Here is a 120,359-nt window from a genome sequence, read left to right as displayed (position 1 = left end):
GAGTTAACTTCACATCTCTGGGCTCAGTTACCTCGTCTGTAAAATGGGGATTAAGACTGTGAGCCCCAGGAGGGACATGGACTGGGTCCAACCCGATTACCTTGTATCTACCCCAGCGCTCAGCACGGTGCCCGCACGTAGCAAACACTTAACCAATACCGTTAAAATAAAATAAAGACCGTGAGCCCCATGTGGGACAGGGTCTCTGTCCAACCTGGTGATCTTGCATCTACTCCAGCACATCGTTAACATAGTGCCTAGCACATAGTGCTTAACAAATGTTGTTTTATGCTGTCACTTCCAACCCATAGAGACTCCCCAATGGCACACCCCACCTCCATCTGCAATTGTTCCGGTAGCGTATCCGCAGACTTTTCTTGCTAAAAATACAGAAGTGGTTTATCATTGCCTTCTTCCGTGCGGCAAACTGTGTCTCCACCTTCTATCGTCTCCCGTGCCTCCGCTGCCCAGAATAGGGGAGTTATGACTTGGAGTGGATTGCCTCCTTCTCACTAGCCACCGTAGGAATGGAATGGATGGGCCTCTGCTCGACTCTTCCTCCCGCCGCCGAGACCGGTCCCGGAAACTCTCCGGGTGCGATCACGAGAGGGGGCTTAACAGATACCTTAACAAAATGGGACTTGAAGTCAGAAGAGCAGAGAGAATGGGTATCGAATCCCCATCTTGCAGATGAGGAAGCTGAGGCACGGAGAGGTTAACTGGCTTGCCCCCAGTCACACAACAGGCAAATGGTATAAGGAGGATTAGAACCCAGGTCCTCTGGTTCCCAGACCTGTGCTCTTTCCATTAGACCACGCTGCGCTCTGGCAGCCCATGTGAGTTGTGGCTTCTCGAGAATGCAAATTCTTGTGCCTGGGTTCGTGAAACTCCTGCCCCCTATTAATTCCGATAACCGGTTTATCTCGGTCAAGCGTCCTGGAAACAGAAAGTGGCAGATTGAGTGCTCATCGTTATTGAATGCATTATTAATATTAGCCGCATGGGCTGTGCTGAGGCTGTAATTAATGCCTGTTTCCCCAGCTCTCTGGGGTCGCTGGGAGTGGAGGCTGTGGGAAGACGGACAGTGTTATCTGTGAGCACTAACTGTGTGCCAAGCACTCTTACTAAGCACTGGGGGAATTGCAAGATAAGCAGATGGGACACAGTCCCCTTCCCACACGGGGCTTGCCGGACGGGAGAATGGCGGCGGCTGTTTCCTCCCATACTAGAAAACGATGATCACGTGAGCGAGACGGGGGGGAGACAACCCAGTAGCTTTGGTAGAGCACGAGGCTCCCGGTCCAACTTGGGCAAGGAGGAGAAGAGCGGCTACGGGTCAAAGCAGAGGAAGGAGCCCACCCCCTGGGCCTGCTGGGCCACCGAAGACTTCTCCGTGTCGCTTCCCTCAACGTGGGAAGCAGCAGGGCGAAAGAACACGGACCTGAGGGTCTGGAGACCTGGGTCTCGGTCGTGGTTCCGTCCCTTTCATTCCATTCAATAGTATTTATTGAGCGCTTACTATGTGCAGAGCACTGTACTAAGCGCTTGGAATGGGTAACAGAGGCCCTGCCCTTTGACGGGCTTACAGTCTAATCGTCCCTTGCCTCGTGGGTGACTTTGGGCAAGTCACTTAACTTCTCTGAGCCACGCTCTCCTCATTTGTAAAATGAGGATCCAATTCTTGTCCTCCCTCCCCTTATATTGTGATACCCCCTGTGGGGCAGAGACTGTGATGATGGTAGTATTTGCTAAGCGCTAGGGGAGATACAAGGTAATCAGGTCGTCCCATGTGGGGCTCACAGACTTAAGCCCCATTTTACAGATGAGGTAACTGAGGCACAGAGAAGTGAAGTGACTTGCCCAAAGTCACCCAGCTGACAAGTGGCGGAGCCGGGATTCGAACCCATGACCTCTGACTCCCAAGCGCGCGCTCTTTCCACTGAGCCGCGCTGCTTCTCTGAGGACCTGATGATCTTCTATCTACCCCGGTGCTTAGTACGGTGCGTGGCACAGTCAGTGCTTAACCATTATTATCAGTATTATCATTACTACGGTTATCATCCCTCTTCCCTCATTTAGGCCAGCCTCGGGCTTTTTTCCTTCTTTGTCCTGTTGTGGTTGTTCAGTTTTCTTCTTAGAGTTTAGGGGCCTGACACTTTTAGAAAACCCCAATCTCTCTCCGGCTTCCACCTGTCACCACCGACTCTCTGGCCCCTGTGTGGTTGTCACTGACCCCACACTGGTCAGTCTGGGGGAAGCACGATGTAGTGGATAGAGCCGGGGCCTGGGAGTCAGAATGACCTGGGTTCCGATCCTGCCATGTGTCTGCTGTGTGACCTCGGGCAAGTCGCCTCACGTCTCTGGGCCTCAGCGACCTCATCCGTAAAATGGGGGTGGAGACTGGGAGCCCCACGTGGGACAGGGACCGTGCCTGGCGCATAGTAAGTGCTTTACAAATACCGTAATTATGATTATTGTTATAATCTCTCTGGATCTTCCTTGCCTTTCCCCAGCTCCTGGGGTGGAGAGAGAGAAGCACTGGGAAGCACAGGAAGCACTAGGAGACACGGGGACTGTATCGGAGGCCTCTGGCCCAGGGGAATTCTAGGAAACAGAGCTTGTGCCCAGGTGCTGCTGAGCTCTAATTAGAAGCTGCTAGGTTCAGAGGAGGGGCAGCTGGGTGCTTATAAATGCAGTGAAGAGGCAGAGCTTCTCTGCAAGGATGGGTTTTGCGGCGGGGGATTAGGTAAAGGGGGTTCAGTCGTGTGTTTAGGGGGAGTGGGTGTGTCGGTGGAATGGGGAAGTTCAGGTCTGTGACCCGCTGATGTGCAGAGGGTTTAGCTTGGATGTGGGCTGAGTGGAGGGTGATCCATCGGGGACCCGAGTGGTTTGAGCGTTTTACAGACAGAGGAGGCTTTCGGGGAGCTGGCCGGGAGGGGTCTCCCGAGTTGAGTTGGGGGACGGGGCCACCCGCCTCCCTGCAGGCTGAAGCCCCGTCGTCCCCCCGTCCCCGCCTCGGAGTAGGCAGGAGAGCCGCTGCCCGGCTCCCTTCGGACGCTCTCCCGGGCCCAAGATGGATGACGGCGCTCACCTCCGGCAGAAGTTGCAGTTTTCTGACTCCGAGGAAGAGACGGAGATGGAAGGGGAGCGGGGGAGGGAGACCCAGACGCCGGACAGGAGCGGTGGCTTCCAGCTCTGGCGGACCCATTCCCCTCTCCTGGTGACCCCTCAGAGGGGCCCCCCCCGGCTCCCCCCCGGCTCCCAACCAGAGCAAGACGCGTCCTCCTCGGAGACGGGACTCGTCCCGGAGGGCGAGCGTCGGGGCCGGGCCGGAGTGTCCCGGGACGCCACTGCACCAGGCCACCTGGAAGAAGCTGCAGCTGTGTGACACTCCGTGCACCCCCCAGGTGACGTTGGGTGTTGTGGGGGGAGCCCGTGCGGGTCCGGGGCAGCTATGGTGCTTCCTGCACCCAGGAGAGGCCATCTCACGGCGATTGCCGGCCTGCCACGGGTGCTCCGAGCTCGGTATGACACGGAGAAAGGTGTCTGTCCGGTTGGCTTCGGGGAGCCTGCCAGCCAATGGTGTAGAACAGTTCCCAACTGATTTTTCACGTAGTCATTTGAACGAATATTCATTCTCACGAGACTTTGGGGGTGGGGGGAGTTGGAGAACACTACTGAGAGGCACGTGGCCTGGTCACTACCGAACGGTTGTGGGGGCTGTGGCTCCGGAGCCCCTCTCTTAGTAGGAGAAAGGCAACCCCGAGCAAAAATGCTTACCGAGCAGCCCCTGGCTGAGGTGATTGTGGAGCTACTGCGGTCTAGTCAGGCCGACTAAAAACTGCCCCATCCTGCCTCCTCGAGGCTCCCTCTCCGTCACCCTCCCGGGACCGGTCCATTTTCCAGACCGTCCCTCCCTCCCTCCCTGAAGCCAGGCAGGGTCTGTAGCCCCCCTCCACCTCCCCGGCTGGGCTGGAATCAGGGTGGGAGGTTCATAAGATATCGCCCGTCTAGCTTTCTCAGGGGCGGGAAGAACTTGGCCCCCCGCCAGGCCAGGAGAAGGCCAGTCTCCGTCACACGTCCGCACCCCTCTCTCTGCCCACCCCGGTGGACACGCTGGCCCAGGCTCCCCGGGAGGGCCAGGTTCACGTATCTGGCGGTGGGTGTGCGTGTGGGGGTCGGGGGGATGACCCGACCGCTGCGGCCCCTCGCCCCCCCCCCCCCCAGGGTCTACGGGCGAACTCGGACCGCCGCTCCACGGAGCGGCTCCCGGCCAGAGGCCCCAGGCACCTGCGGCTCACCCCCGCCACGGCCCCCGAAGAGATGGCCTCCACGTCCCTCGTCAACATCAACCCCTTCACTCCCGAGTCCTACCGCCAGCTCTTCCTCCATTCCAGCGGCAAGAGGAAAGCCAGAGGAGAACAGTGAGTGTCTCTGGCGGGCCCGGGACGGCGAAGCGGGGAGGACTCTGAGTTTCAGAGGGGCAGAAAAAACTCCCTGGTGGACTCAACTTGAGAAGCGCATTTCTAGTATCATTAACGATCGTATTGATAATGAGGTTACTGGGTCCCAAGCACGGCGCTAGACACTTGGGCAGGTACGGGATACAGAGCTGTCCTTCGTAGTCAGAGGCGGCACCGTGGATGGTGACGTTCGTTCATTCAATCGCATTTATGGAGCGCTTAATGTGTGCAGAGCTCTGTACTAAGTGCTTAGAAAGTACAATTCAGACGTTCACCGAGGAGCACGCCTGTGGCTGAAAAGGTCAGTGAGGGACCCGGAAGCCGATCGTGCACACGATAAGGCCGCCGGGTGGCAGACGGTCCCCGTCCCCCATGGGGCGCAGGGTCTAAGAGGGAGGAAGACTGTGGCGTGTGTTACCCATTTTACAGATGAGGAAACTGAGCCCAGAGGACTTGTCTGAGGTCGCATAGACAAATGGCAGAGGTGGCATTAGAACCCAGATCCTCTGACTGGTGAAATATATTTAAGGGCTCGTAAGGCGGCCGTCTGCAGGAGGGCCCCAGGCCTCTTGCCGGCCTCCGCTGAGTTGTGTGTCTGTCTTTCCCTCTCTCTTTCTCCCTGCAGGGAAGAAGCCAGTCCGGTAGAGGCAGGCCTACCTGCTAAGGTGAGTTCAACCCAGCCCTGAACAGGAAGGAACACAAATATTTACTCCTGCCCTTTGCTCATCTGCCCTTGACAGCTTAGCAGTCCCCAAACCTCCATACTTCCAGGAAGCCCAGCTCGCCAGACCCGGGGTGGTTGAGTTCATACCTCGCTGGGGTCGAGCTGTCCTTACCTGTAATCCGATCCATCTTCCAGGCTGGAGAAAGAAACTCCATCGAGAGGAAGGAAAAACTGCCATTTTCCATGTCCGGGGCTGTGCAATCGATCGATCAATAAATCCGATTGATTGTGCAAATTCATCTGCTCTCTGAGTGACTCAGTGGGGTCAGCTCGTTCTGAGCTCAGAGGGTAGAAAACTGTCTTGGTAAAAGCAGGGTGATGAATTGCTGTGAGTGCTGACCACGGCTGTGTCCCGTCTGGGGTCCTTACGTGGTCCGGATGTGTTCCGGGCGGCTTGTACCCTCGATCTAGCGGATGGGGGTGTCCGGGTGGGTGATCTGGGGGCCGGGTATCTCCCCACTGGCCTTCAGCCAGTTGCTTTTGCTTCGGTGAGATGGCAGCAGATGGCTCCGGGGACGCCTCCCGCGGAGAAGAGGGTGTGTGGCGGGGTTGCCAAGTTCCAGCCTCGGTGACGTGTGACACCAAAATTGGTCTGGAGTCGCTGAATGTGGCGACCGCCTTCCCGGACCCTTCTCTGCTTCCCCGGCTCCCTTCCTCTCTTTATCCCCGACATCATGCCCTGACTGCTTAGCCGTCTCCCCTTGTCCCACTGAGCAACTTGTCCTGAGACCGGCCAACTGGAGCTGGGCCCTGTGACCCTTCGCCCCCTTGGAGAAGGGGGAGCCTTTGCTTAGCCGTGTGCGGGGATTCGCTCATTCAGTCGTATTCGAGTGCTTACTGTGAGCAGAGCACTATACTAAATGCTTGAGAGAGTACAGTATAACAGACGCATTCCTGCCCACAAAGAGCTCCCAGTCTAGAGGGGGACACAGACATTAATACATATAAACACACACATACAGATCCTCTCCTCAGTCTGCAGCAGAACAAGTGTCTCTGTCCCCAGTGCAGCTGACTTGCCTGGGAAGGCAAGCTAACTTAGCTACCAACCTCCCTCAGCTGGGGGCCATGTAGGTGCCATTTAACATCTCCACCCACCCTGGGAAGGGGAAGCACCAATTTGAAAATTGAAGGGAGAGAAATCTGACGCTGGGTGACTGGGAAGGAATTTATCACGACTTGATTTTTATTTTGGGGGTGGTGTCCTCCTGTTTTGATGCTCTGTACCTTAATTAGCCGGCCTTCTGTGCCACCTTCCTCTCGGCGTGTTCACCTCCCTCTCCCTGGATGGTGTTGACTGATTTGGTCTGGCGCCCAGCTGAGATCCATCGATCAGCGGTGTTTGAGTGCTTACTGCGTGCACGGCGGTACTCCTGCTTAAGCGCGTGGGAGGGTATAATCCAATGGAGCTGGTAGACGTGTTCCCTGCCCTCAAGGAGCTTACAGTCTAGAGGGTAGACGGACGTTAAATTAGAGATAGGAGAAAGAGCAGAGTATAAGGATGTGGATGTAGCTGCTTGGGGGAGGTGAGTATCAAAGTGCTAAAAGATGATTTGGGGATGGAATTTCAGTGCTTAAGGGGTACAGACTCAAGGGCAGAGGTGACACGACCGAGGGGGGGAATTGTTGGAGAAATGAATGTCGCTCAGGGAAGGCTTCCTGGAAGAGGAAGCAACATGGCACAGTGGATTAAGCGCGGGCCTGGGAGTCAGAGGACCTGGGTTCTAATCCATTTGTCTGCCATGTGACCTTGGGTAAGTCATTTCTCTAGGTCTCAGTTACCTCATCTAGAAAATGGGGATTGAGATTCTGAGCCCCAAGTGGGACATGCACTGGGTCCAACCTAATTAGCTTGTATCTACCCCAGTGCTTAATACGCTGCCTGGCACGTAGTCAATGCTTAACAACTACCATAAAAAAGAGGTATGATGCCTCTCTGTTGTTTTAGCAAGGCACTGAAGATGAGAGTGGTGGTTTGCTGGTTAGGAAGGGGGAGGGAGTTCTGGGCTGGAGACAGGACATGAGCAAGGGGATGTCGGTGAGACAGATGAGATGGGTTCAGAGGAAGCGTGGGCATCTTTCATCGGACGGTCTGCTTTTATAGTGCAGCGTTGTCCACGGTGACCAGCCGGGCGGGCCGCTGCTCACCTCCCCAGTGGGTCCTTGATGCCTGGCTCTGCCTTCCCAACCTCCTCGGTCTGGGGGGACGGGGAGGGGCAGACTGTCTGACCCCAGGCAGCTCCCGGGGTCACGCTGTCTGTGAGGAACACTCACCGGGCCCCCCTTCCCTCTCAGAGAAGCGTCTTGCGTGAGAGCAACATGGTCTCCCGCTACGACACGGAATTCCTGGAGCTGGAGAAGATCGGGGTCGGGGAGTTCGGCTCCGTGTTCAAGTGCATCAAGAGGCTGGATGGGTGCATCTATGCAATCAAACGCTCCACGAGGCCTCTGGCAGGGTCCTTAAATGAGTGAGTTTGGGGCGCGGTGGGTGAGGGAGCGGGGACAGAGTAATGTCCAGTCTCTTGTCAACTGTGCCCAAGTGGGTAACGAGCTTCCGACTTGAAAACTCTCTCACTCTGCCTTCCTCCAACCTTCACCCGCAGTCCGCTTTGCAGGTAGTTCTTATCCATCACTGTCCTAAGCGCTTGGGAGAGTACGATCTCCCGGACCTCGAGGAGTTTACGTTCTACCTCTATATCGGTGTGTAACTGGTGTATCTATATCGATTCATTCGCTCGTATTTATTGAGCACTGATTGCGTGGAGAGCACTGTACTAAGCACTTGGGAGAGTACAGTACAACGATAAACGGGTGTATTCCCTGCCCTCAACGAACTTACAGTCTAGAGTGGGAGAGACAGATATCAATACAAATAGAGTGCGTGTCCCTGTCCTTCAAACTAGCAGACATTACTGTGCTCCCACCCTGTATTATCCCTGAAAACCAAGATTTGAATTCCTAATGATGGTGTGATTTAAGCACCTCCTTTGTGCCAAAGTGCTAGGATAAATGCAGAGGATCAGATACAGCCCCTGTTCCACCCTGGGCGCGTGGTCGAAGAGGCTGGTACCATCTTGGGGTGATGGCATCTGCCTCCCTGTAATGTCTGGGGAGTTGGGGTTTTTTTTTTTAAATTGTTGTCGTTTTCTGTTTGTTTTTTTTCTCTTCAGTGTCTAGGGCTAGTTGTGGACAGGGAATATGTCTTCCAACTTTATTATATTGTGCCCAGTATAGGGCTCTGCCCACAGTAAGTGCTGAATAAATCACTGATTAATTGATGGAGAGATTTGAGGTCTCTTGGAGAACTCAAAGCAGCCAGCGATCATTCATTCGATATGTGCAGAACACCGTACTAAGCACTTGGAATGTACAGTTCGGCAGCAGATAGGGACAATCCCTGCCCAATGACAGGCTCGCAGTGGCCAACGGACAACTTCCACTGGGTTCCCAAGGTTTACAAGCTCTCATTTTATGGGCTCCCCTCTGCCAACTCCCTGGCTGTCCCTCGAGGGCTTTTGGTCTTCTTCATATCTAGGTTGGTGTCTGACCAGGAAGACTGATCATATTTGAGCGCTCACTATGTACCGAGCATTATACTACGCGTCCGGAAGAGTACGACAGATCCGAGCTGGTAGATACGTTCTCTGCCCGAAACGAGTTTACGGTGTAGAGGAGGACGCAGACGCTAATATAAATTAAATTATGGCTACGTACCTAAGTGGTACGGGGCTGAGGGCGGGGTGAATAGAAGACGCAAATCCTACTGCAAGGATAATGCAGAAAGGAGAGGGAGAAGGGGAAATGAGGGCCCTGTTGGAGGAGGCCTCTTGGAGGAGATATGCTTTTAATAAGGCTTTGAAGAGGGGGAAGAGTGATACGAAGAGAGAGGGAATTGCAGGCTGTGGTTGAGAGGTCGGCGGTGAGATAGGTGGAGGTACAGTGAGTAGGCTGGAGTGTGCGGACTGGACGGTAGTAATAGGAAGCCAGGGAGGTAAAGTAGGAGTGCTTTAGCTGGGGCGTCGTGCAACTAGAAACTAAGATTGACAAAAGGCTTTTCTAGTGCAGATCAGGGAGGCTGTTGTACTCTCCCAACTGCTTAGTACAGTGCCCCCGCACACAGTAAGCACTCGATAAATATGACCGGGAGCAGGGGTCGTTGTTGACTTGCTGACTAACCTTTCTTCTCCCTGGTCTGTAATAAGAATTGTGGTATTTAAGCGCTTACTATGCGCCGAACACTGTACCAGACCCTTGAGGGAGTACAATAAGAGTTGGTCGTCATGCTCCTCGCCCGCAGGGAGCTTACACTCCTAACGAAAATCACAAGCAGGACCTGCTCACAGCCTAGGGAATGCGAGGATCCATCAGCGATATTTATCGAGTACTTCCTGTGCGCCGAACGATACACTAAGCGCTTGGGGAGTAGGATGTAGAAGAGTCGGTAGGCTCGTTCCCTGCCCACGAGGAGCCTCTGTGTGTCTCCTGTCTGCAGGCTCGCAGCGCTGCGGGAAGTGTACGCCCACGCCGTGCTAGGACATCACCCCCACGTGGTACGTTACTACTCCGCTTGGGCAGAGGATGATCACATAATCATCCAGAACGAGCACTGCAATGGTGAGCTCTGGGAGGGGGGGGATGGGGGCACTGGCTGCCGTGGCCAGTTATCTGGCTTTCGGGCGACAACCGGTCTCCGGCCCCGGGGCGGATTGGGCACCAGAGAAGCAGCGTGGCCTAGTGGAAAGAGCGTGGACCCGTGTTCTAATCCTGGTGACGTCGGGCAAGTCGCTTCACTTCTGTGTCTCCCTTTCCTCAACTATAGTGGAGCTTCAGGATCTCTTCTCCCCGTCCCACGTGAAACTGAATCTGTCCGATCTACTTGCGTGGTATCTCTGTGCTTCGTACAGTGTTTGGCACGAAGGAAATGCTTAAAAAATATTATTGTTAGGCCCCTTTCTCACTGGTAGCTTCTGTTTTCGGCCTCCTCGTCTCCAGGCGGGGAGCGTCGTGGCTCGGAAGTGGTTCCCGGGGCCCTGGCGAGGGGAACGCAAAGGCTTGGGGGAGGGGGTGTCCTGGGAGGGTGGAGCTGGATGGACTTCTGCAAAATGGTACACGCGAAGGTCAGCGTGGAGGCGTCCCACAACCCCGCTCCTGGCTGCTCAGTACCTGCTGGGGCCGGCCAAGGTCACCCTGTTCTGGGGACGGGGGGGACGACGGCTTCATTACGGTCACGTCCTTCTGGGGGAGCAGACTATCCTTGAGGAACCCTCAAGGATAGCGATCTTTAGCTGTTCCTCTTTTTCAAAACCAGAGCTAGTGGCGAGCGTTGCCTGGGAGAGTGATAGACTGGCTGTTTTTTCCATCTCGATACTACTAATAGTAACTGGGGTAGTTAAATGCTTACTACGTGCCAGTCACTGTACTAAGCAATGGGGTGGATACAAGCCAATCGGGTCGGACCCCGTCCCTGTCCCTCATGGGGCTCACAGGATTAATCCCCGTTTTACAGATGAGGCGACTGAGGCACAGAGAAGTGAGGTGACATGTCGGGGCCAGAGCCGGTGTTAGAACCCAGGTCTCTGTGACTCCCAGGCCCGGGCTCAATCCACTGATAATTATAATGATGATGGCGCTCGCTACAGCCCCTGTACTAAGCACTAGGCCACGCTGCATCTCTTCAGGGTTTCTGACTGTCCCCTGGAGGCCCTGTGCTATACGAAATGAGCCAATAAACACATTCCCTCCCCACAAAGGGGTTCCCACTTGAATGGGGGTGACTGACCTAGTATTTACGAACCGAGAAAAGAAAATAACTGCAGGTTCCGGGAAGCCGACGGAGCTAGACCAGGGCTGCTGCAGAGGAAGTATGGGGGTGCTAGGGGTGGCTGCTAGGTCCGGGGGTGTCACGAGGCTTAGTCCAGGGGTTGGCTTTCTCACCTGGCCACGACAGAGCCCCTTCCTACCAACCCAGAGCAGACTGTCAGGTGTGGGTATCAATCAGTGGCATCTACTGAGGGCTTTCTGTGTGTACTAAGCTCTCTGGGGAGTGCAAGTGAATAACAATGGTATTTAAGTGCTTACTGTGTGCAAAGCACTGTTCTAAGTGCTGGGGGGAGGATACGACAAGGTAGATACATTCCTTGCCCACAAGGAGCTCGCAGGGTGGGACAGTGGGGTGATCTTGCACTTTTACTGCGATTTAAACCCTAGTAACGATTTGCAGTGCCGTTCTCTGGGCTTTCCAAAGATTTCAGCAGGGAGGGGGATCCGTAGCAGGAAGGAAGACTAAGGGGATTAGCAGGGGACCAGAGTATTAAGCTCTCTGAGGACAGGGACGGTGTCTAACCACTATATTGTACTCTCCCAAGTACTTGATGTATTACTCTGCCCGCAGTAAATGCTCAATAAATACGTTTGGTTGATTGGGGTTCTCAGTTTCCACTTCAAATCCAGAGGGAGGAGGTTAGGTGTGTTTTGAGGCTTTTCTCTGACTATAATACGTGTCACTTGTATATATATTTTTAATGGTATTTGTTAAGCGCTTACTATGTACCAGGTGCCGTCCTGAGTACTGCGCTACATACAAGCTAATCAGGTTGGACGCAGACCTCGGTCCATACGGGGCTCACAGACTTAATCCCCATTTTCCTGATGAGGTAACTGAGCCCCAGAGAAGTGAAGTGACTTGCCCAAGGCCACCCAGCCGACAAGTGGCGGAGCCAGGATTTGAAACCAGGTTCCCTGCCTCCCAAGCTGGTAGAGGTTGTGGATCTAACTTGAGAGACCTTTTATTCCTAGCCTATAATTAAGTCTCGAACAAGAGCCCGGTTGACAATCTGAGCCTTTCTAACCGTCCCCAGAGCTCTAGGTGAGGAGGATTCATTTCTTCTTCCCCTGAGGTAATAGAGGGCCCATTTTAGCTCACTGAACCACAGAGGAAACGGAGGCTCAGGGGAGATAGGGTTGTAAATGGCGGGGGGAGGCTCAATTGGATTCTCGTCCTTGGCCCCGCTGACCGTCGGGACTCTTACTGTCGCTAGGTGGGAGCCTGCAGGATTTGGTGCTGGCAAGCAAGAGGAGCGGCCAGCTCCTTCCGGAGCCCGAGCTCAAGAACATCCTGCTGCAAGTCTCCCTGGGCCTTCGGGGTATCCACAACTCTGACCTGGTGCACCTGGACCTCAAACCCAGTCAGTACCTGAAGCCCCCTCCCTTCCTTTCCAGCTTGCTCTGCCCAGGCATCCCCTCTCCCCTATGGTTCTTCCTGGGTTGGGTGTGTTTGTGTCTGTTTTTATTGTTTGCTTTCATGGCGCTATTCTACGCGCTAGGGTAGGTGCATGTCAAGACGGGGCACCTGGGGACCTCTCTGTCTAGTATCTTTTTGTCTCCATGCTTCTGCTTGGGCCACCGAGTTCTGGGCTCAGAAATGGTGCCTGTGTTTTGGGGGACCTGGGATGAGGAAACACAGAGGCCCTGGAACGAAGGGGTGGGGTGGACGAGGGGAGGGCGTCCGGGGAAACGCTCAAGGTTCGCCCGTGCTTCCGCAAGACAGCACCGGCGATGTCACACAGTGGGGCTCCACCCTGGCTTCGGAGCACTGGCGGTGGCCTCCTTATGTGCCGGGGAGAGGAGTGATGAGGAGGACTTTTCTCCTCTCCACCCCATTTAGTTTTTGCTTCCTATTCTTATTTCCTCCTCCTTTGCTCCCTGTCGATGGGTCATCAGCCTTGGATCTGCTCCCTCTGCACTTTCTTTCCACCCCCCCCCAACCCAGCTCCAGGCTCCACCTGACCCTAGGATGGCCTGGTCTTCCACGATCCCTTGCCACCAGGTTCTCGTGGTACCTCGATGGACCTCGCCGGCTTCGGCGGGCTGCCGAGTGGGGAGGCCTGACTTTTCCCAGCAGTGGGACGGTCGATTGGAACTTTCCCCGGAAGCCATATGACTCAGCCAGAGGCTGCCTCTGGGTCAGGGCTGACTAAAAAGGGGAAAGTAATCTGGGTAGCTTTGACCCGCTGACCTGAGGTCACCCCTCTGGGCCTTCTGAGCAGTGAAGGCGGAGCTGCTCGGGGGATGTTGAGGAGGGGAGTTGGAAGTGTGCTCCAGTGGGCTGGAAACCATAATAATAATTACGGTATATAAGTGCTTACTGTGTGCAGGCACTGTACTCTGGGGTTGGATCCAAGCAAATCGGGATGGATGCGGTCTCTCGTGGGGCTCTGTCTTGATCCCCGTTTTACAGAGGAGGTAACCGAGGCGCAGAGAAGTGAAGCGCCTTGTTCGAGGTCACACAGCAGACAAGTGGCAGTGTCAGGATTAGAACCCACGATCTTCTGACTCCCAGGCCCATGGTCTATCCACTACGCCACGCTGCTTCTCCTGTGCCATCTGTGGGAGAGAGGAGAAGGGTGCCACCCAGGCCCGCTCAGTACGGGCTCAACCCAGTCGGGTCACCGGTCGCCCAACCTCTGGACCCCCGGCACAGCTGGCGCTCCCCTCGGTGGATGGTAATGCCAAATGGGGGTGGTGGTCCCTGGGCTGCTGGGTCTGTGCAGTCCCAGCCACCTCAGCCTGCCCATCCCCCTTCGGACTCTGCCTCAATTCAGTAATAACTACGGCACTTAAGTGCTTACTGTGAGCGAAGCACTGGGGTAGATACAAGTTAATCCAGTTGGAGACGGTCCCTGTAGCACGTGGGGGGGGTGTCCAGCTCTTAACCCCATTTTACAGATGAGGTAACGGAGGCACAGAGAAGTTAAGTGACTTGCCTAAGGTCACCCAGTAGATAGGTGGCGAAGCCGGGATTAGAACCCAGGTTCTTGTGACTCTCAGGCCCGTTCTCTATCCATCTGAGCTGTGATAGAACCAGGCCCCGGATCCCGGCCTGGGCCGGGCTCTAGCTGGAGTTTCTCGGATGGAAAAACTGGCTGGGCCTTGAGGAGACACTCCTCCAAGGGGCACGAAGGAGCGGGAGTGACGAGAGGCGTAGGACGTGCAGACAGGCACCCCGTCCACCTGGAGATGGTGGCCCGGAGCAAAGGGGAGGGGGTGGGCAGAGATGGGGGCAAACCCCAATCGCCCTCCTCAGGTAATATCTTCATCTGCCGTAAGCTGACCGGTGAATCCCCCGCTGTTCTGGAGGAGGGGGAGACTGAGGATGACTGCTTCCTGTCTGCCAGCGTGATGTACAAAATCGGTGAGTTCTCCTTCCTCCCGTCAGCCGGCTCTCAGGTGAATCGATCGACATTACTGAGCACTGACACCGAGCCGTGCGACACCACGGACACATCTCTCCCAGAACGCCCCGCTCTCCATCTGCGGTCGTCCCGGTAGTGGATCCGTAGAGTTTTCTTGGTAAAAATCCGGCACTGGTTTAGCATCGCCGCCTTTCCCGCAGTAAACTCGAGTCTCAGCCTTCCACCGGCCAGCCACTGCCCAAGCTAGGAATGGAATGGGTAGGCCTCTACTTGATTCTCCCTCCTGTAGCCGAGACTGGTAGAGGACTGGAAACTCTCCAGATGCGACCCTGAGAGGGGACTAAGCGCTTAGGAAAGAACAATTCAATAGTGGGCGGACACGATCCCTGCCCGCAAGGAACTTCCAGTCTAGAAGTCCAACGGGTCTAGACGGAAGGCTGAGCGATGGGGAGGGATTCGTCCAGTCGTGCTGCAGGTGTGTCTCCTCTGAGCAGGTGACCTGGGCCACGTGACTTCCATCAGAAACCCCCAAGTGGAGGAAGGAGACAGCCGTTTCTTGGCCAAGGAGATTCTGCAAGAGGTACGTCTGGGAGAGGAGGGAGGGCAGGGTAGGGGGCCTCGTCTCTGCCTGCCGGCACCTGCTCCCTACAAACAGGAAGTGGAAATGTTGGTAGCGTTCCCGGGCTTAGGGGTTACCCTGTCAGGGGACGGGTGTAGACTCTACCCTCCTACTCTGCCCGGGCCTACTCTTGCCCCCCAGCCACTGTCCCTCTGGGTTCCCGAGGCCAGAAACCTGTTTGGAGGCTCACACAGACTCTTCCCTGGAGAGAGGGGGAGGACCAGAAGGAGGATTTGAGATTTGAGTTTCTTCATCATGATCTCTGTTACCCTCTGGGGTGGGCGCAAGACCTACGTGGTCAATCGATCCCTCCCGGAGCTCACACCCTAAAAGGGGAGCGTGTCTTCTCCCCGTTTTACAGATGACGGAACTGAGGACCTGGGAAGGGTAAGTGACTTCCCCAAGGTCACGCAGCAAGTGAGGGGCAGAGCTGGAGCTAGAATCCTGATCTCACCCAGGCCTGGGCTCTCTGCACCAGGCCACACTCCCACCCAGGTGTTTCATGGTAAAGACACTTCCCCGGGCCTTCGTCCCCGAACCCGCCGTGGATCTCTGGGTCCCGAGAGCTGGCGAAGAGGTCGGCACCTCCCCTGAAGGCACAGGGTTCCCCGAGGCCCCAAAAGTCACCACCTTCCCCGAGCAAGCACTCGGCCCAACCCTGGCCGCCTCCTAACCGGCCGCCTGCCTTCCCTCGGAAGGAGTATCGCTTCCTGCCCAAGGCCGACGTGTTCGCCCTGGGGCTCACCGTCGCCGTGGCCGCCGGCGCGGAGGACTTGCCGCTCAACGGGACCTCGTGGCATCACATCCGCCAGGGCAACCTGCCCCCCATCCCCCAGCGGCTTTCTGAAGACTTCTACAACCTGCTGAAGGTGTGTGCGCCTGGAACGGGCCGAGTGTAAGAGAAGGGAGGGACCGGTCCCCAGCTGTCGCGCGGCAAGGCGGCAGCGGATCGGCAACGCGCGTTTCCGCTTCCATTTCTCCACGTCGGCGTCGGTGCTGTTCCGCGGATGTCGAGCGCTGTTCTAAGCACGGGGCGGAGTGAGCCGGGCGGGCTCGGACTCAGCCCTCTGGGGCTTACGGTCTCTCGGGTCCCTCCCCCAGCTCACGATCGACCCCGACCCCGCGGCGAGACCTACGGCGGCGGCTCTGACCAGGCACCCCGTGCTCCGGCCCTCGCTGGGGCGAGCGGCGGAGCTCCGCCAGCAGCTGGACATGGAGAAGGTGCGGACCGCCAAGCTGGAGAGGTAGGGAGGAGGGGACGTCGCCGCGGTGCCAGTGGGGATAGAATGGGAGGCGGAGGTCGTGACCCAGGGTGGGGTTCTTACTGGTGACGGGGGAGGGCGGGAGTCCTGTCCGACTCCGTTCTCACCAGTGGGCAAAGTGACCGGTCCTGGGGCGGGGAATGTGTCTGTTGTATCGCTATTGTACCCTCCCAGGGGCTTAGCCCAGTGCTCTGCACACGGTACGTGCTCAAATACGACGGCCTGAGAGGATCGATTGTACCGAGCTGACCGCCGCTGACCTCCTTTTGACTCACTCTGGGTTTTTTCATCCTAGTCAGCTTCTCCCCTCTGCCCGTATGCAGGTGACGGGGGCCTCTTGGGCCTCAGAGTCCGGCAGGTGCCCGGGGAAGCTCTGGATGGGCTTGAGATAAGCCTCAAACTAGGGTCGTGTTTCTGCCTTCTGAACGGGAAGTGTTCATTTTCTTCTCCCTCTGGGGTTTTCCTCATGCGTGTGTTTTGGGTATCCAATCTATCAGTGGCATGTATTGAACACTTGCTGTGCAGAACACTCTACCACGTGCTTGGGCGAGTACAGTAGAACCGAGATGGTGGACACGTTCCCTGCCCACAACGGGCTTACACGGAGTCTGTCCCGGGGCATCCTGCAACTTGACTGCCTCCCTCTGTGACCTGGATGACTTTGGTGGGAGGGAGTGCCGACGGAACGGCTACCGGACGGTGCTCCGGCCTAATCTCCGCCTTCCTCTGAAGTAGGGGAGAAGGCCTCATAGACCATTTTCCTGCTGCAGCTACAGGCCCAGTCCCCTCTAGGCTTCCCCTTGGCAGTGGAAGGGGGGCTAGGGCTTGAGAGATGCCCACAGAGAACGGAACGGTAATGGGGTGTGCCCCGTCTGCCTCCTCTGGTCACCGACAGGTCTCGGGCTGGCTAAGCCCCGCCAACTCTCCAAACCCTCTGTGTTTTTTGTCTCCGCTTCTCTGTCAGCGAACTCCGAGCCACCCGGATGCTCGAGAGCCTCAAGCAAGACCTCCGCCAAGGCGGCTCCAGGCCCTCTGCCCCCCGAGCTGCCCCGGCCCGGCCCAAGGGCTCTCGGCGCTTGGTGGGAGGGAAGAACGCCCGCTCTCTGAGCCTCACCTTCATGGGCTACTGATCGGCCCTCGGCCATCGGGGGACCACCTTCCGGGCCTTCTCCCGCCGCCCTGAAATAGAGAGAGGACCGGTCTGTTTTCCCCGCACCTCGAGGCCTATTCTCTGTCATTCCGAGATCCCTGACGGATACCAGCCTCTGACTAGAGCGACTGCTAGAACCTTCTCCTGGGTCTGCGGGCTTGAGGCCGGGGTCCTCTCATTATCCACACTGAGGCGAGGTGTGGGGCGCGGGCAGGGCCTTAAGGGCGGCACAGGCTCCTGCCTCCTCCTCCTCCTCCTTCTTCTTCTTCTTCCTCCTCCTCTTCTCCTTCCCCCAAGCACCCACAGCAGTCAGCAGTGGTTTGGGGAAGGCGCCTGCTCAGAGCCAGTCTGTGAGAGGCTGCAGCTGCTGATTAACCCTTCCACCCCTTTGGAGACTCTCTGGCCCCCAGGACAGCTCTGGTCTCTTTCCACCGCACCCCTCCCCTCCCCAATCTAACTCGTTTCTCACTTCTGATTCCTCCATGTGTGTGGGTGGGTGGTGGTGGGATTTCTTTTAGTTTCAATTGGATTTTATAACTTTAGGCTTTTTAACCGTTTTTTTAAAACTTGAAAAAAAACATCCTTCCCCCTCCTTCATCCTCTCTAAAAAGGAATGGAAAAATGTAAATAAAGTTCTTTTTTTTACAAAAACAAAAAAAGCCCTTTCTGAGAAAAGGAGGAAAACGTTCAACCCCGAGCAAGGCTTTCTCCCTCTTTTTACGCACACAAGCAAGCTCGCTTAACTTGACTACTGAAAGGTAGGGATGGCAGATGGGAACAAAAATTCATCTAAACATTCCTGGGGGAGGGAGATAGGGGTCTTGATTGGATGGCCAAATGAGGCTTGGTTCGAAAGGCTGACCACCTTAGCTTAATTGACAACAGGCAGTCTTCTGCCCAGTAACTTAATGATAATCACTGTGGTGGGTGTTAAATGCTTATGGGACAAGAAGTGGCCTGAACACGATATTATCAAAGTCATTTAGTCAGTTGAATTTGAGTGCTTACGGTGTGGAGAGCAGTGTATTAAACACAGTCCCACCTGGGGCTCATAGTCAAAGGGGAAAAATAGGTATTAAATCTTCACTTTTTACCAATAAGGAAATAGACACCCGCGCTTAACTGACTTGTCAGAGGTCTCGCAGGAGGCAGGTGCTGGGGCAGGGATTAGAACCCAGGCCTCCTGGCTCCCGCTTGCGTGCTCTTTCCGCTCGCCGATGCCGCTTCTCGGCTCGTGGGCTTAGGGTACTGAACTCTCCTCTTGCAACTGCAGGGGACTTATCACCTTCCTCTCTGCCCTTTTTAGGTTTTGGGCCCACGGGAACCATTTTTACTCCAGCAGTTCCCATCTATTCCAAGAGAAATGGTGGCCATAACTGTAGGGTTGGGACCGGAATGGCCGCATCTCTCACTGATTTCAAATGGCAGCAAGTCTTGCCCCCGAGGCTTTTCTGGGCTTTCTAGCGAGGGGAGGTGCCCCTCTGGCATCACCACAGTTCCATCCTGGCAAGAGCAAGGTTTTCCTTTCCCTGCCACGTTGACGCACAGGCAGTGGCGAAGACGCCCACGGCTGCCCAACGATGTCGCGGGCCTGTACTTTGTAAGGGTCTGATGCGGTGGGCCGGGCCGATTGGACGTTCGGTCCACGCCGAAACCGATATTCCGACCTCGATGCAGCCGAGGACGTCCCGGGACAGGAGTCGGAAAGGACGGATGGGCTTCGGTCCTGGGAATTCAGCTCCGAAACCCCGCGTGGAGGAGTTGATGATAGTACTCGGGGCTTGATTGGGGCCGCTCACAATCTTGCCTTGGGGCTCGTTTCCCCTGCCAGGGCCCCGAGTCCGAGTCAGGAGGCGGGTAGTGGTGCAGCACTTTGAGAAGCACATGTGAGGTTGACATTTACTGTGGTATTTATTAAGTGTTTCCTATGTATCAGGCACTTTACTAAACACTGGGGTGGATCCAAGCAAATCAGGTTGGACACTAGTCGCTGACTGACTCACGTGGGGCTTACAGTCTCAATCCCCATTTTGCAGATGAGGTAAGTGAGGCCCAGAGAAGGGAAATGACTTGCTCAAGGTCACAAGCAGACAGGCGGCAGAGCCTGGACTAGGTCCTGCGACTTTCTGACTCAGGCCCCTGCTCTATCCATTAAGCCAAGCAGCGCCATGCAGAGAAGCAGCGTGGCTAGAGAAGCAGCGTGGCTCAAGGGAAAGAGTCGGGGCTTGGGAGTCAGAGGTCATGGGTTTGAATTCTGGCTCTGCCACTTGTCAGCTCTGTGACTGTGGGCAAGTCACTTCACTCCTCTATGCCTCAGTGACCTCATCTTTAAAATGGGGATGAAGACTCTGAGCCTCACATGGGACAACCTGATTAACCTGTACCTCCCCCAGCACTTAGAACAGTGCTCTGTACATAGTAAGCGCTTCACAAATACCAACATTGTTAAATGGGGATGAAGAGCGGGAGCACCACGTGGGGCAACCTGATGACCTTGGGTCTCCCCCGCCAGAGCTTAGAACAGCGCTTGGCACATAGTAAGCCCTTCATAAATGCCATCGTTATTATTATTCGCTAGGCCTCAGTGCCCTCATCTGTCAAGTGGGGATGAAGACTGGGAGCCCCATGGGGGACAACCTGATGACCTCGGATCCCCCCCAGTGCTTAGAACAGTGCTTGGCACATAGTAAGCGCTTCATAAATACCATCAGTATTATTATTATTATTCTCTAGGCCTCAGTGCCCTCACCTGTCTAATGGGGATGAAGACTTGGGAGCCCCACGTGGGGCCACCTGAGGACCTCGGATCCCCCCCAGCGCTTAGAACAGTGCTTGGCAGAGAGTCAGCGCTTAAATGCCACTATCGTTATTATTTGACAAGCAGCGTGGCTCAGTGGAGAGAGCCCCGGCTTGGGAGTCAGAGGTCATGGGTTCAAATCCTGACTCCGCCACTAGTCAGCTGTCTGACCGTGGGCAAGTCACTTCACTTCTCTGGGCCTCAGATCCCTCATCTGATTAGACTGTAAGCCCGTGATTAGACCTTGAGCCCGTCACTGGGCAGGGACTGTCTCTCTCTGTTGCCGATTTGTCATTTCCAAGCGCTTAGTCCAGTGCTCTGCACCTAGTAAGCGCTCAATAAATACTCGTGAATGCATCGTGGCTCAGTGGCAAGAGCCCGGGCTTAGGAGTCAGAGGTCATGGGTTGGACTCCCGGCTCTGCCACTTAGCTGTGTGACTGTGGGCAAGTCACTTCACTTCTCTGGGCCTCAATACCCTCATCTGTCAAATGGGGATTAACTGTGAGCCTCCCGTGGGACAACCTGATGACCCTGGATCTCCCCCAGCGCTTGGAACAGTGCTCTGCACATAGTAAGTGCTTAATAAATACCAACATTATTATTATTATTATTAACAAACACCCACATTATCATTATAAACTGGGGATGAAGACTGTGCGCCCCACGTGGGACAACCTGATGACCCTGGATCTCCCCCAGCGCTTAGAACAGTGCTCGGCACATAGGAAGCGCTTAACAAATCCCAACATTATTATTATGAAATGGGGATGAATAATAATAATAGTGTTGGGATTTGTTAAGTGCTTCCTATGTGCCGAGCACTGTTCTAAGCGCTGGGGTAGACATAGGGGAATCAGGTTGTCCCACGTGGGGCTCACAGTCTTAATCCCCATTTTACAGATGAGGGAACTGAGGCACAGAGAAGTGAAGTGACTTGCCCACAGTCACACAGCTGACAAGTGGCAGAGCTGGGATTCGAACTCATGAACCCTGACTCCAAAGCCCGCGCTCTTTCCACTGAGCCACGCTGCTTGTGCGCCCCAGGTGGGGCAACCTGATGACCTTGTAGCCCCCCCAGCGCTTGGCACATAGTAAGCGCTTAACAAAGACCATCCCTATTTTTATTTTTTATTATTATTCTAATTGTTGCGGTGGTTGGGGCGGAACTGTGGAGAGGGGAAGGCGTTTCCCGAGGAGGCTCCGGATGCCTTTCGGGCCGGCGCTTTTCCGGCCTGTGCGACTCACGTGGGTCCCGCCCGGCGGCGGCGGCGGAGGCGGCCACTACAGTCCCCCTCTGACCTCCGACCCCTCCCCGGCCCTCCAGGCCCCAGGTCAGTCCGCAGCCCCCCGACCGCGCCGGGGTAATAACAGTCATCATCATCATCATCATCAGGGTGGGGAGGTTCTGAAGCCCTTACTATGGGCCAAGCACTGTTCTAAACGCTGGGGAGAGATACAAGCTTGTCCCACGTGGGGCTCCCACTCTTCGTCCCCATTTTAATAATAATGTTGGTATTTGTTAAGTCCTTACTAGGTGCCAAGCGATGGGGGGATACGGGGCCAGCAGGTTGTCCCACCTGGGGCTCCCAGTCTTAGTCCCCCTTTTAATAATAATAATAATATTGGCATTTGTTAAGCCCTTACTATGTGCCAAGCGCTGGGGGGGATACGGGGTCAAGCAGGTTGTCCCACCTGGGGCTCCCCGTCTTAGTCCTCCTTTTAATAATAATAATAATGATAATATTGGTATTTGTTAAGCCCTTACTATGTGCCAAGCGCCGGGGGGGATACGGGGTCAGCAGGTTGTCCCAGGTGGGGCTCCCCGTCTTAGTCCCCCTTTTAATAATAATAATAATAATGTTGGTATTTGTTAAGCCCTTACTAGGTGCCAAGCGCTGGGGGGGATACGGGGTCATCAGGTTGTTCCACCTGGGGTTCCCCGACTTAGGCCCCATTTTAATGATAATAATAATAATAATAATAATAATGTTGGTATTTGTTAAGCTCTTACTATGTGCCAAGTGCTGGGGGGGATACGGGTCATCAGGTTGTTCCACCTGGGGTTCCCCGACTTAGGCCCCATTTTAATGATAATAATAATAATAATAATAATAATAATAATAATGTTGGTATTTGTTAAGCTCTTACTATGTGCCAAGCGCTGGGGGGGATACGGGGTCATCAGGTTGTCCCACCTGGGGTTTCCCGTCTTAGGCCCCATTTTAATAATAATGTTGCTATTTGTTAAGTCTTTACTATGTGCCAAGCACCGTTCTAAGCCCGGGGGGGAATACGGGTCCTCAGGTTGTCCCACATGAAGATCCCCGTCTTAGTCCCCATTTTAATAAAAATAATAATGTTGGTATTTGTTAAGCCTTACTATGTGTCAAGCGCTGGGGGGAATACAGGGTCATCAGGTTGTCCCACCTGGGGCTCCCCGTCTTAGCCCCCCTTTTAATGATAATACTAATGTTGGTATTTGTTAAGCCCTTACTATGTGCCAAGAGCTGTTCTAAGCGCTGGGCGTGGGGATACAGGGTCATCAGGTTGTCCCACCTGGGGCTCCCCATCTTAGTCCCCCTTTTAATGATAATAATAATGTTGGTATTTGTTAAGCCCTTACTGTGTGCCAAGCACTGTTCTAAGCGCTGGGGAGGGAAAGGAGGGGGAGAGATACAGGGTCATCAGGTTGGGCTCCCCGTCTTAGTCCCCATTTTAATAATAATAATAATAATAATACTGTTGGTATTTGTTCAGCACTTACTATCAGCTAAGCACTGTTCTAAGCGCTCGGGGGGATATGGGGTCCTCAGGTTGTCCCACGTGGGGCTCCCCGTCTTAGTCCCCCTTTTAATAATAATAATGATAATAATAATAATAATGTTGGTATTTGTTAAGCCCTTACTATGTGTCAAGCGCTGGGGGGATACAGGTTTATCAGGTTGTCCCACCTGGGGCTCCCCGTCTCAGTCCCCATTTTAATAATAATGTTGGTATTTCTTAAGCCCTTACTATGTGCCAAGCACTGTTCTAAGTGCTGAGGGGGGATACAAGGTTATCCCACATGGGGCTCCCAGCCTTAGTATCCATTTTAATAATAATAATAATAATGTTGGTATTTGTGAAGGGCTTACTATCTGCCAAGCACTGTTCTAAGCGCTGGGGGGAGGGAGGGGAAGATTCAGGATCATCAGATTATCCCACGTGGGGCTCCCGGTCTTCATCCCCGTTTGACAGACGAGGGGACTGGGGTAGGGGCTGGGGCTAGCGTTGGGGTCGGGGTCGGAGCTGGGGTGAGGGTCGGGGCGGTGGCTGGGCCTGGGGTCAGGGTGGGAGCTGGGTCCGGGGTCGGGGCCGGGGCTGGGCTTGGAATTGGACTTGGGGTCGGAGTCAAGCCGAGGCCGGGGCTGGGGTCAGGTGGGAGCCGGGGTGAGGGTCGGGCCTGAGGTTGGAATCGGAGTTGGGGTCGGAGTCGGGGCTGAGGTCGCGGTGGGAGATGGGGTGAGGGTCGGGGCCGGGGCTGGGAACGGGGTGTGAGTTGCCGTCGGGGTCGGGGATGAGCCCGGGGCTGGAGTCGGGGTCGGGGCTGGGGCCGAGGTTAGGTCTGGGTCGGAACGGGATGGGAGTTGGGGTCGGGGTCGAGGCGGCGCCCGGCCGAGTCCCCCGGAGGGCAGCTGCAGCGCCCGGCGGCCCCCGCCGCCCTCGGTTGGGTGGCCCGGGTCGGCCCGCGATCCCTCCCCTCCCTCCCAGCCTTTCGCCCTTCCCCGTGTCCTTCCTCCCCCTCTACCCTGTCAGCTCGCTGTGGGCAGGGAACGTGTCTACCAACTCTGGTCTGTCGGTCTCTCTCAAGTGCCTAGTACAGTGCTCCGCACACAGTAAGCGCTCAGTAGATAGCATCGATTGAGTCCGCCCACCCCCCGCGTGCTCCGAACGCACCCCAACCACCGGCACGTGGTGGAATCGGGAGCCACCCCACCGCCCGGGGCACGAGTATCCTCCGTCCCGGAGGCTCCAGTGGGCCGAGGGCAGGGCTGCTGTCTACCGACTCCGTCGTGAGCTGTCGGTACGAGTGCTCAGTCCGTATCATTGATTGACAGCTGACACGATCCTTGGCCTCAAGGAGCTTCCAGTCCAGACCGACTGTGCCTGACTTGACTGACTCTGCTCCGACCTGCCAGTGACCCGGGCTGACGCTGCCCCGACCTGCCGGCGGTCGGTGTAACGATGGTATTTATTAAGCACTTACTATGTGCCAGGCACTGTACTAGATTCAGTGGCTGTACTAGTGTTTGCTAAACGCTTTCTATGCGCGGAGCACTCTGCTAAGCTCCGGAGTAGGTACAAGATAACTAGGCCTCACGTACGACTCCGTCTTCATCCCCATTGTACAGGTGAGGTAACCGAGGCACAGAGCAGTGAAGTGACTTGCCCAAGGTCACACAGCAGACAAGTGGTGGGGTTGGGATTAGAGCCCCGGTCCTCTGATTCCCAGGCCCAGGTTTTACCCACTAGGTGAGGAATGAGGTGATAGAACTTGATTTTCTTGGTTAATGGTTTAACTGTATTTTCTATTCTCCGGGGGAAGGAAAAGAAGATTTGAAGGAAGATTCGAGGGGAAGGAAAAGAACCAAAACCATGTTGCGAAAGCCAGTGTTTCAGGTGATCTATTTTTTTTTTTTTAGTGATACTGGTTTAAGTGCGTGCTCTGTGTGTGCCATATATTGTATTAAGCGAGGGGTAGATACAAGCTAAATCAGGTTGGACGCAGTCCACCACCTACATAGGACTCACCATCTTAATCCCCATTTTACAGACGAGATCACCGAGGCCCAGAGAAGTTAAAGGACTTGCCCAGGGTCACACAGCAGACAAGTGGCCGAGCGGGGATTAGAACTCACGTCCTCCGACGCCCAGGCTCGTGCTCTTTCCACTAGAACGCAGCGTGGCCGCGGCTGGAAAAGATCCCGAGTGAAACTTTTCCTCCTTACGGAAACTCCCTTGGATATCCATTATTATTTTCCTTCTGGAAAAGTCTCAAGAAGAAACATGTTTCCTGTTACCTGTTTCCACCCCGGAGCTCGGGGTGGGGGGGGTGTTCATCCCAACACTCAGTCAGACCCGGAATTCTGAGCCCAAGAGCCCGGTTTGGAGTGCAAGAGGGCCCCCGCTCCTCCGCGCCTTAGCTGGACGTTAAAAGGAAGAGGTTGGGGAGAGGGGAGGAGGAGTGGTGGAAGATGGCGATTTAAATCTTTCGTTTTGGCGAAACGAGAGAGGACGCTGAAGTCTGAGCTGACCCAACTTTCCCGTGCCCAGAATTGCCCCAGCTAGAGAAGCGGCATGGCCTAGTGAATAGCGCACAGACCTGGGAGTCAGAAGGGCTTGGGTTCTAGTCCCGTCTCCACCACTTATCTGCTGTGTGACCTCGGGCAAATGACTTAATTTCTCTGGGCCTCCGTTACCTCATCTGTAAAATGGGGATTAAGAAGACTGCGAGCCCCATGTGGAACAGGGACCACGTCCAACCTGATTAGCTTGCATCTGCCTCAGCGCTTAGAACAGTGCTCGATGCATAGTGAATCATCGCTATATTGTTATCATCGGCTGGGCTATTAGAAGAGGTTGACTCTTAGCTAAACCAGCGGCAGAGCCTGGATTAGAACCCGGGCCTGGGCTCTTTCCACTAGGCCCCGCTGCTTCTCCGACCCGGAAGCTGACTGAGTTCTCGTTCTCTGACCTTCTCTAGGCTCTAAGCTCATTATGGGCAGGGAACGTGTCTGCACGCTCTGTTGCGTTGTCCTCTCCCGAGCACTTAGTACGGGGCTCTGTACGTAGCAGGTACTCGATAAATGCCATTGACCGATTGCTTCTCCTCCCTTTTAGGTGCTTCGGCAGTTCGTGAGGCCCACGTCGGACACAGCCAACAACCTGATTCTGGAGCGTTGTGAGTACTTTCCTTAGGGTAAAGGAGAAGGCGCGTGGGGATTATTTTCTGAAGGTTTAGTGCCGGCGAGGAGGGCTTTGGCGGGGCGGCCCTCGTCTCGTCTAGAAAAGGCAGGCCCAGAGCCTGTGGCTTCCCGCTGCCCTCCAAAACGGGGTCTCTGATCGTGCCAGCCCCCTAGGGCTTGATCTTGGGAGTCTGCAAGGGAAAGGTTTACGGGGTCACAGGTTAGGAGGGACCTCAGCGGTATTTACCGAGCGCTTACTGCGTGCAGAACGCGTACTAGGCGCTTGGGAAAGTTCAGTATAACAGAGTTGATAGTTTCTCAGCCCACCAGAAGCTTACAGACTACTTGGGGAGGCGGGCATTAAAATCCATTTCATATAGGGGAAATGGCAGACGTGAGCGGTGTGGGGTTGGGCCGGGGGGTGACCGGCAAGTGTTGAGCGGGTTCGGATCCGGGTTGGGTCCGAGAAGCAGGCAGGGGCCAGCCGCTGGCTTGGAGAGGGTCGTCGGACCCCGCCGTAGCCGGACACGCCGGGCTCTGGGACTCCGTTCCCCTGCCGGAAAACAGTTTCCTGCGGGGTGGCTACTGAGCATTTGGACTTTCTTCTGCCAAGGGGCAACTTGGTTCTTGGGATCCCACCCAAGGAGATCTCTTTCTGGTCAGAAGCCCGGATTGCGAGTTGGTGTGAACCTGTGAGAACAGAACTATTCTTCTAGTTGTTTTAGAGGGAAGTTGAGAACCAGTGGGACGTGACGGTCGCCGGGGGTGGCTGCCGAGGGCTTTGACCCCCGGGAGGCGTTCAGATCTCAACCCGGTGTTTTCTCGCGCCCCTTCGTTTCAGCGCTGAACCGTGTCCAGTTGCTTGGTCGAGTGGGCCAGGACCCGGTCATGAGGCAGGCGGAGGGGAAAAACCCGGTCACCATCTTCTCCCTGGCGACCAATGAGATGTGGCGCTCAGGGGAGAGCGAGACCTTTCAAACGGGTAAGTGGGCGAGGCCGGGAGGGGTGCCGAGGCCCCTGTGTTTGGAAAAGACCCAGGAGGGCTCTTCTTTGAGGTCCACCCTCAGATTTCTTGTTGACCGAGGGGAAGGGGGCCTTAAATTTTGCAAGGGAAGCAGCGTGGTCTAGTGGGAAGAGCCCGGGCCTGGGAGTCAGAGGCCCTGGGTTCCAATCCCAGCTCCGCTACCTGTCGGCTGGGTGACCTCGGTCAAGTCACTTCATTTCTCTGGGCCTCAGTTCCCTCATCTGCAAAATGAGGGTTCAGTGCTGTGAGCCCCCTGTGGGATCTGATGATCTGCTCTCTCCCCCAGGTGTGCTGCAGTTTTTGGCAAATAGGAAGCACTTAGATACCGCGGAGATGATTATTATAAAACTATTTCTTGCTAGAGCGATCAGAATCAGTAATTGAGTCCCCACCTGCATGGGAGTGCCGAGGAGAGGGTGGGGAAGTTCCTAAGAGGCAGATTTGGACAGGAATAATGGGAAATCGGGCAGGGAAAGGACAGATTATTGGAGAAGATGGGCCTTTTGGAGAGTTTTGACTGTCGGGGGGCGGTTCTCGGCATTTCCTGAGGACCGTTCTTGTGCTTGAGTCAGTCGATAGTATGAAGCGAACGCCTAACGTGTGCAGAGATTGTACCAAAAGCTTGGATCCATTACCCTCTAGGAATCGATATTCACCCCGACCTCAGCCCATATCACTCGGATCCATATTCCCAATTTATTTCTGTGAATGTCTGTCTTCCCCCTCTAGACCGTGAGCGCCTTGTGGGCAGGGAACATGTCTACCGACTCTATTAGATCATACTCTCCCGTGCGTTTAGTACAGTGCCCTGCCCACAGCACTCATTAGGTACCTCTGATTGACTGGAAGAGTACACAAGAGTTAGTAGGCGTGATCTCTGACCTTGAGGAGGGGACAATCTAGCGGGGAAGACCGACGTGAAAATAAATCACTGGTGGGAGCGGCGACTGCGTATTAAGTTGGGCGTGCGAATGCTTAGGGGCTACAGACTCAGGTGCCTTGGTATGACACGGCGGGAGGAGGAATCAGTGTTCGCGCGCTCGGGTGTGTGTGTGTATTATATAGTTTGCCCAGAGGACACAGCATGGCAGCCAGAAAGTCATTTTCTACGCCACTTTGCTAGCAGATGGCAGCCGGGTCCCCCGGCGACCCCCGTGACCTCTTTTCCCCCTGCCCCTTGCAGGCGATGTCAGCCAGAAGACTACGTGGCACAGGATTTCCGTCTTCAGGCCGGGCCTCAGGGAGGTAGCCTATCAGTACGTGAAAAAGGGGTAAGTGAAGGGAAGAGGGGGCTCCGTGGTTGGATTTCATTAAGCAGTGGGATGGAAGGGAGTAATTATCGGCAAAATAGGAAATGCATTTCACTCCAATTCTCAGCGTGAAGTGCCTGTCGGCGACTCGTGAATACTTGGATGCGGTAATTCAGAGTGCCGTGAAATATCCCAAGGTTCACGAGACCGTTTTAAAGAGAGATGTCAGGATATCTGTCAGTCTCCCGCCGCCTGCGTCCTTTAACAGCGTTGGGATATTTTCCCTTCAGAAAGCGGCCTCCGGCTGAGAGGTAGATTGAGCTGCAGGAGGTGGGACTCAGTGTGAGACCGAATACAAAAAAAGGCAGTTGGCAGAAATCGGATCCAAACGATGGTCGCAGGATCGGTTTTCGGTCTCCCCTCCCATTTATTGTGGCGTCAAAGCCCTTTTCTCTAGCCCGCTGGCATTCCGGGCCCCTCCAGGTGGCTCGTCATTCCCTAAAGCGGCTTCCGCTTTGGGTTCCATTGCCCTCCTTGGGATTCTGGAGATGTATCGCCGAGCAGCCGCGGGCTCGAGCCGGGCCCCCGCCTCTGATCTCGGGTCTTTGAAGGTAGTGCTCCGTGAGGACGCAGGGAGCCAGCGGAACCTCTTCCCGGGGCCCACCGGTCACGCTGGCTCTCCCGGGATATCTCTGCTCTCCCTCGTGAGAGACCTGTGTGGACGCTGGCGGCAGAGACGAGTCAGGGTGTCGTGGACTGGGCAGATTTTCATGCCACGAGAGTTCCCGGATGTCCGAGCGTCTTCTACGGCTGCGTGGGGCCGGGACCTCACGTCGGTTGTGTTCGGGCGGGGTCTGAGGCTCTTTTATTCCTAAAATCCACCCCCGTCCCCATGAAAAGGATCCACACGAGTCACTCCCATTTAGATTTTACAAATCCTGTACCTGGGCTCTTTCGTCGGAATTGTACACGGGAAAAGATTGTGGTGGCTACTGCCCTTTCTAACGGCAGCGTTTCCACCCCTTTAGGGCCTGCTGAGCTCCTGCGAGCCTGGCGAACAGCTCAGCTAGGAGCCTGGGGCGTTGAAGGGGGCCATCCCCGGCGAGGTTTCTCGGAGGCCAGGCCGCCGCCCCTCCCCGTTGGGACCCCATCTGGGGCCTCACTCGCCCGCCCGGGGACGGCTTCGTTTGTGATGGGCACCATTTCCCCCCAACTCCTACCCGTTTTGATAATCCCAGGAATCGGGGAGGGGGGCGGTGTCTGCCCTTGGGGGCTTGAAAGCTAAACCGACGGGTTGCTTTGGAAGCGTGCGGGTCTGGCCCGATGCCAGCAATTTAGCGTTCCTTTTAGGCGGCGGATGTCAGCTGTGCCACCGAGCTACCTCAGGGTCTGACCGAAATCAAAGGCCACCCGGGGCTGCTCTGGAATGGCCCCGGCTAGACCCTCGAGGAAGCACGGGGAAAGTTGCACGTCGGGAATATTTTCGCCCTGAGCTTTCCCCCCTCACCTAATGGGTTCCGTGTCAGAGGGGATCCGGTGTTCCTTTCCTTGCATAATGCTCCCTTCCCCGCCTGCCCACCGGCTGGCCTGCGCTCCGCCTCCTTCCGGGGGAAGACGACGCGTTCGGCCCACCTCTTCCCCGGTGACTTTTCACCTCGTGTTTTCCCAGGGCGCGCGTCTTCGTGGAAGGGAAAGTGGACTACGGCGAATACACAGATAAAAATAACGTGAGGCGACAGGCCACGTCCATCATAGCTGGTGAGGAGGCTGGGAGGGGGCGTCCGAGGGCCCGGAGTCCACGGGAGGGAAGGAGGCCGGGGGCGGAAAGGGGAGTCTCTCAAGTACTTTCTCCCCCGCTTGGGCCCAGTTTGGCAGGGTTCCGTGACTTGGGGCCCAGGGGCCAGATGGGAATGAGGGTCTATGGAGGGTCATTGCTGGAAAATGTCTAGTCGTGCTATTTGCCTGCTGTGTGCCTCTGGACCTCAGTTTCCTCATCTGTACAATGGGAATAAAATCCCTGTTCTCCCTTTCCCTTAGACAGTGGGGCCTGTCTCTGATGTGATCATCTTATATCTGTATATCTACCTCTGCACTTAGTACGGTACTCAGCCCATAGCGAGCGCTGAATAAAGACAGTGGATGTTGTTTTGGGGGATATTTATCGATCGCCCATCGAGTGCCGGGGCCCCGGATTGGAAGCGTGTTTAAAACCTCTCCTGTACCTGGGAAAAATGAAGACATTCCCTGTGCATTCTTTCTGGGGGAGGTGTCTGCTAGCGAGGGGTCGCTTACTCCAGGAGGGGGATGAAGCAGGATGAAGGCGGTGGGGGTAGGGGGCGGTTGGGGAGGGAGAGCCGAAGCTAAACCGAATCTATTCTCTTCTTCCTTCCAGATAACATTATATTTCTAAGTGATCATTCGAAAGACAAAGTGTAAGCTTAGTCCACCGGCGTGTTTAAATTAACCCAGTCCCATCAGTGTTAAATGAATCCTTATTTCAGAATCATGTATAGTTTATCTTTGTAGTTTTTTTGGACACAAATTAAAATGCCCTTTGTATAAAGGAAGCAGCAGAATTGGGTTTTTTATTTGGCTTGTTGTTCTGTTTAATGTTTTATTTTAGTATCTTGCACCACAGACCTAGGCTATCTGATTGTGTTTGTACCTCACTTATCTAGGTGGCTGAATCACTGCTTTCTAGTTTTCACAGATACGTAGGTACCGTTCCCTGGAGTTGGGGAGGGCGGAAGGTTCCTCTCCTCTAATTCCTCATTGCTTGACGTTCCTCATTTTCTCTTTTGCGTCGGAGTCGGAAATCCTGAAACGAGGGCCGGGCCTGTCGATCAGAGGTATTCGTAGAGTGCCGGGCTGTGTGCGGAGCACTGTACTGAGCACTTGGGAGAGTACGGAGAGAGTTGGTAGACACGATCCCTGTCCTCAGTGAGCTGATAGTTCGGTGGGGGAGACAGGCATTAAAATAAAATTAAAAATTGGGGAAGGAGCAGAGTATAAGGCTGTGTATTAAGACTGGGAGCCCCAAGTGGGAGAGGGACCGTGTCCAACCCGACTAGCCTGTATCTACCCCGGTGCTTAGAACAGTGCTTGACACAGAGTAAGTGCTTAACAGATACCATCCTGATTACATAAGGGTTGTGGGACTGGGGGTGGGGTGAGTATCAAAATGCTTGTGGGGGCACAGACCCGTGTGCATAGAAAATGCGGAAGGGAAGGCAAGTAGAGGTTAGTCAGGGGAGGCGTCTCGGAGGAGATGTGATTTTACTAGGACTAAAAGATGGGGAGAGTGGTGGTCGGTTGGATACGGAGGGGGAAGAAGCTCCAAGCCAGCGGAAGGACGCGGGCAAGGGGTCGATGGTGAGAAAGATGAGATCGAGGTACGGAGAGACGGTTGGGGTTTAGAGGAGCAGAGCGTGCGGGCCGGCCTGTAGTAGATCGGCCAGATGAGGTAGGAGCTAGAGAGGTGATTGAATGCCTTAAAGCTGATGGTAAGGAATTTCCGTTTGCAGAACCGGATGGGCAGCCACCGGAAGATTTGCAGAGAGGGTCGACGTGGACCGGCTCTTTCTTTTAGAAAAACGATTTTAGGGAGAAGAGCGAAGTATCAACCGGAGAGGGGAAGAGGCAGGAGTCAGGGGTGGATGCCAGTGAGGAGGCCGATGCAGTAGTCAAGGCGGGCTAGGATAAGAGCCTGAATCAGCAACGCATCGGAGAGGAAGAAGCAGATTCTGATGCTGTGAAGGTGGGACCATCCAGATCTGGTCACACGCTGAATATGCGGAGCGAACGAGAGGTGAGGTGAGGATAACGCCCCGGTTACGAGCCCGTGAGATGCGAGGGCAGGGTGTCGTCTACGGTGTTGGGAGTCTGGAGGAGAACCCTCTTTGGGCGGGAAAGTGAGGAGTTCTATTTTGGACGGGTTAAGTTTTAGGCGTCGGCCGGCCGTTCAAGCAGAGATGTCCCGAAGGCGGGAGGAAACGTGAAACTGCAGAGAAGGAAAGAGGTCAGGGCCGGAGATGTAGATTTAGGAATCGTCCGCGTGGAGGTGGTAGGTGAAGCCGTGGGAGCGGATGAGTTCTCCAAGAGAGGAGGTGTAGATGGAGAATAGGAGGGGACACACAACCGAGCCTCGAGGGACTCGCAGGTAGCGGGTGGGAGGCGGAGGAGGAGCCCGTGAAGGAGAGGCCAGAGAGAGGGGAGGACGGTGTCAGCGAAGCCACGGCTAGTCAGTATTACTTTGGATTAATCCAGCAGGAGAAGCTCTAGGAGAACTACGGCGGTGATGTTCTTACTCTCCCTTCCTGCCTCCTCCACCGGATGGTGGGGGACGAAGCCCCATTCTTCCGGGGTTCTCGTTAGTGAGCGACGATATTGGCTGAGAAGCAGCGTGACCTAGCGGAAAGAACACGGGCCTGGGAGTCAGGTCATGAGTTCTAATCCCCGCTTCGCCACTCGTCCGCTGGCAGTCACCTTGGGCAGTCACTTAACTTCTCTGCGCATCCTTTAAACTCATCTCTGGGGATCTAGACTATGAGCTCCGTATGGGACAGGGACCGTGTCCAACACAATACGCTGGTATCCACCCCGGTGCTTAGTAGCGGCCGGTACGTAACACTTAACTCTTAACATTTAAATCCCGACTCTGCCCCTTGGCAGCTGTGTGACTGGGGGCAAGTCACTTCACTTCTCTGTGCCTCAGTTCCCTCATCTGTAAAATGGGGATGAAGACTGTGAGCCTCACGCGGGACAACCTCATTTCCCTGTATCTACCCCAGCGCTTAGAACAGTGCCCTGCACGTAGTAAGCACTTAAATACCAACGTTATTATTATTAATAACAGATATCGTCATTCTTCTTAGTGGAGCGTGCACAGGCCCGGCAATCAGGACCCGGGTTCTAATCCCGGCTGTGCCGCTTGCCTGCTCTGTGATCTTGGGCAGGTCATTTAAACTCCTGGGCCTCAGTTTCCTCCTCTGTAAAATGGGGATTCAATACCCGTCCTCCTCCCTCTTAGACCGCGGACCCCATGTGGAATAGCGGTACTAATAAAAATATTTATTAAGCACTTACTCTGTGCGAAGCACTGCACCGAGGTGGAAACTAGACACAGTCCCTGGCCCTCAGGGACTCACGATCTAAAAGATCTTGGTAATGATAATAGTTTGTGATGGTTATCGAGCACTTAGTCTGGGCCAGGATAAGAACGGTGGCAGACCTAATTATTCATTCATCCGGTCGTATTTACTGAGCGTTTACTATGTGCAAAGCACTGTACTGAATGCTAGGGGGAGGACAGTGTAACAATAAACAGGCCCATTCCCTGCCCACAACGAGCTCATTTTAGCTACCCCAGTACTTAGTACAGTGCCTGGCATGTAGTAAGAACTTAACAGATAGCATAAAAAACAAAACAAAAAGCTACCACTGACTTTTATGAGAAGCTACAGAAAGCTACAAAAAACACACTCCTGACTTTTATGAGAAGGAGCGGGGCTCAGTGGAAAGAGCCCGGGCTTGGGAGTCCGAGGTCATGAGTTCGACTCCCGGCTCTGCCCCTTGTCAGCTGTGTGACTGGGGGCGAGTCACTTCACTTCTCTGGGCCTCAGTTCCCTCATCTGTAAAATGGGGATTAACCGTGAGCCTCACGTGGGACGACCTGATTCCCCTGTATCTCCCCCAGCGCTTAGAACAGTGCTCTGCACATAGTAAGCGCTTAACAAATACCAACAGTATTATTATTATTATTATTATGGGAGCAGGCCCGACGTGCCAGCGCACAGATTGCCCTCCAGGGGGCATCAGACTGATGTATAATGGCCTGTCCGTTCATAGCTAATAATTATAATAATAATAATAGTAAGGATGGTATTTGTTAAGCGCTTACTATGTGCCAGGCACTGTACCGATTGCTGGGGGAGATAAAGGTTGTCAGGTTTGAACACAGATTCTGTCCCCCATGGGGCTCACAGTCTTAATCCCCATTTCACAGTTGAGGTAACTGAGGCCCAGAGAAGCGAAGCGACTTGCCCAAGGCCACCCGGCAGACAAGTGGCAGAGCCGTCTCTGTCCCGAGAGAGCCGTGGGCGGTGCTTAGATGAAGACTGGAGGGGAGAAGGGACCGTCTGCTGCTCCCGGCTCTGGAGAAGCGGTAAACCGCCCTCGGCGGCTTGGAATTCCTCGGACGAAGAGCGGCGTGAGGTGGGCGGGCACGGCTGCGGGTGATCACGGCTCTCTCGGGACGTAGACGGCTCTGCCACTCGTCTGCTGTGTGGCCTTGGGCGAATCGCTTCACTTCTCTGGGCCTCAGTTACCTCAACTGTAAAACGGGGATAAAGACCGTGAGCCCCGTGGGGGACGGCCACTGCGGGTGGCGGCGCCTCTTAGGGGAATTTCCTCCTTGGACGGCAGAGCTTAGGTGAGGGAAGCCTAGACGGGGCTGGTCCCCGGCTTGACTGGGGGCCCTCGGCCTTCCCCCGCCTCGGTTCCCCCGTCTGTGAAATGGGACGGACCCTGGTGACCCGACCCGCGGTTGTTCTCGGGCTCGTGACCGAAGACAGCGCAAGTGCCCGTACCGGGTCCCGAAGCGCCGGACTGCCGCCAGCCTGCGGTGGGACCTAGGACAAGTCACTAACTGCTCTGTGCCTCAGTTTCCTCCCCTGGAAGATGGGGATTCAGCACCTCTTCTCCCCTCCCTCTTAGACCGCGAGCCCCGTCTGGCTCAGTGATTGGCTCTGACCCGATTATCTCCTCTCCGCCCCAGCACTTAGCACAGTGCTTGGCACATAAGAACGGCGGCGCGTGTTAAGCGATTCCCATCAGTGTCGGCCGGGACGTCTCTCGGAGCGGTCTCGCTTTCCGGAGCCGAGGCCGGGACTCCCCCGGCCCCTCAGACCGAGCCTGCGGGACCGCGGCCCCCGCTCCCCGACCGCCATCCGCTTCCCGTGACCGGGCGGCTGCCGGCGGACGGCCGCCGGCGCCCGGAGAGCCGGCCGGCTCAGGTTTCACCGCCGAGCGAAGCGTTCCCCGGCGGTATCTGACAGCGGCGGGAATGCCTGCCCGCCCTCTGGAGAGAGAACCGTTCCGGCCGGAACCCGCAAGTCTAGACGGGTGTTTTGTTGCGTCTGAGGAGCCCCATTTAACCCCCCCGCCATCCCCAGTCGCTCCACAGGCATCGGGACGGGGCGGAGGGGGCTGCCTGGGGTCTCCGGTGCCTGTGGGGTTCAGAGGTCACGTTAGTCCAGAGCTTAGCTCGCTGGCCCCGGAGGGTGGGCCATTAATTCATTAATTCATTCATTGTCGTATTTATTGAGCCTTTACTGTGTGCAGACGACTGTACTGAGCACCTGGGCAGTCGTGTCTAACGGTGAACGGACACATTCCCTCCCCACAGTGACCTTACGGTCTCGCGGGAGAGATATAGCAATATTAATAAACTACAGATAATAATGAGGGCGTTTGTGACTAGTAAATGGGCCAAGCACTGTTCTAAGCACTGGGGTAGATGCGGGGCAATCAGGTTGTCCCATGTGGGGCTCACACTTTTAATCCCCATTTGCCAGAGGAGGTCACTGAGGCTCAGGGAAGCGAAGCGACCTGCCCAGGGCCACACGGCTGACAGGTAGCGGGGCCGGGATTCGAACCCATGACCTCTGACTCCCAAGCTCGGGCTCTTTCCACCGAGCCACGCTGCTTCTCTGGATGGAAATCACACCAGGAGACTCGCCCCGCGGGAGACGATAGGGAGCGCGTGAAGACCCTTCTTCGGGGTGGCTGGGGGAGTTGCTTTGGGATCTTGGGTTTGGGGAGCACCCAGACTCGTCGCCCAGTGAACGGAGGACGGGCCCGGGAGTCAGAAGGACCTGGGTTCTAATCCCGGCTCCGCCACTCGTCTGCCGCGCGACCTCGGGCAAGTCGTCTCACTTCCCCGTGCCTCGGCTACCGCATCCGTAAAATGGGGATCAAGACGGCGAGCCCCGGGTGGGACCTGATTAGCTCGTATCTACCCCGGTGCCAAAGACGGGGTCCGGCACGTAGCCATCGCTTACGGAAAAGCCCCAAGACCGTAGGCGTGCGTCGGGCGCCCGGGTGCTTAATAAATACCGTTTATTGATTGATTCTGGGTGGCGGCCAAAGGGCCTGGACCCCCAGTGCCAAGAACGGGCGTGCACAGATGGGAAGCGGGAAGGGGGACGCCGGGATGTCCCCCTCCGGCCGGTTCCTGATCAGGAAGCACCGGGGGGGGGGGATGGGGCCGGGGGGGCGGGGAAGAGTAGAGTCAGATGATTTAATTTCTCAACTCTGAAAATCCGGGCCCGAACTCTTTTTGAACCGGGGCCCTCCCAGGGTTTGGCCGCGCTTCCGACGAACCGGATCTTCTGTAGGTAGCGACCGGGCCGGCGAAAGAGCCCTGTCGGTTGGGCCCGGTCTGTGGTCTGCAAGATCGCACGCCCAAGAAAGCAAACAGCCCGTGGGTTGGCTTCTCCCCATGACTCTCCCCCAGCAGCAGGATGCGCTCCTCCCTCTGAGCTCTCCGTCCCCTTCTTCGCCCTCCGCGGGGCTGGTCCGATGTGGAAACTCCCTGTCAGCGCGACCCACGGGAAGGAGCCCAGATCCGGTCCGGAGACCTAGATTCTAATCCCGACTCCGCCATTTGCCCGCCGGGGGATCTTGGGCAAGTCACTTAACTCTGCCCCACCTCGGTTTCTTCGGCTTTACGATGGGCGGGAGAGATCTGTTCTCCCTCCCGGAGAAGCTTGGGAGTCGGAGGGCATGGGTTCGAATCCCGGCTCCGCCACTTGGCAGCTGTGTGACTTAGGGCAAGTTCACTTCACTTCTCTGGGCCTCGGTGACCTCATCCGGAAAATGGGGATGAAGACTGTGAGCCTCACGTGGGACCACCCGATGACCCCGGATCTCCCCCGGCGCTTAGAACAGCGCTCTGCACATAGTAAGCGCTTCACAGATACCGACATTATTATTCTCTGGGCCTCAGTGACCTCATCTGGAAAATGGGGATGAGGACCGTGAATCTAAAGTGGGACAACCCGATGACCCCGGGTCTCCCCCGGCGCTTAATAATAATAATAATAATAATAATAATGTGGGTATTTGTTAAGCGCTTACTATGTGCCGAGCACTGTTCTAAGCGCTGGGGTAGACAAAGGGGAATCAGGTTGTCCCACGTGGAGCTCACAGTCTTAATCCCCATTTTACAGATGAGGGAACTGAGGCACAGAGAAGTTAAGTGACTTGCCCACAGTCACACAGCCGACAAGTGGCAGAGCCGGGATTCGAACTCATGAGCCCTGACTCCCAAGCCCGTGCTCTTTCCACTGAGCCACGCTGCTTCTCACAGTGCTCTGCACGTGGCCTAGTGGAAGGAGCCTGGGCTTGGGAGTCGGAGGTCATGGGTTCGAATCCCGGCTCTGCCACTTAGCTGGGTGACCGTGGGCAAGTCACTTCACTTCTCTGTGCCTCGGTGACCTCATCTGTAAAATGGGGATGAAGCCTGGGAGCCTCACGTGGGACCACCCGATGACCCCGGATCTCCCCCGGCGCTTAGAACAGCGCTCTGCACATAGTAAGCGCTTCACAGATACCGACATTATTATTAAAGTTTTGATAAAGTAGAATACCAACAAGGAAGGGGGGAGAGGAGCCGCGCTTGTTGGTCTTGCTTTTTTTTTTTTTTAAATGAATGTATTCTTGTCGCAAGGCCATTGGCTGGCGGCCCCCCCCCCCCCCCGCCGGCCCCTAGTGGGCGCCCGCCCCGTCCATCAACCCCGGCCCCCGCCGCGCCCCATTGGTCGACGCCGCCGTCGCCCCGCCCCCGTGGGCGGGGCCTTCCCGATGACGTCACCGCGGAGGACATTCCAGAGGGGGCGGGCGGAGGCTGCCCGCCCATTGGCGGACGGCGGAGGGGGCGGGCGGGAGGCTCTCCGTTGATTGGAGGACGGCGGAGGGGGCGCGTCTCTGATTGGCGGAGCGGGAGCCCGGGCCACGGGGTCTGGGGAATTGGGAATGCGGGGGCTGGAGCAGCGGGCAGAGCGGGGCAAAGGGGAGCTGCGGGGGGTGGGAGGGAGGGAGGGAGATTCCCGGGGGCCGCATCCCGACCCATCCCGATCCATGGAATAAAGTGGCCCGTCCCGCCTCGCCTGCTTTTTTCTTCCCCCCCTTTTTTCCCGGCCATGGAGGTGCTGGAGAGCGGGGAGCAGGCCCTCCTCACCTGGGACCGAAAGCTCAGCGAGCTGTCCGACCCGGGAGACTCCGACGTCCTGCTCTACAACACGGTAAGGACCGGCCGGCGTGGCTCAGTGGCCTCATCCGTCAAATGGGACGAATACTGATAATCACGTTGGTATAGGGTAAGCGCAGAGCACTGTCCTAAGCGCTGGGGGAGAGACGGGGGCCTCAGGTGGTCCCACGTGGGGCTCCCAGGCTTCACCCCCATTTGACGGATGGGGTCACTGAGAAGCCAAGTGACTGGCCCACATTCATCCAGCTGACAGGGGGCAGAGGCGGGATTCGAACCCGTGACCCCGGACTCCCCAGCCCGGGGTTCTTGCCGCTGAGCCTCTAGTAATAATGTTGGTATCTGTGAAGCGCTTACTATGTGCAGAGCGCTGTTCTAAGCGCTGGGGGAGAGACGGGGTCCTCAGGTGGTCCCACGTGAGGCGCCCGGTCCTCATCCCCATTTGACAGATGAGGGAACTGAGGCCCAGAGGAGTGAAGGGACCTGCCCACAGTCACACAGCTAAGTGGCAGAGCCGGGCTTCGAACCCATGGCCTCTGACTCCGCAGCCCGGGCTCTCGCCACTGAGCCACGCTGCTTCTGGAAGACCGACGAAGACTGTCGGTCCCTTGTGGGCCAACCTGATGGCCTTGGATTCAGTAGTCTTGAGCGCCTACTAGGTGCACAGCACTGGACTGAGCGCTTGCCACGTCCAATTCGGCAACAGAGAGGGACCGTCCCTGCCCAACGACGGGCTCTTCTATCTCCCCCCAGCGCTTAGAACAGCGCTTGGCACGTAGTAAGCGCTTAACAAATGCCAACTTTATTATTACGGAGCGCTTATTCCCTGCAGGGAACTGTGCTAAGCGCTCGGGAGAGGACGATTTGCCCGATTCCACCCCAACGCTTAGTACAGTAGCTGGCACCCGGTAAATGCCGTTATCATTGGAAGGCGCGTGGCTTAACGGCGAGACCGTGGGTTTGGGAGTCAGAGGTGGTGGTTCTAATCCCGACTCCACTTATGGAACAGTGCTTGGCACATAGTAAGCGCTTAACAGATGCCATCATCCTCATCGTCATCATCGTCATTATTATTACTTACCAGCTGTGTGACCTCGGGCCGGTCATTTCACTTCTCTGTGCCTCGGTGACCTCGTATTATCATTACTTATCAGCTGTGTGACTTTGGGCCGGTCACTTCACCTCTCTGGGCCTCAGTGACCTCATCTGTAAAATGGGGATGAAGACCGGGAGCCCCCCGTGGGACAACCTTTCATTCATTCATTCATTCAATAGTATTTATTGAGCGCTTACTATGTGCAGAGCACTGTACTAAGCGCTTGGGATGAACAAGTCGGCAACAGATAGAGACGGTCCCTGCCGTTTGACGGGCTTACGGTCTGATCGGGGGAGACGGACAGACGAGAACGATGGCAATAAAACCTCATCACCTAGTATCTACCCCAGCACTTAGAGGATTGCTTGGCACCTAGTAAGCGCTTAACAAATACCGTCATCATCATTATTATTGTAACAGAACAATAAACAGCCACATTTCCTGCCCGAAACAGGCTTACGGTTGAGGGGGGGCCGTGGAGGGGGACTCGGAAAAAGGGAGGGGGTGGGGGGGCCGTCAATCGTTAGTATTTATTGGGCGCTGACTTTGTGCGGAACGCTGGAGGGGTGACCGTAAAGTAAGTAGAGTAAGAGATGCCACCCGAAAGCTCTTCGTTTCTCTGGACCTTCGTTTCCTCTTTTGTAAAATGGAGATTCACATGCCTGTTCTTCCTCCCTCTTAGAGTGTGGAGCCCCGTGTAGGGCCGGGACTGTGTTTTGTAGGGTATCTGTCCCAGTGCTTAGCACGGTGCTTGGCGCACTGTAAGCATGAGGCAAGTATTATTAATGTTGTCATCGTTAAGGATAATAAGGGGAAGCAGTCGGAGGCACTTGGAGAGAGGAAGGAAGGCAGGAATGCAAGCAGCGTTGCCTAGTGGGTAGAGCTCGGGTCTGGGAGTCTGAGGACGTGGGTTCTAATCCCGTCTCCGCCATGTGGGAAGTTAAATTAAATCCCTTAACTTCTCTGTGCCTCAGTTGCCCCCTCTTTAAAATGGGGATTAAGACCGTGTCCATCCGGATTAGCAGGCATCTACTCCGGTGCTCAGTGACTGGCACATACCGGTCGATCATTTTCATTTATTGAGTGTTTACTGTATTAAGCGCCTGGGAGAGTAGAATACAACCGAGTCGGTAGACACTTCCTGCCCACAACGGGCTCACTGTCTAGAGGTGGAGACAGATGATATAAATAAATAAATTACGGAGATGTGTGTAAGGGCCGTGGGGGTGGTGGATGAAGGGAACGAATCCGAGCGACCTAGAAGGGAGTGGGAGAAAAGAAAATGCCTAATAAGTGCTTAAACTCGGAGGAAGCCAGTAGAAGCAGAGTGGCTGAGTGGGTGGAACCCGGACCTGGGAGTCAGAAGGTCGTGGGTTCTAATCCCGGCTCAACCACGTGTCTGCTGGGTGACCTCGGGCAAGTCGCTTCGCTTCTCTGGGCCTCAGTTGCCTCATCTGTAAAATGGGGATGAAGACCGGGAGCCCTCTGTGACAGGCATGGTGTCCAACTCAACTCGATCTAGCCCAGCGCGTAGAGCAGTGCTTGGCAGATAGTAAGCGCTTAACAAGTAACGTCATTATTATCAGTCGTCATTATTATTAACAGATGCCATAGAGAATTAAGGGGTATTTGGTGAGGAATAAACCCACGCGTGCTCGCGACGGAGCCGGAAAGGCACGGCCTGGCACCGGAGGGAAGGAGGGAGGGGTGGAAAACTTGAGGCGGCCGGGGATTTCCTGCCCGGGTCCCGCCTTCCTTCCTTCCTTCCCCAGCTCCTGGACAGGCCGTCTGGGCCCTCCCCGGGGGAAAGGGATAGCCAACGTCAGACCAGCGGTGGTACTTACTGAGCGCTTCCCGGGTGCGGAGCGCTGTACCGAGCGCTTGGGACAGTAGCCCACGAAGCAGTTGGTAGACCCGTTCCCCACCCACCGGGGGTTTGGAAGTTAGTTGTCCCTGAACGTCGGTGACTCCTGATTTGCCGAGTGTGCGCCGTGAGATGAGGCAGGGGCAGGGTGGGCTAGTGGAAAGAGCGCGGCCCTGGGAGTCAGGAGACCCGGGTCCCTGCCCGGTGACCTTGGGCAAGCCAGATCACTTCCCCGGGCCTCGGTTCTCTCATCTGTAAAACGGGGATTCGGAACCTCCTCTCCCTCCCCCTTACACCTGGAGGCCCGTGTGGGACGAGGATGGTGGTGTCTGCCCTCGTGGTAATTTATCTCCCCCCAGCGCTTAGCACAGTGCGTGCGACGTAACTGGTGGTTAACCCGTAGCGCAGTTGTTATTACAGGGCAGATGTGGAATCCGGGGGTTTCTTCGTTTCTCGACTCCTCCAGAAGTTTGAAATTAGCAGAAGAGATAAAGCAGCCATGAGAAAATAAGGGGCCTGTGCTCTTGGCTTCCTCGGCCCCTTTGATCCGGCCGGAGCGAGGATATATTTAAAACTTTGGCAAAAGCAGCCCGGTGGCGCTAGCCTCCCTCCCCGTCTGTCTGTCTGCCTCCCCGCCTGCCCGCTTGCCTTGGCCGAGAGTCACTTTAGGAAAGAAAGGGTGGAGTTCCCATCTCCCGCTCCAAAAAAGGATCTGTGGTGGCCGGGAAAAGCCGAGTTTGAAAAACGCACAGCCCCTGGGCTCCCCCGGGATGGGGGAGGAGAGGCAGCCAAGTCATTCCGGGCCGCAGATGTGTTGGGAGAAGCTGCTGTCGAAATCCAGCTGCCCAGAGGACCCCGCCTCCGCTGAACCTCTCTGAGCTTCGTCCTCCTCGTCTGTAAAATGGGGAATCCAGTCCGCGTTTCTCCCCACTCTTTCACGCGGGACGGGAGCTACGCCTGATCGGTTTATCTTGTATTTGACTCCAGTGCTTAGCGCATAATGGTGTTTATTACTGCGCTGACTAGGTATTCAGAATTATTACTAATAAGCAATGGGGAAAACACCATAGAGGTAAAAGGCACAGTCGTTGTCCTCAAGGAATTTACAGGCTAACACCGGAGACCGGTAGGCACAGTTCAGAGGGAACGGGAGGAGAAAAGAAGATGAACTCATAATAGTAAGAGGTAGGAGAGAGGGTGAGGGGAATAAATAAATGAATAGCAAGTAGATCGTGTCGATGAGTTGCATTCCGGAGGGCTGCGGTGGCCCTCGGGATGGTGATGGGGTGGGGAATTTACTCAGGGAAGGCTCCCGAGAGGAGGAGGAGGAGGGCTTTCCAGGGGGCTTTGAAGTTGAGCAGAGGCTGTGGCCTGGCCATTCGGGTGGGGGACAGTGACAGTTGTCCAACCCGATCGTCTTGCGGAGTACGGCACATCGTAAGCATTGAACGACTCCTAGAAGAAGGCAAAAAACAAAACAGAGGTGACGCACGGAAGGGAGGGCTAAGACAGGGAAGCGAGAGTTGAGGAGGGGAAGGCCTCTTGGAGGAGTTGTGATTTTAGGAGGGCCTTGAAGAGAGGTGGCCTGTCGGATTTGATGAGGGAGAGGGAGGATGTGGTCAGTGGAGAGAAAGAGGAGGTTGAGGTATAGTAAGGTTGGCGTTAGAGGAGTGAAGTGGTTGAGCTGGGTTTGAGTGGGAGATCGGGGAGGTAAGGTGAGAGAGGGAGAGCTCAGGAGAGACTTAAAGCTCACGGTGAGGAGTTTCTGTTTGATGCGGAGGTGGGTGGGCAGCCGCTCTTGAGGAGCGGGGAAACATGGACTGCCTGGTTTCGTAGAAAAACGACTGGGGCAGCAGACTGAAGTTTGGATCAGAGGAGGGAGAGACAGGGAGGTCAGCAAGGAGGCTGATGCAATAGTCATTCAGTAATTTATTGAACGCGTACTGTGTGCAGAGCACTCTACTAAGCCCTTGGGGAGAGTACACTGGGACAATAAACAGACACGTTCCCTGCCCACAGTGAGCTTAGGCAAGATAGGATAAATGCTTGGATCGACTTAAGAGAAAGGTAGGATTTGGCGGAAGACCGAATATGTGGGTTGAAGTGAGAAAGAGGAATCGAGACTAATGCCAAGGTTTTTTTAATGCTGTTTAAGTGCTTACTGTGTGTCAGGCACTATATTAAGTGCTAGGGAAAATACAGGCTAATCGGGTTGGACACAGTCCATGTCCCACATCGGGTTCACCGTCGGTCCCAATTTTACGTATGAGGAAACTGAGGCTCAGAGAAGTTAAATGATCTGCCCTAGGTACACAAATGGAGAGCTGGGTTTAGAACTCAGGTCCTCTGATTCCCACGGCCGTGCTATTTCTGCTAGGCCACGCTGCTTCTCTAGGTTACGGGCTTGTGAGAGAGGGAGGATGGCGACTACAGCGATGGGAAAGTCTCGGGGAGGATAGGGTTTCGGTGGGAAGGTGAGGAGTTCTGTTTTGGTCATGTTAAGTTCGGGGTGTCGGCGGGACATCCGAGTGGAAGCGTCCTGAAGGAAGGAGGAAATGGGAGATGGTAGAGAAGGAGGGAGGTTGGGCCTGGAGAGGTAGATTTGGGAATCCTCACTCCACCTGGGCTCCTCTTTCTTCGCATTCACTGCCCACTGGTAGGACTGAAACTCCCCGATTCTGTGGAGCCCTTCTCCCAAAATTCATTCATTCAATAGCATTTATTGAGCGCTTACTATGTGCAGACCACTATACTAAGCACTTGGACAATTGGATCTTTAGTCAAACAGCCCTGCGTTAGGAGTCCGGGACTGGGAGTCCGAGGACTTGGCTTCTAACCTGTAAAACGGGGATTCAATCCCTGCGTTCCCTCCGTCTTCGACTGTGAGCCCCACGTGGGTCAGGGCTTGCGTTTGATATGGCGATCTCATATCTACCCCGGCGGTGAGCGCGGTGTTTGTCACATAGTAAACACTTAAAAAATGCCATGATATATTATTATGAAACAGCCCCCCTGATGGCGACCAGAACGACCTGTGGGTATTATCCCACAATCAGTCAATGGTATTTATTGAGCGCTTACGGTGTTAAGAGCTTGGGACAGTACAATATAAAAGGATTGGTAGACACGTTCCCTGCCCACAGCGAGCCTCTAGTCTAGAGACCTGCTCCCGGTGACCGTTCTTTTCTCTTCACGGGCAGCCATTGCTCGTGAGAGACCGGCGTCTGGGCTGTCACTAGAGATTCCGTCCTTCCCGCTTCCCTGATTGAGGAAGGGTCCTACCCGTCGCAGAGTCTGGAGGACGGAATCTGGGGATCGAGGGAGGCGAGAAGCTGAGGAATGCGAGCGGGAGCCGGGAGGGAGCGCGGGGCCCGATGGAGCAGAGGGGAGCAGGTGGGCCGGGGGGAGACGTGGAGAGTGGGAAAAGATCCGCCTGGGCTTGGGTCCGGGAGAAAACCCAGCCGACCTCTAGCGGGGGCCAACCGGCAGCTGGGACCGGATGGTAGGGAGACGGGGTCTAGATCCTCTGTTTGCTCCGATCTGGGCTTTGGTTACCGTGTACGTGTGGGGGGGGTGTGTGTCCTCCAATACCCTGTCCCATGACACGTACTTGGCCTGCAGAGCAGACGTTCAAGCTGCCCGCTGCCCGGTTGAGACACCAGACTCCCTCTCCCCTCCCCACGTCTCGCATCGGGCCCAGCGGGCGGGGCGGCCCGCTCTCTAAACACCGGGGGCCTGGGGGTGGGAAGACCAGACTCTGGCCATTGGCCACAGGAGAACCCCTCTCCTCCTCCCTAAAAGGCCTTGTCGCACCAGAATTGAGGCCTCGGAGGGTGAGGTAGGGTCGGAGAGAGAGACAGAGGCGGGCCTGGTTTCTCTTACGGGGAGGCTTGGCGGGATAGGAGCCGCTCCGGGCCGGGATGAGGTGGGTCAGTTTGGGAAGTGTTTTGGGATGGAGAATGAAGGGTCCGCTGGGTAATTGTGGAGGCTCTTGGGAGACGGGAGCTAGGCCAAGGGAACCTAAAATGGGGCTGAAGAGTTGGGAGAAGAGATTTAAGGGGGGATGGAGTTGCTGCTTGGGGTCCGGGAGAGAGAGTGAGAGCCGAGAAGGTCGGCTTCCCCCTCCCCGCCTAGAAGGACAAGACGTATGTTCTAAGTTTTGAGGTTTGGGGGAGAGTGGACCTTGTTTAGGGTTGGGGTGAAACCGATTGCAACTTCTTGAAACTCCCCGCGGTTGCTGCCGTTTGACTGTTAGGACGTCGGGCTCGTAATAACGGACGATCCGGCGGCAGAGCGGCCTGGGGGTCCCGGGAGCCTGGCAGGAAGCTGTCAGTAACGTTGCTTTCGTTTACTCAGGCTATCAGGCGCTTAACCGGTCTGTGCAGAGCACTGTACTGAGCACCTGGGAGGGTACAAGTAGCCTCGGGAGACGTGATCCCTACCTTCAAGGAGCTGACAATGTGGCGACTGCATGATGCATTTCTGGTGTAGGCGCTCGGCGAATACCGTCCCCCTGGGCTCTCTCGCTAGCGGCGTGGCTCGGTGGAAAGAGCACGGGCTTTGGAGTCAGAGGTCATGGGTTCGAATCCCGGCTCGGCCACATGTCAGCTGTGTGACTTCGGGCAAGTCACTTAACTTCTCGGTGCCTCAGTGACCTCATCTGTAGAATGGGGATTAAGACCGTGAGCCCCACGTGGGACGACCCGATTCCCCTGTGTCTACCCCAGCGCTTAGAACGGTGCTCGGCACATAGTAAGCGCTTAACAAATACCAACGTATATATAGGTCAGCAGTGGGCTGGGGCTTTTCCCACCCCCCGTGGAGACTCCTTTTTCCCTCCTCCACGGAAGGTGGCCTAAGAGACCTTCAAGGAGGTAACCTACGTTCCGAGCGCTTAGTATAGTGCTCTGCACATAGCGCTCAATAAATACTGTTGAATGAGTGAATCTTTCTGAAAGGACCTCTCTCCTGCCACTGCATCCTCTTGTGGCAATCAATCATTGGCATTTATTGAGCGCTTATTGGGTGCCGAACACCCTACTAAGCGCTTGGGAGAGTACGATCCAACGGAGTTGATAGACACTTTCCCTTCCCGTATTGAGTGTAAAGTAATCCCCCTGAGAGCTCAGGGCTCTTTTCCCTTGGAAGGAATCAGTGATGAGAGATCAATCGAGTGGCTGAGAAGAGCTCGTGGTCGATCAGGATCTGTCAGGGTCCGTGGACACCCGTGCTCCTGCAGGATCTCTCTCTGTCTCCGTCTCCCTTCCTCCCCTTTCCCCCCCAGCGCTGCGGCCATCCGAATGCTAATCGGGCCAAAGCAGGGAAGAATGGCTACAGGGGAGACGGTTTGGTCTAGTGGAAAGAGCAGGAGCTTGGGAGTTGGAGGACCTCGGTTCTAAGCCCAACTCAAGCCGCTCTCCCCAGGGTGACCTCGGTCGAGTCGCTTCACATCTCTGCGCCTCAGTTCCCTCATCTGCAGAATGGGGACCCAATCCCCGTTCTCCCTCCTCCTTCGACTCTGAGCCCCGTGCGGGACCTGATGATCTTGTGTCCGCCCCAGCACAGCTTCACACAGGGCTTGGCCCCTAGTAAGCGCTTAAGAAATACTGCAACGATGAGGTCACTGAGGGTCCTTAGTGCTGTTATGAAGACTGAGCCACCGGCTGGGGGTGACCATGTTGAGACGAGGTCCAAAGTGGCGGAGGAGGGGCGTCGGGGCCGGAAAGGGAGGCAGGAGAAATCTCTCCCAGTCCTCCCCCGACCCAGAAGCAACCGCAGAGGGTCTTCTGAGCCGAATTTGAATCTAGGGTAGCGGGCCGGGGCAGAGTCTGCCGGCTGATGGGCTTGTTCAGGTAGGTGATCGGATCTGTTCAGTCGTGTGACCGGTATGTTCCGTCCATTCATTCATTCAATCTTATTTATTGAGCTTACGCTGTACTAAGCACTTGGGAAAGTACAACGCAACAATAAACGGTGATATTCCCTGCCCACAATTATCATCCTATTAAGCGGCCACCTTGGTCCCTTCCTCGCTCTCAGGGTGACTGTGGAGGAAGGTGGGAGAAAGGCTCCCTGTTAGCACGGGGACTCAGTCACTCTGTCCTTCCTCCTATTTGGACAGCGAGCCCCATATAATAATAATAATTATAATTATAGGGGTCGTTAAGCGCTTACTATGTGCCAAGCACCGTTCTAAGCGCTGGGGTAGATTCAAGGTAATCGGGTTGTCCCTCGTGGGGCGCACACTTTTAATCCCCGTTTTGCAGATGAGGTGACTGAGGCACAGAGAGGTTAGGTGACTTGCCCAAGGTCACACAGCAGACGAGTGGCGGAGCCGGGATTAGAACCCGCGTCCTCTGACTCCCAGAGCCGGGCTCTTTCCACTAAGCCACGCTGCTTCCCCATATGGGACGGGGACCGTATCCCACCCGATTACCTTCCGTCTACCACAGCGTGAGGCAGCATGGATAGAGCACAGGTCTGGGAGTCGGAAGGTCACGGGTTCTAATCCCGGCTCCGCCGCTTGTCTGCTGTGCCTCAGTTACCTCATCCGTAAAACGGGGATTGAGACCGAGAGCCCCGCGTGGAACAGGGACTGTTTCCGACCTCCGACTCAATTTGCTTGTATCCACCCCGGTGCTTTGGGACAGGGCATGGCAAATTGTAAGTGCTTAATAAATACCATCATTATTACAGCGTGGCTCAGTGGAAAGAGCCCGGGCTTCGGAGTCAGAGGTCATGGGTTCGACTCCCGGCTCTGCCCCTTGTCAGCTGGGTGACTGTGGGCGAGTCACTTCACTTCTCTGGGCCTCAGTTCCCTCATCTGGAAAATGGGGATTAACTGTGAGCCTCACGTGGGACAACCCGATTACCCTCTACCTACCCCGGCGCTTAGAACAGTGCTCTGCACATAGTAAGCGCTTAACAAATATCAACATTATTATTAGTGGAAAAAAGCCCGGGCTTGGGAGGCGAGTTGTTTGAAAGGACACAGGACTGTAAGCTCACTGCGGGCAGGGGAATGTGTCTGTTTACTGTTATATTGCAGTCTCCCAAACGCTTAGTACAGTGTTTTGTGAACAGTAAGCACTCAATAGATGAGTGAATGAATGGGTTCTAACCCCTGCTCTGTCACTTCCCCGCTGTGTAACCTTGGACAGGTAGCTTAACTTGTCTGCACCTCAGTTTCCTCAGCTACAAAATGGGGCTCAGTGGAAAGAGCCCGGGCTTGGGAGTCAGAGGTCGTGGGTTCTAATCCCGGCTCTGCCACTTGTCTGCTGCGTGACTTTGGGCGAGTCACTTAACTTCTCCGTGCCTCAGTTCCCTCATCCGTAAAACGGGGATTAAGACTGTGAACCCCACGTGGGACAACCTGATGACCTCGTATCCCCCCAGCGCTTAGAACAGTGCTTTGCACATAGTAAGTGCTTAAATACCATCATTATTATTATTAATCCTCCCTCTTAGACTGTGAGCCCCCAAGGAGGACGGAACTGTGTCCCATCTGCTTATGTGGCGTGGTGGCTGGAGCCCGCGCCTGGGAGTCAGAAGGTCATGGGTTCTAATTCCGGCTCTGCCACTTGTCTGCTGTGTGATCTTGGTCAAGTCACTTCACTTCTCTGGGCCTCAGTCACCTCGTTTGTAAAATGGGGATAGGGACTGTGTCCAACTTGATTTGCTTGTACCCACTCCGGCGCTTAGTACAGTGTCTGGCACATAGTAAGTGCTTAACACTTGAGAAGCAGCGTGGCTCAGTGGAAAGAGCACGGGCTTTGGAGTCAGGGCTCATGAGTTCGAATCCCGGCTCTGCCACTTGTCGGCTGTGTGACTGTGGGCGAGTCACTTCACTTCTCCGTGCCTCAGTTCCCTCATCTGTAAAATGGGGATGAAGACTGTGAGCCCCACGTGGGACAACCTGATTCCCCTATGTCTACCCCAGCGCTTAGAACAGTGCTCGGCACATAGTAAGCGCTTAACAAATACCAACATTATTATTATTAACAAATACTGATGATTATTATTATACCGTATCTACTGCAGCGCTTAGCATAGGGCTTGGTAAGTGCTTAATGAATGTATTGTCCTCTCCCAAGCGCTTAGGAGAGTGCTCTGCACCTAATAAGTGCTCAATAAATACCCCTGACTGAATACTATTACTGTCACAATTACTATTGCTATTATTGTCGAGGTCATCCATGGCTGTAGGCACTCATTTCCTCCAGATGTTAGTGAGCGCCGGAGCTGGATAATCATAATGATGCTATTGCTTGGAGGTGAAACTTGTGTTTATTGTGTTCTGAGACAAAGGACAGCCTAACCCCCCAAAAGGCTCACAGATTCACATACATTCACACATTCTCTCCTCCCTCCCTTCCCTGCCCATCCACAGTCAGGGCGGTGACCAGACCGGATGGACGGTGTTTAGACCAGACTTTGTCCTGACCGAAGGGCCGGCGGACTCCTCGCTCCTCGTCTCTCGGTGTCTGTGAAGTCATCTGCCAACGCCCCCCTTTTTTCCCCCTCCTTCACCTGCTCATGATTCCCCAAACTCCATTCTTCCCCGCTTCGAAGGGACAGGGGCTTCCCTTTTCTGTAGGAGCGAAAGTCGGAAGTGCTGCGAAGACCCCCAGATCCCCACCCGTCGCAGGGGTCACCTGTGGACCCCACCTTTGGCCCGGACAGCCCCGTGCTCCCCCCTCCCCACCCCCACCGTGGGAGGGAGAATCCTGCCGTCCCTGGGGCAAGCCAGAGAAACTCTGACCTCTTCTTATCTCCGAGGCGGTCAAGTTATCGCCGAGGAATGTGGGTGAGTCAGTCCTGCTGCTTTGTCGAGGAGCAGTTTGGGGGGGGGTCCCCGTGGGACCCCGGAGTCCAGAAGAGCTCTCCGAGCTGAAGGAGACCAATGGTCTTTCTCTGTCCAGGTGACCAAGGCCAGCGAGGGGCTAAAATGGGCCACCTTTCACCTCTCCCCGCCATTATCCCCTCATCCCCCCAACCCGGACATAACGGGCCATTCCCCTCCCCTCGACCCCTTGGGGCATGGAGTGATGTCACTGGGCCCCCCAACTCCAGGGGCGGTTTGCTGATGAGGCAGGCGGCAAGTTTCCCAGCCTGCCCAATAGTCCGGCCAAACCAGAAGTCCATCCGGATGGGAGGCTCTGTGGAGACCAGGATGGACGTCTGTCCTCAGATGCGCGCGTGACGCCATAAGCCGGGCACACAGCTTGAAGCGGCGATGTCGTGGGCGCCGTCTTGCAGGCATCCGAGGGTTCCCGTGCCCCACGTTGGCAGGGCTTCCTGGGCACCACCTCCCTGAGCCAAGATCTTGGGGGGCCCGAACCCTCGACGACACGGAGTGCACGCTTCTGGATGCTCGTCCCACAGTTCCCCACGCCCTGAGCCGACCCGCTGCTGAAGCTCGGGCCGCGGGGAGAGGCAGTGGTTTCCCGAATCCGGGAAGTCAGCAAGGAGCCCGGCCGCTGGGCTCGTGAGAAGCAGCTGGCAGCGAGGACGGACTCGGTCCCACCGGTGTCAGTGGTCAAAGCTCAGGGACGTCATGTTTTGAAACTTTTTGTTTCCTGTTGGTTAAATTTAGAAGCGGGGGCGGGGGGGGGGGGGGGATGCAGGAGTTGATCAGGCCAGAGTTGATGTTTTGCTGGATGTAACGGCCCAGCTGCCCTAGGCTGTGATCAGTTTCACATCGGGGTTAGTTTTCTCGGTACGAGGTCAGACCGGGCAAGGGGGACGTTGGGCAGATTTTGGCCCTGGGCATTCTTACTCATCTGTTTTGTTTTCGGGACATTTGGAATCGCGGAGAGCTCTCTGCTGGACCATTACTAAGCTGAAGAATTAGAATTCAGCAGAAATAGGGAATTAAATATGGAGCCTAACCATTGAAGCAAATTGATCAGTCGGTGGTATTTATTGAGCGCTTACTGGGGCAGAGCACTGTACTAAGCCCTTGGGAGAGTGCAGTAGAGTTAGGAGGATGATCTCTGCCCTCAAGGAGCTGACGCTACTCGGGTCAGGTGTCTCATTTTACTGGCTGGACTCGTTCATTCAATCGAATTTATTGAGCGCTTACTTTGTGCAAAGCACTGTACTAAGCGCTTGGGAGGGTTCAGTATAACAACAAACGGACACAGTCCCTGTCCACAAAGAGCTCACAGTCTTTACAGATGGGTCTGAATTTGTACAGTGCCTGGCACGTCATAATCACTTAACAAATATTATTATTATTATTATTATTATTATTGGTAAGATAATTTCACCAGGTTTCTTCAGGTGCTACCATGACCCTTCCCACACCCAGCCGGGCTCAAACGGGCAGGGAAGAGCTTCGGGCTTTATGCATCCCTCTTGCCTCTCACAAGAGACGGAAGCACCTGGGCCTCCTGCGAGTCCGTGGGTGGAAAATTTGCAAGTTGGGGCAGGATCTGTTCTGGAGTGACAGCCCCCCGGGTATAATAATAATAATAATAATGAAATAATACCAATTATGCTATTTTTGAAGCACAGTGGCCAAGCACTGTGCTGAACGCTGGGGTAGATACAGGATAATCAGATCATCAGAGTCATTCAGTTGTATTTACCGAGCGCTTACTGTGTGCAGGGCACATATACTAAGCGCTTGGAAAGTACAGTTCAGCAACAAGTAGAGACCATCCCTGCCCACAACGGGCTCACAGCCTAGAAGAGGGGAGAGAGACATCAAAACAAGAAAACGGGCATCGATATAAATAAATAGAATTAGAGATATATATATATACACACACATCAGAACAAGTCCCCGTTCCACATGGAGCTTACTGTAAGGGGAAAGGAGAACACGTACTTCATCTCCACTTTATAGTCGAAATCGGAGGAGTTAAGCGACTCGCCCCAGGTCACACAGCAGTTGTCATCGGTACTAGTAGTGATATTAATATGGATTAAGCACCTACTGTGTGCGGTTCCCCAACTGCATCTGAGCCAAAGGTGTATGGAAAAGTGGGAAATTTCCCTCTGGCTCAGGCCAGGCGAGAGCCCGGCTCCGACTTCAGGCCCGAGCTTTCTCCTCTGGCTCACTTAGACCAGAATGCCAAGGGAGTGAGGCGGCTGGGGGGTGCAGAATGCTGATCTGGTAGCGGGTGAGGTTGGGGTGGGAGTGGGGACAAGGACAACCTGGAAATTGGGGGGGGGGGGGCGGGCGGTCAGTGGTCCTTTGCCCAGTGCAGATTGGGCAGTGGACATATTTATGTCCAGAACTCAGAATTGCAGCCCGATTATCCCTCCGACTTGGCGTCGGCCGCTGAGTTCAGCAGGCTGGGGTTGGGGTGAGGGGGCACAGTGGCAGCCGTGCTCAGAGGGCCCGCGGGGGAGTGTGTCGGTGGCTCCTTTCAGAGGGGCCTGCTGTGACACGGGCACAGTAGCAGATCTGTACACAGTAGCAGTCGCAGGGGACGGGACTGTGGCCACGTTCGGAGGGCCTGGGGTGGGCAGGGGGCTCTGGAGCAGGTGTTGGGGGGGGGGGGGGCTGATCGGGGTACTTTGAAAGAGCGATCTAGGTTGGGACAGAGCACACGCTCTGCTCCTCTAATGCCTTGATCTCCCCCGTCGCCCCGTCCTGCCTCTGGCCTGAAACGCTTTCCCTTCTCAAATCCAACTGACAGTGACTTCAAAGCCTTACTCATGGTAGGTCTCCTCCAAGAGGCCTTCCCTGGTTAAGCTCTCCTTTCCTCTTCTCATTCATTGTTGTATTTACCGAGCGCTTACCCTGTGCAGAGCACTGTACTGAACACCGGGAGAATAAAATAGAACAATAGATAGACATATTCCCTGCCCATAATGAGCTCACAGTCTCCCACTCCCCAGTGACTTGCTCCCTTTATTCATCCCCCCCTCAGCCCCACAGCACGTATGTACGCATGCCTAATTGACTTGTTTGTATTAATGCTCGTCTCTAGACTGTAAGCTCACTGTGGGCGGGGAATCTGTCGGTTATATTGTTATATCGTACTCTCCAAAGCGCTCAGTACAGTGCTCTGCACACGGTATGCGCTCGATAAATACGATTGGGAACGATGCCATCGTGTTCAGGGAGGTGCACGTGACTTGCCGCGTCTCAGCGGGGTCCGGTTTTCCCAGGTTCTGGCGCCGTCCTCCGTCCGGAAGACTGACCTGGATCGCCCCGCCCCCTACCCCCGAGCCTGACCTCCGAGATGGAGACCGTCAGCTGTCCGGCGGGGTGTGGGGCCCGGGAGCCGGGAGACCCCTCGGCCGGTCCCCGACCTTTCAGTGACCTCGCCGGTGACCTTGGCCAAACCCCCGCCCCCGCTGGGGCCTCCTCAGCGGGCCGCGGAACTGACTGGCCGGCCCACCCCGGACCCCCTCCCAAGTTTGGGAGGGAAGATGGGATCGGATCAGATGCCCTCTAGACTGTGAGCTCAATGTGGGCAGGGAGCGTGTCTACCAACTCTCTTGTACTGTATTCTCCCAAGTATTTAGTACAGTGCCCCGCACACAGTAAGCGCTCAATAAATACTTTCGATTGGTGTCCGGGTTGGGTGGGGGCGGGAGGAAGGCCGTGGAGAGGCTGCTTGTTTGGGATTCCTCTGAGGAGAGACGCCACTCCAATCCCAAATATTGTCCGTGGTGTTTGTGTTTCCTCCGGAGTGGGCAGTGATTCAAGTCTGTCACCCTCCCCGCGGTTTTGATTAGATCCAGGGTAATGGAATTTCCTTTCCTTGGGTCTGGGGTGGGGGGGGGCGGGGGCGGGGGGACTGGTTTTTTCCAGGCGGCTGTTTTCCTCTGAAGAAAAGCTGGGTTTCCATCTCGGCCCGTCAAGAGCCGGGGCTTCCAGGTGTGGGAACGGGAGATTAAAAAGTTAAGCTGTTAAAATGGAGGGAGAGTGCTGTTCCCGGTTGCTTATTTAAGAGGATTTTGGCCTGAAAATTCAAACTTATTAGACGGGAACTTCCGATTACTGCGACCAAAGCTTTTTTTTGTTTTTGACGGTAGTTGTTAAGCACTTACTAGGTGCCGGGCACCGTACTAAGCGCTGGGGTAGATACAGGCTAGTCAGATGCGGTCCATGTCCCACATGGGGCTCCCAGTCTTGGTCCCCATTTTTCAGATGAGATCACTGAGGCATAGAGATCACAGGATCACACAGCAGGCAAGTGGCAGAGCCAGGATCAGAACCCAGGTCCCTCTGACTCCTGGGCCAGTGCTCTGTTCATTAGGCCACACTGCTTTACTAGTCCCCACTTCTTCATAGCTTTACTAAAAGTACACCTCCTCCAGGAAGCCTTCCCCAGTTAGCATTCCCACCTTCCCGATCCCATCAGCCACCTCAGCCCTCATTTATTATTTAGCGGGCAATTTCTTGGTGAACAATCTATTTCATTGCTTACGTTCATTCTTTTTCTCTTCTGTTATTTTCTCTCTTGCCCGTGTGTGCGTTCGTTGGTCTGTGCCCACATTAAATCGTAAGTGCCATGAAAGCAGGGATCGCTTCTTTCACATCTTTTATGTGGTTCCCATGTCCCCAGCACAGCGCTTTGCAATCAGTCAGTGATATCTAGTGCACGCTTACGCTTCCTTTAATGCTGTTGAAGTGCTTACAATGTACCAGGCATGCAGTAAGCACTGGGGCAGACCCAAAATAATCTGAATTCGCAGTTCCCGAAGCCAACTCCGATTCCCAGCAACCCAGAGAATAATCAGGAAATACCTGTTGTCCTTCTCCTTAGGCTGTGAACCCCACGGGCGACAGGGACCGTGTCGGATCGCATTGTGTATGTGTGTGTGTTTGAGAATGTACGTCTCGCCTGCTTTTCCCAAACTTCAAAGGGGAGCTGCCCGATCCCCGGATTCTCTAGCCTTCCAGCTGGTCAGCGGGATTAACCACGCTGCCACGATGGGCAGGGTGATGAACTGGAACGTTCCTGGGGCGACGACGGTGGGAAGACTGAGTCGGACAGCGAAAAGATGGCAGAGAGGCGGCGTGGCAGCTGTGAACCCCCGGGGGATGGCTGGGGAGCCAAAGCCTCCCCTCCTTCCACGAGGAGTCGGGAAACGCGGGCTGAGCGGTTTTGTAGAAACACGATCCGGGCGGCAGAGTGAAGTATGGGCCGGTGTTGGGAGAGACGCGAGTAGGGAAGTCAGCGAGGAGGCTGATAAATACAGAGAAATAACACTCCCACACACGTGTGCACATACTCTCTCACACACACGTGTATACACACACACGCGCGCATTTGAATGCACGCACGCACGTTTCCCCGAGTCTTCAGAGAGCCAAGATACTATCTACAGAGCAGCTGGCCTTTCCGTCTGGCCAGAGGGCTCCCTTCACTGGGTTAGTCACCCAGCTAGAATTCATCTGGAAACGATGGTCTCATTTCCCAGGGATGGGGCGGGGGCGGGTTCTGCTAAACCCTTTCTGGTCCGGTGGCCGGAGAAGAGCTTAACGAACAAGTCAGGAACCTAATTAGTGCATGGCTCCCCATTACCCCCTCTCTCCTTCTGCCCCCTGCCCCTCCGTCCGACCGCATCCGTTTCAAAACGGGGGAGTGCGGGTGAGGTGGGGTCGGGTTCAGGGGCCTGGAGAGGGCCGGGGGTGACCGGGTCGGGGTGTCAGGTCTCCTCTCTCTCCCGCCGTCCTTCCCGTTGGAGGTGACACGGTCAAGCCCCCATCCGTCCAACTCCCCGCGTCCTCGGCTTCCACGGTCCTGCCTTCCGGGACCCTGGCTTCCGCGAGCGGCGAGTAGTTTGATGAAGGGAACACAAGCGACAAAGGGCCTTCAGTGCGGGCCGGGGAGGGAGGGAGGGGAGGCCGTGGGCCGCCTCCAGATGTGAGATGGCATTGTGCCTGCCGGCTCCCTCGCCCTCCCCGCCCCCTCCCCGTCCCAGGGCTGCCCCATCTTGGGGTCCGACAGAGATCTGAGCCCGTGCTCCCGAGGAGGGACTGTGAGCGCTTTGTGAGACGCCCCCGGGGCGTGACTGGGGAAGAAGGCATCTGGTCTGAGCGGTGGTTCCGGCGGCGGACCTCCCGGGCTTCCTCGGTTTTTGTTTTTAATGGTATCCGTTAAGCGTAGCGTTTGCTAGGTGTCAACGCTGTACAGAGGATCCGATTCGATTACGTTGTACACAGCCCCTCTGCCACATGGAGCTCACGGTCTAAATGGGAGGGAGAACAGGAGAACCGAGGCCCAGAGAAGCTAGGTGACTTACCCAAAGTCACACAGCAAGCAGAGCTGGAATTAGAACCCAGGTCCTCTGACTCCCAGGCCCGTGTTCTCTCCATTAGTCAACGCTGCTTGGGATTGTTCGCTTTCCAGCCTGCGCTGCCCCCTTTCCTCCTTGACCCCCAATTCTGCGCTCCGCCGACTGGCCGGTCTCCCCTGCTCTGCCCCCCGACGTGCCCGAGCCCGGAAATGAGCTCATCTTCCGTCCGTCTCACCCCCTCGGTATCAGGGTGGCCACCGATAGCAGGAAAGACCCCTTTGGTGACCCCCCTCTTTGTGTGTACTCCATGTCACAAATTCTGTACCGTAGCTGGGTTTTAAGTTCCGTGAGGGCGGGGAACAGGCCCACTTAGTCTGGCGTATTCTCCCAAGTGCTTAGTACAGTGCTGGGCACAGAGTGAGAGGCAGCGTTGGCCTAGTGGATAGAGCGCGTGTCCGGGAGTCAGAAGAACCTGGGTTCTAAACCAGGCTCTGGCACTTGTCTACTGCATGACCTTGGCCGAGTCACTTCACTCCTCTGGGCTTCAGTTCCCTCATCTGTAAAATGGGGATTAAGACTGGGAGCCCCGTGGGGGACACGGATTATGTCCCACCTGGTTAGCTTGTGTCTAACCCAGTGTTTAGTACAGTGACTGACCCACAGTAAGTTCTTAACATGTTAAAAAAAAAAAAAAAAAAAGGCGAGCACTCAGGAAATACCACTGATTGACTGGAAGGGTGTCCTAAGGACACCCACAGAAAATGGATTTGAGAAAGTTCACGAAATCTAAATAGTTGTAGCAGGGAAACTTCTGGCCTTGAGAAGCAGCCTGGCCTAGTGGAATCAGCGCGGGCTTGGGAGTCAGAGGGACCTGGATTCTAATCCCAGCTCTGCCATTTATCTGCTCTGCGACCTTGGATAAGTCACTTCGCTTCTCCGTTCCTCAGTTCCCTCGTCTGTAAAATGGGGATGCGTACTGCGAGCCCCGTACGGGACAGGGACTGTGTCCAACCTGCTTCGGTTGTACCTACCCCAGCCCCTTGGTACGGTGCCTACCACCTAGTAAGCGTTAACCAGTACCATAAAAAAAAACCAAATCAATCGATCCATTTCTCCAGAGCCCCCGCTTTGCGCTCTCGGGTCCCTTTGAAAGCAGCTACTCTTTCCAAGCCGGGGAACTCGGTGGCAGGAGCCGAGATGGAGGGAAACTGGGTGGGAAAACTCAAAGCACCGGCTAGAACGGCGGCCGATGCCCGGTCGATACGGGGAGGTGGGACTGAGCGGCCGGACGCGTCACCGCGGGTCCCCGAAGGCCGAGCGGCAGCGGGGAGTTTGGGATGTCTCTGGCTCGTTGGTTCTCGAGGCTGCTTTCTGTGCTCTTGCTCCCCAGATGGTAGGAGAACAGGCCCGTGAGCAAACAAACACGGTGTAGACGGAGCCTACCGGCCTCACGGGGAGAGTTATTTAACTTGGCCCCGAGCCCTCCAGGGCCCAGATGGCGTGCTTGGCGTTGGCCTCTTTGAATCCAGAGCCGTTGGAGCTCACGGGTGGATTGGGACGGTCCGATGATCGGCGTGATGATCCGCGTGGTGGTGATGAGTAAACCGAGGCCCACAGGGGTCTGGGAATGTATTCACACCCCCCGCAGGTAAAGCCGCGATGGATCCAGACTCCCGAATTCTGGTCTTCCACGTGACGGCCCAGGGGTCCACCCGCTCTGTCTGCTGCCCTTCCGTGCTGGGAGTCGGTAGTGTTATGCTTCCTCCAGGAGTCTCCGGGATGGCACCGGCTGCCCCAGATCGGTGGCACTGGTGTGCTCAACTGGGGAACCCTGGATATAGAGGGCAGACTGACATCCCAAAGGCCAGGGAAGCCCACCGTGGCTATCCTTTGGGACCTGGGCATCGGGCCTGCAGCTCTGGAGATTCAAACCCACGTCCCGGGCCCTCCCGGAGCTCCAGAGCCCCGCCGAGGTGGGAGTGGACAGGGGAAGAAGCTGAGGACGGGTGGGGGGCTCTGAACCAACAGCGAGGGTCTTCAGAGAGGCTAACGGGGGGCTCCAGCTTTTCCACTGCCTCCCCCCCCCCCCCGCACCTGCCCTCAGCGGCAGGCGCCAGGGGAACCTGGCCCGAGGGGGAGCCAGACCGGTTGGCGGGGTGACCCCACCCCTGGGATAAGCCCCAGGAGCACAAGAGAGCTAACGGGGAGACCGAGTATTTGTCAGGCAGACAGCACGGTCTAGTGAAAAGAACAGGGGCTTGGGAGTCAGAGGTTCTAATCCCCGCTCTGCCACTTGTCCATCGGGTGACCTTGGGCAAGTCGCTTCACTTCTCCGGGACTCATCTGCAAAATGGAGATTCAAAACCTGTGCTCCCTTCTAGTTGGACTGTGAGCCCCACCTGGGGCGTGATTATCTTGTGTCTACCCCAGCGCGTAGTACGGAGCTTGACACCTAATAAGTGCTTACAGAACACCGCGATTATTGTTAGTGAGAATAGCATTTACGGAGCACCGCCGTGGGCAAAGCACCGATCTCTGTGCGAAGGCTCTTGCCAAGACGCTGTTGGGCTCCCGGCTGCGCAGAGCCCCTTCTCCCCCACCCCTCGCCACCACCCGGGGGCCAGGATGTGGCTGGCAGGCTGACGATGGGCCAGAAAATGCCGCCCGCTTCGCTCCTCCATTTTCTTCCGTGCTTAGAGGCCTGCTCCTGGCCGAGCCTTTCGAGGAGCGGCGTGGCTTAGTGGATAGAGCACGGACCCGGGAGTCAGAAGGTTCTAATCCCGGCTCCGCCACTTGACTGCTGTGTGACCTTGGGCAAGTCACTTTACTTCTGTCTGCCTCAGTTACCTCATCTGTAAAGTGGGGATTGAGACCACGAGGGACAGGGACTGTGTCCGACTTGAGTTGCTTGTCCAACCCAGTGCTTGGTACAGTAAGTACTTAAATACCGTAATTATTATTATTACTGTTATGCCCGTCTCCGCCATTACAATGTAGAGTCCTCGTCGATGGGGAGTGTGTCACTTCTTGATTCTCCACTTCCCAAGCTCCTAGTGCACTGCGTCACACCAACATTCCGAGCGCTCAGTACAGCGTTCTGCACGTAGTTCTGCACGCTCAATAAAGACGATCGAATGAACGGATGAAGTTGTTCTCGATAAACGCGTTCATAATATTCACTGTGGTATTTGTTAAGCACTATCTGCGTACCAACCACTATACTAAACCCTGGGGCCAATACAAGATAATTAGGTCAGACAGGCCCTGTTTCAAAATCTAATCGGAAAGAGGACGGGAATCCCCATTTTGCAGATTCAGTCACTCAATAGTATTTATTGAGCGCTTACTATGTGCAGAGCACTGTACTAAGCGCTTAGAATGTACAAGTCGGCAGATGAGGGAACTGAGATGTGACTTGCCCACGGTCACCTAGCAGGCAAGCGTGCGCGCGTCTGTGCGTGTGGTGATGGGCTGGGATTAAGCCTCAAAGCTCCGTCGGCGCGCCGGGCGGGAGCCGACGACAAGCAGCGTCTCCCGCCCCGGCCGGTTATTCCGGTCGAGAAGGTGCCCGCGGCTTGGCCGGGGGAGGGGTTCAGGGGGACCGGAATGTCACCCCTGCCCCTGAAGATGGAGCCGGAATGGGCCGAAATCTAATGAGGCCTCCCGGGGCCTAGGGACCGCAGCCTTTCCCCACCGGCCCCTGGAGCTCAGCGCGTGGAGCCACGTGCTGGTGGGGAATTGGGAGGCAGATGTGGGGCCGGGGTCGGGGGTGGGAGGCGCTCGCTGTGGGCTGTGGACGGGACCCCTGGTGAGATCCCACCGTCTGAAACCCCGCAGGTGGGCACGGGAGGGCCGCTGCCAGCTGCATTTCTCGCGTCCGCACCTGCAGAAGGTTCTCTGGGAAGTATTTGCATGCTCTTCCAGCTTGAGCTATTTTAAAGGCGTCCATGTGGTGGGGAGGGAGTATTAACCCTTACCCCTGGGGCCTGCTGGGTGGCGGCAACCTTAGGGCGGGAAAGATCCGTCCGCGTGTGGAGAGTTTCAACGATCGGGGGGCACAATTTCTCCTCTTCGCCCCCTTTTCCCAACACAGAACTTCAGAAGGAATCAGAGACCACTCCCCGGCTCAATCGACTGATAATCGTAGTAATAATGTTGATATTTGTTAAGCGCTTACTATGTGCAGAGCACTGTTCTAAGCACTGGGGTAGATACAGGGTAATCGGGTTGTCCCACGTGAGGGTCACAATCTCCATCCCCGTTTTACAGGTGAGGGAACTGAGGCACAGAGAAGTGAAGTGACTTGCCCACAGTCACACAGCTGACAAGTGGCAGAGCTGGGATTCGAACTCATGACCTCTGACTCCCAAGTCCGGGCTCTTTTCCACTGAGCCCCGCTGCTTCCCTGCAGCGTGGAAGTTGGTAGTTGGACTAGTAGAAATAATACTTCTTAAGAGCTTACTGTGTGCAGAGCACTGTACTAAACGTCGGAAGAGGATACGCACGTGGGAACTGGATCTGTAAGCACTCAGTAATTATGATTGAGGTGGGAATTAATAATTGTGGTATTAAGCGCTGACTCTCTGCTAAGCACTGTTCTGGGTGGGATACAAGATCCGGTCCCTGTTCCTCGTGGGGCCTCACAATCTGATGTTGTCTACTGAGCTCCTACTGAGTGTAAAGCACTGTACTGAGCGCTTGGGAGACTACAACACTGGTGAGCACAAGGTCCCCGCCCTCAAGGACCATCCCGTCTCCCCAGTCCCCTTTCTTTCACCGCCCTGCTTCTCACACCCCTAACCAGTGTCTTAGAGGTCATGGGTTCAAATCCCGGCTCTGCCACTTGTCAGCTGTGTGACCGTGGGCAAGTCACTTCTCTGTGCCTCAGTTGCCTCATCTGTAAAATGGGGATGAAGACTGGGAGCCTCATGCGGGGCAACCCGATTACCCTGTATCTACCCTAGAGCTTAGAACAGTGCTGCACATAGTAAGCGCTTAACAAATACCAAGATTATTATTATTATTATTATTCTTGGCCAAATCCTTTTTCTCAGCCCTCAGGTAAAACTACCAGTTGGACTGAGAGAATCCAGTGGGTGGAGAGTACTGTCCTCGGCTCTTGGAAGACTACGTGGCATTAGTAGGCATGATCCCTGTCCTCGAGGGGCTCACGGTCTAGCGGGCGCAGAGCCTAAGCGAGGGGCACGGTTTGCTGCCGGAGCTTGGGTAACGGATCCCGTTCGGGCCAGACGTGACACAGGTCATTTCTGAATCAGCGCTGCCGAAAAGCCCACGTCCATTTTCGCAGGGGGTAGTTTGCACGAGGAGGGATGACGAACCTAATACCGTGAATCCGAGCCACGCGCTTCTTCGCTTTCACCTCAGTGATCTCATTTTCACGAAACAGGTATTGCCCGCTTCACTTTACGGATGAGGAAACGGAGGTTAAACAATGAGAGGTAAAACAATAGCCCACGGGGCGGGTTCCAACAACAGGCCAAAGGCAGAGCCCAGCCGGACTCCCAAATGCCCTTTCCACGAGACCCATTTTGACCCCTCTAGATTGTAAGCTGGTCGTGGGCGGGGAATGCGCCTGTTGTAGTCTTCCCAAGCGCATGGTACGGTGCTCTGCACATAGTAAGAGCTCAGTGAATACTATCGACTGACTGACCCCTCCCCCATTATAACTGGACTCTGTGCTCGTTTGCAGAGCCTGCTTTCAGTTCCAAAGGTTCCTGCAGAGAAAGATTTTGAAAGCGTAGGAGACGCCCACAGATGCTGTGGGCTTCGAATACTTCCCGCCCCCGGGTTGAGCCCCTGCGGTCCCAGGGTTCTGTGGGAAATATCCAGTCAGACACGAGTTGGCCTGCATTCTTTTAAATTTTGCTGTGGACTCTTTAAAATTCTCAAGTTTGGGTCGAATTCAGGGTGTCTCCAACTGCCGGAAACTCCGCATTTCTCCAGTCTTCGTTAAGAAACGCCCGTCCCGTTCCGCCCTGAGCCCCCCTCCCCTCTCCCCTCCCCACGTCCACGTACTGTACCATAAACGGGCCCACAGATATAAACGGGGGGAGGGAGACGTGCGGAGGCACCCCGGGCCGGAGCGGGGGAGCCGTTGGCGGAGAAATGAGCAATTTGAACAAGGCGTGCGCTGTTGGTTCCAGACATTCCTTCTGGCCGGAGGACACAGAAGTGGTGTTTAAAGTCCGCCTGGCTCCGGGCCAGCCCACTCGCCCCGCGGAATGTGTCCCGTCTAGGCTCCGCCGCGGCCCTGGAGGCTCCGGGGAGGGGAGATGTCGGTTTTCCAGGTCCGCTAGGGCAAGCTCTTTCTCGGACCCCCGGGCGGCCGGACCCGCTGGGTCCCTGGGATTGCAGCCGGATCCCACCAGTTTGGGTTTTTTTCCTGCAAAATGCCAGATTAAGGAATGAGAACTGTAAACTCTTTGTTCCCAGGGAACGCGTCTCCTAACTCTGTTATATTGTACTCGCCCAAGCGTCTGGGAGTGACCTTTCATTCATTCATTCGTATTTACTGAGCTCTTACTATGTGCAGAGCACTGTACTGAGCGCTTGGAGGAGTACAATGCGACAATAAACGGTGACCTTCGCCGCCCGCAACGAGCTCACGGTCTAGAGTGAACGCTCAGTCGAAACCATCGATTGACTGACTGTAAATTCGTCTCCAAACGGTCAGTCCGTTGTGGGCCGGGAACGCGTCCGCTGACTCTCTGGTATTGTACTCTCCCAAATGCTCAGTACAGTGCTCTCCACATGGTAAATGCTCAGTAAATATCGTTGATCGAATGATTGACTGTAAAGTACTCTCTAGACTGTCTGTCTGCTATAGGCAGGGAATGTGTCTACCCCCTCTGTATCGTACCCAAGCGCTTAATACAGTGCTCCGCACACAGTAAGCACTCAATAAATACTATGGATTGGTTGATTGAGGAGCCGGGGGAAGGCTTGGGGATCTTGGTGTGGCCACCTTCCTCTCCGATTTGATCTGAAAGAAGATCGGGTCTTTCAGCCTGGATTAATCTCCTCGCCCTGGAAAGTCCTCAAAGAAAATCCCAGGCCTAATCCCAGCTCTCCCAGCCCAGCAAATCCTGGTGCCTTGGGGACGCCCATCTCCGTCTTTATCTGTAAATCTGGGTTAAGACTCCCTCCTGAACTTCTTGAGGGCAGGAGTGGTATCCACTAACTCTGTTGTTTCCCAAAGAGCACCTAGTACGGCGCTTGCCCCAGACTCTTCGTGGGCTGATTGATTTCAGGGATTTGGCGGGGATTAATGGGAAACCGAGCGTGTCCTTCAGAGCGACAGCAAGCTGGCTCTCCCTGGGCTGACAGTTTTGTGGGTCTGTGTGTTGTGATGGGGTGGGCGTCACGGGCGTACGGCGTAATTTAGATTATTGAAACGTTATTGAAGGCGCACCTCCGCCAAGAGGCCTTCCCTGACAAAATCATCATTTCCTCTTCTCCTGCTCTCATCTTCGTCGCCCTTGCTCTTGGATTTTCACCCTTTATTCACCCCTCCCTCAGCCCCACATCATTTATATACAGATCTGAAATTTATTTATCTATGTTAATGTCATTCTCCCACTGCAGACTGGAAACCCGTCGTGGGCAGGGAACGTGTCTACCAACTCTGTGTATTGTACTCTCCCGAGCGCTTAGTCCAGTGCTCTGCACAGAGTAAGCGCTCAATGAAGAGCGCGGCGTGGCCTAGAGGGTAGAGCAGGGCCTCTCGAGTCAGAAGGACATGGGTTCTAATCCCAGCTCCACCACTTGCCTGCGGTGTGACTTTGGGCAAGTCACTTCACTTCTCTGGGCCTCAGTTCCCTCATCTGTAAAGTGGGAGATTAAGACTGTCAGCGCTATGTGGGACGGGGACTGTACCCAACCTGATCAGCTGGAGTCCACCCCAGCGTTTAGAACGGTGAGCCCTGACACATAGGGGTCACTTAACAAACACCAAAATTATTATTATTGTAATTAATATATGCAGTTGATTGATTGCTTGGTTGGACTTGGGAGAGAAACCGAGCTGTGTTCTGTCCCATGGGTGGGCGGGGTCCTACGGGACAGTGAGTTTTTATTTCCGTTTCCAGGATTTAACTTGGGATATTTATGAGTGTTTTACTCTGTGCCAAGCCAGCAGCGTGGCACAGGTCAGTCTTTGGCCAGGCTGACATGGACAGGGTAACCCTCTGGCCAATGTCCAGGTGATTCCGTCCTCCGGTTTGGACTGTGACACCGATAGGACTTCTGTCCCGTTCCTTGATCTGCTGGAACGGACGGAGGTTGTCTGTCATCAGGGTGGCCGATACTGATATCAGTAGCATTTACTGAACGCTTACCCTGCAGAGCACTGTCGTAAGCCCTGGGGGAGTACCGTACAACAGAGTCGGTGGAATCCCAGCCCACAAGGTGCTTATTGTCTAGAGGGGAAGACAGACGTTTTTATAAATACGTGAATTACGGATATGTGCATAAGTGCTGTGGGACTCGGGTCGGTTATAGTCCCTGGCCCTCGTCGGGCTCACAGTAGGATATCAATCAATCAGTGGTATTTACTGAGCACTTACTAGAGCTCTGTGTAGAGTTCTGTGTGTAGAGCGCTGAACTGAGCGCTCGGGGGAGTACAGTACAACGGAATCAGCAGATCGGATTTTGCATTCCCATTTTACAGAGGAGGAAACTGAGGCACGGAGAGGTTATGGCTTGTCCAAGGTCACATGGCAGGCAAGGGGCAGAGTCAGGATTAGAACCCAGGTTCTGTGACTCCCATTCATTCGTTCAGTGGTATTTATTGAGCACCTACTGTGTGCAGAGCACTGTCCTAAGCCCTTGGGAGAGTACACTATAGCGACAAACAGACACATTCCCTGCCCACAATGTGTTCACAGTCTAGAGGAGGAGATAGACATTAATATATATAAATAAATTACAGATATAAAGAGATAAGTACATGTGCTCCCCGCCCTGTGCTCTTTCCATGATGCTTCTCTACGTCTCCACACATACCAACGGTGTTTGTTGAGGACCTCTTGTGTGTAGAGCTCTGTACTGGGTGCCTGGGAGAGGACACCGGGAAAAGAGGCATGATCCTTGCTCTCTCCCTTCTCTTTCTCCTTTCTTTCTCCCTTCTCTTGCCCTCTTCTCTTTCCCTCTTCCCCTTTCCCTCATTCCCTCTTCTTTCTTTCCCTCTTCTCTTTCATTCCCTCCCTTCCCGTGTTTCTCCCCCACTCCATCTGCTTCCCATTAAGACCGTTCTCTCTCCAGACACAGTAAACACGGACTGGGTTGCTCTAAAACCGCCCTGTAAGGTTTCCCCCTCCCACCCCCCAGTCATGGAACCTGAGAGCCGGAGACCCACGGCCCTAATCCTGCTGGGAGGTGGAATCCCACTGCTTCTCGGGCCGCGGCCGGCAGGGAGGCTGCTCTCCGTCGCGCTGAGGGCTTCCGGCCGGAGGGAGGAAGCAACAGACAGTACCGACTGTGGGGGTGGATGACAGACTTAATGAACTGGGCTTCGTCCCCCAAACGCCACCTTAACGTGGCTCTCGGCCCTTGTCTTTCTCTCCCAAGCGTGGGACAGTGACCACGACGTGACCAGGGTCGCTCTGCGTGCTCGAGCCTTATGCATCAATCAATCAGTGGTATTTATTGAGCGGTTACCGTGGGCAGAGTACTATACTAAACACTTGGGAAAGGACAGTACAGCACTAGAACAGACACATTCCATGCCCACAACGAGCTTACAGTCTGCAGGGACGAGCTTACAGTCTAGAGGGAGTCTAGACCATATGTCTAGTCTACGTGTGCTCTCTGGATTGACATTTTCAGTCTGGAAAGGCTCCCAAACCCTATCTTCAATCAATCAGTGGTATTTATTGAGTGTTTACTTTGCGCAGATCGCTTGGGTACCTGGCAGAGTACCTAGCACTTGGTAGAGTACAATAGGCCCGAAACCAGTTTACAGTCTAGAGGAGCCAGCCTCCCGTTAGACCTGTTGGGGGTTGTGGGGACAGAGAAGGACCAAATTGGGAATACCCCAGTTCCCATCACACACCTCCTCTCCTCTTGGACCCGTGCCTCCCTCCCTCCCCCTTGAGCTTGTGAGGGATGGAGGGGCGAGGCACGTACAGCCCGGCGTGCCCCATAAGCTCTCTGCCTAGTAATAACTATGATACTTGGTAAGCGCTTACTATGTGCCAGGCACTGTACTAAGCACTGGGGTGGATGCAAGCAAACTGGGTTGGACACAGTCCCTGTCCCACAAGGGGCTCAAATTCTTAACTCCCATTTTACAGATGAGGTAACCGAGGCGTAGAGAATTTAAGTGACTCGCCCCAGGTCACGGCAGAGTCCACTGACTTCCGGGCCTGTGCTCTATCCACTCAGCCACGCTGCTAAATGAGAATATTAAGTGCTTATTGTGTGCAGAATACTGTGTTATGCACTGGGAAAGAGGGTACTGGAAGGAATTAGACACGGACCTTGTCTCTCAAGGCGTTCACGATCTAAGAGAGGGAGAGAGAGCGCCCGTGTGGGAAGTGGGAAGAGTTGGGTTTAGGAAGAAAGTCATAATGATTATTTGGGTTGATGGAGCCCAGTGTAGGTTCAGGGTTGAGTGTATAATGATGGTCCGGCTTCTTATCGGAGGCAGGAGTGGCATGCCCAAGGGAGAAGGGCCAACAAGCTGAATTGGAGGCGACTGGGGGGCTGGAGCCAGTGGACGGAAAGAGTTAAAGGGGTGGACTGGCCGCGGTCCCCGGCCTGGAAAGTCTGCAGAGGAAGAGGAATGCGGCCTCTCCTCTCCTCCCATGGGTCCGTTCGTGTTTTCCTTTAGAAGAGAAGTCGGCCTGGGCCGAGCGGGCGGTTGAGGGGAGGAGGGGGTGTTTCCTGTTTGACGGGCTCAGTCAGCTCTCAGCGGAGGCAGGGCGGAGGCAGGCTTGGATTGAGCTTCCTGAGCCTGGCGTTTCAGCGGATGGGGGTGGGGGCGGGCCGCTGGGCGCCCGGGGGACGGACGGACGGATGGATGGTCTCGTCCAGGTCCTAGGCAACGACTCCAGTTCCATCCCGTTCCTTCCTGCTCCAACCTTTCCATCAGCGCTGAGACCAGTCAAGATTTCCAGTTTTCCAAATTTCCTCCCCTGCCCTTCTCCTCCTCCTCCCCTACCCTCAACCTCTTTCCCCCTGCTCCTCATTCATTCATTCAATTATATCTTTTGAGTGCTTACCGTGTGCAGAGCACTGTACTAAGCACTTGAGAAAGTGCAGTACAGTAATAAAGACAAACAATCCCTGCCCACAACGAGCTCTCAGTCTCATCCTCCTCTTCCTACATTCTCCTCCTCCCCTTCCTCATGCCCCTCTTCCTCTCCTCCCCTCCTTCCTTCCCCCTCCTCCTTACCCTCCTCCTCTTCTTCCTCTTCCTTCTCCTCCTAGTCCTCCTCTTCCCTCTTCTCCTCATCGTTCTTTCCCTCCTTCTTCCTCGTCCTCCTCGTCGTCTTCCTCGTCCTCCTTGTCGTCCTCCTCCTCCTCCTCCTTGTCGTCGTCCTCCTCCTCGCTGCTGGAAGAGCTGTAACTGTGCCTGGTTTGGACAGGAGGAAGGAACCCAAGACAATGGCAGACAGATCATCTCCATTTTGAAACTGGGAGCTCCCTCTCCCTACTGGACAGTCTGGGCCGGGTTGGGAAGAAGAACCTCATCATATCATGTTGATCTCATCAACCTCATCAAAGATACCTCATCATCACTCGTGAAAAATGGAGGTTCACCACCTGTTACCGTTGTACTCTGTCCTTCCAGATGTTAATATGGTGGTGGTATTTATTAAGTGCGCACTGTGCGAAGCCCCGGTGTGGATGCAAGATAATCAAGTCAGAAGCACGGGGCTCACGGTCTGAGGGGGAGAGAAAATGGGTGTTTCCCATGAAGAAACTGAGGCATAAAAGTCAAGCGACTTGCCTAAGGTCACACAGCAGGCAAGCGATAGAGGCGGGACTGAACCCAGGTCTCCTGACTCTGTCCCATGTTTCTTCCACTAGGCCACGCTGCCTCTCTCTCCTCTGGGATCTTCTCGGAAATCCATACCTGGCCTCTGGGAGGAAGGCAGGGGCAGGGATGTGTAACTGGATTAGCTGGAGAAGGAATGGGGCCCGGGGAAATGACAGGACCCGCTTCGGTCCCACCATGAGGAATCGGTGGTATTTATTGAGTACCAACTCTGTGCTGAGCACTATACTAACCACTTGAGAGGTTACAGTGGAATTGGTAGACATGATTCCTGCCCTCCAGAAGCTTACAGACTAGTGGGGCGACAGACCCTTTCGCCTAATGGAAAGAGTCTGGGTTTGGGAGTCAGAGGACCTGGGTTCTAATCCTGGATCCCCCTCATGTCGGTTGTGTGGGCAAGGCATTTAACTTCTCTGTGCCGCAGTTCCTTCTTCTGCAAAATAAGGATTCAATGCCTCTTTCCTCGCTTAGATTGTGAGCCCCCTGTGGGAACTCATTATCTTTTATCTACCTCAGCATTTAGTACAGAGCTTGGCACGTAGTAAGTGCTTAACAGACACCACAGTTGAGTCCATTATGAGTAGGAACGAGGGACTTGTGCCTCCTTCCCCTGCCCCCACCTATCATGGACTCGTTTCATTTTCAGTTCCCTCATCTGTAAAATGGGGATCAGGACTGTGAGTCCCATGGGGGACGTGGACTGTGTCCAATCTGATTTATCCTGTCGACTGTAAACTCACTGTGGGCAGGGAACCTGTCTGCCATCTCTGTTATATGGTACTCTCCCAAGCTCTTAGTACAATGCTCTGCACACAGTAAGTACTCAATAAATATGACTGACTGATTGAAGTCAGAAGGACCCGGCTTCTAATCCCGGCTCTGTCGGTTGTCTGCTCTGGGCAAGTCACTTCTCTGGGCCTCACTTACCTCATCTGTAACATGGGGATAAAGTGAGCCCCATGTAGGATATGGACTGTGTCCAACATGATTATCCTCCAGATTGTTGCTCGTTTTGGACAGGGAACGTGTCTATCAACTCTGATATATTATACTCTCCCAAACGCTTGGTACAGCGCTCTGCACACAGTGTGCGCTCAATAAATACGACCGACTGGTGGGCTGGGGCAGCACACCAAGAGGCCCAGGTGCATGCTGGTCCCTCGTCTAGACCTGGCCGCTTGGAGGGGGGTGGAACGATAATAATTATGGTATTTGTTAAGCACTTATTAGGTACTAGGCACTCTTCTAAATGCTGAGGATAGATACAAGATAATTGGGTAGGATACGGTCCCTTAGGGTTCGTAGTCTTAATCCCCCTTTTACAAATGAGGGAACTGAGGCGCAGAGAAGTTAGGTAACTTGCCCAAGGTCACCCAGTAGACAAGTGGTGGAGCAGGGATCAGAACCCATGTCCTTCTGACTCCCAGACCCCTGCGAAGGTGGCAGAGGGAGCCTTGGCCAGCAGTGGGCAAAGACCACTCGGCTGCATCCGTGCCACCTGGCACCCCCCTAGACCGTGGGCTCCTTGTGGGTAGGGAATGTGCCCACCAGCTCTGGACTGGACTCTCCCAAGCGCTTAGTACAGTGCTGTGCGCACAATCAGCGCTCAAATACCACCGATTGAGCCAGGTCCTGTCCAAAGTTCAGGGCTGGAAATCGAACGGGGACTCGATTCCTTCCGGTCATTCCCAGTGATCGGCCGGGGGCTGGTGGCGAGTTCCCCCGCCTCCAGCCTCCCGGCAGCGAGCGGTCGATCGATGAGAAGCTGGGGGACTGACCTTCGCCCTCTATCCCTGGGGTTTGAACTCTGCCCGGGAACCGCTTTTCCCGATAGCATCCTTATCTCACAGGCCTCCGACCGACCGGAGTCCGCCTCAACAGATTTGTCCCCTCGGGTCGGGATGGAAGTCTTGCTTATCCTTTCCTGGACTCCTCCCCGGTGCTTACTAATAATCGTAATGGAGTAGGTGTTGAACACACTGTACTAAACGCGGGATTCGATGCAAGATCATCAGGTTGGACCCCACACAGGGTTCGCGATGAAAGAGGGAAGGAGAACAGCCATTTTATCCCCATTTTATAGATGGGCAAACAGAGGCCCAGAGAAGCAGAGTGATTTGCCCGAGGTCACAACCAGCAGGCAAGTGGCCGAAGCGGGGTCAGAACCCAGGTTCTCTCATGTCCGTGCTCTTTCCTCCAGGCAACCCTGGTGGGTTCGGCGCCCTGCGTTGGTTTATCAGTTTAAAGTTATCAGCCGGATGGGGGGTGGGGAGTCCAACAACTTCTGTCGCAAGAAAAAGAAGAGTGGGAAAAGAGTATGGGGTGGTTAGTTTCTGGAAGAGACCGAGAGAATGAGAGACAGAGTGGGAGAGCCAAGTTGGAGACAAGGAGAGGGAGTTTGGAGATGAGAGAGAAAGGGAGACAGAGAACTTGTGGTTGAAAATGAATCAAGAAGAAACCATTTACTGGCTGCAACCCTCCCCAGCCTTTTGGATTTAGAGAGGGAAATGCGGAGGGGAATAAAGGGTCAATTGCAGACGTTTTAGACCACAGTTGGTTGGGGAGGGGCCTGAGGATGGGGAGGTCTTTTGGCTTCCAATCCACACATTTTTCCTAGCTGAATCCTACCCTCAGACAAATTTTCCTCACCGGCAAGCCTCACCGGCTTCATCTGGCTGTGTCCAGAATCAGTGGGTTTCTCTGTCTCTCTCTCTGTCTCTGTCCTTGTTCTCTCTCTCTCCCCCCGTCCCCTTCCAAGTTCCTCAACGCTTAGTACAGTGTTTTAGCACGTAGTAAGTGCTTGACAAATGTCACAATTATTATTATTTTCTGGGCCTCAGCTTCCTCACATAAAATGAGGATTCCAAACCTGCTCTCCCTCTCCCTTAGATTGTGAACTCCATGTGGGGCAGGGACTGTGTCCGATCTGATTATCCTGTGTCTTCCTCGGTGCTTGGCACTTAGGGCTTAATGAATATGCTTATATTTATTCTTTCTGGTGAGAAAACCGAGGCCTCAGGAAACTAAGCGGCTTGCTCAGTGTCACCCTAGAAACTCCTGGCACAGACTATAGTGAAAGTGGCTTCTCTGGGATTCCTCATTGGATGTTTGGTGCCTGGAACTTCCTGAGCTTCCCCCAGGGCTCTGAGTTCCAGTGCTGGGCTTCTGTTCTTTTGCTCTGTGTGCTCAGTCCACTGAACTGTCCTCATTAGGCACCCAATCAGTGCCATTTCTGCCATGACTCATTTCCTTTTCCAATTTCCTCTTCCTCTCCTTTCTCCCTCTCCTCCTCTCCTTTCTCCACCACCTCCTCCTCTCCTTTCTCTTCCTCCACTCCTTTCTTTTCCTCCTCCTCTCCTATCTTCTCCTCCTCCTCTCCTTTCTCTTCCTCTGCTCCTTTCTCTTCCTCTGCTCCTTTCTCTTCCTCTGCTCCTTTCTCTTCCTCTGCTCCTTTCTCTTCCTCTGCTCCTTTCTCCTCCTCTCTTTTCTCCTCCTCTTCTCCTTTCTCCTCCTCCTCCTCTCTTTTCTCCTATTCTCCTTTCTCCTCCTCCACCTTCAGTGAGAGGCCTTTTTCCTGGCATCACATTTAAACATACCACCTCTGAGACTTCCCTTGGGATAAATTAAGGCCTTTTTTCCATAGAAAAGGCCTGTTGCTCTCATTAAATGCTCCCCTGCCTTTGCTCCTACTTCCCGCCTGCAGAAGTCATTTCCCATAAACCGCCGTATGTTCCTTTGCCAAACTTCAGCCCTTGCCTCTGTCCAGAACTATCTGGACCCTGCCAAGGGTCAGACCTAAACCCACATTGGCCGTGGATCTTCCAGTCACTCGAATATTGGGCAACAGACAGGATAAAATTAGCCCACCCCTGTCCCATACTGGGCCCGGGGGGGAGAAGCTAAGCAAGCACAGCCCAAACTCTGCCTCTCTCGGTTTCTTTCTCCATCTCTGACTTTCTGAGTGTCTCTGTCTCCATCTCTGTATTTATTTCTGTCATTTGATCTCTTCCCACTCTTGACTCTGTTTTTCTCTTCATCTCTATCTTTCTCTGTCCTTCTGGAGCGCGCTCTCTCACTCTCGGTCTCTCTCCATCCCATTTTGGTCTCTCTCCCTTCCAGCCTCAGTCCATTTTTCCTATTCTGGACGTTACACTGTATACTGTATAAAGTGAATGGGAAATGAGTTAGTTGAAACAGCCCTCAGGCCATGCCTGCTTTCAGCCTCGAAGTTCAAACTCCCAGAGGAGCTGGGGTGGAGTCAGGCATGCTGGTTTAAGGGCCCTGGAATCTGCCCCCACCCTGAGTCTGGCAGACAAGGACAGGGTCTGAGGCAATATAGCTCGGTCCTCTCGAGACCCTCTTCTACTCTAGAACAGTGCTCTGCACACAGTAAGAGTTCAGTAAATACGATGGAATGAATCGTGTCGTTCACATCAAACCCCATATTGTTTCTGCAGTATCACCTCAGTATCTTCTACATCTCCAAGTTAACTTTATCAACATCGTCCGGACGAGCCGTTTAGGAAATCAGTTATAGGGCTGTTGTGAAATATACCAGGTTTCTCTTTCAGAAATCAAACCTCTGGGACAGTTTCCCCACTCCAAAACACACTTTGCCCTTTTGTGTTTCCCTCCCCGCACCTCACTGACCCTGCCTTCTCCTCCTGACGACCACTGCTGCTCAGAGAGGGATTGTGGACATCCCACTCTCGGGGCCATCCATTCTCTGATTGTAAGAAAACACTAACAAGGGGAACATCTTACTTCCCCCAACTCCTTTCTCTCCAGGATGTCCCAGAAACCACTGGGGCAACAGTAGTAGTCGTAGGGTGTACTGAATGCTCACTGGAAGCAGGGCCCAGTGATAGGTGCTTGGGAAAATACGAGGAGCATAAGACCCGTTGCCCGACTGCAAGTAGTGTACGTGCTAACGGCAGAGGCAGACATAAAATATTTACAAATTATGACATCGCCATCAAAAATTGAATGTACATTTGAAAAGACATGTATCCCCAAGGGCTGAGGGCTTCAATCAACCTGTCTTCACTAGAGGAGGCTGTTGGAACGGCTCAGTGACTCCCACAATAAGCCGCTACAGGAAACACAGACCATGAGAAGCTGCCTGGTCTAGTGGATAGAGCACGGGCGTGGGAGTCAGAAGGACCTGGGTTCCGAATCCCGGCTCCTCCATTTCATTCATCCATTCATTCAGTTGTATTTATTGAGCACTTACTGTGTGCAGAGCACTGGACTAATTGCCTGGGAGAGTTCAATATAACAATAAACAGACACACTCCCTGCCCCCAGTTGTCTGCTGTGTGACCTTGAGCAAGTCACTTCTCTGCGCCTCACTTACCTCATCTATAAAATGGGGATTAAGACTATGAGCCCCATGTGGGGCATGGGCCGAGTCCAACCTAACTAGCTTATATCTACCCCAGTGTTCAGTACAGTGCATGGCACATGGTGAGCACTTAACAAATACCATAAAAGACAAAGAAACAAGCATTCCAGCTCGTTTCTCGTAGAAGTTGGACAGGTTGGACATGTTTTGGTCTTTGACTTCATAAATCCTTTCTGGTTGCCCTTTGCTGACCACCTGGGCCCTCTGGGCTGGCCTCGAAGTCAGCTGGGTTTCCCTGGAGGCAGAGTTTCCCCCAAGCTATCTTTCGTTAGGGAGCACTGTGACCTAGTGGAAGGGGAATGGGCCTGGGAGTCAGAGGACCTGAATTCTAATCCTGCTCCCCCATCTGTCTGCTGTGTGACATAGGGGCAAGTCACTTCATTTCTCTGCATCTCACTTTCGTCATCTGTAAAATGGGGATGAAATACCTGTTCTTAGATTCTGAGCCTCATTTGGGACAGGGACTGTCCAACCTGAATATCTTGTGTCTACCTCAGAGCTTTGCAGAGTGATTGGCCTATGGTAGGTTTTTAATAAGTAATCACAGTTATTACTGGGATCAATAAATGGTATTTATCGAGTGTTTATTATGCGCAGAGCACTGTACTAAGTGCTTGGGAAAGTACAAATGCAACACATTCCCTGTCCACAGAGAGCTTACACTTGGAGTATTCTTGTCCCATTCAGTCAATTTACTGGGTGCCTACTGAGTACTAAGCCCTGGAGTCCCAGCATGGATCTCCCCCTCAGCCAAAGTACCTTCTCGGCCTTCAGAGAACTTGCAGTCAACAATCAGTGGTATTTATTGAGCGCTGGGGAGAGTACAACAGAGTTCCCTGCCCACAATGATCTTGCCATCTAAGGGAAAAGACAGACATAAATAATTTACAAATAGTAAGAGCAGGAGGAGAAACGGTTCCAAGGAAAAGTACAGATATATCAGGATGAGTATCGTCTAAAAGGAGTAATGGGAGGAGATGCTGAGGTTTCCCACGGCAAGCTGCTTTTCAGTCTCACCACACTTACAGACAGGACGTGTTGGCTGGTGTTTAATCCCTTGAATTTATATAGGACAATCATTTTCCAAATTGTCTTCATATTAGCTCATTTTTGTTCTCCCAGCCTCCCTGAAAGACAGGAATATGTAATTGCCAGTTTAATGATATCTGTTAAGTGCTTTCTGTGTGCCGGGGTAGATACAAGCTAATCAGGTTGAACACAGTCGGAGTCCCACATAAGGATCACAGCGTTAATCTCCATTTTAAAGATGAGGCAACTGAGGCACAGAGAAGTGAAGTGATTTGCCTGAGGTCAACCAGCAGACAAGTGGCGGAGAGAGGATCAGAACCCGGGTCCTTCTGACTCCCAGGCCCGGGCCCTAATCACTAGGCCTCCCTGCTCCCATTCCCCAGACCCGTGACCCTTTTTCCACTAGATCTCACCAGGAGAGGGAATCCAGATCGATCTGGAAGATATTTTGGTCTCAGGAAAGAGATCCGGGGAGGGGGAGGAATCCTTAGCTCCCGGAGGCAGAGTTGAGGGGTGCTGTCTCTCTGGGATGCTGGGATTCTGGAGGGGAGGGGGGTCATACTCGATTCAAGCAACAGGCAGCCATTGTCTGAGGAGGCGAAGGGAGAGAGAGAGAGAGGAAGGAGGAGAGGAAAGGGGAAAGGTTCTCTTTGAGAACTGCAGAACAAGGCTGACACTGTCTCATCTCTGAATGGCCTTTTGACACGGCGATTATTTTGAAGAGCTTTAGTTTGTAGCCGAGACCAGGTAGCTGAAGTAGAGGGGTGGAAAATGAGTTTGCTCAAGCTAACGAAACAGTGTCTGCCTGTCTCCTTTGGGGTTGTATTTTGTGAATTATGGCATTAATTAACTTATGGATTATAAATTATTTATATTGTCTGCCTCCCCTGAAGAATGTAAGATGATTATGGGCAGGGAAGTGCCTGCCAACTTTGTTGTATTATACCCTCCCAAGAGCTCAGTGTTCTGCACACGGTAAGCACTCACTAAATACCATTGTTAATGATGATTACCTAGGCGTTTACTAGGGGTAGATTTGAAATTATTAGATCAAAACCAATCCCTGTTCCACAGAGGGCTCGCAATCTATTTAATCCCCTTTTTACAGAGGAGGGAACCAAGGCTCAGAGAAGTTTAACAACTTGCCCGAGGTCACACAGTAGGCAAGTGGCAGAGCCAGGGGTAGGATCTTGGTCTCCTGACTCCCGGGCCCAAGCTCTGTCCACCAGACCACACTGCTTCCCCAAAAATGATTGGTCTTAGACCTTCCTAGAAGCGACCGTAGTTGATAGGAAAGAGGGGACGAAGTTTATCTGCTTGTGTGTGGAGTAGGGGGGACGACTAGGCCACAGAAGCCAGGAAGGGAGTGATAGAGGCTAGAGAAGCTGGTTTGGACCTAGCCGGTATGGTCTTCCCTGGAGACTGTAAGCTCCTTGTGGGCATGAATCACACCTACCAACTCCGTTGTACTTTCCCAAGTGCTTAGTACAATGCTCTGAACCCAGAGAGCACTCAACAGATACCGTTGATTGATCGATAGAATTACCGGGTCGGACTTGCCCATCATCTGGCTGGACCCGGATGTGGGCTCCGAGGCTCTGCACTTGACTCTCTCCGTGATCTTGTTGGTGTTGACCCTACTGGAGTCCAGTGACGCTCTCCCCCTTTTAAAGCCCTATGGAAGGCACATCTCCTCCGAGAGGCCTTCCCTGACTGAGCCCTCCTTTCCCCTTCCCGTTCCCCTTCCCCGCATCGCCCTGACTTGCTCCCTTTATTCATTCCCCCCTCTCAGCCCATAGCACTTATATACATATCTCTAATTGATTTCTATTAATGTCTGACTGGCCAGCCAGCCGGAGCCCCCAGTGGCCGGTGATCCCTCCAGACCATCGGTTTGGTGGGTGCTGAGGGAGCCAGGGGCGAGGGTAGTTTGTGAAACTAAATTAAACTGATTTCTTCATCCCAGAGGGTGAGGGCAAGGAGTGGCTGATCAGCAGTTTAGGGTTAGTGGACTGGTGGGTGGAGATCCCTCTTTTCTACCGGAAGCTCTCTGCACTGACAGTAACAATTCGAGAAGCAGCGTGATCTAGTGGATAGAGCACAGGCCTCGGGGTCAGAAGGACCTGGATTCTAATCCCAGTTCCGCCACTTGTCTGCTGTGCGACCATGAGCGAGTCGCTTTACCTTTCTGTGCTTCAGTTGCCTCATCTGTAAAATGAGAATTAAACCTGTGAGCCCCATGTGGGACAGGGACTGTGTCCAGCCTGGTTAGCTTGTATCTATCCCAGCGCTTAATACAGTACCCGACATTAGACTCTAAGCTTGTTGTGGGCAGGGAATGTGTCTATTATTGTATTGTACTCTCCCAGGCCCTTAGTACAGTGCTCTGTAAGTAAGTGCTCAATAAATATGATTGACTGGATTAACAAATACCATAACATATCAGCAGATTTGGAAGACACATTCCCTGCCCACAACATGCCTCCTCCTCCTTCCCTCCTCTCCACTTCACAGGCTTCTCTGGCTCCCGGTGGTTTGTTTGGTTGTAGGGCCTTGTTGGGGCGATTGTGTGTTTGGGGTGTGGGCTGCAGGGATGCCCGCCAAGTCGGTGACTTTAAATGTGGAATTTCATGGATCAGGAGAGCAGTTGGCTCACAGTTGAATTGGGTAACAGAAGACGATTTCTCCCCACTCCCTCCAGTGTTGTTCTGTGTGAATATTTTCCTTCTTCGTGTACAAAGGACTGTTCTCTGGCCTCACATGTCCCTCTTCCAAGGCACAGTGAAGCCCATTCAGACCGAGACCCCCAGAGAAACCTCCACCCTGGCAGAGAATGGGACTCCTGTCCTGACGGGCAGGGGGCTTGGATTTTGGCTGGGGGGGAGGCCCCCGTTTCAGGTGGGACTTGGGGGATTGGATAGGGGGCTTGTGGTTTGTGGGCCTAGAAGAGGGAGGGAGGGGGTGGCAAGGAGAAGGGGACCCTCTGTCCTCCTCCCCTCCGCTCCTTACCCCCTGGGCTGTGAGAAGGTTTGGTTTGCTCTGGTTGTCCTGGCTGCCAGCTGGGAATAAAAGCAAGAAATTGGAAATACCGGGAAGGGATTGATGATTAATAATGAGGGAATTTATTAAGCTCTTCCAATGCCTAAGCACCGGGGTAGATACAAAATACAGGGGACACGTAGTCCCTGTCCTATACGACACTCACGAGCTAAGAGGGACAATGGGTATCTTATCCCCATTTCACAGAATGAGGAAACTGAGGCCCAAGGAGGTTGGTGGATATGGCCACAGCCCCACAGCAGGCCGGGGCAGAAGCGGGACAAGAACCCAGGTCTCCTGACTCCCAGACCTGAGCTCGTTCCTGTAGACCCAGCTGCCTAGTGGAAAACCTCGGCCTGTATAAGCTCAAACAGTCAATCAGTGGTATTTATTGAGCTTTTACTGCATGCAGAGCTCTGTACTAAGCACTTGGGAGAGTACAATACGCGTTGGCAGCCATGTTCCCCACCTACAGTGAGCTTTCAGTTTAGAGCCCCTGCCCTTTGTTAGACTTTCACAAGGGAAATGGGAGAAACAGTGTGGCCTTGTGAAAAGAGCACCGGCCTGGGAATCGGGGGACCTGCGTTCTAATTCTGTCACGTACTCCTGCGTGACCTTGGGAAGTCACTTAACCTCTCTGTACCTCAGTTACCTCATCTGTAAAACAGGGAGTAAATCTTACTCTACTTCTACTGTGAGCTCCATGAGGGACAGGCACAGGGACTAATTATCTTGTATCTACCCCAGTGCTTAGTACAGAGCTTGGTACATAGTAATTGCTTAACAATAATAATGAAAATAATAATAATTTGCCAGCATCCTACCTCCCTGTCTCCCTGCATGGGACTGGACAGATTCCTAAGCACAGAACCCTTCGAGCACAGTGCTTTGCACACAGTAAGCTCTCAATAAATACGATTGAATGAGTAAAACATAGTTGCTGTGTGTCAGCCAGGAGGTCAGATTGCTCCTGGGGGAGAAAACACACACAGGACTGGGTTTGCTTCTCCTCTTGGCAGAAGGGATGGTTTGATTAAGAGCCTCTTGTGCCCGGAGCAGGTTTGATTAAGAGCCTCTTGTGCCCAGAGCGGGTACCAGCTGTGACTTCCCTAGATGGTCATTCCCGCTATCCACCCTCAGGAACAGTGTAAGGAAGGACAGAGGTTAGTCACAGCCTTGAGGCCTGCTCTGGGCCAGTTCCCTCATTTCCCAGAAGATTTTGTGCAGATCTGTACTTGCTGCTCTTTCCTTTCCCTGCCTCTGCCAACAGCAAGCACTCGAACGTATTTACTCACATAACAGTCCCGCTTTGGGGCCTAATTTTTGTAATCTTTAAGTAGGGGTGGATGATTAGGTGAGTCATGTAAGAATTAGGTCTTGCAATAAGGAAAGAGGAGAAAGAGGAAAACAGTCGGCAGACCACTAGCCTCCCCTTCTCCGAAGCTCTTCTAAAATTATATTTCCTCCGGAAAGCCTTCCCTGCTTAATCGCTCATCTCTCCTCCCCATTTCCCTTTCTGCTGTGGTGTCTTGTGCATTTGAATTCTCGCCACCTAAGCCTTGAAGTAGTCACCTCACCCCCACAAGACTTAAAGTAAGTATATTCTGTTGCTTCCCCTACCTGCGATTTATTTTATTGTCTCCCTCCCCCCTTTAGGTTGCCAGCTTTGAGGGCAGGGAATTGGCAACTTAGACTATTGTACTCTTCTAAGTGCTTAGTACAGTGCTGAGTACCTAGTAAATACTAGGATGAAGCCAAAGGGCACTTGAGACTATATCCCTTCAATTGCTGCATACAATAGGCATTCAGTCAAGGACACCTATCCCCTCCAAAATTGTTCTCACCTTTCTGAGCTTCCTCTAACTTGGGTCTGTTTTCCTTCTTATCTCCTTTTTATCTCCTTTCTGTTCCTCCTCTTCCCCCCCATAGATGGCTCTCACTGCTTACAATTATGAGGTCTAAAAATAATCTTTTATGTGGTCCTCTAAATTGGGAAGGTGCAGTTGTACAAGCGAATCTGGGGACTCCCGGCAGGGCTGGCTGCATATGGTAAGGTTTATCAATCAGTCAATCAATCGCATTTATTGAGTGCTTACTAGGTGCAGAGCACTGTTCTAAGCGCTTGGGAGAGTACACCACCACAGAATTAGCAGAAACGTTACCTGCCCGTAACGAGCTTAGAGTCTTGGGAGAGACGGGCATGCATGTGAATAAATAAATAATTTATAATATGTAATTTAAAGATATGTATATAGTAATTAAACCAAAGTGGCCTTTGGAAGGCCAAATAACTCGACTTAGATTAGCATATTTTGGACACATAATCAGGAGGACTAATTCCCTGGAGAAGACACTAATGCTAGAAAAAGTCCAGGGAAAACATGGAAGAGGCAGACCAGCAGCTAGATGGATAGAGACCATAACAACAATAACAGAAGAAGTATCAGAAAGGTTGAGGATCATGGCAGAGGACAGGAAGTTCTGGAGAAGGTATATCCGTGGAGTTGCTATGAATTGGAAATGACTCGATGGCACTTAATAATAATAATAATAGCATAGTGTCCAGGCTCCCTCTGCCAGTCCGAACGGGCCCTTGGGATGAGGACGGTGGCTCTGGGGTGGGGAATGAGGTAGGGAGGGACACTGTTTCCGTCTACTTTAACAGAGTATTGGGAGATAAATGAGTGCTTTTTTCTTTTTGAAGTCTTGAGCCTGAGCTCATTGTGGGTAGGGAATACGCATTGTTGGACTGTACTGTTCCAAGCCTAGCAGAAAGGGCATGGTTCTGGGGTCTAAGAGTTGTGTGTTCTAGACCCACTTCCGCTGGGTGACCTGGGGCAAATCTTGTAACCTCTCTGAGGCCAGTCACTTAACCTCTTTGAGGCCCGCTTTCCTCATTGGCAAAATGGGGATAGAATACTTGTTCTCCTTCCCTCTTAGACTGTGATCCCCTAGTGGGACAGGGGGCATGTCTGATCTGATCGCCTTGTATTTACCCCGGGCCTTAATTTGGGCCATAATAGTAATTATTAACAAGGTGCCTATAAACTCCATTACCTAGATCCATTTCTCTTATCTCTATTGTTCTCTCCCAAGCTGTCAGTACAGCCAGCAAGCATTCAGTGAATCCTATTGATTAGTTGGTTAACTGGCCAATGCTCTTTGATCCTGGCTCTTCACAGTCCCTGATGGGTTAAGATGTTATTAAATCTCTTGTGTGTGACGCCCTTACCCACATCATTCAAAGACCTGTCAGTGTTTTCTTTTCAATATTCTCATCATCGCTGCCAGGAGGGGAAGGGGACTAGCCCCCATTCACAAAGAAGGTCCCTTGGCCTCACTGGGCTGGAGCTGGGAGAACACAGCCCCTTTTCAGAGACTATAGAGTAATTATTAGTATTATTTTTGTAAAAGCGCTTACTAGGTGCCAAGCATTTAGAGTTGCACTCCTCACGTCCTCGCTGAAGACTTGCTAGGCACCTCCCCCCACCTTTCCTACGGGTTTCCAGTGTGATTTCAGTAAGCAGGCAGCCCTGTGAAGTCAGCAGATGAGTAATCTTGAGAGAATGGGTCCAGCCATGAACACCGGGTACATGTCTAGGGGTGGGGCTCCCTGGGCACACTCCAGATGTTTGTGCCTGGAGAGCTGGGGCACCCGGTAGAATTGACTTAACACCTTTGCCGTGCCCAAACCGAACTGCTACGCGTTTAGTACCGTGCCCCGTGCTCGGGAATTGCTCAGCAAACACCATTTCTACTCCTCTTGCCTCCTGGCTAATCCTTCACTCTCCCCATCTTCCAAGCCCAACTAAAACCACATCTCCTCCGGGAGGCCTTCCCCGATTAAGTCGTCGTTTTCTGCATCTATTCGCCCTTCCTTCTCAGTCAATCAGTGGCGTTTATTTGAGTGCTTACTGGGTGCAGGGCGCTGTATTAAGCACTTAAGAAAGTACAGGACAGCAGAGTTGGTAGATGCAGTCTCTGGGAGTTTATGGTCTTGGCTTAAGTGGAAAGAGCACAGGCCTGGGAGTCAGTGGACCTGGGGCCTAATCCCGGCCGCATCACTTGCCTGCTGTGTCCTTGGGCATGCCTCAGTTTCCTCATCTGAAAACCGGGGAATCGGTCCTTATTCTCTCTCCTACTTAGACTGCGACTCTCATATTGGGCAGAGACTGTGTCCAACCTGATTAAAGCGCTGGCACGTAGTAAATTCTTAACAAATATCACAGTAGTTATTATTTTTTATTACAGGGAGAACAGATGCTAAGGTAGATTAGGGATAGAGGCATAGTAGAGCATAAGAATATTTACCAAAGTATTGTGGAGCTGGGGTGAGTATCAAAGTGCTTAAGGAATACATACCCAAGTACATACTCAAATGATCAGTCCGTTGTATTTACTGATCATATACTGTGTGCACAGCACTGTACTGATTGGGAAAGTCGATATAACAGAGGTGGTAGATACATTCCCTGCCCACAAGGAACTAACAGTCCATAGAAGAGGAGAGGGTGAATAGAGGAAATGTGAGGCTGGGAAGGCCTCTTTTTTTTTTTTTTAAATGACATTTGTTAAGCCCCTTCTATGTTCCAGGCACTGTACTAAGCGCTGGGGTGGATACAGCTTAGGTTGGACACAGTCCCTGTCCCATGGGGCTCATAGTCTTAACCCCCATTTTAGAGATGAGATGACTGAGGCCCAGAGAAGTGAAATTCCTTGCCCAAGATCACACAGCAGACATGTGACGGAGCCAGGATTAGAACCCAGGTCCTTCTGACTCCCGGGCCCAGGCCCTATCCAATAAGCCACACTCCTCTTCTTGGAGGAGATGTGATTCTAGGAGAGTTTTGAAGGTGAGGAGAGTTTGGGTCTGTACCCCTTGAGTACTTTGCTAATTATCCCAGCCCCACAGCACTTAGGGGAAATGACATCCGTCATTTTTCTTAATGTCTGTTCCCCCGACCCACTAGACCATAAGTTCCTCCAGGGCAGAAATCGTGTCCACTCTTCCAAACGCTTAGTATATTACCACCGATTTGATTGACTTCACAAGGGGATGGGCAGACCCAAAGACAGGCCTGTGTCCTCGCTTAAGCTTTAGGAAACAGAACTACCTCCCTGCTGCCTGATTGTGAGAGCTCGGGAGAGTACAAATGAAGCAACGTATTAACGATAGTATTTATCAGACGCTGCAGTCGATACGAGATAATCAGTTTGGACAAAGTTCCTGTCCAAAACAGGGCTCACAGTCTATCTTAGGCCCATTTATAGATGAGGAAACTGAGGTCTGGAGAGATTAAATGTCTTGCCCGGGGTCACATGGCAGGCCAGTTATAGAGGCAGGATTAGAAAGGAGGTATCTTGACTCTCAATCTCTCTTTCACCGCCCCCTCCGCGTCCTCTGCCCTTGAAAAACCTCCAGAAGAATAAAGGAGACATGCGGACTGGAACTCTTCACAAATAGCCGGGGCAGGGAAAAGAACAAGAATAGAATCCGGAAAAGAACAAGAGTAGGATGTGGAAAAGCTGCCTGGCTTAGTGGAAAGAACACAGGTCTGGGAGTCAGGAGACTGGGTTCTAATCCCAGCTCCGGCACTCGCTTCGTTCGTGACTTGGGTAGGTCACTTGGCTTTTGTGCCTCAGTTCCCTCATTTGTAAAATGGGGTCTCCCTCCCTGTGTTTCCCAGGTGGAATAGCGACTGTGATCTGATTGTAGATGACACGGTGTTTGGCATATAGTAAGAGCTGAACAAGTACCACTGTTCTTATTTGAGCATCAGATATAACTCTACCTGCCTGTTTACTTCTCCGTTCCACAACATCAAGAGCAGTCACCTTGGTGCTGCCCTGAGACACTGAACTTTTCACCTCCCCTCTATCAATCAGTGTTATCTGAGTACTTACAGGGGGAAGAACACTGTACCAAGTGCTTGGGCAAGTACCCTACAGTAGTCTAGTCTTGTCCTTAAGGAGTTTACGGTCTAGCAGGGGACAGAGAGGCTAAAACAAATCTCGCTAGATTGTAATAATAATAATGATAGTATTTGTTAAGCTCTTACTCTGTGCCAAGCACCGTTCTAAGTGCTGGGGTAGATATAAGGTAATCAGGTTGTCCCACACGAGGCTCACAGACTTAATCCCCATTTCTCAGATGAGGTAGCTGAGGCACAGAGAAGTTAAGCGACTTGCCCAAGGTCGCCCAGCGGACAAGTGGCGGAGCCGGGATTAGAACCCACGACCTCTGACTCCCAAGACCGTGCTCTCAGCCACTGGGCCACTCTGCTTGTAAGCTCCGTGAGGGCAGGGATCGGGTCTGTCATTTGATTTTTTTCGCTCCCAAGCTTAGCCACATCGGAGGCACTCGATACGTAGCGTTGATTGAATAAAATAAATTTCAGGTAGGAGAGCGGGGCCGACTTTCCAGCTTGAGTCGGGCCAGTGGATGAGGAGGGCTGGGAAGTGAGCCCGCCCATTGTCTTCCCCTCCTTCCCCCGATGATGCATCGCGCCGAGTGACCCTGGGAGGAGGGAGGTGCCGTAGCCGCCCCTTGGCCCCGCGGGATCCCCGCGTGGGCACGGATGGCCCAAACTTCCATGCTCCCCCGGGGTTGTGGATTTGGAGGGAGGGGTCGGTGACTCATGGTCCCAAGGCCGCGCCCCGTCCGTATCCTGCCCGGCGGCTGGGTTGGTGCCCAGTGGTTGGGTTGGGGCCCAGAGGCTGCGTTGGTGCCCAGCTGAGCACTGCCAGTGCTCAGGGAACACGCATGCTCCGACTGTTTGGCTCCGGCTGCCTCTGCCTCCTGGGGCTTGGCTGGGCCAAGGGAGCGTCACGTGATAGCGGCTGCTCCTTCCTCTCTACCTTCTCCTCCTTTCTCCTCCCTTCTCCTCCGAGGCTTTTCCTAAAGCCTCTTCTCCCACTCCCATCTGCATCCCCTCTGACCTGCTCCCTTTGTCCATCTCCCCTCTCGGCCCCGCAGCACTTATGTATTTATCTGTAATTTATTTATTTCTATTAATACCCGTCTCCCCCTCTAGTCTGTAAGCTTATCGTGGGCGGGGAATGTGTCTGTTCATTATTATATCGTCCTCTCCCAAGCGCGTAGTACGGTGCTCCGCACAAAGTAAGCACTCAATAAATACGACCGAATGAATAAGTGAGTGAATCCTCCTCCCTCTCTTTCCTTCTCCTCCTCCCTTCCCTCTTCTTTCCCCTTCTGCTCCTCCTCCTTTTCGAAGCAGGCCAGGTCATGAAGCTTTAGTCCCCCAGAGGGTGTCAGTTCAGCGCCCCCTCCATACATTCTGCCGGTTGGGGCTTGCCCCAGCGTTCGACATTCCTGACGGAGGGCTGGGGCATCTGGGGAACCGGCAGCTAAATGTTGCTTCTGCTCTTCGTGGGCACCGGGAGGAGGAGGAGGGAGAAGAATGGGAGGAGAAAGGGACGGCTACCGAGTTCCCCTAAAGCTGTTGGTTGAGCACCCACTGGATGCACTGGTAAACTCTTGGAAAAATATAATAATAAATAATAATATTGGTATTTGTTAAGCGCTCACTATGTGCAGAGCACTGTTCTAAGTGCTGGGGTAGACACAGGGGAATCAGGTTGTCCCACGTGGGGCTCACAGTCTTAACCCCCATTTCACAGATGAGGTCACTGAGGCACAGAGAAGTTAAGTGACTTGCCCCCAGTCACACAGCTGACGAGTGGCCGAGCCGGGATTCGAACCCATGACCTCTGACTCCAAAGCCCCGTACTCTTTCCGCCGAGCCACGAGGCAACCAATGCACTCTGCCCACAAGGAGCTTCCACTCCAGTGAGGGAGACAGACTTATATTTGTCAATAAAAGAAATGGAATGAATGACTGGGTGTGTAAATTCAAGTCCTTTGAGGACTAGGATTGCGGTAACCAACCCTACTGTACTCTTCCAAGTGGTTAGTTCAGGTCTCTGCAGATAGTAAGTCCTCAATAACTACCAAAGATTGCAATCACCCTGTGGTATCTTAACCTTCCCGAAGAGTCGTCATGATCATCGTCATCCGGATCATCATCGATGGTATTGACCGAGTGCTTCCTATGCGCAGAGCACTGTACTGAGCACTTCGGAGAGTACAGTCCGACAGAATTGGCAGACGCTTTCCTTGCCCACGACGAGCTTGCGGTCTAGAGTCTGCTTGAGGGGACGCCCTCCTCTCTTGACCTCCGCCTCACGATGGGTCGATTTGTCTGTTGGAAGGTCTTCGGCAATCTGCTGTCTTTGTTTTTCGTTTCGCCAGATGAAATGGGATTAGGCATTAGGCATTGGGAGAAATGGGTGGAGGTAGCGTACCCGAGCAGCTTCTACATGGCGGACTGAGATGGGGCAGGTACAAATGAGGAGGGGGCGGCGTGGTCTGTGTAACGGCAATTGAAAAAGGTAAAACTCAGCTGCGTCGCAAAGCTCCAACGAGACATTTTGCTGTGTCCTGGCTGGGGAGTTACCCGGAATCCCATGCCGAGCCTGGCTGTGGATTTGATCGATCTGGAAGATGGGCTGGAAGCAGTAATAATACTAACGGTGTTTATTCAACACCTGCTTCCTGCACTGTGCTAAGCATTGGGAGTGGCTTTCAGAGATGAGCCGTAGACACGGTCCCCGGCTTCCAAGGGGCTCACTAGCTAAGAGTAGGGGTGGAGGGGGTTGGTATAGGAGCAGGGGAATTCAGGCTGCTCCTCACAGAAGGGATGGAGAATAGCGAGGTTGGGAGTGGTTTTAGAGAACTGAGCCACCTAAAGGGTGGGATGGGGTTGGGGGCAAGATCCTGCGGTCCTGGGGGGCTCTGTGCTTAGGGGGGAGGCTTCCAAAGTACAGATTGTCTCTATCTGTGGCCGAATTGTACATTCCAAGCGCTCAGTACAGTGCTCTGCACATAGTAAGCGCTCAATAAATACTATTGAATGAATGAATGAGGAAATCTGACTCCATTTTGGACTCCATCTTCCCGAAAACTTTGCTTGCCATAAATCAGGGGTCATCTCCAGCAGTGTTCTGGAAGAAATGCAAATATTACTAGTACTGTTAGTAATAATAATAATGTTAAAGTACCTGGCATGGGGGTAGACCCGAGATAATCAGATCAGGCACCATCCCTCTCCTACCCAGGGCTCAGGCTAAGAGAGGAAGAAGACCTAGTAGATGAGGAAACTGAAGCACGGAGAGATTAAGGCGCAGAAGCAGCATGGCCTAGTGGATAGAGCATGGGCCTGGGAGTCAGGAGGACTTGGGTTCTAATCCCAGCTTTGCCAGTTGTCTGCTGTGTGACCTTGGGCAAGTCACCTCACTCCTCTGTGCCTCTGTTACCTCAACTGTAAAATGGGGATTAAGACTGGGAGCCCCATGTGGGACAGGGACTGTGCCAAACGCGATATGCTTGAATCCACCCCAGCGCTGAGTGCTTGACGCCTAGTACGTGCTTAACAAATACCACAGTTATCATTATTATTTACTGACTTACCCAGAGTCACACAGCAGGCGAGTGCACAGCCGGGACTACGGTTCAGCTTTTCCAAAACGACTCTGCCTCTCAGTCCGGCCCCTTTCTAACCATGGGGAACGTGAGGTTGTTTCCATTTGCGCCCAGGATGTTTCCGCCCTTGTTTTTGAGGAGCGTTCGCCTAGAGAGTCGATTCGGCACTCCATCTTCCGTTCTCCCTCACTAGGGGCAAGGAACCTTCTGGATTTGCCTTGCACCTTGGCGGGGGTCCAAGGGCGAGGGCGAGCCGTGCCTCTAGCAGGCTCGGCTCCAATCCTTCCCAACACTTCTCCTGATGGGATACAAGTCTCCTAATACACCCAAGCCCGAGGCGCGCTCTTTTTCATTCAGTCAGTCGTATTTGTTGAGTGCCTACTGTGTGCAGAGCACTGTACTAAGTGCTTGGGAGAGTACAATACATCAGTAAGCAGACACCTTCCCTGCCCACAGCGAGCTTACAGTCTTAGAAAACAGAATCAATCACAGTGATAAACCTCATGGGTTGGCAGGTGAAATCATTTTTTTTTTTTTAAGGCATTTGTTAAGCACTTGCTAGGTGCCGGGCACTGTACTAAGCACTAGGGTACATACAAGCAGATCGGGTTGGACACAGGCCGTGTCCCCCATTGGCCTCACAGTCTTAATCCACATTTTACAGATGAGGTAACTGAGGCCCAGACTTTCCGAAGTCACACGGTAGATGAGGGGCAGAGCCACGATTAGAACCCAGGTCATCCTGACTCCCAGGCTCGTGCTCCGTCAATCGATCAACCGATCGATCGAATGGGGGCGGTCGGTACAGGAGTCTCTGAGCTTGTCTTCCCTCCCTGTCATTTCAGCACTTCACAGAGCTCCTGGACGAGTTTTCCCAGAACGTCCTGGGCCAGCTCCTGAACGACCCCTTCCTGTCCGAGAAGAATGAGCTGATGGAGGTGGAGCTGTCCCCGGCGTCCCCGGCCCCCCTCATCCAGGCGGAGCACAGCTACTCCCTCTGCGGGGACTCCCGCCCCCAGTCCCCGCTCACCCACATTTCCACCGACGACAACTTCCATGAAGGTAACGAACGGGGAACCCACGGGCGGGACTGGGTTCGGGGGATTTTCCGGTGGGCTCGGCGGCCGGACTGCCCCACCCCACCCGTTGGATGTCTTGTGGATGCCTCTTCCCTCGGCGTTTGGGCCTGGCGTGTCGTACTCCTCAAGGGCTGTGTGCTAAGCGCTCTTTGGGACCGGTGCGGTCACCACCCAGTGTGAACCCTGTGGGTCTGAGCAAGCTCCCCTTCCCTTGGCTCGTTCCCAACCTTCGCTGGGGAAGTGGATCTGAGCTGGAGAGTTCCGTTGTACTGGACTCTCCCAAGCACTTAGTACAATGTTCTGCATGTTATAAGCACTCGATAAATACGATTAATCGACCCACACGCACACGTGCGCACATAAACACTAACGCATGCCCTTCCCTGACCCTTTGTAACTTCCACCTCTGTGCTGCTGTTTTTCTCAGTGTTTTGCCATGCGGGACAGGGTCACGTTAGTCGTATTCGTTGAGTGCTTACTGTGTGCAGAGCACTGTACAGAGTTCTTGGGAGAGTTCAGTATAACAGACACATTCCCTGCCCACAGCGAGCTTACAGTCTAGAGGGAAGTTCCCTCATTCCAAGGAAGTTCCCGGCCAGAGGCCATGAGCGGGGCTGGGGCTCTTGCTTTGGCCCGAAAGGCCCTGGCTCCGGGGTAGCCAAGCAGGACAGACCGGCAGAGTCCCACCCTCGGTATGTCCTCCCTCCTCACCGGATTCCCCGACTATGAGGCAGATCTCATTTCCTTGGCGACAGGGATGCTCCAATTTTATTTCATTTTATGGTATCTGTTAAGCCCTTACTATGCGCCAGGCACTGTACTAAGGGCTAGGGTAGATACAAGCTAATCAGGCTGGGCAAAGTCCCTGTTCACAGTTTTCATCCCCATTTTACAGATGAAGTAACCAGCACAGAGCAGTTAAGTGACTTGCTCAAGGTCACACAGGAGTGAGAGAGAATGCATGTGGGGTTTTTCTTGCAGCCCCTCCCCATCCCACTTCTCTCCTGCTACCGGCGCCATCCTCTCCCCGACCCCGTCACGCGGACGGTGTATTTATAAAGTAGCTAGCACTACCCCCGACTCCTGCCTTAGAGCTTAATTATAATCTTTTTTCGGAAAGCCACTCTCTGGCCAACACAGCCAGCCGTAGTGTATCTGGAATTAACCAAATTCAGCCTATCCCTGCTCCCGTGACTTCTGGGTCATTCCAGGGTTGTTTTCTGTCACTTGTTCCTCCACTTTGAGCTTTGGTTCAGGGGAAGAAAAGCCTAACAGAAGGATGATGTTAAAGCCCTGCCTCCCATCACCCTCCTCTCCCTCCCGTCGTGACAGACTTCTTTCCCGGGGACATGACTTGCTGGCTGCTCGTTCCTTGGTTTTTTAACAGGGAAGATGGATGGACTCGATAAATCTGCTCCTCGCCCAAAGGTCGGGTTTCAAGAAATAGCGCCTTAGTTTAATTGAACCTGTCAGAACTTCCTGCTCATGATTTTGCTCCCGACATCCCCCGAAGTTTGGGGAAGGGGTGGGGAGGGGCTTGCGCTGATTTTTCGAGGATAAACCTGGTGCCAAGGTCATCGAATACGATGGATCATGTCGGTGAGTACATTTAATTGCCAAAGTTCGTTCCTCAGCAAAATCCATCTCCCATAACCCCGTTTTAACAGAAAGCCGCATGGCCTAGGGGAATGAATCCCATCCTGGGATGCAGAATTCCTGGGTTCTGTTCCCGACTCTACCACTTGCTTACCGTGTGTGACCAGGGGAAAGCCGCATCATTTCTCTGGACCTCAGTTTCCTTACCTGTCGGATGGAGATTCGGTACCCGTTCTGTGAGCCCCAAGTGGGACAGAGACTCTTGTCTCCCATTTGATGAACTCGTATCTACCCCAGTGCTCAGCTCAGTGTTTGGCACGTAGTAAGCATGGATCTGAAAGCTGGACGGTGAAAAAAGAGGATAGAAGGAGCGTCCATTTTTTTGAAATGCGGTGTTGGGGAAGGCTTTAGCGAATGTCGTGGACGGCCCGAAAAATAAACGAATGGGTTTTGGAGCCAATTAAGCCAGAGTGGTTTTTGGAAGGCCAAATGACTCAACTTAGATTAGCATATTTTAGACACATAATCAGGAGGACTAATTCTCTGGAGAAGACACTAATGCTCGGAAAAGTCCAGGGAAAATGTGGAAGAGGCAGACCGGCACCTAGATGGATAGAGACCCTAACAACAATAATGGAAGAACCGCTAGGTTACGGATCACGGCAGAGGACAGGATATTCTGGAGAAAATATATCCACAGAGTCACTATGAATCGGAAACGACTCGACGGCGCTCAATAACAAATACCGCAGTTATTATTTTTCTCATTATTGTTGGGGAAAGATGGGGGGTAGGGTTAAGAAAGCGGGTTGAGAGTAGGAGTAGGAGAATGCGGGGTGGTCTAATGGAAAGACCACGGGACTGGGAATCTGGCCACCTGGGTTTTTAATCCCGGCTCTACCATTTATCTTCCGTATGTCCTCGGCCAAGGCTCCTAACTTCTCTGTGCCTCGGTTTTCTCATTTGTAAAATGGGGATTACATACCTGTGCTCCCTCCTTCCTCCTCAGCGTATGAACACCATGTGGGCCAGGTCTGATCTGATTATCTTGACTCTACTCCAGAAGCTGGCACTTAGCAAGTACTTAATAAATGCCACTATTATTGTTATCGTTTGAGTTAGAGTCAGATGAGGTAATCGAGTTGGGGCTTTTGGCTACGAATTGATCTAGGCCAGTTATGAGCTGTCGGAGTTTCTTGTCTGACCGGGTCGAACGGTCATATTCCCGGAGCACTTACTGTGTGCAGAACACTGTACTAAGCGCTTGAGAAAGTATAGTAGAACAGAGTTTGTAGACACCTTCCCGACACTGCACAGTAGATAGAGCACAGGCCTGGGAGTCAGAAGGTCATGGGTTCTAATCCCGGCTCTGGCATTTGTCTGCTGTGCGACCTTGGGCAAGTCATTTAACTTCTCCGTTGCCTCAGTTACCTCATCTGCCAAAGGGGGATTGAGACCGTGAGCCTCACGTGGGACAGGGGCTATGTCCAACCCAATCTGCTTGTACCCACCCCCGTGTTTAGTACAGTGCCTGGCACATAATAAGCACTTAAATACCATTATTATTATTATTAATATTAATAAAACAAGCATACAGTCTAGAGACTGGACAAACTGCATTTGTGTAGAGACTGGATGCATGGTTTTTGTAGGTGATTTGTTATAATAGCAGCTTGGGAACACTTCTATGCCCTAGGGACACCACTTTCTCCTCTCAAACCATTTACATAGATTTGCATAAATTATCAGTCAATTTGCACTTTCCCGGGGCTCTAGACAAAATAGTGGCACTTTATCTTTAAAGGACATTTCTTGGCTTCTTTCCCCAGTTTGTTTTTAAAAAATGGAACTGTTGTGTTTTCCTCTTCTCATAATTGTGATTTTTAAGTGTTTACAATGTGCCAAGCCCTGTACTAAAGGTTAGGGTAGAACGAGATAGAACAGTATCAAATGACCTTTGAACATTTGATATTCGCCCTACCCCCAACCCATATCTTTAAATTATTTTATAAATTACTTATTTATTCATATTAATGTCTTTCTCCCCCTCTAGACTGTAATTTCATCATGGGCAGGGAACGTGTCTGCTAATTCTGTTGTATTGCACTCTCCCAAACCCTTAGAATAGTGCTCTGCAAATAGTAAGGACCCAATCAATGCCACTGATTGATAATAACAACATAATGAGGCTCACAGTCTAAGTAGGAGGGAGAACACATTTCGAATCCCCCATTAAGATTAGGAAACTAAGACCCAGAGAAATTAAGTGACTTGCCCAAGATCACACAGCAGGCAGAGGGCAGAGCCAGGATTAGAACCCAGGTCCTGTGACTCCTTGGGCTCCTTGTTCCCCAGCTCCCTTGCCAGGGCTTGGCTCCCGGGCACCCCCGCTCCGGGCGGAGCTCTCTGGCTACCGGCGGCTGAGTCTAGTGGCCCTGCCTGAAGACCCCCGGCCAGCGGCGTCTCCCTCCAACCCCTGGACGGGGTCGGGAGCCGTCCCAGGTGGGCCTTGGTGAGATCTGTCAGCTAGCCAGCCTCCTGCAGAGAAGCAGCGTGGCTCAGTGGCAAGAGCCCGGGCTTAGGAGTCAGAGGTCGTGGGTTCTAATCCCGGCTCCGCCAGCTGGCAGCTGGGTGACTCTGGGCAAGTCACTTGACTTTTCGGTGCCTCAGTTCCCTCATCTGTAAAATGGGGGTTAAGACGGTGAGCCCCAAGTGGGACGACCCGATTACCCTGTATCTGCCCCGGCGCTTAGAACAGTGCTCGGCACAGAGTAAGCACCTGACGAATACCAACATTATTATTAAGAGGACCTTGTTAGAAGGCTCTGCTCCCCGCCCTAACAGAGGTGACTGAATCGTTACGACCGTCATCGATAATAATGTTGGTATTTGTTAAGCGCTTACTATGTGCAGAGCACTGTTCTAAACGCTGGGGTAGATACAGGGTAATTGGGTTGTCCCATGTGAGGCTCACAGTTAATCCCCATTTTACAGATGAGGTAACTGAGGCACAGAGAAGTTAAGTGAGTTAAGTGAGTTAAGTCAACCCTCCCAGCTCCTCCCAGGACTCAGCGCTGGTCAGTGAGGGCTTCCCCAAGGTGGGGAGGGGGGAAGTGGGGTTTTTCTGGGTGTTAGTGTCCTGTTTCGGGGTCTCCCCACGCTCATCCCAGTCCGTCTTCTTGGACAACCATTGGCAATCCACGGTCACACAGCCACTCACACCCCCAGCCTCCAGGGAACAGACTACAGCATGGCCTAGAGGGTAGAGCACGGCCTAGGAGGCGGGGGGGAGCCAGGGCTCTAATCCTGTCTGCTGTGTGACCTTGGGCAAGTCACTTCTCCCAGCCTCACTCTCCTCCTCTGTAAAACGGGGATTCAACGCCTGTTCTCCCTCCCACGTAGACCGTGAGCCTCGTGTGGGACGGGGACTGTATCTGCCCTGATGATCTCGTAACTACCTCGGGGCTTAGTACGGGGCTTGGTAGCTAGTAATAGATATTATCGTTATTAAATCGCACATCATTTGGAGGATGGTTTGGTGGAAGCTGGGGCTGTTCTCCAGTCCAGATTAAGGTCTAAGGGGCCCACCCTCTGCCCCCCCCCCCCCCCCCAACCCCGCACACACTCTGAGCACATTGCGAAAGCACGTCTCCCACCGTTTTCTTCCCCACCCACTGTAATTTGGGGTTTTGGGGACCCGTGGTTCTCTTTAGAGCGGAGGGATCCTGTTTCCTTCTGTCCGTGCCTCCCCACAGCCTGCCCTCAAGCTCTGTGTTCCCCGAGCTTTTACTAAAATGGTTTGCCACTGGAGGCTACGGGAAGCCTGGGTCCCCCGCCCCTGGGCACTGAGCAGATGAGGACAACCATGCTCCCCCAGCGGACTGAGGTTTCTGATTGCCGAAGCTACGTTAGTTTCCATTCTGAAGCCGGGGTCATCTGTAGTTATCTAAATTGCATCTCTTCTTGGCCCCCCGGGGCGATCGGGTTTCACCACAGGAAAATTACTAGCAACGGAAAGAAGCTGGACTGGTCTCTGCCTTCCCCATCTCCCAGTCACCCACTAATTGTGGACAAATATATATTTTTTTTTTTTTTGGCCGAGGGGGAGCTCCAGAACCAACCATGGTTTTAGGGGACTTTGATTTTCTTCTCCACTCCTTCGCCAAGAAGCAGCGTGGCTCAGTGGAAAGAGCCCGGGCTTGGGAGTCAGAGGTCATGGGTTCGAATCCCGGCTCTGCCATTTGTCAGCTGTGTGACTGTGGGCAAGTCACTTCACGTCTCAGTTACCTCATTTGTAAAATGGGGATTAACTGTGAGCCTCATGCGGGACAACCTGGTGACCCTGTATCCACCCCAGCGCTTAGAACAGTGCTCTGCACATAGTAAGCGCTTAACAAATACCAACATTATTATTATTAAAAGAGGGGGTGGGCAACAGGGTGGTCACATGGAGCTCCCCCGGCCCCTCGGATTTCCAGATGCCTGCCCCAGCGCCGTACCACGGTACCTGCCGGACCGCGGCGTATAGAGCCCGGGCCTGGGAGTCAGAAGGCCGTGGGTTCTAATTCCAGCTCCGCCCCTTGTCTGCTGGGTGACCTTGGGCAAGTCACTTTACTTCTCTGTGCCTCAGTTACCTCAACTGTAAAATGGGGGTTGAGACTGTGAGCCCTTCCTGGGACAGGGACTGTGTCCCACTCGATCTGCTTGTATTCACCCCGGCGCTGGTACAGTGCCCGGCACATAGTAAGTGCTTAACAAAGACCATGAGTAGTATTATTTGTCAGGGAAATGGTGCCCGTGGACAGGCCTGCTGATGATAATGATAACAAAGCCATGGTCTTTCTTAAGTGCTGTGTGCCCAGAACTGCTAAAAACTGAGGTTAATACAAGGTTGGATCCTGTACCTGTCCTGCACTGGATGCACGGGAAAGAGGGAGAACGGGGGTTTCTTTCCCATTTTACAGATGAGGATAGTGAGGCCTAGAGTGGTTCAGTGATTTGCCCAGGGTCACACGGGAGTCTGGTGGAAAAACCGGGACAAGAATCTGGGCCTCCTGACTGCCCAGTTTCCTGCCCTTTCCAGTAGGATCTGCGGGGCCGGGAAGTGATTCATTGGTGATCCCTCACGGACCTGGGGGTAGATTTTCCCTCTCTCACAAGCCTCCCCCTTGGCCTCCTGTGAGATCCTCATTCATTCAATAGTATTTATCGAGCGCTTACTGTGTGCAGAGCGCTGCACTAAGCGCTTGGAATGTACAGTTCGGCAACAGATAGAGACAATCCCCGCCCAGTGACGGGCTCGCAGTCGAGAAGTTACTTTTGGGTTTCTCTTCCAGGAGCAGCAGGAGCAGCAGTAATCGTAGCAGGAGCGGTAGGAATCGTAGCCCAGCTCCGCCACTTGTCTGCTGTGTGTCCTTGGGGAAGTCATTTAACTTCTCTGGGCCTCAGTCACCTCATCTGTAAAATGGGAATTTAGACCGGGAGCCCTGGGTGGGACAGGGGCAGGCGTTCAACCCGATTATCTTGTCTCTACCCCGCACTTAGAACAGTGCCTGGCGCATAGTAAATGCTTAACAGATACTATAAAGCAAATACCGAAGTAAACGTGACAGGGACGCGGTAGTGGTCGTAGCGTTTACTGAGGGCCTCCTTGGTGTGGTGCTTTGAAATCGATGCTCAAGAAGTACTGAACCCACCGGTCGTATTTATTGAGCATTTACTGTGTGCAGAGCCCTGAACTAAGCACTTGGGAAAGTACAATGCCGTAGAATTGGTAGGCGTGAAAGTATTTGCCGCTAGAGCAGTCAGTAGAAGTAACCGAGGGCATTTACGCACACCGGTGCTCTGGAGGGGATAAATTAGTCCGGAAGTGCCGCAGGCGGCTGAGGGGATGGTGTGGCTTGCAGGGCAGGGAGATGAATCCAGGGAAGTGTGTTGGAGGGGGTGGGATTTTAGGAGGGCCCGGGACGTGGGGCGAGCTATCGTCTGGCACTGTGGGCGGTCTTGGGGCCTCCAGTCTCCCCCTTGCAGGGCAGCCCATCGTCACCTCACCGTTGTGGGGCTTCTTGAGCTCCCTGTCGGTGAAATACATTTTGGCTTTCCCCAAGTGTTTGCCGTCAAAGGATCCTTTGTGTCAGACTGTGAGGAAGAACATCCTCAGGGTACCGGTGGAGACATCCGTTTAACTCCTCCGGGCCGGAGTGGGAGGGTCTGGTTATTTGCCATGAAATTAAGAACCCCCGAGCCTAGTTTGAAAACGACTCCCCCACCCCCAACCCTGTTCCCTTTTTTTATGGTATTTGTTAAGCACCTACTGTGTGTCAAACGCTGTTCTGAGCGTTGGGGTAGGTACAAGTTAATTAAGTCAGATACAGTCCCTATCCCACATGAGGCTCACAGTCTATATGGGAGGGAGAACAGGTATTTAATCCCCATTATGCAGTTGAGGAAACTGAGGCCCGGAGAAGTTAAACGACATTCCTTAGGTCACAAGGTAAGCAGTTGGCGAGGCCGGAATTAGAACTCAGGTCCTCTGACTCCCAGGCCCGTGCTTATTCCACTAGGCCCCGCTGCTTGTCATTTGAGTCCGGTCTGTTTGACTCGGGGAGCTGCAGAGCTGCAAGCCGAGGAACGAGCCAGGGAAGGGCTGAAGTTGGGGCCTCCCTAGTTCCGGTGGCTTGTTTCGTCTTGTCTGCCACTCGTTTGCCGGCAGCTCTTTGCGAAGCCGTTATTTCCTCCCCTCTGCTCTGTCTGCTCCTCGCTGCTCCTCCTTGCTGGTGTTCTGAGCCTGGTCAGGAGATAGCCTCAGTATCCCCGTTAAAGGGCTCCAGGGCCCACCGATCGCACCCAGACAACATCGGGGACAAAGAGATGGGATCCATATAATGATAATAATAATTGTGATATTTTTCAAGCACTACTGTGTGCTAGGCACTGTACTAAGCCCTGGGGTGGTTACAAGCAAATTGAGTTGGACACAGTCCCTGCCCCGCCTGAGGCTCAGGGTCTTAATTCTCATTTTACAGACGAGGGAACTGAGGCACAGAAAAACGAAATGACTTGACCAAGGTCACACAGCAGACAAGTGGCAGAGCTGGGATTAGAGCCTAGGTCATTCCGACTCCCAGGCCCATAGTCTATCCACCGACCACATTGCTTCTCTACCCAAGACCACACCCTCACGCCGGGGCAGAGGACCACGGCCTCCGCAGTCCTGGTTTAGAGCTAGGCTGAGACTCGTTGTGGGCGGGGAACGTGTCTTTCAACTCTGTTCTGTTGTTATCTTGTCCTCTCCGAAGAGTTTAGTACAGTGCCCTGCACACAGAAAGTACTCAGGGATCGATTGATTGATATACCTCGGCCGATGTCCCCCACTAATAATAATAATTGTTGAGCCAAGAACTGGGCTGATAGCTGGGGGGTAAATGCTTGACAGTCAGATCAGACCCAGCCCCTGTCCTGTGTGACCAGTTCTGTTTTATAGCGTTCTGTGCATAGTGTGCTCAATAAGTACGATCGCCGAATTGATCGAATGAGGCACTGACTGGGGGCGGGGCTGTCTTTCTCTTTTGCTTCTCTCCAGCAGACCTGGAGGGCGAGGAATGGTGCCTGGCGCCGGAGTTGACCCCAGAGGCCATCAAGACGGAGCCGACGGCGTCGTGCGAGACCCCCGGGCTCGTCCCCTCCGTCACCCTGACCGTCACGGCCGGCCCCGGCCCTCTGGGGGAAGAGGAGCCCCAGCTGCAGAGCGAGGCTGGGGTAAGCGCTGCCTCCTCCGTGAGAGTCCCCGGGCCTCTACCTCTTCCCTTCTCCCCGCCATCCGGCTTGATGTGGCTCCGCGGTGGGGCAGACCCCAGCCTGGGCCTGCTCTGGGCCGGGAGTCTCTAGAGGTCCAGAGGTCTAGGGTCTCCAGAGTCTCCCCTGGGCAGGGAGAGAGCTGCGGGTGGGCTCCCTGGGATTCCTGAAGCCTCGGCCTCTGCCTGGTTGGAGGAGGGAGGGAAGGTCGTGGCCGGGGGAGGCGCGGGGTCCTGTCCCGCCGCCCCTCCTGTCAGCCATCACCTGCATCTCCTCACGGACAGGGAGCCGATCTTTGGGTTCAGGGCCCCGGGCTCCGGGCTCTGGCTTTGGGAAGCTCCCTTTGGTCCCTTTGCCAGAGTGCGAATCAGCTCTGTGCCACCAGCCCCGGGATGCAGAGCCAGGTGCATGGAGGAGACCAGGCCTCTGATTTAGGGGACCCTCCCTTCCTCATCCCCCAACCTCACCCCGCCGGCCTCACCCGGGTTCAGCTGCCTGCCTCTCTCCAGGAGGCCTGCCCTTCTCTCCGCTTCCTGGACGGGGGAGCGTGACTGCCCACGCCCTCCCACCCTGGCCCAGATGAGAGAGGGAGCTCTGCAGGGGGGCCCACAGCTTCCCGCTCCCGACCTCCGAGGCGGTCCCTCTGGTGCAGGGTGTCGGCGTTCCCGGCCGTCCCCGGAGCTCGGCTCCGATTCCCGGCTGCCCTGTTGGAGGCCGAGGTCGGAGTGGCCCTCGCCTGGCTCGGACAGGCCCCGCCGCCGGGAGCCGGGAGGAAACAGCTGTTCCATCGCGCCCTATCCCCGAGGCCAGTTCAGATCCCGTAAACCCGGCAGGCTCATGTCCGGGCAGGCCCATCCCGGGCTCCCCCGGGGAATCCGCAGGAGCAGGGCTGAGCCGAGCTGAGCAGAAGTTTTCCACGCGTCCTCACTGCCGGTCAGCCGTGCCGGTGGTTAGCGTGACGACGGAGCGGTTGTCTTTCTCGGCTTTGGGAGAGTCCTAAGGGTCCGGGCGGCTTTCTTTGGGTGAGGGACCCCGTCCAGCTGATCCACCGGGCCTTTGAGACCAACGTTTAGGAGCCCAGAACAATGGGCAATGTCACAGGGTTAAGAATGAAGCCACTAGAATGGCACTGACCAGTCCTATAGTTTTTTTTAATGGTATTTGTTAGCCGCTTACTATGTGCCAGACACTGTTCTAAGTACTGGGGTAGATACAAGGTCATCAAGTTGGACACAGCCCCTGTCCCTCATAGGGTTCACAGTCTTACTCCCCATTTTACAGATGAGGTAACTGAGGCACAGAGAAGTGAAGTGACTTGCCCAAGGTCACATAGCAGACAAAGGGAGGGGCCGGGATTAGAGCCCAGGTGCTTCTGACTCCCAGACCCGCGCTCTGTGCATTAGGCCACACTGCTTCTCTGCAGTCCACCCTCAGGCCGACGTGACCCAACATGGGAGAGTCATCCCACCCTCCGGGGCCTTGGAGGGGTGAGTGACCAAAGGCTAGAACAGGACGTTCTTGGAGCTTTTTGCAGAAGAGGTGTTCTGGGTTTTTGTTCCTTCAGTCATTTCACCCCAAAGGCCTGAGCTCCTGACCCATCTTGGGGTCTGCTCAGCCTCCCTGGGGGAGTGGCCCCACCCCCTTAAGATCAGCGACGTCGGGGTTCTGCCTTCTGATCGTCAGACTTCCAGGCCACTCCCAGCTCACTGTTCGATCTGGGGCGCCCCACTGTTTCACCCAGGTGTCCCGAGCTGTGGCAACCCAGAATGTGGGGTGCCCCGACCTGGACGGAGGCCTGGACTGAGGGGACTTGGCGGGAGCTCGGTCGTGGGCTACCTTGAGGAGGAATCTTCTGTCAGAGAAGAAGGGTGATCCAATTCAGTGGTTTTAGCATCGGGCTTGGATTCCCTGGGATCAGGATTTGGCCTAGGGAACTGGATTGTGGGTGAGCTGCCCCTCCGCCCATCCCGACCAGAGCTTTGGCCTCCCAACTCTTGGGACGGCTCAGTCTCCGTTTGGCACCTCTGTCGTTCCCTGCCTGTTTGTGGGAGCCTTGAAATTGGCTTAGAATTGAGTTTCCGGCTGTGCCGAAACCTCCCCTGGCCATGTACACGCCCGGCTGTGGCCTCAGAAGCAATTGCGGCCCTGTTTCTTCATCCCTGACCAGCTTGAAATGGTGGTGGTGGAAATAAAAGCTGTTACCCTCCACTTGCCCCAGCCCTGCTGACACTTGGAGCTGAATCACCGATTCTCAGAGTGGTTGGCTTGCAGACTGCGGGTCTCAGTTCTTTCCTGCTGATGAGGTTGGAAACTTGAGAGTTTTAACCTCTTCCCTCCTACTTAGACTGAGAGTCCCACGCGGGAGGGGACTGTGTCCGACCTAATGAATTTGTACCTCTCCCAGCGCTTAGAACAGTGTTTGACACATAGTAAGGGCTGAACAAAAAAACCATAAAAAACCAACCAACGAAAAACCCCCGGCTTCTCGGCGCTGAGTTTGGAGACTCTGTTGTATCATAACCCAGCACTGGATGGTGGGGGACTTTCTGAACCCCACTCCTGGCACCCCTGGCTGTGCCGGTCGCCCAGGGGGAAGGCCTTCAAAGGGCCACTGACTTCAAGAGGGGGCTGGAAGAGGGAGGTCTCTTCGGATGCACCGTTCTCCTGTTCCTCGACTTCACTTTGCTTTTTTTATTCCTCATTTAGATCCAATCCCCGAGCCACAAGGCTCTTCCCAAGATTAAACTGGAGCCGCACGAAGTGGATCAGTTCCTGAACCTCTCTTCTAAGGAAGGTGTGTTCCCGGGCGCAGATTGTTTTAGGGTGTGGCGTGGGCTCCACGAAGACCCTGGATGGGGGTCACCTCTGTCCCCTTGGGCGAGGGGCGAGAAAATGCCATCGGCTGGGGACTTTGCGGGACGGCTGAGCCCTTGGGACCCAAATTCTGAGTTTGTTCTCTTTGCTGTAGCCTGGGGGTTCCATTGCCTCTTTCCTTTTCTCGTCAAAATTTCAGTTTTGAGGCCCACCGATCCGTCAGCCCCATCTGCCAGAGCCCCAGACAAGCCACATTCTCCTGCCTGTCTGTAGGAGATCACACTGGGTTTGAGTGACTTCGAGTGTGAGAGCCTTTCGGGTTTGAGCGAGAAATTTTTGAAACGATTTTGCTCCTTGAACCCACAGGGAAAGGCACTTCCCAATAGTATTCTAGGCCCAGCTCTCAGATTCCACGGTGAGCTGCCTGGACACGGATGGGTCAAGGGTAATAATCGTCGGAGGTGCTGGCTGGCAAGGGAGAGGAGCTGATAATGAAACCAGATGCCTCTGAGCTCATCCGGGGTTCTTCCTGAACCATCCCAGAGTTGCCCGTGCCCCCTCTTCCCGCCCGGTAACCTGAGAACATCTTTCCCAGGTCCTGCAGTGAGCACTGGAAACGTAATCCGTGTGTTCTGGCTCCACAGGAAGGGACTTCTGGGCTTGCCTCTCTCCCTTTCTCTCGGGATTCCCCTCAAAGCCTGGGAATCTCCGGGTGTGGAAGAGGGAAACCCACCAGGAACCCTTAACCTGGGCCCAGAGGAGGATCAGAGTCCCAGATGCCCTCGACCTCACCAGGAAACCATAGCAGCCCAACGGTCTTATGGGAGGCGATGGAGACAGGAAGGAAGGACCAACCCCACGGTCGCAAGAGGACGTACCTTCGGAAGGGGCCAGGGAGTCGGATGGGTGCAGGGAGATGCCGCCGACATGGTCCCCCCGTGTGATTTGCCTCACTGCCGGGCGTGAAACGTGACCTAGGAGTTTGCACACGGCCCACCTTGTGGCGGACGGCGAGGCCGAGACCTCGGGGTTGTGTCGGCATCGTCCCGCCGCAGCCTGAGCCGGAGAGGGAAGGGGAATCTTCTGCGGCTCGTTGCCTGTGGAAACGGAGCAGACGTGGGTAGTGGTTGGTAGTGGTCCTTGCCTAGGGTCCAATCAAGCCTAAGGCCTTCTTCCCTCCGAGATGTTCTGTGGCTTGGAGAAGACTGTTAGTGGTGAGGCTTGCCTGTTTCCTCGATGGGGAGAAGAAGAAACTTCTCTCCCTGAAATCCGAACCCTGGCGTTCTCCGGTTGAGTTGTGCAAAGTTGAGGTTGTGGTGCCAGTGCTCCCCCCAAAAACACCGCCCTCCCCCTCCGCCCACCAACTATCCTTGGCCCCAGTGACCCACAAAGACAGGTCTGTGGTGCCCATGTTTGCTCAGGCTGGGGATGGTGAGGAGAAGTGTTTCTCATCTCTCCAAGAGGGCCGCTTTCACACCTTGTCGAGCACAGAGCCTGTTTTATGAGGCAAATGAAATTATAAGACGAGGGAAATCTCATGTCCTTCAGTAAGTGATGTTCCATGAAACAAGCCCCCACCCCACCCCCAAGTAGTTTCTTTCAGCCAGGGTCTTTCAGGGTCAGAGGCGTGGAAAGAGTTGCCATCTTGGAACTGGCCAGAAGAGAAACCTGCATCGTGGATTTGCTTAGTGACTGCCCAGGAGCATTTGAGGAGCTACCCAGTTTGGTCGGCTTTGTTCCGCCTCAGAGAAAGCTGGCCGGTCTCCCTGGCTGAGAGGCAGAAGTCGGAGTGATAGCAGCATTTATCGAGTGCCCATTTGGCGCAGTGCACTTTACTAGGCACTTGAGACATACAGAATGAATGGCACCTTCCCCGCTCACCAGGAGCTTCTGCTCTGAAGGGGATGACAGAGGTAGATATATTTACAACTAAAATGGTCACGTAAACAGCTGAGAATGCATAAGTGCCGAGGAGGGTGGGGCAAAGAAGAGGCCAAGATGGTGGTTGGCGTCTCAGGACCCAGAGCCCCCTTCTTTGGTCAAGGAGGCCCTGCCCAGAGCCTGAGGAGGAGGCCCTGGCTGCTCATGCTACTTGATCTATCCCTTTCTCCCGCCGAGGACTCCCCTTTCGACAACCCCTTGCCCGTTTTTCACTGCGAGCGGGGAACGTATCTCCCGACTCCGTTACACTGTGCTCTCCCAAACTCTTAGTACAGTGTTCTGTGCACTCTAAGCGCTCATTTAATACCACTGATTTTATTTCGACTCAGCCCACACCTCCCCGCTGAGCCTCTCAGTCCATTTGAGGTTGGGGAAGACCTTGGCAGAGTAGCGAAGGCTTGGCAGAGGAGAGGAAGACAACCATGGCGGAGAGTCCTGAGAAGCCTCTGGGAGAGGGAGGGGGACCAGTTGCTCAACAGACTTAGTGGAGAACACTGCAGAGGAAGAGTTCCAGGGAAGGGAACCTTTGGTGTAGATGCGGTCTCGCTTGACGTTTCCTTTTCTCTCCGCAGCCATGGACCCCCTGCAGTTGCCTCCGACCCCGCCCAGCAGTCACGGCAGTGACTCGGAGGGAAGTCAGAGCCCCGGCCGGTCTTTGCCGCCCTCCAGTCCGGTCCAGACCCAGTCAGCGGCCGTGAAAGTGACCCCGCGGGCCGCCTCGGCCCTGTCCAGCTCGCCGCTCCTGACGGCGCCCCATGTAAGTTGTGGCGCCGGTGGGTTCCGATAACGGCGCTCGTCGTCATCATCGTCGGCACTGCTGCCGTGATGATCACTGTGGCATTGGTTTATGCTTACTGCGTGCCAGGCCCTGGGCCAGGTAGAGACACAGTCCCTGTCCCACATGGGGTTCACTGTCTAACGGGGAGAACGGGTTTTTATCCCCATTCTTCAGGTGAGGAAACTGAAAAGTGAAGTGGACTTGCCTCAGGTCACACAGCCAACAGCCGGAGGAGCTTTGATGGGAACCCAGTTGGAGGAGCAGTGTGGTCTAGTGGGTAGAGCACGGGCCTGGGAGTCAGAAGGATTGATATCTATCCCAGTGCTTATTAGAGTGCCTGACACAGAGTAAGCTCTTAGCAAATACCATTTAATAAAAAAGAAAAGGAGCTAAGGAAAAGTGGATGAGTCCTGTTGGTTTTCCCTCAAGTGCATCCCGCCCTGGTCATCTAGTTCATCTTAGGGCCTCCTGCCAGGCCTTCCCTGACTCCCCACAGACAGCCGGGCCGGGGCCTATCCTGTCCACAGGACGTTAGGGAAGACGAGTCCTCGGCCTCCCGGGCTGACTCACTTCAGAGCCTTCGGGCCTATGTCTGACATAACTTCTTGACTGCCCCTCCCCTCTTCTCCATTTCCCCGGAACTCCAGAAGCTTCAGGGCTCAGGCCCTCTGATCCTGACAGAGGAGGAGAAGCGGACATTGATCGCCGAGGGTTACCCCGTCCCCACCAAACTGCCCCTGACCAAAGCAGAGGAAAAGGCGCTGAAGAAAATCCGAAGGAAAATCAAGAACAAGGTAGGTGAGGCCCCTGCTCCACCCTGCTCCACCTAGAAAAATCTCCCACCTTGCCGGGCCCAAAGCCCTCAGTAAGCGCTTAATGCCCCACAGCCAATAAATACTATTACTACAGCTAGTAACTCCTGGCTTTTGGACAGCGAGGTTGTTCCTGGGGCTGAGTCTCAACTGGGGTCCAGTTGCCATTAGTGAAAAGCTGCTCTAGAGCCATTAGAGGCCATCATCGTTCCCCCAGGCTGTTAAACCCCTCCAGGGTCTGGAAGATCATTCACCGAGACCTGAAGAATGAGCAGAAATCTCACACTGCACGGTTTTGTGGCGAGGGCCCTCACATACTCTGTTTCGTCTGAAAATGCCTCTGCAGATCTGGCAGGCCCACAGAGATGGCCTCAACTTTGAAAGCCGGTCTTTTCTGAGTCCAGCTCCCAAGGAGCCAGTGTGGGTGAACTGATCCCTTCCCTGCCTTTGGGAAGTTGGTTCAGAGTTGCCCAAGGAAGAGGGGCGAGTGAGAAGCGTTCATCCGTCACTGGGCAGTGCTTGGCCTAGGGAGACGGAGACCAGCAGGGAAATTCCCCACTTCCTGTCACTGACCTCTTGGGAGGTCGGAGAGCTTTGGGAACCCCCGGGCGGGGGTTCCTTCCCTCCTCGGCGGAATGGCTAGCTTGGGGGGGTCCCGAATCCTAGTCCGTCCTTTCTCTCTCCCCAAGATCTCGGCCCAGGAAAGTCGGAGGAAGAAGAAAGAGTACATGGACAGCCTAGAGAAAAAGTAAGGCCCGCCCGCCCAACCGGACGAGGGAGCTGGGGACGAGGGACCCCCTGGAGGGGGGCCGGCCGGCTTTGGGCCTCGGGCGGGGGATGTTTTTGGAGAGTGTGAGGTGGTCTTCGGTGGATGGGAGGTGGGCTTCTTCCACCCCTAAAGGGGCTTTCCAGCCCCCCCGGGGGGTATTGGGCCACCTGGGGTCTGCCTGCCATCTAGTGTCCTTTGGGTGGTGGAAGAATCACGCCGCCCCTGGAGAGTCTTGTGGAGCAGTGTCTGCCCACGGCATCCCCCCTGCCCCCCGACCCTCTCCAAACCCCTTCATCCAGCCACACGAATCCACGCCGAAAAGGAGGGAATGGAGAGGGGAAAGTACTCAGAGCCCTTGGAGAGCAAACACTCTTGTCTCTCTCTATCTCTCCATCTCTCTCTTTGTGTCTCTGCCGCAGTCTCTCTGTGTCCTCTCTCCTGTCTATCTGTCCCTGCCTCTCTGTTCATTTTCTGTGTCTCTCTTTCTGGCCCTCTTTCCTCCCACCCCTCTGCCTTCATTCCACCTCTCCCTAAGCACACACACACTCACGCTGACACACTCACCTACCCTTCCAAGTCAGGAGACGGAAGCTCAGAGTTATTTTTTCCATTCTACTTTGTTCCCAGGAAGAATCAATCGCCTTCGGGCTCCTTCCCCTCTTGGTAGGGGTAGTGAGCTCCGCCTCCCTGGCCAGTAGCTCTCCTTAGCAGGCCTGTGAGGCTCGGGATCACCAAGCTCTGATGGGTGGAAGTGGGATCTCTGGGGTGGGAAGAGATTTTGGTGAGCCTTTCTGGAGCTTGGTTCTCTCTGTGGGCCCGATGTTTGTATGGGAGAGCCGGAGCGGGGCCCGACTCTGGGGTGGCTTGCTTCGGGGATGACCGGCATTGGCCGTTCTCCTCTCTCCTCACCCCTTTCTCTGCCCCGTGCAGGGTGGAGTGCTGCTCCAACGAAAACAATGAACTGCGCAAGAAGGTGGAAGTTCTGGAGAGCACCAACAGGTGAGCGGTCACCGGGGCCCGGCCCCGTAGAGCCCACCCGCTCCGTGAATCGGGGGCGCGGGCATGGATGGGTTGGGGGAGGCGAGTATCAGAACCAGAAGAGAGAGGGGTCGGCAGATCGGGGTGGTGGCCGGGATGCTTTTTGGGGGAGCGGTCAGTAGAACCCGGGTCTCCTGACTCCCAGCCCTGTGCTCTTTCCACTAGCCCACGTGTCTCCTCCTTCCCTAGTAACAGAGGAAAGAGGAGCCACGTGGTCTCGAAACCCATAGAAGTAGCTCAGAAGACTCACGTAGCAACGTGGCCTGGTGGAAAAAGCACAGGATCGGAAGCAGGAGACCTGGATTCTAATCCCTGCTCTGCCGCTTGGCTGCTGTGTGGCCTTGGGCAAGTCACTTGGCTTCTCTGTGCCTCAGTATCCTCATCTTTAAAATGGGGCTTAAATACCTGTTCTCTCTCCCTCTTAGGCTGTGAGCCCTGTGTGGGACAGGAAATGAATCCACTCTGATTTGATCTCCCCCAGCGCTTAGGGCAGTACTTGGCACGTAGCGAGCGCTTAACAATTGCCACAATTATTATTATTGTTATCGTTATTATTATAAGCAAAGCTCTGTCTGCTTCCTAATGGGTCCTAATGAGATGCATCATGGTGTAGTGGGTAGAGCACGGGCTTGGAAATCAGAAGGTCATGGGTTCTAGTCCCGGCTCTGCCTCTTGTCTGCTGTGTGACCTGGGGCAAGTCGCTTCGCTTCTCTGTGCCTGTTACCTCATCTGTCAAATGGGGATCGAGACCTTGAGCCCCACTTGGGACGGGGGCGGCGTCCAACCCGATTTGTTTATATCCGCCCCAGTGCTTAGTACAGCGGCTGGCACACAGTAAGAGCTTAACAAGTACCATCCTTATTATTCTTGGAACAAATGGAATGACCGAAGCTAGGCGGAGTTAATCTGGGAAGGCTTTGGGGCGGAGGCAGGCTGTAGCAGTTTGGAAGGGATGATGTGGCCAAGAGGATGGGGAAGGGCATTCCAGGTAGACGGAAAGGCATTTCTGACTGTTGGGAGGCAGGAGAGCTGGATGCCAGGGTCGGTAAAGGGGTTAGCTTGGCTGGAACACAGGGTCACAGGGGAAGAGGGTAGAGTATTGTGGAAATGCATGAAGGGTCAGCATCCCCCTTCTGAGGTCACTTGCCGGGGTGGAAAGGAAGAGGGAGAGAAGAGAGACGTTTGGGAATCCCAAGTGGCTTCTCTCCCTCGGCTCTTATGGCGCTCTGGTGATCAGTGAGTTAATGAGTGAGAAATTCTTTGAGCTCTTCAGACATAAAGGGCTCCAGGAATCTGAAAGTACAAAGTGGCATTAGTCATCGTGCAATTAGGTTGGCGGCTCCTTTTTAAATCCCGGGCGATGGCGGAGAGCGGCAGGGTGCGTATTGACAAATAGCTGCTTTTAGAAAGCAACCTTTCCCCAGCTTTTCAGGATTCAAATAGAACCCTGACCAGAACCCTGTCGTCACGCTAAGCGGAGGGTTGGCTTCCCTCCCCTTCGTCTTTTATCCTCTCCTGTTTTGGATCTCCTTCCCACGTTCCCTCCACTTTCTTTCTAAAAATAAACGGGGGGGTCACCAATGACCCAGAGGGCTGAGGATGTCGGCCATTTTCCAGCTAAACAGGGGTGGGGGGCAGGTGCTTCTTGGCTTTGGGGTCCCCCTCCCACAACCCCAGATGCCACTGCAGAGCTCCCAAGGCCTGGGGCCAAGGGTCTGGATGATCTCCCCATCTGCAGATGTCCCGGGCATTCTGGGCTGGGGGTCTAAATGGTCTCCCCTATCTCTCCCCGTCTGCAGCTGCCCCAGGGGTCCTGGGCCAGGCAGGGAGGTGGGGAAGTCCCTCCGCTCCCCCCCCCCCCCCCGCGCCACTCCAAATCGTCTGGAATTTGGATAGAAATTGGGCCACTTGGATGAGGGAGAGCTGGAACTGACCCGCAAGGATCGTGTCCACCAACTCTGTTACAGTGTACTCTCTGAAGCGTTTAGTACAGTGCTCTCTGCACTCAGTAAGCGCTCAATAGACACCACTGATTGATTGACTCACAGGATGGGGTGAGTGCTTACCGCAGTCACACAGCAGACCAACAGCAGCTCTGGGATGATCAGAGCTCAGGTGTCCTGAGCCCCAGCCCCCTGCTCCTTCCCCGTGGGCCTCACTGCCTTTATGGCTGGACTTTGAGAAGGTCTGTGACGTTTAATGGCAGGGCATCGACCCTACCCAACAGCTTACCAGAGTGAGTTATTTCCATTGCTCCATTGTGCAGGTGAGTAAACTGAGGGGCAAGGGAGTGAAATGCTTTGCCCGGGCCACGGGGGTGAAGAGGTCTCAGAGGCCGTTGGGTGGGTGAGAGGGTTCCAGATTAGGACCGGGGGTCCACGTCCACGCCCTGGGTGCCCGGCTGCAGCTCTCCTCCTACCCGGACAGGGTGCCAGGGAACGGCCAGCCGCCAGCGCGCCGGCTTTGGCTTCATCGGCTCTATCAATATCCACCGTAGATGGAGGAAAACATCCATTAGCGGGAATGCGGTGTTTGTTGTGTGTTGGGGCCTCGTTTTCTCTAGCCTATTTCCCTCCTCCAGCTGGTCTTGAGGGAGCCAGGAAAGCCCAACAGAGGGGGAGCCCTGTCCGGCCCGTGTCTTTTGGGGGACAAGGGTGGGAATGGGGTCCTGACCCAGCCTGGCCCCCTCCTGCCGAACCAAATGGGCAGGAAGGACAGTTGGCTTAGTGGATAGAGCACGGACCCGGCTTCTGGTCCCGGCTCTGCCACCTGTCCGCTGTGTGACCCCGGGGAGGTCACTTAACTTCTATGTGCCTCAGTTCCCTGATCTGTTAAAACAAAATGGGGATTAATCGGGACACGGACCATGTCCAACATGATTACCTTGTAGCTACCCTAGCGCTTAGAACAGTGCCTGGCACGTAATGAGTGCCAATAACAACAAAAAATTCCCAAGATTTCCCAAGGCCTGCATTCCTGGCAAATTCACACTGAGAAACTTCCCCGTGTCTCGGAGGATTTGCACATGGATTTGCTCCCTTTTTTCACCTCTCCCTCAACCCCACAACATTTATGTCCGGATTCCTAATTTCTTTCTTTCTATTCGTATCTGTCTCCCCCTCTAGACCGTAAGCCCTAGATTGAGTCTGCCAACTTTGTTATATTGTATTCTTCCATAGGCTTAGTTCAGTGCTCTACACACAATAAGAGCTCAGTAAAGGAGACTGATGATTGATTGTGGAGGAGTAGGAGAGGGAGGAACAGGAATGGGTCTTGCTAAAGTCAAACATTGAGGGGAACATCTCAATTTGCATTCAATCCCCATCTCCCTCCCTGTTCCGTCCCCTTCCCTTCAGAGAGTTGGGGGTCTTTGCAAGATCCTCTCCCTGCCCCCTCATGTCCGGGGAACTGTGTTTACCTACCCCCCCGCACCCCCAGCTCCGTCTCCCGGGCCCTGACACAGCCCTGGTCACTCCTAAAGGGCCATTCCACTCCATTTCTCTTAAAGAATTGTGTGTTTTGTTTCATCGGTACTCAACCACACACACATCGGGTGTGAACAGACCTCAGTTGTCAGAAAGCTGGGATGATCTTCCCACTCCTCTCCCGTAGGACCAGTTCCTTCACTCCTCCAAGCTCCATTTCTAGTCTGGTGAAAATGGGGGACAGGAAGCCCAAATCAGAACCCTTCTCTGCTTTGTACTTTGTGTGTTGAGATGTTGTAATCCATCAGTGGGATTTACCGAATACCCAGTGTGTGCGGAGTGCTGTATTAAGGGTCTGGATGAGTACGGTAGGGTAAGCGGACACGATCTTTGCCCTCAAGGAGTTTCCAGTCTAGTAGGGGTAACGGACGTTAAAATAAATAGCAGGGAGAGGAAACAAAGGATCGTAAGGCCACAGGAGTCCTGGTGAATTTGTCTTGGTTCGTTCATGGCTGGGTATGTGGGGAAGGGGCCCGGATGATCAGTGGGTGGGTCAGGGGGGTTTGGCCAGTGATTTACTCTCCAGGGAATGAGTTGAGGTGGGAGGGGGGTGGCTGGGAGGGAGATTAGCTGGCCACTTTGCAGCTTTCTCCCCAGGAGCCTTTCTCAGGGAGATGGTGTGATATCACATTCATACCTCTTCCTCCTAGGGGCCCCGCTAATTGCCTGGGAAAGGAAACGTGAATAGGAAATGTGTAAAATGGTACCTGATTCAGGATTGTTTTTTTTTCTGCCGGGGTTTTCAAGAGAAGTAGGGGGCATTTGGGAATGTCAGATACCTCTTGTTCCCAGGAGCCACACCTCCCAGGTACTCGACAGGGGCCGACTGGTTGGTAAACAAGACCTGTCAGACAATCGTATTTATTGAGTGCTTATGCTTATTGTGTGTAGAGCACTGTACTAAGTGTTTGGGACAGTACAGCATAACGGAGTTGGTAGACACGTTCCCTGCCCACAACGAGCTTGCCGTCTAGAGGGAAAGGCTAGCGCGGGGTTAGCGTCTCCCAGCTTTCTAGGACTCCCATATTGCAAGTCGCAGAACGCTGGGGCACTGAAACGAGCCAGACACCGAGAATGTTCCGGCCCTGGTACCAAGGTCCAAGTCTTATTGCAAGTTATCAAAAACAGCTGGCGACTGAAGCAAGGTGTCAGTATATTTTTTCCAAATCTTCCCGGGGCAGCCTACAAAAATCCAGGCTCAATGGGACTGGGTGACCAGGTTCAAGAGCGAAGCTTAATTTTGAGCAGGAATTGGAAGCGGTGTGGCCTCCTGGAAAAAGCACCGGCCCGGATGTCAGAGGACCTGGCTTCTAATCCTGGTTCTGCCCTTTGTTTCCCGTGTGACTTTGGGCAGGTCACTTAACTTCTCTCTGCCTCAGTTTCCACAACTGTAAAATAGGGATTCAATACCTCTTCTTCCTCCTACTTAGAGTGTGAGCCCCAAGTGGGACGGGGACTCTGTCTGACCTGATTAACTTGTATCTACCCGAGCTCTTAGAACAGTGCTTTGCGTATAGCGCTCAAGAAATATCATGATTGTTGTTTTTAATTTGGGATCATCATCAACAACAATATGGTTTGAGAACTAACTGTATGCAGGGACCTGTACTAGGCACGTGGCGACAGAGAAACTGAAATTCCCTGGGCCCTGCCCTCAAGGAGCTTAGAGTCTCAATGGGATCTGGCTTTGGACAATGCTTTGCCAGGGGACCCGAGCGAGCGGAGCAATCTGGTTCATTTCTACACATCCAACCCCGGGTCGTCGGACACAGGTTTGTCACGGTATTGGACATCCTGCCCAATAAATTGAGGAAGATCTGCTGGCCCAGATAAACCTGCCCTGGGAGTGTTCCTTACACTAAATTAAGAGCGTGCTCCCGGAAGTCCGTGAAGTCATTAAACCTTAATTAGCCACGATCGTTGATGATTAACAATTCTGTAACAAAGGAGAAGTAATGTACATTGAGCTTTGAATGCACCACCGGGTCTCCTCTACAATTGGCTTTTAATAACCTCACTTTTAAAATAACTCTTCCATTTCATCCGCCGGTCGCCCATTCCCCGCTCAGTCTTCCCCGTCAGCGAGCCGTCAGTACTGTTCCCCGGGGTGACCGGACCTCAGCTCGTCCCTTGGCTTCACGGGAAAGGATCAGGTCGACGTCGATCCGTCCTGGGTTTGAAGTTAGCCCGTCCTCACCTTCTGCTCCACGCCACCCTCCCTGTCTCATGAGGTCACAACCTCGGGGTCATCTTGGACTCCTCGCTCTCATTTACCTCTCACATTCAGTCTGTCTCCCTCAATTATGTTTCACAGATCCACCCCTTCCACCCGCCACCCTTTTAACCACTCCCTGCTTCGTGGATTACTGGGCCAGGCTCTTTACTGGTCTCTCTGCCTGCTGGCCTCTCCCCTCCCCAGTCTGCCCTACATACAGTTGTGCTTTCTTTCTCTAGGGCTGATAATAATAACAATGTTGGTATTTAAGCTCTTACTATGTGCTGAGCACTGTTCTAAGCACTGGGGTAGATACAGGGTAATCAGGTTGTCCCACGTGGGGCTCACAGTCTTCATCCCCATTTTACAGATGAAGGAACTGAGGCACGGAGAAGTGAAGTGACTTGCCCAAAGTCACACAGCTGACAAGTAGCGGAGGCGGGATTAGAACCCATGACTTGTGACTCCTAAACCTGGGGCCTTTCCACTGAGCCACGCTGCTCAGCACATCCCTCCCCTACTCAAGACCCTCCCGAGGCTCTCCGTGGCCTCTGGCCCAAAACTAATCCAATTGGCCATTGCTTCCGAGGCCAGTCGACCGACTCCCTCCTTGCTCGCTGATCTCTTCTCCTGCCTCCCCCTCAGCTCTTGCTCTCTCCTCCTCGCCCACAAATGCCCAAACCGTCCCTCACATTTCACCTCTTGAATGTGATCCGTGGCTCGTAGCCAGAACGCCCTCCTGCCTTCCCCGGATCGTGACCCTCCTCTCCTTCAAAACCCCTCTAAAAAGCCACCTGCCTCCCCACCCCCTCACAGACCTGCCTTCTCCTCCCCAACCTGAGTGTCACAATGTCACCTCAGCTAAATTTTTAAAAGAATTCATTTATCCACTTTTTATTTTTCATTCCACGGTGCTGCCCTTGTAAGGAAGGGAATGTTTGTCCTTTTAAACGTGTGTGTTCTCCCATTCTCTTATTAAATCCTCCAGGGTGGGGTTCGGGATTTAGGCTTCTGTGTAATCCCTCAGTGCCGTGCACCGAGTTAGAATTCGCTAAATACCGTTGCAACTGATGGTCTCAGAAGGGCCTGACATTCGGTGCCCCGATTCTATCTCCTTTAAGAGGTGTCACCGTAATGGCCTGGGCATGGCAGTTTCCCAGCCCTAATTGGAGGACTTTGGGAGAGTTGTTGCATCTTCAAGAACTGAGTCACGAGGCTCTTCCCCCTCTCCTCCTCCTACCGAGGACTGGTACAGTAGTGAGCCGTTCTCCTTTGGGTTTTTCCCTTTCTAAAATCTCTACCGCACTGTTGGCTCCTTGGCCTGCAAAGCAGGGCCGGGGGCTGCTATTCTACCACGTTATGGCTTGGTCTGAGGCCTCAGGTTGTGACACGGGGAGAAATAGTTTCTGGGAAAAGTGGAAGACGGTGTCTGGAAACTAATCGATAAACCGCGCGGCCTAGCGAGAAGCAGTGTGGTCTAGCGGATAGAGCACGGGCCTGGGAGTCAGGGGACCTGGGTTCTAATTCCCGCTCTGCCACTCGTCTGCTGTGTGTGATCTTGGACAAGTCACTTCACTTCTCGGTGCCTCAGTTATCCCCATCTGTAAATGGGGATTAGGACTGTGAGCCCCACGTATGCAACCTGATTAGCTTGCGTCTACCCGAGCACTTAGTACTAGGGTGAAACGTAATTAGTACAGTGCCGGGCACATAGCAAGCCCTTAAGTACCGTTAAAAAAAACGGGGACCACTTACGCTATCCTTGTGTCTTGACCTGGACCTCCAAAAGGCCAGAGACTCACTTGGATTGGTTCGCTAGATTCACCGCAGGACTGATTTTCATTCTCAAGGATGTAAAATGCCCCAACGCGCTTTGGGATCTTGGTACAGCAAGTCAAATCACTAGGGGTGGGGGAGATGGGAGAGAATCGGGTACCCCAGGTTTGGTTACGGCAATCTGAAAGAGATGTCGAGAAGGTGGAAGGGGGCCCAGGGAACGCCAACCAAACTCGTAGAAGGGGTGAGAAATGGATCTAATGAGGAAAGATCGAAGGATCTGGGACTTAGCCTGGAAATGAGGAGGCTGATGCATGTCTTAATATTACATTTCTTTTTGGGTGTGAAGGGTTTTTATCGGGTGGAGGGTGATCGATGGTTCTTCACGTTCCCCGCGGACTAAGCAAGAGAAATCGGCTTAAATTAAACCGGCCGAATTTCTGTTGGACAGGAGGAGTTTGGTATGTTCAGGTAATAGCTCATCGGCCTAGGAGGGTGTAAGTCTCACGAGGGCAAGGATGGTGTCTTGCACACCTTATGGTACGCTCCCAAGTACTTAGCAGAGTGTTCTGCACGGAGTAAGCACTCAATAAATACCACTAATCGACCGATCCGAATAAATCATCGAAAGTACAGTGGACCTAGTCTTGAAATGTGCCGCGATTTCAGGGGAGGGGAAACAGTGTGACCTAGTGGGAAGAGCTCAAGCCAGAGGAACTGGATTCTAATCCCGGCTCTGCTGTTTTGTCTGCCGTATGCCCTTGGGCAAGTCGCTTAATTTGCGCCTCAGTTACCTCATCTGTAAAATGGGGATTAAATCCTCCTCCCTCCAATTTAGACTATGAGCCCCATGTGGGACAGGTACTCTGTCCAACCGGATTATCTTGTAGTAGCCACCCCAGCGCTTAGTACAGAGCCCGGCACACAGTAAGTGCTTAAAACAAATCCTATTTGAAAATAAAAAAGCCACATTTCTGGTAGTCCCCAGTCTTCAGTCATCCCTTCCAAGAGGCCTTCCCCGACAAAGCCCTCATTCCCCCTTCTCCCACTCCCTTCTGCGGTACCCTCGCACGGCCCTCGGCACTTGTGTGCATATCCGTAATTTATTTATTTAAATGAATTTATTCTCTGTAAGCTCCTTGTGGGCAGGGGACGTCTCTACCGTCTCTGCCGTACCGTACTCTCCCAAGCCATCACTGCTGTGTTCTGCACTCGTTTGGCGCGCATTAAATATGATTGATTGGCCTGGGCAAAGCTGACATCCCCGTCTTGCAAGAGGGCGGGTTGGGGCCAGAAACGGAAGCCCGAAGCCAAGGGAGCGTCACTTGGCGGGCGAAGAAGAGGGGCCCGAGCGCTCCCGTTTACCTGCGGTCGTGGTGTCTGTCGCCTTCGTAGAACTCTCCTGCAGCAGCTCCAGAGGCTTCAGGCCATGGTCGCCAGCAAGGTCTCCCGCTCCTGCAAAGCCGCCAGCACGCAGACAGGCACCTGCCTCATGGTGAGTCTCTTCTCTCCCTCTAGATTGGAAGTTCCTTGAGGGCAGGGAACAGGTCTACCAACTCTGCACTCTCCCGAGCGTTTGGAACAGTGCTCTCTGCCCACAGTAAGCAACATGGCCTAGCGGAGAGGGCACCGGCCTGGGAGGCAGAAGGACCTGGGTTCTAATCCCGGCTCTGCCACTCGTCTCCTGGGTGACACTGGGCAAGTCACTTCACTTCCCTGGGCCTCAGTTACCTGCTCTGTAAAATGGGAATTAAGACGATGAGCCCCATGTGGGACGGGGACTGTGTCCAACCTGATTAGCTTGTATTTGTCCCAGCGCTTAGTACAGCACCTGGCTTAACAAATACCATTAAAAAAAAGTTCTCAGGAAATAGCATCGATTGTGAGAGGAGGCTTCTTGAGGTGGGAACTCGAGCTATCCCTCTTTATCCCACAGGCCTCTCTCCCCCTCTGTGATCCCTCTCTTCCTCGACTTGCTCCAACCCCTGTGCTGCGGGTCTGTAGGAATCGAGAAGCAGTGTGGCCCACTAGACAGGGCCCAGGACTGGCTTCCGATCCCGGCTCCGCCACTTGCCTGCCGGGTGACCTTGGCCAAGCCACTTCACTTCTCCGTGCCTCAGTATCCTCATCTGTAAAATTAGGATGCAGTACCTGTTCTCTTTCTCCCTTAGATTGTGAAACCCATCTGGGACCTGAGACCGAATCTGATCCGACTGTATTGTATTTCCCCCCCCGGCCAGCACAGTGCTTGGTCCATAGTAAGAGCTTCACATGGTCCATGGTTATTGCGGAGAATGGGGGAGCATCTGGTCTAAAAATGGCTGAGTGTAGAATTCCCTCTCTGTGGTCTCCCCCCATCGCTGGGCTCCCACGTCAGGCAGGTCCACTTGGGGTGAAGCCGCTTTCGTGAGGCTGGTCTGCCTCAGCCTCTCTCCCAAGGTTGGTGGCACAGACCTCCCTTGCCCTGCCCTCTCCGGCTGCTCTGAAGATTCGAAGCCAGAGACTAACCATCTCTGCTCAACCCCGGGCTTCCCTCCTTTCCTAGGTGGTGGTGCTCTGCTTCGCCCTCATCTTCGGCAGCTTCTCCCAGGGCTCCGGGCCCTACCCGTCGGCCACCAAGATGGTCCTGCCGAGCCGGCATTCCACTCCCGAGTCGTACACCGCCTCCGTCGGTAAGAGAACGGCGCCTGTTCCCTGACTTTGGATCCCTTCCTTCCTCCCTGCCCTGCCGGGGACCATCCTGGAGACCCTGAGGAGGAACTTCCCTGAGGAACCAGGGTTCTTGGGGCTGGAAAAGGGCATTCAGGAGTAGTGGAGAATGAGAAGTGGGGAATTGTATCTGGGTGAAGGAGGAGACATCAAGGGCCGTGTCAAAGGTGAGGCGGTGAAGAATCCATGGCTGTTGGGGGAAGAAGAGAGAGGAGCCTCTTGGGGCAACGTGACGGGGAGCGAGAGACCCAGAATCTGGGGGTTGTCCAGAGAGACCCTCGAGAGACATTCATCTCTGTCTTCTCTGTCAAGGTCCCCCAGCTGTGCTGCCCCTTTATGATGAATCTGGGTTTCTACCCTGGGGGATACTGAGGGAGAAACAGACCTTCGGCAGGCTCGCTGTGGGCCTGACTGTGAGCCCTCCCTCTGCCAGGCTGGGGAATAGAGCCAACTGTCACTAGGCTTCGACTTCCTCTGTCCTTCGGGTCCCCCTTTTTCCTCCCGCCGGCCCCCCAAATCCCTAACTGCCTTCACCCTGACGCTGTCCCCCCACAGGCAGGGAGTGGATGAGGGAGCAGGGGAGTTTAATTTTGAAGGCAGTGAGGGGGGTGACAGTTGTCTTTGTGTTTATTTGCCTTCAGATTATTTTTACAGTGCCGGGTAATTAGTGTAATCTTTGAAGGAACAAAACATCGCACATCTTCAATGGCTTATTGTTATCAAACCTGCCTGAAAGTCATCCCGCTTGCTATTGTAGAGTGAGTGAGGGGAGGGAGGGAGGCTGGAAATCAGCTTCGCCGTGTGGCAGGGGGTCTGCAAGGTGGAATCCGGATGTAGGAGGCCTCACCCCGCCGCTGTTTTCCTGCCCCCCACCCCGACTCCAGTGCGATCGAGGAGCCTGTTAATCTACGAAGAGCATCCCCCGCTGGAGGAGCCGTACCGCACCGCCTCGTCCGTGGAACGCGGGGACGTCTGGGAGCGCTCCAGGGCTCCCCCCTTGCACGGGATGTCGCTCCCCAAAGCCGAAGGGGATGAGGGGGACGAAGTGGCCCGGTTCGTCCTAGCCAACCAGACCGGGCTGGAGAAGTCGGTGCTGTTAGAGCTGCAGCAACACCTGTGAGTTGGGGGACTGGGGCTGCCTGCACTGGGGTCCTGGGAGGCGGGTGGGGTCGGTTGGAGCGCCCCACCCCCCACCGCCATTTCCTACGAGCCCCAGCCTGACCCTTCCCGAATGGCCACCCTGCGATCCAGGCTCTTTGCCGCCGGGCTCCCAATCGTCTCCCCGCCCCGCCCTGGGACCGTCCGTGGTTGGGATGCGCTCAGTTGGCCTGTGGGAGATGGAGAGAGACATGAAGGGTCCCGAGGGGAAGCAGCACGGCCTAGTGGCAAGAGCACGGGCTTGGGAGTCAGAGGATTTGGGTTCTAATCCCGGCTCTGCCCCTTGTCTGCTGGGTGACCTTGGGCAAGTCATTTAACTTCTCAGTGCCTCAGTCACCTCATCTGCAAAATGGAGATTAAAACTGTGAGCCCCATGTGGGACAGGGACTGTGTCCAACCTGATACCTTGTATCTTCCTCAGCGCTTAGAACAGTCCTTGGCACATAGTAAGTGCTTAACAAATACCATAGTTATTATCATCCTGCAGCCATGGACCATTGTGGGGAGGGGGGCTGAGAAAGGGGAAATCTACGGAGAAGTCCCAGTTGCTGGTTTCAGCCCCCTCCCTCGCCCGACCCATCCGAGCACCCGAGGGGGAGTGAAACGGACTGGTGGGTGGTTTCCTCCCTCTGCTTCCACCACTCTCTGGTAGAGGTGCTAATGAGCTGGGAAATGGCCAGAGGACCGCAGGCATAGGGCCCGAAGGAGGAGGTGGGAAGAGGAAGAGTGTGTTGGGGGAGAAAAAAGAGGAGGGGAAAGAAGGGGGGAGGAGGGAGACGAGGAGGAAGAGGGAGTTGGGGGGAGGGGGGAGGAGGAAGAGAAGGGGGGAAAAGGGGGAAGGAGGGAGAGGAGGTGAGCGATGGAAGGAGGAAGGAGGAGGGAGAGATGGGGGGAGGAAGGAGAGGAGGAGAACGGAAATGCCAAAGGCCGTAAGCAAAGCTGCATGACAACCTGATTCTTCTCCCCTCCCGCAGGGTCAGCTCCAAGCTGGAGGCCAATGAAACACTGAAGGTCATCGAAATCGACAGAACAGTCAACGCTACACTCTGAAGACCATCCTCTTCCTAGGAAGCCAAGCCTGCTCTGGGCTTGCCCCCACCTACAACCAAGAGGCTGGCAGAGAGCCTTCACCCCGCCTCAGACAACAGGAGAGACCGGGACTGCAGAGGCCTCCCTTCTGTCCCCTTCCCCCATTATCCCCTCCCCTCCCCTCTTCCCTCTCCTCTGCCTTTTTTACACCTCTTTCCCCCCCCTCCTCCCTGCCCGGAGATAGTATTAGTGTGGAGGGAGGAGACCGAGATCTACCAGCACGCCAGAAAGAGTGGGGTTTTTTTCCACCCTGTTTCGTTGGGGGATGACCCAAGACGTTGAGGGCGGGGAGCTCATTGGTTGAGTTGGGCGCAGGGGAGGAAGAGTCTTCAGAAGAGACAACCCGATGGGACCGCTGGGGGGATGACGGGCAGGTGACGAACCACTGGCTTTCCGGGCCGCTTCGACCCCGACGTGGGACAGCGGTTCCCAGAAGGCAGCAGGGTGGGATCCGAACATCTCCGAGGCCCCAGATAGCCCCCGCTCCCGCTCCGCCGGTGCCCCAGCCTCAACCCGAACCTCCCTTCAGATCCCGCCTCCCCTCACCCCTCGAAGAGAGCTTTCCTCATGAGGAAAGCCCCTACTCCGCCTGCCCCATCTGCTTTTGTCTCTCGTAGGCTTTCCCCTCCCAGCTCTGCCCGTAGGCCTCACTTCCCCAGGTCCTACTCGTTGTAAATAGTATTTATTAGTTTTCCCGGCCTTCCCCGGGAGCAGCGCAAGGGAACATTCTCGGTGCCCGAGTTCAGAGTTCCTACTCCAGGTTGCTCTGAACTCCCCCCACACCCCCCCCCAACCCAAATTGGTGCCACTGAGGCGATGAGGTGGCCGGGCCTGCCTCTACGCGCCTCAGGTCAGTGCTTAGGGATGGGAACAGCGGGAGAAAGCAGGGGAAGCCCAGTGGAAAGAGCCCAGGACTGGGAGCCAGGAGGCCTGGGTTCTCTTCCCGGCTCTGCCACTTTCCTGCCGTGTCCTGGGCGGGTCACTTCCCATCTCTGGGCATCAGTGTTTGCTCAGCTGCCAAGTGGGGATTCGATCCCCGGATTCCCTCCTACATAAAATGGGAGACCCACGTGGGACAGGGACTGTATCCGATCTGATATACTGTATCTACCCCGGCGCTCAGTACAGTCCGTGGCACTGTAGGTGCTCAACGTGGACCACAGATGTTATTACTAGAACGGTGCCTTGCCCTATCTCAGGGGAACTACCTGGGACCCCGTGCAGATAGGAGCCAGGGATATCCCCTCCCCGCCCGATTCGGGGTCACAAGAGGATTCTCTTTGACCTCTGGCCTCTGACCCTGCCTCTTCACCTCCTACTGCCTATAAGAGATCATCTACTGCCACTGGAGGAGAGAGGCTGTATAGTGTTTTTGTACAGTCTTTTCTTTTTTTAGAAGGCTTAGACTACTTTCCAGTTCATCCAAAGAGACCCAAAAGAGGCCCCC

At 54.2% G+C, this 120,359-nt stretch overlaps 3 protein-coding genes across 5 annotated transcripts; all 3 read left to right on the top strand.

Annotated features, from left to right (window-relative positions):
• Positions 1–3,230: 3,230 nt before the first annotated feature.
• Positions 3,231–17,567, top strand: WEE2 (WEE2 oocyte meiosis inhibiting kinase; the record flags this gene model as incomplete). Its single annotated transcript, XM_029072876.2, has 11 exons — positions 3,231–3,407; positions 4,228–4,424; positions 5,089–5,128; positions 7,483–7,655; positions 9,680–9,801; positions 12,225–12,371; positions 14,270–14,377; positions 14,873–14,958; positions 15,696–15,866; positions 16,099–16,241; positions 17,224–17,567. Coding segments are annotated over 11 exons (1,530 nt in total), but the record flags the coding sequence as incomplete, so codon positions are not given.
• A 3,877-nt stretch (positions 17,568–21,444) lies between these two features.
• SSBP1 (single stranded DNA binding protein 1) lies at positions 21,445–30,993 on the top strand. The gene is made up of 7 exons (XM_029072774.2): positions 21,445–21,537; positions 24,785–24,866; positions 26,088–26,148; positions 26,994–27,134; positions 28,360–28,447; positions 30,096–30,184; positions 30,819–30,993. The coding sequence occupies exons 2-7, from the start codon at positions 24,843–24,845 to the stop codon at positions 30,860–30,862; spliced, it is 447 nt and encodes a 148-aa protein (XP_028928607.1). The 5' UTR covers positions 21,445–21,537; positions 24,785–24,842; the 3' UTR covers positions 30,863–30,993.
• Positions 30,994–38,511: 7,518 nt separating this feature from the next.
• Positions 38,512–119,880, top strand: CREB3L2 (cAMP responsive element binding protein 3 like 2). 3 transcript variants are annotated; one of them, XM_029073669.2, is made up of 12 exons: positions 38,512–38,730; positions 88,705–88,921; positions 98,120–98,292; positions 101,035–101,122; positions 103,656–103,840; positions 104,509–104,655; positions 105,363–105,421; positions 106,373–106,441; positions 115,352–115,451; positions 116,502–116,628; positions 117,550–117,781; positions 118,798–119,880. In XM_029073669.2, exons 1-12 carry the CDS (start codon positions 38,629–38,631, stop codon positions 118,871–118,873), a joined length of 1,575 nt encoding a protein of 524 aa, XP_028929502.1. In that variant the 5' UTR covers positions 38,512–38,628; the 3' UTR covers positions 118,874–119,880. The 3 variants fall into 3 exon arrangements, with proteins under 3 accessions (XP_028929502.1, XP_028929501.1, XP_028929503.1); XM_029073668.2 differs by having other exon boundaries at positions 98,117–98,292; XM_029073670.2 differs by lacking the exon at positions 38,512–38,730 and adding an exon at positions 79,867–79,950 and having other exon boundaries at positions 98,117–98,292.
• The last annotated feature ends 479 nt before the right edge of the window (positions 119,881–120,359 follow it).

The sequence above is a fragment of the Ornithorhynchus anatinus genome, chromosome 10 (genome assembly GCF_004115215.2).
Source record: "Ornithorhynchus anatinus isolate Pmale09 chromosome 10, mOrnAna1.pri.v4, whole genome shotgun sequence".
In the NCBI taxonomy this organism is placed as follows: Eukaryota; Metazoa; Chordata; class Mammalia; order Monotremata; family Ornithorhynchidae; genus Ornithorhynchus; species Ornithorhynchus anatinus.
Note: the sequence above shows the minus strand (reverse complement) of the source record. Positions and strands in the feature narration are given on the sequence as shown.

Coding starts and splice junctions, on each gene's coding strand:
- SSBP1 (XM_029072774.2), top strand. CDS start 24,843: ATGTTGCGAAAGCCAGTGTTTCAG. Junction 24,867..26,087: donor TGCGAAAGCCAGTGTTTCAG/GTGATCTATTTT, acceptor CCTCCCTTTTAG/GTGCTTCGGCAGTTCGTGAG. Junction 30,185..30,818: donor GGCCACGTCCATCATAGCTG/GTGAGGAGGCTG, acceptor TCTTCCTTCCAG/ATAACATTATATTTCTAAGT.
- CREB3L2 (XM_029073668.2), top strand. CDS start 38,629: ATGGAGGTGCTGGAGAGCGGGGAGCAGGCCCTCCTCACCTGGGACCGA. Junction 38,731..88,704: donor ACGTCCTGCTCTACAACACG/GTAAGGACCGGC, acceptor CTGTCATTTCAG/CACTTCACAGAGCTCCTGGA. Junction 101,123..103,655: donor GAACCTCTCTTCTAAGGAAG/GTGTGTTCCCGG, acceptor TTCTCTCCGCAG/CCATGGACCCCCTGCAGTTG.